We start from the raw sequence: 144,179 nt of genomic DNA, 5'->3' as shown, positions 1-144,179 counted from the left end.
TTCAAGCTTTTGTCATTTCTTTCCTAGACTCAGCATCAGCAGGGGCAAGTCTTTTCGCTCCAGGTTCTGGGACAATCTCAGCCACTTTATTGACGAGCATCTGCATCATGCTCATCAGCTGGGCCTTGTCCAGAGAGGGCGTGGGTTGTGGGGCAGTTGGGGTGTCTGTTGGTGCCGGCACGAAGGAGGGAGGCAGTGGGTGTAACAGCAACTTCCCCTTGCCTATGATTATCGGGGCTGCCCTCACGCTACCACTTGCCTCGGCCTCATGGTAAAGACTATAGGGGTTGATTTCTCCTCTTCCATGAGTTTCTTCAACAGACCTGTGAGTGGCCTCTGCCAACTCAGCCAGTTCCTTCATCCTCAGCTCATGGGCTTCCTCCTCCGCCCTTCTTTGCCTTTCCTCTTCTGCCTTTTTTGACTCCTTTTTAACTCTTTCGAGTTCTTCCTCCTCCTTCTACAGTTGTTCTTCCAACCTACTTGACTCTTTTCGAGCCCTCTTCACCTCGGCCTACTCCTCTTTGCGCATTCTCTTTCCCTTCTTTTGGCTCTTGCCATTCTTCATTTGCTTCTGAGGCTCGACCATTTGAGTGGGTGGTACTTCAGGCTCTCCTTCATCGCTAGCCATCCTTTCGGTCGAGCCTTCCTCCTCACGATGTGGTGAGCCTTGGTGCTTAACTCGCTCTCCCTCCACGCCGGCATCCTTGATAGCCTTGTCAATGATTGGTGTGAGGATACCTCCGTACCTAATCGTAGAGGCTTTGATGGCAAGTTTATTCCCTGTGGATTATGCGGTGGAGGCCAGAGATTCCCCACCAGCTGGTGCTGCGGCTGGAGCTAAAAGGGCGGCTGAACTCTTTATAGTCTTCTGGGCAAAGCCATTCCAGTCCACCTCCTCCGGGACTCCTGTCGCAATGCTTTCCAATAGTGGCACGCTGATTCTATTCATGAGTGCATTGTATCTGTGGCTGGAGAAGAGAGAGTGGATCATCTTAGCCTGCATCCTCATCGTAGGGTCTGGAATGTCAGCTAGACTAATTCCATCGATCGTGTGTACATCCTCTTTCTAACTCCCAGCATGGCATACACATCTCTTTTTGGGCGTCTTTCTTTTTTGGGCACGAGTCGCAGGGCTCTCTTGACAATGACTGCGTTAAGGGGCACATGTACCCTTCTTTCTTGATCGCCTGCCCTCACCGTGACTATACCACAGCTTCGTTCTTCATCGAAATTCCTTAAGAAATCTATGCACATGCTGTAGTCTACTGCCTACCCAACCTTCTCTACGTACTTTTGGAGGCGAAGTGGGTGTGCTTGCACTAGAAAGGTCCTCCATTGGATCCTCCAGTATGGGCTCTACATCTTTAACGTGTCCTTGGGCGTCCTTGACCCACTCAACTTTGGCTATAGCCTCGAGTTGCCGTCTAGGATGAGGGTATTCCTCTACCTTGGCACTACCTAGTTCTGCCATGTTGGGAGCTGAGGTCTCCGCCTTGGCATCAGTGACCCCCTTTCCTACCACTAATATTGTAGCTTCCTCAGTCTTAAGGGTGATCCTTGCATATGTTCTCTTTCTCCTTCTCCTCTAGGTTTTCTTTCCCAGCGAGCCTGCATCTAGGTTACTTGGCCCGGCAACGAGATGCCTGTTCGTCTTGTTTGCACTCACGCCATGACATGCAGTGGGATGGGCGTGTCCTCCCCACCAAAGGTCTCCACCCCAAATAGTCCCAAGGGCACAGAGGGCACGTTGGCAGACATGGCTGATGGTTTTCGTCTAGGGCAGTCAGGAAGCAAGTGTGTGATCCCACACTCGGCACATCGAAGGTTAGCCTTGTCTTGGTTTCCGTGCTCCCTTTCCGGGCAACGTGATGAGATATGGCCTAGATGACCGCAAGTCCAACATGAGATTGGGTCCTGGCTTGGTCCTCCAAAGCCTCTACCTCTTCCTCTGCCCAGCGCCATCACCGGTACCGGTCAATAGTCCATCAGGACTGGATTGCCTTCCTCGTCATAGGAGATGTATGGGTTCACGTAGCTTTCTTCTTCACTAGGTTCCTCCACATAGTGAATAGGAGCATCACTCAATGGTTGGGTTATGTAGGGTCCTAGTGGTTTGGGTATGCCTGTTGGGTTCATCTCTAGCCTAGGGATGGCTGGTCCCGCGTCATTTGGTGTGCTAGAAGTGCCAATTGGGCTCCCCTGCCAAGGAAGTTAGATGGCATGTTGCCTAGGTAAGGAGGGTTGTATTGCTGCGCATATGGAAACCTCCTGGGCAATCTACAGTGCAACGCATCATGACCGAACCTACCACAGTTCGAACACGGCCTAGATCTAGGATCCTGACACTTGCCTCGGAGGTGGTTTCCACCACAGTGTATACACTGCACGTGAGTTCGTGTAGGCTTCTTTATTTATTCTTGCAAACATGCAAGCTCCATTCTCACCTCAGCCAAGTCCTGGCCTTGGTCAACTCCCTTTCCCTTATCCCATGTGCTAGAGTTCTCTCTCTCTCCCGACGTCGTTGCCTGCTTTGAAGCCCTCTGGCCTGTACCGTACCAACTAGTGTTCCTCATGCTTCACTCCCTAAGTTGATCATCCACCCTTATTGCTTCATCAAAAACCCTAGCTAGCACATCTCTGTGTAGGGTGGAATTACTAGCCAAGGCCTTGTAGAGTTCCTCACTTCAGATTCCATTTATAAACACTATAGACACAGCCTTCTCGTTAGGTCTCTCATTGGTCAAGATCCTCTTGAAGAGGCTACGTACATGTGTGACGTAGTCTCTCACGTCCTCCTTTTCCCTCTGACTGACATTCATCAACCGGATGATGAGGTTGTCAGAGTATCCTGCCTCAGAGAACCTCTTGATAAAATGATCTTTAAGATGGGAAAAGTTCATGCACTCAGCTACATCTAGACTAGTGTACCAAACCCTCCCCTTATCACCTAAGCATGGCCCAAAATCTTGGGAGCATTGTGCAGGGTCTGTGAGGCCATTTGCTTCACAAACTTGTTCAAACTGCTCCACAAAGCTATATGGGTCATTGCTAGGTTCATACTTGTCTAGTTGTTTTGCCACTACAGGGATCCTAGATTGCCCCTTGCGTGACCCCTAATCCCGAAAGTAATGTTGTGGCTAAGGCTGTTGTGCCCTGCTTAGTGGATGCGTTTTCCATGAGCCACTTGGTTACAAGTTCACTTAATGATAAGTCAGCCTCCACTGCTCGCTCTCTCTCCACATTTGGTCCTGCTTTGGCTACTCCCGCCAGGGCTAGCACGGGCCGGGCCTCGTACATATCCACATCTTGTTGGAGTTTCCTAGCTTTTTTATCGTGGTTATAGGCGATCATACTCTCTAGCGCCCTTCTGATCGCCTTTCTTTCCTCCTTCTAGGGTTGCTGCCACTTCCTCTATTGGCCTACCCTGAACTACCATCCTAGCCAACAAGTCATACTCATTGACTAACTCCTGCACCATGACTAGGAATTCTCCCAAGTCAAGTCAGTCCTCTCCTTGTCCGCCTTGTGATCCTGACATTGCTCCCACTTCCAACTCCATAAGGTTGTCAATCAACTTGAGTAACTCTGGCAGCATCCGATTCTCTATGTTGTTGCCTTCCAGATCTTCGTGTCCTCTTAAGGCCCTACCGATGGGGTTCTCTAGTAGCCAGCTATGCTTTGGGATCTTCTCTTAGTAGTGGGTTCCTTGATGTTATTATGTTTCCCAATGAGCTCCTTGTTATTGGAAACCATCATCAATCTTATCCACAACTTGTGCTTCGTGCTTTCTAGTGCTCAGTGTGAAAACAGGCTTTTCCTTTCCTTGTAGTGCACCCTAGGTGATGAAATCAAAAGGTGAGGTGAGGATGCACGAAATGCCCAATGCAGACTCCACCACCCTACCGCTTACATTTGTAGCCTGATGTGGCTATGGGCATAGGTTCTAGCCAATCTAAAGACTTATAGAAAGACCCTACTGCATTCTCTATTCTGCTTCAGGGTTGGTTAGTTGGTTGGCTGGTTTCGCCGAATGTCACATCCAATTCCAAATTTGGTCTGCCCAGTGTCTAGCTATTCAGGGTGAATCTTTGGTCACCATGTCTGGTCTCTAGCTTCTAAGGTTAATATGGGTTCCCTGGGGGATCAGAGGTGTGACCAAGGTGCGCAGGACTGTGGGCCAGGTAAAAAAACCTTCTATTCAAACTCTGGTGAACCGGTCCGATTCTGGGAATCGGACGGGATGGTCCGACTCTGGGAATCTGATGGGATGGTCCGACTCTGGGAATTAGACGGGTTAGTTTGATTATGGCGATCGGATGGGTGGGTCCAATCTTACTTAGGTCCACTTCCCTAGTTGGGCGGGGGTGGTCCAACTACTACAATGGGTCAAGTGGTTCAAGTCCGAGGTTAGGACACGTGGCCTGACTTTGATGGGCTGGCCCGATTATAAGAATCGGATCGAACCAACGGTCCGATTTTTGGCTGGGGTCTGATTATAAGAATCGGATCGGACCAACGGTCCATTTTTTCAAATGGTCCGATTACGGGAGTCGGACTGTCCAACTCTCAAAATCGGATAGTCCTATTCTGGGACTCGGATGCACTGGTCCGACGGTGTGGATGACGGTCTGCAAGTTGCACGCGGTGCCTCTAGGTCAACGTCTACTCTATCAAATCGTACCATGCCTTCCAAATAGATGCGAGCAACAGAGGGAAACGTCTGGCATACCTCAAAGCGATGGGGCGCTCGAATCGATCAGCACTTCACGATTTCCCGCAGCTCTCTCTCTCTCTCACTCCCTCCCTGGTTCTTAGGCTCACAGTCTTCTTAGAAGGCAGGTTGTCAAATGTGGCATCCCCTGGTCCCCTGGGCCCCTTATTACCTCATCTCAGTCTGCACTAGACTTAGAGATTAATCTCGCACACTCTTCCAGCCAGATGTCTGAATCTGTGCCCCAACTTCCCTGTCTCCAGCAGCAACAAAACCCTTCTACTCCCTTCTTTTTCCTATTCTACACTTCATCTAATGCAACAGAAATCAGAAACAGAACTAAAGACAGATGGTCCTACTCTAACATTCAACAGCAAATCAAAATACTTACTTTCTCCAGGGATTAAAACCTCCTAAATCTCCTAACTATCTCAAGCACCGGTTCAAGCTACAAACCCTATTGCTATGCTCGATTTGATGCGCGTGGCACTCAAGGCTCGATTCCGTCAGTCCCAGCAATGGAACCAAAATGTAGGGGAGCTACTGAGCTCTACCCCAAGACCTACGGACCACTTATTGATCAAGTGTTTCAAGCCGAGCGGCCATGGCTACCTCTCACATAGCCGACGCGCAATGCCTACCTTGAAGGTGTAGTGAGCTTACCTTGATGCTCGATCGAGTTTCCTCCTCTCTCTCACACTCCAGTAGCTCCACGATCCTTGTGGCAAGTTCAAGTAACCTCAAGCCCCCTCCTTCAAGCTCCATCCTCCATAGCCATGCGAGACAAGAGAAGAGAAGAAGGGAAGGAAAGATGAAGAGAGAAGATGGGGAGCTTCTTCTCCACAATCCCTCACTCTCACACACTCACTCCCTTACACTCCCTCAATCCCTCACTCAAGCACAAGCATGAAGGTAAGAATCAAGAGAAGAGGAAGAAGAAGCTTTAGCCACACCCAAGAATGAGCTTCTTATTCACTTTTGAACTTTATATACATGCCCTACCTTTTGGGTGGTCATCCACACTTTTTACATGGCCAACCATTAGCCTAGGCCCTCTTTTCCTATTTCCCATCATTCCAACTTATCCCGTTCCCACTAATGCATACAATTTGCACAGGAGTGAGCCTAGCGCTCTTTTTACAAGGATTCCATTTTCTCGAGGTGACACCGTCATTCAAATCATTCGAATTTTTAGGCTTCCATTTTTTTTGCACTTCTGCTCCATTTTTCGTTCCTTTGTGTTGCGGTATTCCTGCATCTTTGCTCTAGTTTCTGTTCCTCTATGCTGCGGTAAACACTCGCTCCTCAAATCGTGGGACACGTCTTAGCAGTCCATCAAGAGATATATCTAGAAGATGCCACCCGGCACTCCCAAGGATTGACACAGGGTTTGCCAACTATGGTCTCTTGAGTCTGCCTCGCAATGGAACTTATCCGGCCGTTCACACTAGGATCGACCTGAAGTCTGGGTTCCTCATAGTCGGGTCTTCCTAACAGCCTTCTAGCATCGGTCTACAACTGCTCCATTTTGTGTAGACATAACTGGGCCAAAGTAGACTCATACCACACTTGGTTCAAAGAGAATGGGAAATGAGAGGAATGCATCACTCAACCTCTCTGCCCATAGGGCATAGTCCCATTCCGGTCCCCTAAAACGGTATGAATCAGGGTTCTAACCAACATTGTCTAAGGTCATCATTCGACTTTTCCTAACATTTCTCATTAACATTTCCTTTGAGGAAAGCTCTCAGCTAACCGAGACCACCCTTCCATAGGATAGACCCATTGGTCACATCCACCACGCTTCCCTCGGGGGTTGTTTTAGTTATCTAATTACCTACCACATTATGTTTGACACATAAAAGTAGCTTCCTTAATTAACCCGTTAATCACACGTTCCATTACGTAATTTAGGGCATTGACACGAAGACAAGATAAAACAAGATCAAACACTTCCTTAACTTATCTTCAGATTAATGTTTGTCTCCCGCCCATACAGGAGAATTAAGTGTCCCTTTCTGACTCCGCAGAAAAATCTTTCCATCTCCTAGCAATTAAAACCCGAAGGTTTATCCTACCAAGATTCTGCCTTGTAACTAGTATCAAGGCCTCGAGATCCCATCTTGAGTCACGTAGAACACTTGTGTAGGGTCCGGAGGCATTGGGATTTATGGCCAGAGCCCCCCTAGCACCCAAGCGTCCTCCTACGCCAAGTAATTTCCACAAAGAGACCTCTTGCGGTAGGTTCAGTCCACATTCCTGGTGCGGATTCATAACCTCCTTGGTTAGGGTTTGGTGGTTCGCGGGGGTAGCTAACACCATCCTTCCTTAATTATTCCCTTTAGGAAATCATCCACAGCTGAAGCAACCAGCCTAATAACATTTACTAGGGAAAACATCCCTTTTGTTCCCATGGCAATTTATCCTTACAGTTCCTACCATGAAAATATAATCACTTGGATATTCGCCCAAAACCACAACCAATCCTTAAGTATCCTTTTGGAAACAATCAAGCTGAAACAACCAGCCTAACATCCTTTAGTTAGGAAAACATCCTTTTTGTTCCCATGGCAATCAGCCATCACAAACCCGGCCATGAAATCATCAATCACAAACAACTTGGATTAGCATCCGAAACCACATCAAGCAATCACCTTGCTTATGATCCACCTATCCTTAGTAAGATTCTCACCTCTTACCAACACAACCAGTCGATATTCACTTGGAGATAGCCTTTTCAAACAACCAAGCATAACTTGGCTCAACAGTCCATTTAGAGTTAGGTCACCAACTTCGATTAAGCTAGGAACGTATCCATTTGCGATAGTCTACAACTAGATCGATAAATCAATTCGGAGGCAATTATACTTATTCCTAATGCACCTGATCTCATGTGACTTGCATATATGAAAGTCTAGGTTTCTATCCATCAGTGCAATTGCATCCTATGAACAGAAACTAACATTTCGTGTGTTTAATTTGTATGTAGATGCAAATCATGATTTTTATTGGTTAATTTAGGCATTGCTCTATGCGAAGGTCTGTCATTTTATGTAAAAATTTATGAAAACCTTATCATTTCACATGCTTCAATCCATGCAAAATCCATTCTATTTGTCCACTTGACTCCCATGCAATCATCCCGTATTTGCAAGATTTCGTGTAACAATATTTCATGTACTAGGCTAGTCAATATTTCATGCAATTCATGCACTTGAGTTTTCATAATCATGCACTTTAAGTATGGAAGAAAAACCATGAACAATAAGCAATAAGAATAGCGGGAGGGTTAGAGGACACCATTTTCGAGGGAGGTGGTCAATGTCGTCTTGCTAGGTGTCACGAGCCATCCACAGACTTCCGGTCTCATGCATCCGTATAACCCTGAGTGTCCTTGATTTCTTGATGGCCGCGAACGTGTCTTCGTGTTTGGCCTTCTGATTTCTCTTCAATTTCTCTTCTTTCTCACCTTCTTCTTCTTCTTCTCCTCTCTCTCCCTCCTCTTCTTCTTCTTCTTCTTCTTCTTCTTCTTCTTCTTCTTCTTCTTCTTCTTCTTCTCCTTCTCTCTCTCCCTCTTCCTTTCCTTCTTCTTCTCCTTCTTCTTCTTCTTCTTCTTCTTCTCCTTCTCTCTCTCCCTCTTCCTTTCCTTCTTCTTCTCCTCTCTCTCCCTCTTCTTCTTCTTCTTCTCTTCTTTTTCTTCTTCTCTCTCTCCCTCTCCTTCTCTTCTTCTCTCCCTCTCCTCTTCCTCTTCTTCTTTTTCTCTTCTTCTTCTTCCTCTCCTTCTTCTTCTCCTTCTCTTCTTCTCCTCTCTCTCCCTCTTCTTCTCCTTCTTTCTCTCCCTTCGTCTTCTTCTTCTCTTCTTTCTTCCTCTTCTTCCCCTTCTCTCTTCTCTCCTTTACTGAACACGGGGTGGAGGGGGGGGGGGGGAAGAGGGGGGGTTTCTCTGCCAAGAGCCCAAGAGGGTGCAGCTACTGCTGCCGCAAGTGGAGGGGGGGGAGAGTTTTCTGACGGAAGCCCAGGGGGCATGATCACCAGGGCAGAGGGGGGGACGCTCTGTCGAGTCCGAGCAGGGGGAAAGTCTTGCTGCCTTCCATCTTATAAGGTGGGGGGGAAGATGGCTTATGGGGGGAGGATGGCGCCTCCGCCATCTGGGGGGCTACATGCTCCCCATCACACACTTCACACACACACACACACACACACACACACACATCTCTCTCTCTCTCTCTCTCTCTCTCTCTCTCTCCCCGACGTGCTGTCGGAGGGGAGAGGGAGAGGGATTAAAAAAATCAAAAAATTTTAAAGATTTAAAAGTGGGGAGTGGTTCTTATGGGGAAGGCATGGGGGGAAACACCAAGGACGTTACATGACATGTCATTATTGTGGTAAGATTGGCCATATTGCTAGTGAATGTTTTCACAAGAAAAGAGCATGGTAGATGCAGAATGACCATCACCAAAGTCAATTCATGAATGAAGAAGAAGAAGAAGATGCTTTCGCTACCATCAACAACTCTGACAGATTGTTCTAAGGAATTTTTTCCCATAGTGGATTTGCTTTGTAAAAACCCTTACCAAAGATGTAAAGTCTCAAGCTTTAACTTGACTAGGCTGCCTATGAGCTAGTCTCATGGGCCATGTTATCATATGGGGGGGGACCCAACAAGTGTAGAGACTCATCATTTGAGGGGGGGTGTTGAGAAATAACAAATGATGTATGCTCTAGGAAGAGATGTCTTGAATCCCATATGCACAATGAGGATAGTGAAGATGCTGGAAAGCTATAAAAGCATGCACTTAGTTCACTTTTTATGAAATGCTATTGTACTTTGTACTTAGAGTCTGTAACTCTATCCACTCAAGATTGCGTTTATGAGTCCAAGCTAATCTATCTTGAAACCTAATTCACTTGAGTCAAATTCTGTGCCTAGTCATCAATATTCATGTCTATTACTTACAAGTTCAAGCCTCCATAGCTACACTATGTTTAAGATCCATGTTTGTTAACATCAACAACTTATTAAAGCATTCACAATCTTGGAGCATCCATGGTGTAACACATAGGTTTCGTATGTCTCGAATTTTTGAGCTTAAGTCATCAACAACATGCATAGTTTTGAAATATAATGAATTAATGTGTCCCTATGGAATGACATATGAAAAAATCTTTGATTTCTTATGGTTGTTGGTCTCTTTTGATTTTTCTTACATTTATTAATTGAAAATAAGGAAACATTTAAAATTAGTTAAAAATATAGAAAATGTTGCTAACTAGGAGAATGAAAAATATCCTTGACGCTAAAAAACATAAAATTATATACTAAAATAATCGTATATTGTAAAAAATATTTTTTATCAATGTAAAAATAATTATTTAATAGCATGGGGTTAGCCCTTGTGGCATCTATCGCATTCTATTGTAATATTTTTCCCCCTCGACCACCCGCGTGAGAACCACCACCCCCCCTTAATTAACCTTAGTTCAAATTTTTTTAATCTTCCCCCTTGTCATCGCCAATAGATGGCGGGGGGAAAAAGAAGAGGAAGTAGGAGACGATGTGGCAGGAGGAAGGAAACAGAAAAAGGGGGAGACAGCAAATGACATGGAAGGGGAAGAGGAGTTGTCAACATGGAAGGAGCAAGCATCGCTGAGGAAGAAGGAGAAGGCAATGAAGTCAAGAAAAAAAGGAGACGATGATAGTGAGAGAGAAGTTGAAGATGATGAAGACAACGATAAAGGAGAGGCCATGGGCCTACAACCATGCCACCTCCTCTCCACGTTTTCCCCCCCTAATAATACCCCATCCCCCCCCCCCCCCCCCCAGGAAAAAAAACCCCCTATGGGGAGAAAAGGAGGGCCCGATGCTGCTCGGCAGAGTAAGAAGAGGGAGAGAGAGAGGAAGAAGGAGAGAGAAGGAGAGAGAGAAGAGAAGAAAAGAGAGGGAGAGAGAAGGAGGAGAAGAAGAAGAAGAAGAAGAAGAAGAAAGGGAGAAGAAGAGAAGAAGAGTAAGAGAGAGGGAGGGAGAGAGGAGAGAAGAAGAGGAGAAGAAGAAGAAGAAGAGAGGGAGAGAGAGGGAGAAGAGGAGAATAAGAGTAAGAGAGAGGGAGAAGTCGAGAAGAAGAGTAAGAGAGAGGGGGAGAGAGAGGAGAGAAGAAGGGAAAAAAAAGAAGAGGGAGAGAGAGAGAGAGAAAAAAAGAAGAAGAGCGAAAAAGAGAGAGAGAGAGAGGGGGGGGAGAGACACTCTTTCCCTTCCCCTCTGAAGAGGGTAGCCACACGCATATCTCCCCCCTCTGTAGTTACGAACCTATACCCATCTCGCAGGATTATCCCCCACTCGAAAACTCAACTCTCTCCATAATTGGCCCCACTAATCAAGCACAAGGCACAGGAGTCTTGTGTGACTCGCAAAGATCGAGGATGGTCCCAAGGGAAAAATGACACATGTGGATGGAAACCCTACAACGAGCAATGAAGCCCCGGGCAAGGACATCACTACCCATCCAACCGCAGTACCAATCGTAAGTAACATATTTCCATATTGATAAATGCTTACTTTGATTCTCGCATGAGATGCATTAGATCCATGTTATGCCATACGGGAATAGGACATTAAAAAGGATAAAATGCATTGCAAGTGTTTGAAGGATTGAATTTCCCAAATGTGTGTGTCAAAAGAAGTCAATTGTATTTAGATACTGTGAGATGAAATCATAAACAAAATGTAAGGCTTCAAGCATGTCCTCGCAATAGTAGGTGTGTTTTCCTCATTTTGAAGGTATATGTTACAACTTGCATGCCTAAAGGATTGCATGGCAAATACCTTAGTCTAGAAAAGAATCGTTATCAAAGCTCTAGACGGTTGTCCAAGCTCTTGTTAATAGCTTATGTTTGATAGATTGGGAGTCTTGATGTTGTGCATAGTTAGCACAAACAGCGATCATAAGGGCTAAAACTAAGATGCCTTAAGATCCATCCAATAGCTATAATGTTATCAATTCTATTCAGTGACTGGAATGGATACAAACAACTCTAGGCCTCAAAACCCTAAGTCAAAGGAAATACCGATGCTTTTGTACTCATTAGGAAGAAGGTTCGGTTATCAATCAAAGTAAGGGATTATTAGAACTCATGTCTTGAGCAATATTGAAATTTTGACATATGTCCTAGCCGAATGGAGGAAGTGTCAAGTAAATTTTGCATGGAATCGCTTAAATCCCAAGGGGAAGAGCAAATACGCAATGGAAAGGTTATCATGACTATTCCTGCAATGTTGGAAAAGGATACCATTGTTTTTGTTGAATGATCAAATAATGTCCTAAATGCTTTTGCATTAAACTAATTGTTGGATGTGATTTGGATAATTATTCCAAGTGCTTATGTTTAATGGTAAAAGCATGGCAAGGGTCAGTAATGACAAGTAGCCATGGGAAATAAAGGAATGTTTCACTGGAAGATGATATTAGGTTGATTTCCTTGATCGTGCTTGATGCCTAAATGGATTAATTAAGGAAGGATATTTTGCACAGGTGGATCATCTCCAAGATTGCACCGTAGATTACCCCGAGAGGGCACTGCTCGATTCATAGGCCGAAGGTCGAGTGGTGAAAAGGTCAACCATGGAAATTGTGTTTCACTCCTAGACTGCTAGGGTCAGGTGGAGCTCTGGCCACCCCTTGTCTAGTCCAGAATGAAGGCGAAGACTGTCGTGAGCCCAGCATCTGGGGTGTTGGAAGATCCTACTCTAGATAAAGGATAGAAAATACAGTGCCATGTGATTTGGACTGGGTACTTCTGTTGGACAAAAGGGAATACGTAATTTCTCCTATATGGGCAAGAGACAAAGATTAACATGAAGATAAGTTAAGAAAATTGTTTGAACTTGTTTTGCTTGCTCTGCTTTTGTGTCTGTGCTATAAGTTACGAGAACGAACCCCGTTCCCTAAAGGCTTAATTAAGGAAGTTGGTTTTAAATGTCGCACATAAATGTGATAGGACCTAATTAGAAAACTAAAGCTATCAAGGCTCCACACCTCTTTTCTTTTTCTTTATGAAGGCTCCCTTGAGGCATCTCATATATCCTGTGGGAGTTCGAAAGCTACATATTTGCTGCTTCACCATCTTTTCTTCGGTCTTCGACAACATCCAAGGTGCACACGGTAACTCGATCTTTCCTCTGAGTCCAATGTGTGGCCAAGCTTGTCTCATACGTCCAACGCTACATAAATTCTCCCTTACATTTGACAAAATCACAAGCCCGGATTAAGTGATCCCATAATGTAGAAGCAACATTCTTGAATATATGCATGGGGTCCAACAGGTGATTGATCTTGAGTTCAGTCCAATATGGGAGACGAAAAAATATAGAGCATCTAAGGCACAAACAATATATTATTTCTCGTTCTCATAATGGAGTGTACTTTAAAGACAAACAAAAGAAGTAAACTAGTTACCGACTCATGCCGAGTGGAGGATGATCATTGGTGTGTGTCCAAGTGTCCTTCCAATCTTGAATGGTCAGAGATTATGGAGTTCTTCCATTAGTGGGGGGTGCATATTTGGGGTGGTCAATAGGAAGAAAATGATGATGATTGTCATAGATAACCTTCTTCAAGCGTGTCGGTCTAGAAAAAACTAGAGAGGGATCGCAAATTGGACATGCATGATATCTTGATGTAGTTAAACCTGTAAAAACAAGTGGGTTAATGATGACATATATTTGATTAAGGGTAAGAATGAATAAAATAGAGTACACAACTACTTGAACACTCTCCATAGCCTGAAAAGTCATGCATGGTCCACAACAACATGCCCTTTAAAGTGAAATCTCTAGAGGACAATGATGCACTCACATCTTGCACCTCAATACCTCTCCATAGCATTTCTAGCTCCTCGATCAAAGGCTCTAAGTAAACTCCATGTTTTTTACTTTGTGTTTTCCAAGAATCAAAAGGGACAACATTACATGTCCTTTTTTTATTGCCATGGACGAAGGGATATTATAGTTCACCAATACCACTAGCCATACACTATATGAGGTGCTTTTGATGCCAAATGGATTTATTCTATCTAATCCTAGACCAAATCTCAAATTTCTAGGCTCTTCTTTAAAAGTAGGCCACAAATCGCCTACATGTTGCCAAGCTAGTGTGTCTGAAGGAATTCTCCACTTTCCATCACTTGAATGGTGACTAGCATGCCATGACATGAGTCTTGCAATAGATTCACACTTAAACATAAGTTGAATACGTGGAATAATAGGAAAATGTCGCAAAACCTTACAAGGCACATCCATTGATTTCATCTCCTGGTTGTATCTTGGTTCACCACAAATAGGACACTGTCGTGCAGATGCATGATCCCTTCAACAAGATGCAATCATTGACACATGCATGGATTTTAACGTAATCGAGACCTTCAACAGATGTTAAGAAACACCTTGCTTGCTCCCTTCTAGTTGGTAATTTATTTCCATTTGGAAGCATTTGTGACAATAACTTGCATATATTGTGCAAATAGAGTTAACAAACCGCGAATATTGTCTAGAAGCATTTATGAATTAATATCAAATGATACATACTTGAATAATGCATTCAAGCTAGCATTACTCCATCCATAAATGGTTTGTAAGTTCAGTATCTCGAGAGATGCATGTAGAACGGAGTATGTGCAGCCTTCGTACAATGGAGTTTTCGACGCTATGTGTAGTGGTTCATCTATCTCTCTAGAGCACCCTCCCCGCGAACCTCATGGGAAAATAAATCGTGCACCATGTTGTCCAAAATCTCTTCCTCCAAAACTTGATGGGTCATTTGAAGAGGGTTGCTATCGTCGCCATCAGTCTCTACCCTTCTTGAGGGCTTTGCCTCCTCGCGTCGACACTTCGCAGCCTCTCAACGTCCTGGAGGGACCATTTGAGGATGTGGTATCGCATCCTGCTCAATAAAAAAAAGTAGGTTTTGTTTAATGGTGAAGATGCAACATAGACTAATAATATTTGTGCAAATAAAGCAGTAAAAATTACTGGGTCTTTTTCTTGGTCCCACTCTCCATACATGCTCAGGTGTGACATTGTGATTCGACGTGCTCGAAAAAAGCATCCTCGACAATGATCACACATATATTTGATTTTCTGTCGTAGCCAAGCGTCTCGATTGTGAAGACGCAATGTCTTGTCCTCACTGGAGGATGTACTGTTTGTTGACTCGGCATGTCCCATACTAGTAGAAGATGACGACATAATTACACCTGAATCATAAGGACATATATGATTTCATTTTGTATATATGTCATATTCCCTAAATATTTTGATACTTACAACATGGAGACAAACATTTTGATATTGAAAGACTAAGAAAGTCATGCTGATCCAAAAACAACCATAAGCTAGCATTTAATAAGTTTAATTATGATTGCACATTTATCAGTGCGTATAATATATTTTATATGCATATATAGATGCGCAATTACACGCGCTTACAGATGCGCCACGCGAATATAAAAAAAGTTTTTAAAAATTTATGGCTTTCTTTTCAAACCAATGCTTTTCTACGTTTTTTGCGCGTTTTTTGCGCGTTTTCTGCAGTTCGAGCTCGACGTCACAAATCATATCTATCTATCACTTCATGAAGACAATGAGGGAAGGAAATAAGAGTAAAAAGAGGACAGGAGGAAGAAAGAGCCAAAGAGTAAAGAACAAGAGCCAAACAGTAAGGAAGAGAAGAAGAATCAAGCAACCTACCAAGGGAAGGGAGAAGGAGGACAAGGAGCTTGCAACCTAGCCGACACACGTCGGAATAAGCAAAGAAGGTGAGTTCTTCTTCTCTCTCTCAATCTTATTTGCTTTCTCTTTGTCTCTTTGTCTCTCTCTCTCTCTCTCTCTCTCTCTCTTTACATGCTTTAGACTGTCATCTATGGAGGTTTTTTGCGCGTTTTTTATAACAGTTTGCAAAATATGGTCCGACTTTGCGCGTTTGTCAACGTGTCTAGATGACAGTGTAGACACATTTTTAGAAGGGTATATAGACGCGCTGACAGATGCGGATATAGACACAAGTATAGATGCAGTGTGTAATATGTTTTATCTACACATGGTAGTAATGGATTTTTGATTATGTAGATGTGGAATCCTGGATCTTCTAGCACTGATGGAACGCATGAACAACACCTTAGCGGAGTTTTCTAGAGGTGTTAGTAGTTTTTTTGGAGGTTTTCCGAACAAGGAGCAATTCATGGGGGAGATGACCAGTTATCTTGGTCGCCCTCCCACTACAGAGGAGGTTTTTAGTGTCATGTCTAGGACACCTATCACATCTTTGCCTAGCACTGCCGCACAAACACCAAACCTTGGCACACTAGACCTTGGTACACCTCTACTAATAGGTACTCCACGCACTATGCATACACACAGATCAGCTGATGCACATGGATCGGCTGAAGTACATGGATCAGTCGAAGCACGTGCATCGAGTGAGGTAGAGGGTAGTGCCCATCGAGGGAGGAGGGAGAGTTGTGCAGGAGGACAAGGAGGTCGAGGGATTTGTGGGGGTTGCCTAGAAGGTGGCTCTCGATCACCCTCACCGCGAAATGAGAGAGGCGAGCCTCCACAAATGTACTACTCTGTCACAGATGTTGGTGGTATCTTGCATAACCCTGAGGGGAGGGAAGTGATAGCCTACTTGAGGAGTGTTGTGCATGCCACATACAAAGATTGTATGATTCCCTTCAAGCACCAAAAAATTAGTTTGTGGCAAGATGTGCTGCAGGCAGTACATAGAAGGTACCCTAATCCCGAGAATTCATGATTCTCAGATGATTGGGGACTGTCAAAGGTGAGAGACGTGCTTCATAACAAGAGGTCTCACCTTATGAAGCGCACCAAGGAGTCACTGCATGGAGACAAGAGCAGGGGCGCCCTGGATATGGCCAACCACCCAATTGCCACCACAGGGAGTGGAAAGAGGCCAAGAAGAGAGCAGCAAAGAAAAGGACAAGTCGGGAGCATGCAGAGGCGCGACGTATCCAGATGGCAACCATGGGATCTCGTCACATTATGGATCGGGTAGCAAGGAGTCATGGGAGGCTGAGTTTGTAAGTATTATTTGATTACTTTTTTTTAATTAAATTTTGTAATTTGTTTCAATTCATTATGTAGTGTGTTCTAATACGTTGTGTATTAAAATTATTTTGTAGTATCATATCGTTGGTAGGATGCCTACTCCTAGAGAGGTAGGCTACCATCGAGGTCATAACCGGACGTCCACTTGGCAACATTTCTATGAGGAGGGACTAATCACGGAGGAGCAATATAATCATGCCATGAGGATTCCACAACCAGAAGAGGCATGTTTTATTTTTTACATGAAAAGTATAGGTAACTCTAATTTATTTTTTGTAATGGTATTTATATATCTTAATCCTTTGTGTAGGCGAACCCTGATGCAGTTGAGGATAGCGAAGGGGGGACTAGCAGTAGCGGTGGCAGCACCGGCACCGATGGTGGTAGCAACGATGATGCCTCTTCTGAGGAGATGTAGAGGAGCCCCATGCATGCATGCCTCCCCTTGGCTTATAGTTTTCATTTTTTATATGTATTACTTTTAGCTAGTGCTTGCGACCATGACCATGCTTGAGGTCACAAGCACTAGAACTTGTCATGTAAAAACGTTTCATCTATATATATGAAATTTTGTGCTCTACATACATTGTTTTGTTTTCAATATAAAAATCTTCGAAATATGTACAAATGTTTCAGCACAGTACCCTCATCATGTGTTATTATCAATATATGGACTTTGGCTCTCCACATTCTTTTGCTTTCAATATAATAATCTTTCTCTGTTTTCCCTAAGCATACAATTTGATGTTGATGGGGGAAAAAAACCAGATTTTTTTTTCATACCTCTGTTTTGTGCATCTATCCGCGCGTCTAAATTGCAGGAAAAATACGCGTCTATTATCATCAAAAAATTGCAGAGTACACGCCTTTTTAGATGCGCAGTTACACGCATGTATAGACGCAGAATATGAATATATCTACTTTTTTATAAATATGATTATATATTTATAGAGCGTGTCTATATGCGCATGTAGTTTTCACTATAAGCGCGCTCTTGTAGACGCAAAATTTTAGACACGCTAGTAGACGCAGTAATAAACGTGCTCGACATTTTTAAACATAGTTCAAATATTGCATCTACAAGCGCGTCTATGGAGCCTTTTTGTTGTAGTGATGGATACTACATATATGTACAATTATGGGTATGTATAGATAATGAAGCTCTGTGTGTGTGTGTGTGTGTGTGTGTGTGTGTGTGTGCGTGCATATGCGTGTGTGTGTGTGTGCACACGCATATGCGTGTGTAGGGGGTGGGGGTATCGATGGATAGAAAACTTTTATGAGGTTAGAGTGATAAAACTCGATAAGAGAAAGCATTTAATATCTACATGGTTAGCTTTTGATTTGCTTATGATTGGTATAAATGAAGCTACCCTTATATACTATTAAAGTTGCATCAAAGTCAATCTCTTGCTAAAGATTTCCCTTTTAATGTGAAAAGGTGGTCTCTTCATTGACTCCCGCACCTACCTACTCAACTCAGTCGCACTGTTCATGAGTAGCCTCATACAGACAACATACTCTTTCACAGCCTTTAAAGCATCATCAACACCATATCATTATTGTATAATAACACAACTCTAGTATATATGCAAGAGCTACCAATTATATCTTGCTAATTATCCTACGATGGCCTAGATGTCTATCAATGAATATTGCCCATACATACATACATACATACATACATACATACATATATGAAATGTGGTCTATGAGACAAAAACCAATAAATCTATATCCAATGTCATCTCAACATAATAAAGTCAAAGTGAAGTTATATAAAATAAATGTATCCTAATATGAGGCTAAGATCTATTAAAATAAAAAATGGTTCTAAAACTAAAGACTACACACACACACACACAAACACACGATACCTAGCTAGTGTGGTCCCTGCCTAGGTCTTAGGGTCAACATAGAATCTCCATCATCTTGAAATGGTCCAAGGGTGCTCTACTAATGTATCGAGGGGTGAGTCTCCTATGTCTTGCAATGATGGCTCTGATCAAACTTTGGTGAAGGGGAGCTACGGAGCTCTACCCAAGACCTATGGGCTCCTTATTGATCAAGCATTTCAAGCCGAGTGGCCATGGCTACCTCTCACATAGTCGACGTACAATGCCTACCTTACGGGTGTAGTGAGCTTACCTTGATGCTCAATTGAGTTCCCTCCTCTCTCTTGCACTCCGGTAGCTCCACGATCCTTGCAGCAAGCTCAAGCAACCTAAAGCCCTCTCCTTCAAGCTCCATCCTCCATAGCCGTGCAAGAAAAGAGAAGAGAAGAGAAGAAGAGAAGATGAAGAGAGAAGATGGGGAGCTTGTTCTCCACCATGATCTCTCACTCTCACACACTCACTCCCTCACACTCCCTCAATCCCTCACTCAAGCACAAGCAAGAAGCCAAGAAACAAGAGAAGAAGAAGAAGAAGCTTTGGCCACACACAAGAATGATCTTCTCATTCACTTTTGAACTTTATATACATGCCCTACTTTTTGGGCGATCATCCCCACTTTTTACATGGCCGGCCATTAGCCTAGGCCCTCTTTTCCTATTTTCCACTATTCTAACTTATCCCATTCCCAACTAGTGCATACAATTTGCACAGGAGTGAGCCTGGCACTCTTTTACAAGGATTCGGGAGCGCTTTCACAATTAATGGTGTGCTTTTACTCTTTTCTTTTCTCGAGGCGGCATTGAGGCCTTCTAGAGAGGTCGTCATTCAGATTTTTCAGGGTCTGACTTCCATCCGGGGCACCTTTTCCTTCCTTTGTCCTGTGCCCTTTCGGTTATCTCCTTTTTCCATTTTTCCGCTCCTCTGTGCTGCAATAAACATTACCCCCCTCCTAGCTAAGTGCCAGTCCCATGGCGCTGTAGTGGGGAGTAGTGTTGAGAGATCGAGCTCCACTCGTGATATGCTAGGGTGACCGTTGTGCATTTATGTCACTAACTTGTCAGCTGCAGATACGGTTGGTACACCGCCCATGAATAATAGCTAGATGACAGCTATCCTTATCTACTCTAGTTCGTGGCTTAGTTAGTATGTCACCTTAGTTATTTGAGTTTGGTTTGAGACCCATATATAGGGTTCTTCTATTTCTTTGTATTAGAGCTCTTTTTGGCTTACACAACTAAGAAGAGGAAAACTGTTTTCAGCCTCCACCTCTGTGTGTATTCCCCCATTGCGCAAGCAAGAAAGCTACAAGTGAGACTCCTTCCTTCTCTCCCACAATCTTGACATGGTATCAGAGCCTTGTTCGTGGTAAGGAGCTCAAGAAAGCAAGCCAAGCTCACGGTGTTCTAGTAAGAGGAGCAGTGTTGCTTTCATTTTCTGTTTTGGGAGCAGATCTCTGCAGGTAGCAGAGCCGGAAATTGCAAGAGTGCATTGTCTCAAGTTGAGACGCCCTTCGCGGTGAAGCAAGAGGGCAATATATGCTATGGGAAAGGGCTTTAGCCTCGGTGACCCTGTTTTTTTTATTTGAGGCCATTTCGGGGCCTGTTTTGGAGGCGGAAGTTTTCTGCACGCACTCAGGAAAAAGCCATGTTTTATGTTGTGCGACCACTGTTCTACAGGTCGGTGAAAAGTTACCACAGATATTGCATCGTATGCTCGTGTGCAGAGACATTGGGAGTTAAAGAATCATCCTTGGTTCCTATATATGCAAAATCGTCACTAGGAAGTGACTGTGTAGTCAAATACCACTTTCGCCAGTTTTGCAGATTTGCCCTTGTGAGGCTGAAGCTATGTCCTTTTTGCAGTGTTCTGTAATGGCGTCTGATTCTCTTTCACAGATTGTCACTGAAAAGCTTGACAAGAACAACTTCCAAGCATGGAAGTTTAGAATGACGAATTTCCTTATGGGAAAAGGATATTGGGAATTTGTTGCAGGAAATGAAGAAGAACCAGTTCTTCCTAATGTTCCCAATCAACAACAAATGCAGGCATTTAAAGCATGGCATGAGAAAGCCAAGAAAGTTATGTACTGGCTGTCTATCAGTATTTCAGACTCTATGATTGTGCATATTCAGGATGCAAGTACGCCAAAGGAGGCATGGGATACTTTGTCAAAAATGTATAGCACAAATACGCAAGCCAGGAAAATGCAGCTCAAGCAAGAGTTGCATAATGTGCAAAGAGAAAATATGAGCATCAATGACTACCACATGAAGGTGAAGAAGATTGCAGATGCACTTGCTTCCATTGGGTTGCCAGTGGAAGATGATGATTTAGTTTCTGTGACTTGAATGGTCTAGGAAAGGATTATGCACAGTTTCAGACATCCATTTCAATTCGTGAAAGATTTCCTGATTTTGAGGAGTTAATTGCTCTTCTAATTTCTGAGGAGCAGAGAAATGGTGGTGCATCTTCTTCAGGAGGAACTTCAAAAGAAGTTGTCTTCTACTCAAATGCTGGAAGAGGTAGAGGAGGCCGATCTGGAGGCCGTGGTAGAAATCAGAATATGCAGCAAACTCAAGAAAACCAGTCCTATGGAGGAGGACGTGGTAACTCTAGAGGCAGGGGGAGCCAAAGAGGTCGTGGTGGATGGCAAAGAGGCCAAAATGCAAACAGCAATGTTGAATGCTACTACTATGGTAAAATGGGTCATATGGCTAAAGACTGCTATAAAAAGTAGAATGACATCATGAATGAAAAATTGCAACAAGGGAATTATGCATCTTCTAGTAGACAGGGTGATGACAGAAATGAGCATTTGTTTATGGTGCAGCACATGAACAATTCTGTGACAAGTGCAGAAGAAAGCAACGATGTGTGGTATGTTGACTCAGGTGCATCAAACCACATGACAGGTCATGCAGAATGGATGGAGGATGCAAGGAAAATGGAAAAACCAGGATTTGTGGAGACTGGTGATGATATTGCACATTCTATTGTGCAGATTGGAAAAATTCCTTTGTCTATGCTGGATGGGAAAAAGAAATACCTGTCCGATGTATTTCATGTCCCGAATATCACCAAGAATCTGGTTTCTGTTGGTCAAATGGTTGAGCACGACTTGCAGGTCAGATTTAATCCTCATGGATGCTTTATTGAGAATATGAAAAATAAAGATCGCTTGATAGCAAAAGGAAAGAAGAAGGGCAGAATGTTTACGTTGGATGCAGACATGTCTAAATTGAGTGCAGCAATGTTTGCACATGGGACTGGTGTAGTTGCAGATATTGATATCTGGCATAAACGCATTGGTCATGTTAATGTACAGCGACTTAAATTAATGCATGCCCAAAATATTGCTACAAGATTGCCAAAATTCAAGGTTGCAGAAATGCATAAGATATGTGAAGCTTGTCAGTTTGGAAAACAGGCAAGGAAACCATTTCCTAGACATGTTCAAGAGAGTAAGAAGCCATTGGAATTAATCCACTCTGATGTGTGGACTACTAAAGATGCATCTCTTGGAGGCTGTCATTATTTTGTCACTTTTATTGATGACTATAGCAGAAAAATTTGGGTGTATTTTATGAAAAAGAAAAGTGAAGTTTTTGGGCATTTCAAAACTCTTAAAGCTATGGTTGAAAAAGAAACAGGCCTGCAAATAAAATGCCTAAGGTCAGATGGAGGGGGAGAGTACCTCTCAAATGAGTTTGCAAGGTTCTTGCAGGAGCATGGCATAAAGCAGCAATATTCATCCAGTCATACCCCACAACAAAATGGAATTGTAGAAAGAAAAAACAGGCATATTGGAGAGGTATCTCGTGCCATGCTCAATGAAAAAGACTTGCCAGATTTTTACTGGGCTGAAGCAGTTGCTACAGCAGTCTACATAATGAACAGGACTCCCACTGCAGCAATACATGGGATGACTCCAGAGGAGACGTATACTGGTAGGAAACCAAATATTTCTCATTTGAAAATTCTTGGTTGCATTGCCTATGTACATGTGCCAGATGAGTTGAGATCCAAGTTGGATCCAAAAGCTGAGAAATCCATCTTTATTGGTTACTCTCTGCAGCAAAAAGGGTATAGATGCTATAACCCTTCTACTCGTAAGTTTACAGTGAGCAGAGATGTTGTTATTTATGAGATGAGTAGCTGGTATAAACCAGTAAATGTGATTGATGATGTAGATGCACAAAATGGTAATGCTGCATAGAATTCACAGCAGCAGTCACAAAATATTAGTGGACCTGGAGCGTCCTCTAGTAGTGGTTCACATTCTTTGCCATGGACAGGCAGATTGAGATCAGGAGAATCTTCTCAAAGCAATGTAGATAGTGGTATTCAGGTATCACGAAAAGGAAAAGAGAAGGTAGATCAGCCCATGTTTGATGTGAATGCAGGTCACTCTTATGTGGATGGTGAATCCAGTGGCTCAGAATAGAGCATTGATAATGAGTTGGCTATTCCTTCTATTGTTAGACTTGGAGTAAGGAAGACCAGGGATGTTTTGAGAGCACCTGGGAGTGAACCTACTTTGCGTAGGTCTATTAGAGCTAGGTATCCTGTGGATAGGCTGAAATATGATGGATTTACAGCCATTCACTATGCATATATGGTCAAAGTGATACAGGAACCAGAACCCACTTCTTTTTAGCAAGCCATGGGAAAAGAAAAATGGGAGAAAGCCATGGATGAAGAAATGGATGCCTTGGAAGCAAATGCTACATGGGAATTGGTACCTTTGCCTAAAGGTAAGAATGCAATTGGTTGTAAGTGGGTTTATAAGGTGAAGCACAATACAGATGGTTCTGTGAATAGATACAAGGCAAGATTAGTAGTCAAGGGGTATGCACAAACATATGGCATTGATTATGAAGAAACATTCAGTCCGGTTGCAAGGATAGCAACCCTAAGAGCAGTCATTGCTATGGCTGCATCAAAGGGATGGTCTTTACATCAGATGGATGTAAAGAATGCCTTCTTGCATGGTGATTTGCAAGAAGAGGTCTATATGGAGCAGCCACCAAGTTATGTGCATGTTGTTCATCCTGAGTTTGTTTGCAGGTTGAAGAAAGCCTTGTATGGCTTGAAGCAAGCACCTAGAGTATGGTCTGACAAGATAGGGCAGTATCTTGTCACTATTGGCTTTCAGATTTCCAAGGTAGATTTCTCACTTTATGTGAGAAAAACAGAGAAATGTATTATGCTGCTTGTCATTTATGTTGATGATTTGATTATGACAGGTGACAGTGATGAAGATATCCTTCATGTGAAAATGCTATTGAAGCAAAATTTTGAGATGAAGGATTTGGGAGAGCTACGTTATTTCTTGGGCGTTGAGGTGATTAGATCACCAAGTGGGATACAGGTCTTGCAGAGGCAATATGGATTGGACATGCTGTCCAAATATGGGATGACAGGCTGTAAGCCTATTTCAGTTCCTTTGGAGCAAAATGTGAAGCTGAGCGCAGATGCAGGTGAGCTTTTGGAAGACCCTACTATGTACAGACGCATAGTAGGAAGTTTGATTTATATGACTATTACCAAGCCAGATTTGAGCTATGCTATTGGATTGGTAAGTCAGTTTATGCAGGCTCTAAGGAAATCGCATTTGGATGCGGCTAGACGCATACTCAGGTATGTGAAGTCCACATTGCAATATGGACTATTTTATGAGACTGGGGTTCAGATACAGTTGCATGGATACACTGATGCTGATTGGGCTGGTAGTATTTCTGATAGACGATCTACCAGTGGATATGTGTTCTCTTTTGGGAGTGCTGCAGTCACTTGGAGCAACAAGAAACAGCCTACAGTTGCCTTGTCGAGCACAGAGGCTGAGTACAGGGGTGCAACAATGGCTGCATGTGAGGTAGCTTGGTTGCATAAGCTACTTTATGATATGCATCAGCCTACAGATGGGCCAGTTGTCATTTCTTGTGACAACATGAGCAGTATACACTTGGCAAATAACCCAGTCTATCATGCTAGAATAAAGCACATTGAGGTGCATTATCACTATGTGCGGGAGAGGGTTTTACTAGGTCTTATCGATCTAGTTTATGTCAGCACAGAGGATCAGGTAGCTGACATATTCACGAAGGCATTGGGCCCAGAGAAGCTGCGCAAGTTCAAAGACCTGCTTCGTGTGCAGGAATTGGGATTGAGATCGAGGGGGAGTGTTGAGAGATCGAGCTCCACTCGTGATATGCCAGGGTGACCGTTGTGCATTTATGTCACCGACTTGTCAACTGCAGATACGGTTGGTACACCGCCCATGAATAATAGCTAGATGATAGCTATCCTTATGTACTCTAGTTCATGGCTCAGTTAGTATGCCACCTTAGTTATTTGAGTTTGGTTTGAGACCCATATATAGGGTTCTTCTATTTCTTTGTATTAGAGTTCTTTTTGGCTTACACAACTAAGAATAGGAAAACTGTTTTCAGCCTCCACCTCTGTGTGTATTCCCCCATTGTGCAAGCAAGAAAGCTACAAGTGAGACTCCTTCCTTCTCTCCCACAATCTTGACAAGTAGTGGGGTAGTTGGGGTTGTTGCTAAGTGGAACTGGTGGGTAGATGGCCACAATCAAAATGTGCTGTTGTGAATGAGAGGTGATGAAGTTTGATTAACGATGACCGAGAGAGTTTCCGGCGTGCTTTAGACTTCATGAAGATGATTGACATTTCTCACACAGTTGTAGCTCCCATTCTGCGACGACTGATAAAGGTTTTGCATGGGTATCTCTAATCCTATTCATTGCCAGCCGACTGTTGAGAACCATGTAGCCGTGCATCCCATGCTAATCCGAAAGCATTTAATCAATAAGCAATCCACAGGTCTAGGGGTTTGAAAATACATTTGGAGAATATGAGGTTCCAAAATCTATGCCAATGGTGGGTCCATCATTGAGTTTTCCTTCTACTTGATTTGGTTTAGTCATGGTAGCCATCAACAGGCAGATGGTCGGCTACATCAAGCATGTTGGTCCATCCAACCATTGGAGTATGCAAAAGCTCCTAAAGCTATTGTAGTGGTGTCCTGTCCGACTCAGGAAAAAATTCTTGGTCATTAGCGGATGTCATGGACGATCTTCTTTAGCTGGGTAGCCATTCACTGAGTCATGATCATAGCCTGCAAGATAAATTTGTGCACTCCCTAAGGGGTGTGTCTGTCTCACGGTGTGGTGTAAGTGCATGTGTAGTGGAACTGAGAGATGGGTCTAACCTTGTGTAAGCCCTTGGTAATGTCCCACACTTGAGGACCTAGTTTGTGTGTTATTGGAGGTGCAGTGCAAAACTTAGGGTGACATGTCTGGAAGTCCTGCCCTTGATGTGCCTAAGCGTGAAGTGGGGGAGGGGCTAGGTGTAAACCCTAGGTGTAGTGAGTGAAGTGAGCCCTCGTGCTTTTTTCTTTTCTCTTTTTCTTTTTCTTCTCTCTCTTTTTTTTTTCGAAGAATTGCATACAAGGAAGATGTCCTAGCTAATGCCTATCACCTTCAGCTAGATTACGAGGTGGTCCCAAGCATTGGGATAGGAATGCGCAACTTTGTAGATATTCTTTAATACCGGCGCGGGCCTTCAAAGGTGTGGATGACAAGAAAGGATGATTGCACCTCGTGAAGCGAGTATCACTCATATCCTCTAAGATTTCTAGGCAAAAGGAGGGAAGCAGGGTTGCCCTCATCATTAGTCTAGTCATGGCTCTACTATCTATCCCTAAGTTGATGTCAAAAAGAGTGGAGGGAGGTGGGCTTCCTCGACTATGGGTCTCAGCATTAGTAGGAACTTGATAAGCCTAAGCTAATTACATATAGTTAAGAAGGATGGATCTAGGCAAGAAGAAAAATCTGCGGAAGCGGTTGATAGATGGGAGGAGATCCTCTAACCTAAAGACTAGGCATTCCTTGGGGCTCCGGGCATTAACATTATATATCTTAGGAAAGTCAAAATCCCCATGAATATTTCAATCATAGTCAACTCCATGACTACGGGCGTAGGGCATGTAGATGGGGTCGTTGCATTCTTCAGGGAGCGAGTTGTAGAAGGCGGTCCAGGTGTCAAAATTGGTATCCCAAATCCTCCTTCGCCACTTCGGCTGTGCCTCGTAGCCTTGGACAATTTTGGGAACCCTGTTTACCTTGTCTTGCCAATAGTCTTCAGGCTCTTGCCTCCATCTGGTTATTATGAGGCTTCTTTCCTCTATCCACCTGTTTGCAAGATCATTAGCCAAATCCTTGATCTTGGCTAGAATACCTAGAGGCAAAGCACGATCCAGAGAGCGTGGATAAGCAAATGAAAGTTCAAACGGCCTCGTCTGGAACTCCTGTTGATGCCATATGACCAATTCCTAAGGCCAATAGATAGGATGGGGATCCCCCCATAGTGGCACAGGCTCTTTAGGGAATTGTCTTGGCAGTGATCGTGCTCTGTGTTGGGCTTCCTCTGCTAGTTCTTGTCTTCTTCTTCTGGCTGCCACAATGCACTCGGGCATATGGGCATCTTTGGACTCTTCAGGCGGGAGGTTTGGTAGAGGCAGACTGGGCATTCTTTGTTGCTCTTCTTTAGCATCCTACTTAAATTCCGGACCCTCTTCGACATTCTGCTCGACAACTGATGAAACCGCTTGTGGTGGTGGTGGTGGCTGCTCATGCTCTTCAAACCCAAGTTCCTTAAGCTCAACAGTGGAGAGGCCGGCATGGCGTAGGTAGTGAAATTGCTGCTTTTTTGTGATTCTTGTGCCTATTGGAAGCTCCTATTCTTGAAGGCCATACTTTAGTGCTCGGGTGGTCAGTTCTAGCTTTCTTTTTACCTTCTCCACTGAATCATTGCCCTCCGCCTGGGTGACATGTAGTATTGTGCTGAGAAAGGCTTGCCTTTGTGTATTGGCGCATACATAAGCAGCTTCTGCCTTGTGTCAAGAATCGTGTGGTGGGGGGACTTACTCAAGATGCTACGCCAAACGCACAAAGAATGCACAAGGGGAAGCTCACTCAAGAGACAAGAAGAGAGAGATGGAGGCCAAAAACATTTTCTTGCTGGTTTCTTCTTCTTCTTCCACACTCTTTACAATGTACACAAAGTATAGATAAGATACAACATAAAGGAAAGTGGCCTACTAAGTCAAACAATGCATAACCGACTACACTAGTCGATTGGCGCTATAACTATGCTAGCTGTAAATAGGTGTAACAACCTGAATATAATAAGTAATAAGTCAGTGGCCATGTGAGAGTCATAATGACCACCCACGTGCTAAGTATAGATGTGTGGACCCATCTAACCAGGCGGTCCATCATTAATGTCCGCATGTGTTGAGCTTGTCATCTCAATACTTCCCCTCAAGCTCAACTGCATCTCTGCAACTCCAAGTAAGCTTCAAAACTTTTGAAGCTTCTCTATACCCAATGCCTTCATGAAGATGTTAGCTATCTAACCCTGTGTGCTGACATACACCAAGTCAATCTCACCTGCTAGTACCTTCTCTCTCACAAAGTGGTAGTGTACCTCAATATGTTTTGTCCTGGCATGGAACACAGGGTTCCTAGCCAATTGTATACTGCTCATGTTGTCACAATAAATGATAACTGGACCGTCCATCTGCACATCTAAATTAGCCAATAATCTTTGCAGCCATACTACCTCACATGCTGCAACAGCAGCACCTCTATACTTGGTCTATGTACTCGACAAAGCAACTGTAGATTTCTTTTTGCTACTCCAAGTAACTACTGCACTACCAAGAGAGAACATGTATCCGCTGGTAAATCTTCTATCAAATATACTACCAGCCCAATCTGCATCTGTGTATCCAAACAAGGGTACATATGTACCTACCTCATAGAAAAGTCCATAATGTAATGTGGACTTCACATATCTCAATATGCGTCTGACTGCATCCAAATGTGGCTTTCTAGGTACTTGCATAAACTGACTCACAAGACCAACAGCGTAGCTCAAGTCTGGCCTTGTAATGGTCATGTAGATCAAACTCCCCACTACCCTCCTAAACATAGTAGGGTCTTCTATCTCATCCCCAACATCAGCACTCAACTTTACATTCTACTCCAACGGGACTGAAAGTGGTTTGCATGCTGTCATACCATACTTGGACAACATGTCCAAGCCATACTGTCTGTGGGACAGCCATATACCATCATCACATCTGATCACCTCAATGCCAAGGAAGTACCTTAGCTCACCTAAATCCTTCATCTCAAACTTCTTCTTCAAAAAGTCCTTGACTTCAGCAATCCCACTATCACTATCACCTGTAATAATCAAGTCATCCACATAGATGACTATGATGACCAAACCTGCATCTCCCTTTCTCACATAAAGTGAGTGATTAGCATCAGAAACATAAAAGCCAATATTGACAAGATACGCTCTGATCTTGTCAAACCATACTCTAGGTGCTTGCTTGAGCCCATAGAGCGCCTTCTTCAACCTACACACATATGTGGGATGCTCTAAATCTTCATAACCTGCTAACTAATCCATATACACTTCTTCTTGCAAATCACCATGCAAGAAGGCATTATTCACATCCATTTGCTGCAACCTCCAACCTTTGGCTACTACCAAAGCAATCGCACATCTGACAATTGCCATCCTAGCAACTAGACTGAAGGTTTCCTCATAATCTATTCCATATGTCTGGGCATAGCCTTTTGCAACTAGCCTAGCTTTGTGCCTACTAATAGAACCATCTGCATTGTGCTTAATTTTATAAACCCACTTACATCCAATAGCTTTCTTGCCCTTCGGCAATGATACTAGATCCCAAGTCTTATTGGCCTCTAATGCAGCCATCTCCTCATCCATTGCTGCATCCCAATGAGTATGACCACAGCATCCTTAAAACAAGTGGGCTCAACATCCTCAACTAGTTTCACCATATAAGCATAATGGTGAGCTGCACAACCTTCAAAACCAAATCTTTTAACATGGTATCTGACCCTGCTAGATCTGCGTACCACCGGATCACTCAATGGAGCCTTTACATTACTATGAGCTCTCTATATACCTTGTGTCCTGACAGAAGGAATACCAAGCTCGTCATCCAAGCTCTCTGAGCCACTGGAGTCTCCATCAAGAACTACATCAATGCCATCTGACACTTTATTCTTTCCTTTGTCTTTACCTGTAGTGCTACTAGATGCACCTGAAGATGTAGAGCTACTCCCTAGTCTCCCAGACCAAGGACTACCAGATGATGTCTCTGGTCCACTAAGAGTCTGTGATTCTTGCTTTTCAGCCTGCACATGAGTGTCATGATCATCATCATCATCCAATGCATCACCATTAGATGCATACCAACTGCTCATTTCATCAAAGATGACATCCTTGCTCACTCTGAACTTACATGTGACAGGGTTATAACAATGATACCCTTTTTGCTCTAAAGAGTATCCAATAAAGACACATTTTTCAGACTTTGGATCCAGTTTCTTCCGCAACTCATCTGGCACATGAACATATGCAATACAACCAAACACTTTCAAGTGTGAGACATTAGGCTTCTTACCTGTAAAACATTCTTCGGGGATTATACCATGAACTGCAGCTGTGGGAGTTCTGTTCATAATATAAACAACAGTATGAATAGCCTCAAACCAAAAATGCTTAGGCATATTCTTTTCATCCATCAAGGCGCATGCAACTTCTGCAATATGCCTAGTTTTCCTTTCTGCAACCCCACTTTGCTGTGGGGTATACTTGCATGTGAACTGTCTCTTTATCCCATGAGACCTCAAAAAATCACTAAACTCATTCGAAAGGTACTCTCCCCCTCCATCTGACCTCAAGCACTTTACTTTCAAGCATGTTTCTCTTTCAACTGTAGCCTTGAAAGTTCTAAAGTGCTCAAACGCTTCACTCTTTTCCTTCATAAAATATACCCACAGTTTTCTAGAACAATCATCAATGAATGTGACAAAGTATGAACTACCTCCCAGAGACACATTTTGTGTAGGCCCCCAAATATCTGTATGCACAACATTAAGGATATTTCTGCTTACATCTCTGTCATGTGAAAAGGGTTGTCTTGCCTGCTTACCAAACTGACATACTTCGCATACCTTATGAAATTCTGCAACTCTAAATGTAGGCAAACCTGTAACCAATCCTTTGGACTGTATTAATTTCAGTCTTTGTACATTTGCATGTCCAATGCATTTGTATCAAATTTTAATATCTGCAACAACATCTTTTCCTTTAGCATACATAGCAGCATTCATAGTAGGAATTCTAGCATTCAGAATAAACATATGTCCAACTCTACTTCCCTTTGCAACCAACCTGCACTTGTCATTGAAGTCTTCTACAAAGCAGCCCTTTGCATTAAATCTGACTTGCAGCCCTTGCTCTACCATCTGACCGACTGACACCAAGTTCTTTGTAATAGATGGCACATGTAATACATCTGAAAGACTCTTTGTCTTACCATCATGCAAGGACAAGGGAACTTTTCCAATGTGTGAAATTGGGTGGCATGAATCATCACCCGTCTGCACATAACCTGCATTTTGCAAATCCTGCATCTCTCCAAACCATTCTGCATGGCTGGTCATATGATTGGATGCACCTGAATCAACATACCAAACATCATCATGTATTCTCTTTCCTGTAACAGCATTCAGTATATGCTGCATAACAAACAGACGTTCATTTTTGTCTTCATTCTGTCGTGAAGACGATGCATAGTTTCCTTGCTGCAACTTACCACTGCGAATATCATCTTTCTTAGCATAACATTGGCCTACAATATGACCTATTTTTCCACAGTAGTGACACACAATACTAGAGTTGTTAGAACTTCTATTCTGCCATCCACCTCTTCCTCTAAAGCTCCCCCTGCCTCTAAAGTTACCACGACCTCCTAAAACTTGCATATCACCAAATTGTTGATTCAATATGTTTTGTTGGTTGTCACTACCACGTCTTGTACCACGGCCTCTTGAAGAGAACCTATCACGTCCCCTTCCTGAACTGGAGTAGAAAGCTTGGACCTGTTCACTACTTCTTTCAGATGTCTCACTCTGCATCTTGATCTCTTTAATGATCATAAGGGAGACCAACTCATCGAAATCTGAAAATGGCTTTCTGACATATACGGAAGTTACAAAAGACTTCCAAGCCTTTTCATTATTAAGTCCACCCAAGGTAGACGACACCAAATCATCATCATCGGGCATTGCATCAATTGATGCCAAGGCATCTGCAATGCTCCTTACCTTTAGTGCATACTCATTGATAGACATCTTCCCTTTCTTCAATGAGTTGAATCTTTCGTGCCTTTGTATTTACAGAAAACATACTTTCAAGTATGGTCCAAGCTGCATATAAATTCTCTGCATTTCTGATATGTCCTAGCATATTATTATCAATTACTGCAGACAGCCAATACATTACCTTTTTGTCTTTTGCATTCCATTCCTTCCGTGCCTTTGTCTCTTCTGCAGTTGGAGGATCACTCACCTTCGGCTCCTTTTCTTCACATGATACAAACTCATAGAGGCCTTTTCCAATAAGGAAGTTCATGACACGGAACTTCCATGAAGGGTAGTTGTTCTTCTCGAGCTTCTCAATGATGGGGTTTCCACTGTTCTCTGCCATTATCACAAAACTAATACCAAATAGCAAGCAAATCTTCTACAAACCTCGACCTGTAGTACACAGTAATACATCAGACAGTCTTTTTCACTGTCTGCTCAACAATACACGCAATCTGCACAACCAGTTTGCAGATAAACCTTGTGTTTATTTGCTGGTAAATACCTTTGAACTTATAGATCTGAAATTTGTAACCTGTGTACCTGTATACGGTAGACACAGCTGAAATTGCAGAGTATCTCGAACTGCGGTCCGCAACCTTGTGGCTCTAAAATGGGGCCTGAAATGACCTCGGATGGCCAAAATAGCAGCGAAAAAATCCTAAATGACTTATCTGCAGAATATACTATGCTCTTTGCGCACACCAAATCTCACTGCAATCTGAGATTTTTGCTCTACCTTGCTTCTCGTGCCTCCACAAGCACTATCCAAGAGAAAGAGTGGAAGAATGGGAGAGCTTCTTACCCGTGGCTTGCTTGCTCGAACCTTACTTCTTTTCCTTCACTTCAGCCTCCGAAATCAGCCTCTCTCAGTGGCACAACTCTGATACCATGTCAAGAATAGCGTGGTGGGGGGACTTGCTCAAGATGCTGCACCGAACACACAAAGAATGCACAAGGAGAAGCTCACTCAAGAAACAAGAAGAGAGAGATGGAGGCGAAAAATGTTTTCTTGCTGGTTTCTTCTTCTTCTTCCACACTCTTTACAATGTACACAAAGTATAGATAAGATACAAAATAAAGAAAAGTGTCCTACTAAGTCAAACAATACATAACCAACTACACTAGTTGACTGGTGCTATAACTATGCCAGCTATAAATAGGTGTAACAACCTGAATATAATAAGTAATGAGTCAGTGGCCATGTAAGAGTCATAATGACCACCGACGTGCTAAGTATAGATATGTGGACTCATCTAATCACGCATTCCATCATTAATGTCCTCATGTGTTGAGCTCGTCATCTCAACACCTTGGACTCCGCAAGCACTCTCTCGCACTTAGCCACCGCCAAGTGTTCTGTTAAATCCCTCACTCTTTCAAAATTGTTTCTTTCCCACTCACTGGCTCTCTCGTCCATCTTCTTTCTTCCCTCCTCCAGCTCACTTGCCAAGGTTGTCACAACCTACTCTGCTGCTCATTCGTTAAGAACCAGAGTTGGTTCCTTTCCCTAGATTTTTGAGCCAGTTGTTCTTCAGCAATTTCTTTTGCCTGATTTGCAATGCTGAATCTTTTTTCTGCCTCAACAAATAGCTCTGACTTTTCTTGCACAAGCTGCTCGTGACTTTGGATCTCTGCGAAGTGCAATCTTCTTTGGGTGAAGGCCATGGCCATGAGGGCCTCTAATCTCCAATGCATCTTGCAGTCGTTGTGCCTCATTCTACACCCTTTGTGCTTCTGCTACGGGAACTCCCGGCCTTTTCTATTCTAGGAACTCTATTTTCCTCTCCGGTTTGTCTTGTTCTTCAAGCTCATTGCATAGCCAAAAAGCTATGGCATCTTCTTGTTGCTCACTTGGCTCGCCCTCCTGAGCTTCTATTGGTCTGTACCTTTCCAGTTCGGTAGTTCTCTGTTGCAAGTCAGCGTACTGCTGCACTAGTAACTTCAAGATTCACTATTCTGCCACCATGTTTTGCTCTTCATCTTCCAGCCTTTGTCTTAGGCGGCTCTTATTATCATGGGCTTCCTTGGTCTTTACTTCTAGATGATCTTGTAGAGTTTTCACTTCCCTTCTTCAGTCGGCTCCTTGCTTTAAAACTTCCAGCCTTAAAGCTGCTGAAGTTTCCTTTTCTTTCTCTAACTCCACCAAGGCTATCTTCTTTTTCCTTGTCCAATTGTGCTAGAAGCTCAGCCACATAAGCGTCATAGTCACCACCAGATGGCATGGGAGTAGGGGCTGTAGTGGTTGATGCCTCTAGCTTCTGTCGTTTTGGATCTTGCTTAGACTCAGCATCTGCAGCGGGCCTTTTTGCTCCAGCTTCTGGTACAATTTTAGCCACTTTATTGACAAGTTACTACATCATGTTCATCAATTGGGCCATGTCTAGAGAGGGTGTGGGTTGTGGGGTGGTTGTGGTTGTGGTGTCGGTTGGTACTGGCACAAAGGAGGAAGGTAGGGGGCGCAGCGGGGACTTGCCCTTGCCTACAACTACTGGTTGTGGTTGTGGTGTCAGTTGGTACTGGCACAAAGGAGGAAGGTAGGGGTGCATCAGGGACTTGCCCTTGCCTACAACTACTGGGGTTGTTTCCACACTGCCACTTGCTTCAGCTTCATGGCGGGGACTCAAAGGATCAATCTCTCCTTCCCCATGGGTTTCTTCGATAGATCTATGAGTGGCCTCTGCCAACTCAGCAAGTTCTTTCATTCTTAGTTCTTCGGCTTCCTCCTCTGCCCTTCTTTGCCTCTCTTCTTTTACCCTCTTTGATTCTTCTCTAATTTTTTGAAGTTCTTCCTCTTCTTTTTTCCTTTGTTCCTTCTCCACCCTTCTTGACTCTCTTCGAGCCCTCTTCATCTCGGCTCGCTCTTCTTTGCTCAGTCTTTCTTTCTTCTCCTTCTAGCTCTTGTCACTCTTCTTTTGCTCCCGTGGTTTAGCCAGTTGAGTAGGTGGTACCTCCAGCTCTCCTTTGTCACTTATTGTCCTTTCACTCGAGCCTTCTTCCTCGCGGTGAGGTGAGCTTTGATGCACAACTTGCTATTCATCTACACCAGCATCCTAGATAGCCTCATGGATGATTGTCGTCAGGACGCTGCCATATCTGATTGTGGAGGCTTTTGAGGCAGGCTTTTTCCCTGCGGATCATGTAGTAGGAGTAGAAGACTCCCCACCAGGGTGTTGCGGCTGGAGCCAGGAGCGCGGCTGAACTCTTGATAGTTTTCTGTACAAAACCGTTCCAATCCACCTCCTCTGGAACTCCTACAGTGATGCTCGCTAGTAATGGCACCCCGATTCTATTCTTTAAAGCATTGTATCTGTCCTGAGAAAAGGGCGTGGACCATTTTAGCTTGCATCTTTGTTGCGGGGTCTGGAATATCAACCAAACTGATTTCATCCACTGTGTGCACGTCATCTTTTTTGACTCCCATCATGGTATATACATCTCTTCTTGGGCACCTCTCCTTCTTGGACACAAGCCTCAGGGCTTTCTCGATGATAGCTGCATTAAGGGGCACTTGCACCCTTCTTTCTTGGTCATCAATCCTTACTGTGACCGTGCCATAGCTCCTACCTTCATCAAAGCTCTTTAAAAAGTCAGTGCACATGCTGTAATGTACAGCCTCTCCAACCTTTTCCACATACTTTTGGAGGTTGCATTTATCCACCAATTCCTTCACTGCCGACTCTTCCAGGATGGCATCGTCTAAATTCAGGGTATGTTTGAACGTGAACTGGCTAAATCCACGTGTCTCAAAACTGATCCCATACTTTGTCAACTCCTCTTCAGTGAATGGAAGTTTACCCCCCTTTTCTTGTCCTGCCATGGTAGGTGCCTGTCATTACACCATGCCAATATTAGCATTATGAATTGACTCATCACTAACAAAAACCCAAGAAAGAATGCGTGTGACAATTTGCCGTGCTACTTCAGAGGTATGAAACTTGGAAATATTTCAAAAGCAACATCTATTTCCTCCTTGCATTCTTTCCTATTTAAATTCAGTTGATCATTTTCATCCATCACTACACCTTGCTACATCACTTGGTTCTCACTTTGCTCCGCTCCCCTCCCTTCCTTAAGTTTTAAAGGAATCCTTCCTAGGATTAGCAAGGGAAGAAGGAGGACTCACATGGACTTTGTGGGGTGAGTTACTTGGCCAACAGCCAAGTATAGAGGTTAGGGTTATATTCAAGCTGGGCATGACAATCAAGTTCACATGGTCGTATGGAAGCTTGGGTGATATAGGTCAAGACATCATGAAATATGTCCTCGGAGTTGAGGCGGCTAGCAACGTGCAATTCCTCTTCTATAAGGAATTGGTCAATGCAAGGGTGGGCTAACACATGGTCATCTAAGTGTATGTTGCATGTAATGGCCAAAACCCTAAATGAAAGAGGTGCCACATAAGTAGGGTTGTGTTCAATTATTTTGATTGCCCTTCTTTGCTCGGCATTGGTCATGATGCGGCAGCCTTTTTTCTCCCATTGGAGTCGCAAGGCATACCACAGTTGTAAGAACGAAGAATCAGAGTTGGCAAGTTGCTTGAGCTCCTCCAGTTCTTGTTTATGTGCAAAGCGAGCAGACTTGCGGTATGAGGTAATTAGTCTTCTGAGAATGGCTTACTCCTTTGAAATTTCTCCATTAGCGATTAATTCAGTGGCAATTTTGGGAAATTTGACGGTCATAAATTCGTAGTCTTCCCAAGTGCATGGCAACGCACGAACATCAGAAGCAAGGGGTTCATCGAGAAGTCCTAGGTCAAGCCTCTCATAGCTCCTAGCGAATATGGTGAAGGTGTTATCTAACACCTTGATGCATGTCACTACGTCATCTCCTGAGGTTTCAGCAAGATCCTTGGCCACTGAAAGGAAAGATCGTCTTTCATACAGAGGCCTAAGACTTTTGATGGTGGTGATGGTGCAATTGGGCTGGACAGTGGAGACTCCATTGATGGCGTCACAGATGGGACTTTGCACTCAGAAGCACTTTGAGATGCTGCAGGGGGCTCCAGTGGCATTGGAGGTGTGCTGCATTCTATCTGAGTTGGTATGGGGGTGCTCAACTCCTCTGACTTGGATAATTCTGGGGCATCTAGCTTTGGACGATAAATGAGTTGGGATTCATTAATCACAACTAGTGCTGGTCCAGCTTGCTTTGCAGCCTAGGCTCCGTATGTGCAAGCCTCTCTAGCTGGAGTGAGGTTGCTTAGAGTTGAGTCTCTTGAATGTCCACTCTTAGGCACCCATATCCAGGGGTTGCCCTCATAGTATCCTTGTGCTCGCAAGAGATTTTTGGGGATCCATCGCGGCATGGTCGTGCGCCTACGTCGATAGTGTCTAAGCTGCCTCTTAGGCTGTGACTGATAGTTTTTGCGTTTAGAAGCACAGTTCTACGGTTTACAAGGAGGTGGCCCTTGTCATTTTGGCACCCACATGAACGTGGACTCCTTGGCCTTGTGAATGGCTATGGTGGGCTTGGTAGTAGCAGTTTGAGCGTGGGGTGAGATATCACAGCCCTTCTCCCTAGGCTTGGTCATAGGCGTGGTCATAGGGGTCTCTATCAGTGGCTTTGCAATTGTAGAAGGATCAAGATAACCCTTGCTGAAAGTAATCACTATGCGCACATTTCCTATAGCAAGATGGATGCAATCTAGGTTATAGTCCACATTGCAGTTTGTTTGTTTTTAAAAGTGCGACCTAGTAGTGACTTATTACCGGTCCCTTTAGTATTTGGCAACACATAAAAGAAGACTGGTATACTTTCAGACTCGATAGAGACAGCCACTTTGCAGTTTCCTAAGCCCATGACTATGCTTTGGGCCATGCGATGTGGGCGGTCGGCAAGGGTGATTTTCGCTTTCGGCAACGTGGCTTTGTCGCGGCTCTTTGTGGGATCAATGGTTTTGCAGTGATCGGGCATTGAACACTTTCGCACAAAGACCTATATCATACTGCATCCACTTGTCACTTCATGAGAGTACATGCACGATATATGCCGCAACTATAATAAACCAGTGCAATGCAAGGAGACATCACTTATCTGAATTCCATGGTGTTGACTTAGATACTTATCACTTGCGCTTGATTAGCTTTTTCTTTTGCTAAAGACGTGAAATATATTAGACGTAGATATGAAAAGTTTATACAATTGGGGAACATGTCAACACTTAAACCATTTAAAGACAAAAATTCATGGCTAGGTAGCATTTGATAAGCCTTTTATACAACATGGGGCTACTCTACTTATACGAGGCAAGACGACTCCAAGTGGTCGAGCGACTGAGGTTCTACTGGTGCGAGGCTCTTGTGAGGTTGGGCAGGGAAGATGTCGGCTGGGACCTAGATGGTGTAGTCCCTGGCCACAACTATTTCTAGAATGCTTTTAAACAATGCGTCAAATTTTTGCTTGTCCTGAGCTGCCCTCTCCTCTTTCGAGCACCTGGTGCTTCAGTGTCTATTGAGGGCCCGCACGACCGGTGTTGCCACGCCCCGTGTGCTCCCTTGAGCTCTCATCCTCTTGGCTTGGGGGGTTTTTGGCCTACGTCCTGGGCGGTGTCATTTAGGGCCTCGTTTCTTTGCATACCTTTTAAGGGTAGGTACGCAGCGTCCTAGCGAAGGAGCTTGTGCTGCATGCTCCCTTTGATAGCGGATAGCATCCTTGCAAGCCAGCTGCATTGGGTGCTCCATGTCGGCTACCATAGGGGAACCTGCAAAATGATAACCAAGGATTAGGCCTTGAGGCAGGATAAAACTATTCGCATGGAAGGGATTATACAGTGGGTTATCAAGCGCATATGACGAAGAGGGGAAAGGTGAGGCATGTAGTGTTTGTTGTAGAGGGATGGCCCCCATGATGATATTCGTTTTGCCCCCAACCATTAGCAAATCTTGGCTTATGCTAAGTTGTGTGGAGTGGTTGCCATGGAGTGGGGCAAGGCTCATCCTCGGAAGGATAGGCTAGAAAGGAGGAAAGGTGTATAGAAAGGGACAATACCCCATCTACACCATCAAAGATGTTGGTCAGGGCTTCCTATGGCAGTAATGAGGGTTGCATGCCCTCCACCTGGAGGCGGGAATGGTCACATGACTTCTCAATATGTGGTGAGAGGAGGACCTGAGGAGCTCAGCCTGTCAAACCCAACTCTTCTCCCTCCGATTGACTATCATTGCTTGTGTGTGTTGATCTTATCTATACAGGGTCACAAAAGTCATTGTTTATTTATATACATATTTATAAATCCATGTCACTTCATGAGGATAAAAACCAATTGTAAAACTTAGGATTGTATTGGAGTGTGGCACACACATCCAGTACTCGTGGCAGCCTTCTTAATAACATCAGATATTTTGCAACATCAAGTATCATGGTACCTTGTCTAAGTCTACTTGCAACATGTAGCTCCTCCTCAGTGAGAACCTTATCAGCCAAAGAGTTCTCTTGGCTAGTTCCTGCTAAGTTTGTACCCCGAATGGCAATTAGCACTCGAAAGGAAGTTGGCACCACATAGGTTGGGTCTCTTTGAGACCGCCATTTGGCCAATCGCTCCTCTGAGACTGTTGTAATCTGGGCTCCTAGTTCAGCCATTACAACGCAGTTTTCAAAACAACATTTTTCAAATTGACTTCGATCCTCTGATTGTTGCTTTAGTTGTTCTATCTCTAAGGGATTTGGTTGGCAAAGCACATCATTGAATGTTACAGTTAAGCATAGTTCGTCGGCTTCCTCGTCAGAGGTGAGTCGCATGCGCTCATGCAAGAGCCTGTCATAGTGCTCGTTAAGATGTTCTTGCTCTTCCCAGGATAGGAAAAATGGCAAGTATTCTCCAAGCTGCTCCTTAGGGAATGCGCCCATGTCCGCAAGGATGTAGACACGTGCGAACACCTTGAGCTTAGCATCCAACTCAGTTAAGCATTCTACGACACTTCTATGTTCAACGAGGGCTTGCTTGGTTGCTATCCCATGCAAGGTTCTAGGAGTTTGCCTAGGCTTTAGCATAGCTGGGGGCTCAAGCTTAGATGAGCAAGATTGATCCACACTAGGATTGCTCATGCTCTCAGGTTTCCATTTCCATGTTTCTCCTGAGGCTTTGTTATTGCGTCATGGTTCTCCTTGAATGTGACTGGTATAAATTTGTCACCATGTTGTGACGGCGTTGCATCCACTCTTAATCGGTCAATGCGAGTTCTGTTGTCAGTGGATTGAGTGTTGCAAGCAACCGTTGATGGTAACGGCTGCTTTGATTTTTCAAAGCACACGAATGTGTCTGAGGTTTCACCGCTATTAGGAGAGACATCAATGGGTTCATTGGTGGATGGACTCAACGCTTTATTCCTCAACTCTCCAGCGCTTTTGGTCTCAATGCTCTTGGGGTCCACAACCACCTGTAGCTATTGTTGTTTTCACTATTTTCTCCTCTTTTTCTTAGTCAGTGAAGGTGCATAACTTAATGACTCACGACCCTGAACTAGGTCAACCACCCATTGATGTGCTTGGTTGGGCCTTAGCTTTCCCCTTCTCTCGTGTGTTCTCATGGGACGTAGCTGCGACCTGTTAGACAACCTTGCTTATGAAATTTTCCGCGTCGAGGGCGTTGGAGACCTTCCCATTGGTCAAGCAGCTCCAAATCCAACCTACTCATGTAGGAGAAGGTGTAGAAGTACCTGGGCTGGGCAAATAACTCCCGGATGGCCTGATCAAAGCGGATCTATGCGACGAAGCTTTCTCTCTCTCTCTTGAAACCCTGCAATGCATAATGTGGCCTTTCTTGCTACTCCTTGCCCCTTATCACCTTGCCCAAGCATGTAATCACCTTTGTCTTGCCTCCCTTACTAACATTTAACCCAAATTTTCATTTTTAGCCCTTCTTTTCCCTGTTTCAACCTGTTATACAGCAACAAAAAACCCTATTGTTTGCTCCAATGTTTTGCTCCTATCCTTCCCAAAAGCAAGAAAAATTCATAAGGAAAATACCTACACTACTCCATCATAATTTCCCAAGTCCAAAACAACAAAAACCTACTTGCTAAGGAGATCGACTACCTCTTCAAACTCCCTTGCTTCCTACCTATCTACCTCAAGCACCAGTTCGGGGAAAACCCTACTCCAATGCTCGATTCAAAGCGCGCAAGCGCTCAAGGCTTGAATCCGTTGGTCCCAGCAATGGAACAAAAATGTGAGAGCTTTCACTCAACCGCCAAGATCCACGGACCGTTTGTTTATTGTTTCAAGCGTTCCAAGCCGAGCACTAATGGCTACCTCTCACATAGCCGATGCGCCATCCATATCTACGGGTGTAGTGAGCTTACCTCCATGCCGATCGAGTTACCTCCTCTCCCGCGCACTCTGGTAGGTCCACAATCCAAGTGCAAGCTTCAAGCAAGCTCCATGCTCCAAGCTCCATAGCCATGAGCAAGAGAAGAGAAGAGAAGAGAAGAGAAGAAGAGAGGGAAAGATGGAGAGCTTCTCCTCCCCGGTCCCTCACCCTCACACTCTCACACTCCCTCTCTCAAGCACAAGCTCAAGCAAGCAAGCAAGAAGAAGAAGAAGAAGAAGAAGAAGAAGAAGAAGAAGAAGAAGAAGAAGAAGAAGAAGAAGAAGAAGAAGAAGAAGAAGAAGAGGAGAGCCACTTTTGGCCACACACAAGAATGAGCTTCTCATTCACTTTTCAACTTTATATACAAAACCCTAAATCCCTTTTGGGTGGTCATCCCCTTATCCCCTTTTTTACATGGCCCGCCATGGCCTAGGCCCTTTTTTCCATTGTCCTTCTATCTTCCTAGCTTCCTTCCTACGGCCCATCTACCTTTACAAATTGCATAGGTGAGAGCCAGGTGCTCCTTAAATTAAATCATGATGCGCTTGCACTCTTTTACAAGAGTATTAACTTGCGCTTTTCCTTGTGCGCCTTTGTCTTCCATTTCACTTTGCCTTGGCCTTTGTCTTCTGCTTTAGCTTTTCCATATTTTCCACCTTGTTTGTCTACCGGTTAACATCTCCGTGAGATGCTCTAACTCCACTAAGCGGTTGGTCCAAGCCTCTCTTCCCTCCCAACACTCTTGGGCTACTATCCTTAAGCTAGGGACAAAGAACTCTAAGGGTAGAATGGCCTACGTTCCATAAGTCAACCTAAAGGGCGTCTGTCCTACAGCCGTCTTATAAGCTGTACGATAGGCCCACAAGGCCGCCATTAATTTGTTATCCCAGTCACTTCGTGATGTGGATACCACCTTCGTAAGCACGTTGACAAGGATTTTATTTGTGGATTCTACTTGGCCATTTGCTTGAGGGTGGTAGGGCAAGGACCTTCTATGAATGATTAGGAAGGCCGAGAGCAGGTGGAATATCACTTCATTAATGAAGTGCGTGCCGTGATCACTTACTAGTTCAATTGGACAACCAAAGCATGAAAGGACCTGCTCCCACAGGAACTTCGCAGTGGTTCTAGCGTCATTTTTCCTAATGGCTCTTTCCTCTGCCCACTTCGTCAGGTAATCAGTTTGCCACAATGATGTAGCGTGCCTAGGAGTACTGTGCCACAGGTCTGATAGGTCCAATGAAGTCAATGCCCCATTTTTCGAAGGGCTGTCGTGCTATTATGGGGGTCAACTCTATCTTATCCTTGCGCATAGGCACCTTACTCCTCTGGCACTCATCGCAATGTTTTACAAATTTAGCAGCATCACGAAATAGGGTGGGCCACCATAGTTGGGATTGTAGCACCTTACGGGCTGTTGTATCCCCACTAAAGTGTCCTCCAACTATTCCACCATGCGCTTCTCTCAATACGGGGTAATCTAGGTTATGCTCACCAGGCTAGCATAGAACAGCTCCAATAGCAAACTTAGAGGCATCTATGTGTACATGAAATATTATGCTCGAGTCTGGGGCTCATAAGATTGGTACAGTGGTAAGAGCCTTCTTCAACTCTTCATATGCACACTGGCATTCCTCAGTCCACTCGAATACGATCAGCAGCTTGTACAATGGTCTAGCAATCACTGCATAATTCAGTACAAAGCGTCGATAGTATCTCGTATGGCCTAAGAAACACTAAACGCCCTTGTAGTTAATGGGTGGTGGTAGGTCAATATTGACCCTGACTTTTGAGAAGTCAGTTGACACTATGTACCCTAGGATACATCCGTGCTTCACCTAGAACTAGCACTTTAAGGGGTTCAACAAGAGATTGTATAACCGACACCGTTTAAAGACAGCTCTCAACTTTTCTAAGTGTTCAACCCAACTAGAGTGTACGCATAAGTCCTCTATGAACACCTCTAGCTCGCGTCTAAGCATATCCTTGAAGATGGTGCACATTAATCGTTGAAAGGTCGCAGGCGCATTCATTAGCCCAAAGGGCATAACGATGTAGGCGAATACATCCCAGTCCGTGGCGAAAGCAATCTTGTGCATGTTGTGAGGGTGCACTTGCACTTGATTATAGCCAGAGAAGCCATCCACGAAGTTGTAGGCTTCTTTGCGTGCTACCCTCTCCATCATGTGCTCAGTATATGGTAAGGGGTAGTTGTCCCTCTTTGTAGTGGCATTAACTTTCTTGTAATTCATACACACTCAAATTTTACCATTCTTTTTCATAATGATCACCATAGGTGATACCCAATCTGTGTGCTCAATCTCATATATAAATCTCGCCTTCATGAGCTTATCGATTTCCTTCTTCACTGCATAGGTGTGTTCCTCCAAGGACCAGGCAAATATATCAACATACTCTCATAGGAGAGCAATAAGTTTAGCCTCCTCATCCTTGGTCAAGTTGTCAGCAATGAACACAGATCGAGGCTTCTCGCCTTCCTCTACCAATTTGACTTCCTTGACCTTGGGGGGGTCCCTCAATTGGCTCACTAGTTTGCCCTTGTTTCTTTGCTCCTAGCAGAATCACCACTCTATCACCCTTCTTAAACTTTGCGAAGCGTTTGGGGAGATCCTGCGGCTTCTTTTGCCTCTCTGCTTCTGAGTCCTTAGTTCGCTTCCTAGCCTCCTCCTTTAGCCATCTGCGCCTTAGGTGGACTGGCAAGTCCCCTTTGGTGCATCTGACCTTAGAGGATTGAAATATTTCGGGATCACTCTCCGTATTGACTTCTGACTCCGAGTTAAACTCACATCCCTCACTTGAGGAAGGAGTTTCGCTAAGGGGTCGTAATTCAGTAGGTGTATCCGTCTTAAGCACTGAAACTACCAATGGTTGCGCCACTCCTACCTGCTCGTAATCCATGGCTCCTATGTGCTCCACCAAGGATCTATCGCACTCCATCCACATGACTCCTCTTTCATTCCAACCTGCCCTTTCCCTTCTAGGCCTAGAGTTTGCCTTGATCTGTTAGATCGTTCTCCCTTCAGTGTCATATTCTATCGTGTCTAAATCTTCTTCACTCTCGTCTCCAATAGAACAATAGTCCTCGTAGTCCTCATCATTAGAGTCTTACCCCTCTGACTACTCGTCATCCCCCATGCTTTCCTCTCCAATCTCATTTTCTTCAGTAACTAAAGCCCAATTGTATAATAGGTTCAAATCGTGAATTTTGGTCCATTTCCACTCAAGCTTAGCCAAAAGATCACTTAGGGGTTTTAAATTGGCAGCCATGTTGCCCCTTGGTTTATTGGTCAAGTACTCTATGATTTCCTGAAGCTCGAGCTTGTTGGTAGGGATATGGAGCAAGACCGGTTTCCCTGGGTTACGTGAGCTTCCTACCATCATGCAGAGTGGCACGATGGGCTCCCTTGCTGGCATGCTTGGGGATTTAGCAACTTGCCTATATAGCTCTTCCTCATCTGAGAACGGTAGGTCAATGGTTGCCAAGATGTGCATCCAATCCTGCTCGTCCTCAGGGTAAGGGATGTACTTGGTCAATGACCCATAGGGTTTGCTTGCCTGTGCATCACCTTTTAACATGGTTGAGATAGCATCAGAGTCGGCTGGGGTAGTCTTCCAAGTATCCATCTCAACCCTTACCGCTTCTGTTCTATTCCCCAAGAAGATGAGATTGTTACCCTAATCTTCAATAACTCGAGTGTTCCTCATCTAGGGTCGGCCTAGCAATATGTCATAGTCCACTCCCTTCATGACAATGAAGTTCACGGAAATCTGCAGCCCTGCAACCTTCACTGGGCAGCTCTTTAGGACCCTGAATGGTCTAATCTTCATTGCGTTGGCCAATGTGACATTGAACCTAGCCGTTTCCATGGGTGGGTTTCCCCAGGCTTGTAGAACTACGTGGCTCAAGACACTGATATCGGTGCCTATGTCAATGATTCCTTTTCGTGTTACATCCCCCAAGGCTAAGATAGGCAAGACTGCATGCATCTCAATGCCTTCCCAGAAAGCATTGACGTGCAGTGACCTTGGAACTGAGTGTAGCATTAGGCTTGGAATCTGCATAACTGCGTCCTGCTCTTGCAAGTCAGTGGTAGTGTGCTCCTCTTTTCCCTCCACCCAGTGCTTTAATTCTTGCCATAATAAAGGGTGCTGCCGAAGCAGATCTCCTAGGCTCAAGGTTACTGGCGTGGTTACTAAAGTGGTGAGGAGGTTGCTGGGTGGTTGCCTTCCTCCTTGGTCAGCACTCTTTGGCCATATGTCTTGGTTAGCTTGCTGACATGCTTCTTCTTGGTATTGCCTCTGTGGTGTCTCATGTGGTATGGGTGTGTTCCCCGATTGAGGTCGCGATGGTGAAACGGGTGTACTCACACTAGAGAGATCTTCAATTTGGTCTTCCAGTATGGGCTCTACGTCCTTAAGGTGTTCCTGGGCATCCTTGACCCACTCCTTGACTTTGGCTATAGCCTCGAGTTGCGGTTTGGGGTGGGGGTATTCCCCTACCTTGGCACTCCCTAGTTCTACTGTCTTAGGAGCTGAGGTCTCTGCCTCTGCATCAGTGACCCTCTTTCGTGTCACTAGTGTTGTAGCTTCCTTGGTCTTAAGGGTAATATTTGCATCTGTTCTCTTTCTCCTTCTCCTCTGGCTTTTCTTTCCCAACGAGGTTGCATCCAGGTTACTTGGCCCATGCAATGAGATGCCTGCATGTTTGTATGTGCTCGCGTCATGACATGCAGTGGGATGGGCATATCCTCACTGTCAAAGGTCTCCACACCAAACAACCCCAAGGGTATTGAGGGCACGTTGGCAAAACTAGTTGATGGCTTCCGTCTAGGACAGTCAGGAAATAGGTGTGTGATTCCACACTCGGTGCATCGAAGGTCAGCTTTGTCCTTGTTTGCATGTTCCCTTTCCAGGCAGCATGATGAAATATGGCATGGATGACTACAAGTCCAACATGAGATTGGATCTTGGCTTGGTCCTCCAAAGCCTCTGTCTCTTCCTCTACCTAGCACCATCACCAATACTGGCGGTAGTCCATAAGGACGCGATTGCCTTCCCCATCATAGGATATGTATGGTTTCACATAGATCTCCTCTTCACTAGGTTCTTCCACATTAGTGGACAGGAGCATCACTCGGTGGATGGGCTACATAGGGCCCTGGTAGTCTGGATATGTCTGGGTTCATCTCTAGCCTAGAAATGGCCGGTCTTGCGTCGTTTGGTGCTGGAAGCGCCAACTGGGCTCCCCTGCCAAAGAGGTTAGGTGGCCTGTTGCCTAAGCATGGAGGGTTGTATTGCTGCGCATATGGGAATCTCCTTGGCAGTCTGTAATGTAATGCATCATGACCGAACCTACCGCAGTTCGAGCACGACGTAGATCTAGGATCTTGGCACTCGACTAGGAGGTGGTTACCGCCACAGTGTGTACACTGCACATTCGACCGCACAAGTTTCCTCATTTGGTCTTGCAATCGTGCAAGCTCCATTCTCACCTCAACCAGCTCCTGGCCTTAGTCAACACTCTTTCCCTTATCCTGTATGCTAGAGTTCTCTCTCTCCTGAAACTGTTGACCGCTCTGGAGCTCTCTCACTTGTACTGTCCCGACTGGTGTTCCTCATGCTTCGCTCCCTAAGCTGATTGTCCACCCTTATTGCCTCTTCAAAGACTCTAGCTAACACATCTTGGTGTAGAGTGAAGTTACTAGCCAAAGCCTTATAGAGCTCCTCGCTTCGAATTCCATTTATAAATATGGTAGACATAGCCTTCTCATTAGGTTGCTCATTTGCAAGGATCCTCTTGAAGAGGCTACCCACATGAGTGACATAGTCCCTTACGTCTTCCTTTTTCCTCTGACTGCCATTCATCAACCGGACGATGAGATTGTCAAAGTACCCTGCCTCAAAGAATCTCTTGATAAAGAGGTCCTTAAGACAACGGGCAAAGTTTGTGCACTCAGCTACATCTAGACTAGTGTACCAAATTCTCCCCTTATCACCTAAGCACAAACTGAAAGCTTGAGAGCATTGTGCAAGGTCCGTGAGACCATTTGCTTCACAAACTTGTTCAAATTGCTCCACAAAGCTATATGGGTCATTGCTAGGTTCACACTTGTCTAGCTTCTTTACTACAATAGGGATTCTAGATTGCCCCTTTGCCCCTTGCGTGACCCCTAATCTCGAGGGTAATGCGGTGGCTAAGGCTGTTACGCTCTGCTCAGCCGACGTATTACGAGTTCACTCAACGATAAGTCAGTCTCTGTTGCTCATTCTCTCTCTACATTTGGCCTTGCTTTGGCTACACCAGCCAAGGCTAGCCTCGTACATGTCTACATCTTGTTGGAGTTTCCTAGCCTTCTACTCGTGGTTATAGGAAATTATGTCTCTAGCGCCTTTCTAATCGCCTTTCTTTCCTCTTCTAGGCTTGCTAAGCAACCCGAGGAAAGTACGATGGATGTGACTTGGGTCCGTCCTACGGAAGGGTGGTCTTGGTTAGCTAGGAACTTTTCTCAAAGACGTGATAACGAAACTATGAAGACCTAAAGTCAGTAGAGTTAGAATCCTGATTTATGTTGTTTTAGGGGAGCGGAATGGGACTATGCCGTTGAGCTTCGCATCCCTCTCATTTCCCATTCTCCATGAACCAAGTGCAGCATAAATCCGCTTCGACTCTATTGTTCCTACACAAAGTGGTTCATGTGGAGCTCGACGCTAGCCACTTCCTAGAGACGTCCTAGTCAACAAGTCGTACTCATTGACTAACTCCTGTACTAAGACTGGGAATTCTCCCAAGTCCAGTCGGTCCTCTCTTTGTCTGCCTCGTGATCCTGACATTGCTCCCACTTCCAGCTCCACAAGGTCGTCGATCAATTTGAGTAGCTCCGGCAGTGTCCGGTCCTCTATGTTGTCGCCTTTTGGATCTTTGTGTCCTCTTAAGGTCCTACTGATGGGGCTCTCAGGCACCCAACTATGTTTTGGGATCTTCTCCTAATAGTGGGTTCCTTGATGTTATTATATCTCCTGATGAGTTCCTTGTTATTGAAAGCAGTTGTCAATCTTATTCATAAGTTGTGCTTCGTGCTTTCTAGTGCTCAGTGCGAAAACAGGTTTTTTCTTTTCTTGTAGTGCACCTTTGGTGATAAAATCAAAAGTGGGGTGCGGATGCATGAAATGCTCAATGCAAACTCCACTCTTCCCCTCACGTTCATAGCCTGATATGGCTCTAAGCGCAGGTTCTGGCTAATCTAAGGTTTTACTGAAGTCCATGCTGTGTTCTCTATTCTGCTTCAAGGTTGGTTGGTTGGTTTACCGAAAGTCAAGTCAAGTTCTGAATTCGGTCCGCTCAATGTCTAGTTGTTTGGGGTGAATCCTTGGTTATCATGTCTGGTCTCTAGCTTCTAAGGGCTAAATTGGGTTTTCAGGGGGGATCAGAGATGTGAACAAGGTGGCCAGGACTGTCAGGCAGGTTCAAAAACCCTCTATTTTAAGTTCTGGTGAAGTGGTCCGATTCTCAGAATTGGACCGTTTGATTCACTGGTCCGATTTTGAGACTCGAAAAGGATGGTCCGATTTTGAGACTCGGACAGGGTGGTCCGATTGTGAAAATCGGACAGTCCGATTTCTACTTTGGTCCGATTTCCCTAGTCGGACAGGGGGGTCCGACTCCTTCGATAGGACGAGTGGTCCGATTGTGGCACTAGGACCAATGGTCCGATTCTCACACTAGGAAAAGTGGTCCGATCCTTGCAATTGGTCCGATTTTGAGACTAGGACATGTGGTCCGATTTTGGCACTGGGTCCGACTGCTAGAATCGGATCGGACGGGGTGGTCCGATTCTCGCAGTCGGACAGTCCGACTCCAGAAATTGGGTGGTCCAATTCTGGGAATTGAACCCAGACAACTTGGTCTGATTGCGCAAACGACAGCCCACGGGTTGCGTGCAATGACTCAAGCTCAACGCCTACTCCATGGAATCATCCAATGCCTTCCAGATAGGTGCAAAACGCTACAAGGAAATGCCAGATATACCTAGTATCACTGTGGTGCTCGAATCGAACAGCACTCCAAGGATCTCCCTGCAACTCTCTCTCTCTCTCTCTCTCTCTCTCTCTCTCTCTCTCTCTCTCTCTCTCTCTCTCTCTCTCTCTCTCTCTCTCTCTCGCTCACTCTCTCACAAAACAGAATGTCAAATGTGGTCTTTCCTGGTTCCTCGGGCCTCTTATTGCCCCATCCTAGCCTGTTGTAACCTCAGAAGCTAATCCCTCACACTCTTCCAACCAAAAATTTAAATTTGTGCCCCTATTTCCCTATTTCCAGCAGTAGCAGAACCCTTTCTATTTTCCTTCTTTTTCATATCCTAATCTCAACCTAATGCAACAAAAATAAAAAACAGAGATGAAGATGGATGGTCCTACTCCAATATTCAACAACAAATCAAAATACTTACTTGCTCCAAGGATTAAAACCTCCTAAATCTCCTAACTATCTCGAGCACCGGTTCGGGCTGCAAACCCTACTTCTATGCTCGATTCGATGCGCGCGGCACTCGAGGTTCAATTCCGTCGGTCCCGACAACGGAACCAAAATGAAGGGGAGCTACGGAGCTCTACCCCGAGACCTACGGACTGCTTATTGATCAAGCGTTTCAAGCCGAGCGGCCATGGCTACCTCTCACATAGCGGACGCGCAATGCCTACCTTATGGGTGTAGTGAGCTTACCTTGATGCTCAATCGAGTTCCCTCCTCTCTCTTGCACTCCGGTAGCTCCAAGATACTTGCGACAAGCTCAAGCAACCTCAAGCCCTCTCCGTCAAGCTCCATCCTCCATAGCCACGTGAGAAAAGAGAAGAGAAGAGAAGAAGAGAAGATGAAGAGAGAAGATGGGGAGCTTCTTCTCCACGATCCCTCACTCTCACTCCCTCGCTCCCTCACACTCCCTCAATCCCTCACTCAAGCACAAGCAAGAAGCCAAGAAACAAGAGAAGAAGAAGAAGAAGCTTTGGCCACACACGAGAATGATCTTCTCATTCACTTTTGAACTTTATATACATGCCCTACTTTTTGGGTGATCATCCCCACTTTTTACATGGCCGGCCATTAGCCTAGGCCCTCTTTTCCTATTTCCCACCGTTCTAACCTATCCCATTCCCAACAAGTGCATACAATTTGCACAGGAGTAAGCCTGGCACTCTTTTACAAGGATTTGAGAGCGCTTTCACAATTAATGGTGCGCTTTTACTCTTTTCTTTTCTCGAGGCAACAGTGAGGCCTTCTGGAGAGGTCATCATTCAAATTTTTCAGGGTCTGACTTCCATCCGGGACGCCTTTTCCTTCCTTTGTCATGTGCCCTTTCGGTTATCTCCTTTTTCCATTTTCCCACTCCTCTGCTCCATTTTTCCGCTCCTCTGTGCTGTGGTAAACATTTGGTATGGGCCTCTCAATCGTCATCAACCAATAGGTCAAGGTTGTCATACTCTACAAAGTGCAATGGCCCAATCTAATGTGACTCTACAGCATGATATAGATACATTTTGGATAGATAGGATTGGATTTGCTGAGCTAGTGGCACCTGTAGAGTCTAATATGTGAAAAGAGTTTGAATAGAGAGAGAGAGACAGAGACAGAGAAACTAAAGAGAAGCACATGATCTCTCAATATTAGATTGTCACTCAATTGCTTGCAAATAAACATGATTACCTTCATTTTATATTGCACACATATTAGAAATATATAATCTTTATCCCATTGAAACTTAGGTTCTTACACGAAGACACACACATGCACATAGATTAATCCAAAAGAACTCAACCCAAAACTCCTCACCCAAGAGATCCTACCTTTAGCCTTCCACCCTAACATAAAAAATTTTATCCCATTGAAACTTAGGTTCTTACACGAAGACACACACATGCACATAGATTAATCCAAAAGAACTCAACCCAAAACTCCTCACCCAAGAGATCCTACCTTTAGCCTTCCACCCTAACATAAAAATTTTAATAGAGAGAGGGAGTCTCCAATCAAGACGGATATTTTTTCTCTAACTATCAACTATCTACTTTATATGAGGTAAGAGCCTATGGATGATGCTTTTAAAAATATCCATCTTCAATGGACAATCGCTCTTCAAGCACCGTGACTGTTATTAACACAAATACATAGCACCACCCTAGTCTTGCACCTTGCACAATCTAGGCACAAAGCCATAGAACCACTATATGTCCTCACATTACGGGAAGTTTGGTGTAAAAGTGCCGCTTATTGATGAACCACTATGTTTTATGTTGCCACATTTTGAAAGACTTGCTAATTACCAATTAGAACTTAGTACTCCATGTGTAGGGCTTCGAAGCTATAGCTTGGTACTCTATACATAGGGCAATAGTTTTTTATTGAAAATAATTGGAGTAAATGGGATCAAAAATTTGGTTTCTTTGCACCTCCACCACCCATTGCTCTCGCAAATGCTCGCTAATTGAGGTTAAGTAGTTCGATCAGGAGGACATATGACAAGATTTCGTATGCAAGTCATAAAACCAAATTATGATACATTTATGTGAACCCTCTTAATGTATGGTGTGTGTCTTAGTATGCAAAGTGCCCTACTTGTTACTATCACCGATGCAAAGTATCAACTAAAACTGATGCGAAACACCAATAGAATCTAGGCACGGAGCACCTAGTAGCTACCAAAGCAAAGGAAGGTGAGATCAAGATACGTGAGATTCCAAGCAATACCAGATATAAAAGGTTACACATGATTCTATGGTTTACTATTACGATTTTTCCCAATATATGTGCTCACTGCTACGGTAAAATGTCACAAATTCTTCGTTATGGCCTAGGGCAGGATTAAAAAAGACGGCGCTACCTCCGTTGGCATGATTAAAAACAGAAGGCTTTTGAGGTAGCTTTATCTCCGTTGGCATGTCCTGGTGTGACGTTCCTTCGCTCGTTCCGCCTAGCATTGATCGGCACGATAGGGTCCCAGACCCCTCTCTGTATCTCTGTCTCCCTCTCTCTCATCCCGCCATAGCTGTTCTGCAAACGAAAGATGAACTTCGCAGTCGACTTGACACAGCCGGGCCACCTGTGGGTGTCCAGATGCGGCGGCTTCCATCCCCCTATTTCGGCGTGTTGGAGCAGGCGGGCTATGGACCGAGCCAAATTAGACGAGTAAAGGTGACATCAACACATTATGGTCTTCGTAATGTTGATCTTGTAGGTTATTACCAGCTCCCGCTGGGATCTTCTGATAGTATTCCAAAGAATCAACATATACAAGGGTAGTCCTGCCAGTTTGTCAATGGCACACCTGTGCTGGTATGTCGAAACATCTTGACATTCTTTCTTCTTTTTTTGCCTGCCGTCTAGTTTGGCAATCCAAGTAGGCAGCAAGATTTGTCAATGGCACAAATTCATTTTCAGGTAGAAACATCTTGACAAGACCTTTGCGGATGGAGCAACTAGGCCCTACTGGCAACAAGATATTGATCACAAAGCGAGCAGGCTGCTGTACTGCAGCCATGCAACAGCCTAGAGATCCATGTTCTGAGACCGGTTTCCTTTTGGACATGCTTGCCAAGTCACATGTGCCTGAACGGAAGAATCAGCCCACCAAACAAGCCAACGATTGTGCTCTGATGGATGAGTAGACGCATCACCAGCTACCACAATAGCCCTATGACCACCATATACTAGCAACAGCAAGGTATATTTTCATGGCTTCCTGCACTCTTACGTCTAAAGTTATGATCCAGTCCTAACGCAACCCATCCCTATAAAAGAGAATTACTAATGTTTATTCCTTTTGCATACAATGCCATTGCACGGTCGGTGTATTAATGATGACTGATTAGTAAGTTTCTTCCAACTCTGACAAAGCTTCGAGAAGGTATCGTTTGAATTGAAGTTCGTAAGGTATTTTGCCTATCAAAACAAGTGAAGATTTGCATCTATCAAACATGTATTGTTAAATATGTTAATAGTTAATTTTGATAGATATTATGTATAACATTTAGATTGTTTGACGCTGAGTCCAAATAAAGTAAATGTATTTCAAAAAACTTAGCTGTCGCATAAAATAATGGAGGATCCTGTCAAAATTTGAGGCCTTGGTTCGTGTCATTTTCTGAACGTCACAAAGCAAGCAAACTACATCACACTACCATGTAGGCTGTAGCAGCCTGAGGTTCCATAAATGCAAGGACCACCAGTACCAACAAGTACTAACAAAAGTGAACGGGAAGCTACAGGTCATTTTTTGAAATGTACTTCAAATGAGATGAACAATGAAATGCTGGACATGCAACCAGAAAAGACCATCAAAAGTTGATATGGCCTGCATTCATTGTGTAGATTTTAGTAAAATTTATCAGGCCAAGAGCTAAATCTTAACTCTCATGCGACCTATACCTTCGCCAAATCTGATGCTGTCATTGTTGTGCATATGACCTTCGTTGCATCTGTAGCCTCCAATATAATTTACTTAGCAAGGTGCTACATCCAATTTTAGTGCAACCTTTACTACATGATTGGTTAGCTGTTATTACCATACACGATTGTTTAGCTCTTTCTGCCATACACATGATAATCAGATATCAAGATTTACTTTTTCAACTCCTCGTGACTACTTAGTGTTCATTGCATTGATGCACCTAAGGAGTGTCATTTCAGAGCTTGCAAAGGAAAACAACCCTTGATTAAGATGTTGAGAACAACTTATAAACAAAGGGCTACAGCAGATATTTGAAGACCCCACCCCAACCATTTTATGGCCTTATTAATTCATGTGGATAGTGGAATGTATTGCCGTCATAGGAACTGCAAAAATTACAAGGCTTTTTACTAAGCTAGTGCAGGTCTTTGTTTCCATTATACCCATTTTCTTTGAATCAGATAAAATTTTGATATAAGATTTTATTATATGTATTTAAAATTTTGATATATGTATTGAAGATCTCCACCTTTTTGTAAAGAGAATTTTTGTTTCGAACAAGTGTGCAATGTTTATTGAGAATTTTTGTTGCACAAGCTTGTCCAAAGGATTTATTTCCATTTGTGTTGGACCTTACGACTCTTGGAACAAAGCCTCTATCTCTGCAACATACATATCTGCAATAGCATTCCGCCGCATCTTCATGGTTGGTGTCAATAAACCATTCTCTACCTGCAACCAAAATTTTGACAAATCAGATATTGCATCAATGTATTCGAGTATTCGAGTATTTGCTTCTGTTTTGAATTGTGTTGAAAAATCAGACCATTGAGGAAAACCTTTGTTCTTTATTTCATCAATCCAAAAAGGGCATAGGCTTTTCTACTGATGTGAAAATGTAGTATTACACCATCCTGAAATATGAGACTTTGCCTCCTTCCTAGAGAGCATATATGCATGCCTTTTCATCCTAAGTTTACAGAATAAAGCCACGATCTTCTTGACAGAACATCCCTCTCGACTACAAACTAACGCACAAGCAAGAGACAGTTTCAGGGTTACAGCTGTATGCTTCATGCAACTGTGACCAGCCTCTCTTTCCTTACCCCTGGATGTTGCAAACAAAGCTATAATACTCCTGTTATACATGCCCCCCCCACCCCAAAAAACAAAAAACAACAAACAGAAAAGACAATGCTAATGCTCTTTTTCTAGACAGTAGAAGACAAGACTAAGAACCTGGGAATGTCATAGTTCTCATTCATCATCATTAATCCACAATGAAACGAGGGACATACCGTGAATGGTTCATGAAGAAGAATGAAGGGACCAATTCGAGCAGGACAATCTGCAGTGCTGTTGAAGTAGAAGAAAAGACAAACAAACAAGAAAAATTACAAGCAGCAAAGTTTCTCAAAGTTAGCGAAATTTGTTGATGTATCCTGTAGCACAGATATATCTTGACTTCTGAGAGTAACTTCGATCGAGTAAACACACATGTAAAACCAATACAAACAGCATGATACATCAATGCAAAGCACCAAAATTGGAAGACAATTTTGTAAGAGACAAGAAAAAGGGATTTGAGATATGGCAACTTATCAAACCTTCATAAAAAACATAGTATCGGGCAAACAGTGCTACCAAGTGAGAAAGGCCATCCTAACAATAGCTGTGTTTGTAAAATAAGTGTGCACAAATGAAATGCATAAGTAGTACAAATAAAGAGCTTACAATTTGCTCAATTCTTTCCTTAGCAATTCTCGGACATTGGTCGAAGGTAACAGATGCAGGTCCTCTTTACTTGGGACAATCAAAGCGCCAAGGCGGCGTTTATCCTGAAATCTTTCAAGAGTTAACATTCCTACAACACCTAGCAATAAAGTTATGTCGATACATATCCTTAACACCTACAACACCTAGCAATAAAGTTATGTCGATACATATTATTGACAACTGTCATCTCTACCAAGCCTGTTTTTGGCGTTAAGGTAGCCCATTCCTTACTGAAACCCCCTTACATGTACCACTCATGTCATTGCTACAACATGATTACAATCCACGTTATTTCAGTTAACATCAGTATTAGTGAAATTCCAGATTGATGTAGTTTGTACTGTTTTTTGCGCACACAAACCATTAAAACTCTTTTATGCGTCAGTTTTTTAATGGTTCATTTGTTACGAACTCAACAGCATAATGACCAATTCTGAGGTGCCAAAATTGGACAATTTCAAACATACCCCTCAAATGAAGTTCTTCATTTTACTTTAAAAACATAATCATTCAGAAACAAACCTGGCCTACAATCATAATCTGCTGTATGTATCTACTTTGCAAAGCAGCTTCCTCGATTTGAATCGGATCTATATTCTCACCTGGAAAGACAGTTATATTAGAAAAGGAAATGCCTCTGGTAACTTTTAATATTGATAATGGAACTTCAACCATAGGTCGCCAATGAATTTTACATGCAAAGCAAGAAAAGCATGACGATGTTCAAGAGAATTTCTCCACCTTTGGATCTCCTATTCCCATGGTGGAGCTTCAGGGTCCAACATTCCTGGTCTTCCAAGACAGAGGTGGCCCTTGTTATCAAGGGCATGATCATGGCCATGGGTCCATGGCAAATGTGGTTCACTAATGAAACAACAGGGGTGGCCAATCAATATGCATTCATCATCTTATTGATATGCATCTTCAGCTCTTCATTATCGTTAGCAGAAAGGACATAGGGAAAATGAACGTCCTGAGAGAGTTGAGGATGAGGCTCAGAGGGGGGTTTACAAAGGATAAAGGCTAAGACTGAGGTTCATGTCATTCGTATTTGCCTGGTATCCAGCTCAACCCCTATGGAGAAGAATGTTTATAATGATATCAATGAGCTTCATTATACCGTACGTTTCATACCAGGGGCCCCCTTGTTGCATGCTCAGTGCTCACATCTTGAGGTATTAGATCATCTGTTGCTCGTTTTGGGAGGTTGGGAGTTCAAGTCCAAGAAGCATATCGTTATTGGATACAACACTACTTCCAAGGCCTGTCGGCCAAGAATCCAAGTTAAACTCTATTGCTATCAATTAAGATGTGAGCCTTAATGAGTTACCTTCACAGGAGGGGGCTCCGTCTCTTTCTACCCCTACAGCGACATCCCCTTCTTCGCCAAGCACCATGTCCGTCCCTTTGTTAAGTTAGGAACCTGAGTACAAGAAGTATATCTTTGCTGGGTACAGGACTGCTTCCAAGGCGTATCAGCTTTTGGGATCAAAGTCACGCTTTAAGCTACATTCAGTATCGAAGACAGCCCTAGCTCCTACCTGACAAGCATCCACTTCTTTGCAAAACAGGCATCCCATCACTAGCTGGGAAACCCCTCGGCCCCTGAAAAAGGGCGGGGGGGGGGGGGGGGGGGGGGGGGGGGGGTGGGGGGGGCGCAGGGAAACTGAGCACAATAGCTTTTATCCTGGTATCATATCTCCCTCAACCACATCTTTCCATTCCGGGAAATCCCAAACTGATTTGAGATAATTTTTGTGCCTATGTGCACGTCTGTATGTAGGAACATGGCTAGAAAGTATACACGTATTTGTCAGTCACCAAGGGGAACTCTCTATATCAGATGGATTTGTTTTCCCACTATTTTATAGTTTTAAATTTAGAAGACACCCCTTGCATTGAAGGCTTATGCAACTGATATAACAGCAGTTTCCTTTGAGCATTTGGCACGTATATACACATGATCCTATCCCTTCCAAATCATCCACCTAAACAGAACACTGATGCACAAGAAAATAGCAGACATGCAGGTGAAGAATATATACCAGTTGACAAAACAATAGTGTCTTTGGCACGGCCATCTAGTACTAAAGAGCCTCCACAGTAGCGTGCTGGACCTGATTTGGTATGAGGAACAATCCAACCAAGGTCACCGGTGTCAAACCAACCACTTGTGTCGATTGCTTTGGCGGTAGCTGCATCATTCTACCAGTAAGGAAGGTTAGATTCACACCATGAAAACAATGCACGTATACACATATAGCAGAGTTTTGTCTTTATTGTCTATTTACCTTGTAGTATCCCTTCATAACCTGGGGTCCAAAAGCTTTGATCAAACCTCTTTCCCCGTGCGGAAGCTCTTCGCCAGATTCAGGATTTACAGCTTTAATTTCTGTTTCATGTAGAGGCTTACCGACAGTGCCTAGAATCTATTTTTACAAAGAAGTCAGAACCAAACAGCCCTAGTCAATAAAGCCCACAACTTTCAAATGGATAAACCATCACCTCTTCCAGAATCTTGTTCACTTTTAAGCTTAGTCTAGCTGCACATTACTTTCATACAGAAGCAAAATACCATTTCTGCATACAAACAAGCACAGTAACATTCTTTTCAGCCTGAATCTACTTAGTCCTTGCTGTTGCTGATTTATAAGTATAGACTTACAAAATAGATACCTTCCCTTTCAAATGGATCCCTAACAGTCAACCTTGAGAACAGAGATATAGATAGGCAAAGCACAAGCAATCAAACAGAACACTTTTCAAGGTTCCAGTTAGAACAAGCCTACAAATGACTACGGCTCTTCAAGAGGGCTTTTGTCATTTAAAAGAGGCTGCAAGCAAAGCACATACAATTGTTTTAATAGATTCAGCTATTTTTGGAAATTGCATATTAGAGAAACATTTACTATTAGAAGAATGAACGCATATATTATTTACTGGTTCGATACATAACTTTTTGCCAACACCTATCACAGACCCAGGTTCCTGATGATTAATTGAGAATGAAGCTTACATTGTTTGATGGAACACGCACAGATATAACTGGTGAAGTTTCAGTCAAACCATAGCCATTCAAAACAGTTATCTCAACAGCCTGCATATCAAGGAGACACACCAGTCAAAAAGTAGGCCAGCTTCGTATTTGCACAAGAACTATGCAGAAAACAGCAATACCATTTATACATTTGCTCCTTCTCTAAAGATATGCCAAAATATGTGGAAAGCTAAGTTTTTTCACCTCAAAAAATTTATCCACATGAGGTGCTAAACTTCCTCCTCCACTAATCGCCGCCTGTTACATGATCATCAAGACTGTAAGCTATTTACACAAAATTAAACAGGACAATAGCTTGTACTAATCCCTTCACTTGATGAGTTAAGACCTTTTTAATGGCCAATGCTTCGTGTATTTTTCTGTACACCAATTTTCTCCCCAAGATATGAAGAGGGAAGAGTACTGCTGCTAGTATTCTGGCAAACAGCCACATGCAAGCAGATACAATTACAGTTGGCTTTACCTTTGCCCATTGTAAAGATCTTCCCTGTGATAAAAACAAACTCAAATCATTACAACTTCAAAAGGACACGAAGAGGGGTCATGCCACTTCAAGAGATCATACCAGTATGTGAAACAATTGCACACAAGACTAAGATGTAAAACCTGACCTCATAAATCCTTTTCCACTCCATATACACCATGCTGATGCGAATAAGTGTCAAAGCAATAAATTTTCTTGTACTAGAGCCAGCTAAAAGCTTCTTCTGAACTCCACTGCAGAAGTGAAATCACAAGTCCATCTCAATCTTTTCATCTAGCTAGCCTGTAGAATAACAATTAGGAATTCCCTATCAGGGAAAGAAATCAATGCATATGGTTGAGACCCCTTGCCAACTGTGGTGAACACATTAACCCACTTAAACCAATTATGAGGCTCAAAAAGCAGAACCTTTCTAATCCACTCAACCAGGCAAATCAAAAATCATCAACCCATAAAAAGCATAATTATTACACTACTCATGCTTTGTTAAAACAACAACTTGCTTATAGTGTCAACAAAGATGATGGAAAATGATCTACTCACTTGTAAAGAGTATCAAGCACGAGTGGCACAGAGATCAAATAATCGGGACAGAACTTCCTAAGATCCTCCTGCAATTGCATGTTGAACAATAACTAGAGAGTCTAGAATCTGGATATAATAGGAGAGTGTACACTACTTCGACACAGCCAAAAATTGAAATGTAGATGCAAGAACAAGAGACTACATTGCTGCAAATCATACGAACCTTCAGATTCTTAACATTGGTGTAAACTTGTTCTACCCCTTGAGCAAGGCAGAAATATTCAGATGAGCGCTCATACATGTGCCATGTTGGAAGCAAGCTTAGAAACCTATCGCCTGGTTTCAAATCAACTACTTCTGTCAGGTGCTGAACCTGCAAGATTAGAACAAGGTAAGAGCAATTAGTGAGTTGATAGTCTGCAGTTGAGATTTTTACAACCAATAGGAGTTTTAGCAATACCTGATAAAGTAGGTTCCTGTGGGTAAGTATAACACCTTTAGGATTTCCAGTTGTTCCACTAGTGTATACAAGTGTTGCTATGTCTTCTGGTTCAATATATCTGTGCCCAATAGAAACTACATTTGCAAACGACTGACACATCAGCAAAGAACAATCTTGAAATAGTGAAACTACTGAGTCACTCCATGCTATGCAGCTTAGGCCTGGAAAGGAAAAATGTCAATCAAGCCATCCATGCAGCACAAAGCTAATAAAAGAAATCAATTATTCCAAGATGGCTTGATGACTACAACTCATATGTGTCACATGTGGTACCTGGGGATGTTGATAACACAACTTTCAATACTTCATTTGGAGTGTATTGGTACTCATGAGATCTTTTGGCTTGACAAATGCACAAGCCACACTTAATCCACTAATGACAAGGATTTGTTAGACTAGTAGGTCTATTGGGATCCCCTTTTGTACCAGAAAGGGAAAAGCAAACTCTTGAAGCATTACAGCCCCTCACTTCTTGTGCTGTGTCACACTTTTTTAATGCAAAAGCAACCAGTCCACCATTCTGAGGAATGGCAAAACCTTTTCAGTTGGGCTGAATCCCAACTAAGAGCTGGACCTTTAGTCTAAGTTGGTCCCCGACTGGAATAACTATCTTTGTGCAGCCTAAGTTCCATTTAAACCCAAGAAGGTTTGCAATTCCTCTGGGTTAATAGGTGTTGACCATTGCAAGGCCTGAACTATCTCTAAATCCATGTACAATCATTTTCATCAAAAGCATGACCCTAGATAGGAAGCCTTTTCCCTAAAGAATCCACACTTTATATCGTAGAATAAAAGGAATGTTTTAACTCCCCTTGACTTCTGAAATACTAATTTTAAGTCTTCCAGATATTCTAACTTCTCTTTTGCTTTTGGAACAGTTGTAACTTCTATCTATGATGAAGAATTCGAGACATCCAACCATGATCTTTAAGAACCATGCTAATCCAACAACTGTGCTAGTAAACTAAGGACAGAATCATCAGTTGAGCAAAGTCATGAATGTCTACACACATAGAGCTTGACTTCTCAACATGACTCTGGTGAGTTCACTAACTACAGGGAATCTCCTGAGATTTTAACACCGACTATGTCACAGACAGCAACCAAAGAAAATGTCATCCCAAAAAACTAAAACAAAAAACCAATTATGCATGAGGAAGTTATGGCTTGAACAGAGAAAATAAAAAAGAACCCAAAAAAATAATCTACATTCCACCACTCTTTTTGAAGCACAATCAATGAAGGCTAGCTCAAAAATTGTGAGAGCTTTAGAGTTCACAAATGTAGACGAAGTGCTTATGATCAGGCTATCGAACAAGGATTTCACAATCGTCACCATGAAGACATTGGCACTATAATATAGTTGAGTGTTTGCATTGCCCACTCACCTTAGTTAACATAGCAAGGGAAGTCACCGATCAGCTTGTAGACCTGCAAAAAAACCTGATGGACTTTTTCAATAGCTTGTCCCTCCCATCTAACTTCCTCGAGTAGCTCAACACACCCATTGGGCTTTGCATACATCATGGTAGACTATATTTGCCAAAAGTACTAGAGATAATAACTTAGATGAGGATCAACCTAGAGACCTGCCATTAGAAAACCCTGACTAACTTCTTCAATAGCCAATGGCCTTACTTCCTCAATAGCCCACCACGCCTACCAAGGTTTGCATACACTACAGGGCTGACTATTATAGACATACTAGAGTCAATTACTTAGATGGGGATCTCTAGGGCAAAACATACTTGCTAAAACTTAGGTGTGGCTTATAATCTTATTCTTATGGAAGAACCAATAAATGTTATATTGATTGGACCATTAATCTTGATATTAAGCTACATCAGTCCCCAAAAATAGAGACCTCATAAAAATTGTGTTCACTTTGATCTTATGATTTATGTAGATTTGGCTAATTATGCTAGTTGAAAATTTCAGTCCATACGTATGAATAGTTAGTTTATCAAGATTTTTTAAGGTAGTCCTTGTGAATGAGATCCTAAACATTGGCCTATTAATGTTGTTTTTGTTGAGATGTTGAGCTCTACATGAGCCGGCATCCACTACATGCCTTGATAATGTGGTAAGACTTTACTCACTGCCATATTAGATGACTAATATGGAGGATATACCAATGATTCTACAATTGGACTACACTCATGTAATCCACTCTTGGTTATGGCACATTCATTATGCCACATCATCTATCCTTAAAGAGTTCATACTTAGTGACCATATATGCATATATTTTAATACTTTCACATTAGTCTTGTATCATGTTGTAGACTTAAGTCTTTTGCGTGGAAGGAAAAAAAAAAAGGAAGATTTCAGCCCTATTTCTCTATGTGCTGAAGTGTCCATCATGTGTGTGTGTGTGTGTGTGTGTTGTTAGTTGTTGCATCTCTCTCTACTCTTGCTTGTTCACATGGTATCAGAACCGTCTCACACCTATGCAGATCTTGATTTAAGGCTGGAGCGCAAAAGAAAACAAGCAAAGTAACAAGTAAGAAGCTCTTCGATTTGGCTTGGAACATAGTGGCAAGAAGCTCTTGAGGTTGACGAGGCTACAATCTCCAATTGCAAGAATACTTGGAGAGCATAAAGTGCAATATATATACTACAGATAAGCCCATTAGCGCTTCTCTGTTGTGATTTTTTCCATTTGGTCATTTTGGCCTCTCTTTTGCAAGTTAATCAACAACAATTTATGGGTATACTACAGTTTCATTGTGTTAGCCGTTTACAAGTGCAAAGGCTACATATTCTCAAACTAGAAGGTTCCAAGTGTTTGTTGGGTTGCAAACACAAAGGGCATCTGCATATAGATTGCAAATTGCAATTATTGTTGTGCAATCAATGGAAAAATGCATATTGGGCCAGTACTATTTCAAATAAGAAGTCTACCAATGATTTAATATTTTCCTTTGGAAGTGATGTTGTTACTTGAAGCAACAAGAGACACCCTAGGTTTCATTATCTAGTATTGAGATGGTGTACAAGGATACACTGTAAGGTAGCTTGGCTATACAAGCTACTTGGTGATTCGAAGTTGCAGGTGGACAAGAAGGTTATCATCTACAATGATAATCTTAGTAGCATTTGGTTGGCCAAGAATCTAGTATATCATGCATGGACCAAACAATTTCATTCAAGAACAGATTTTGACAAGTGATATTGACTTGGTTTATATTAGCACAAAGGATCGCAACAGATATTTTCACCAAGGCCTTGGAAATTGAGAAGCTCCGTTGCTTCAGGACTATGCTTGGAGTACATGAGCTCATGCTACGCTCAAGGGAAAGTGTTGAGATGTTGAGCTCCACATGAGCCAACATCCACTACATGCCTTGGTGATATGGCACAACTTCATTGGCTAGCATATGAGGTGACTAACATGGAGCATATGCTAGTGATTCTATAATTGCACTACACTCGCATAGTCCACTCTTGGTTATGGCACATTCATTGTGTCACCTCATCTATTCTTAGTGGGTGTGGGTTCACACTTAATAACCACATGTACACATGTTTTAGTACTTTCATATTAGTATTTCATCATGTTATAGCCTAAATCTTTGTTGTGGAAAAAGAAGAAAAATATTTTAATCTCCATGTACCCAAGTCTCCATCGTATATGTGTGTATGCTCTTGGTTGCTTCACCTCTCTCCCTGTCTTGTTTGTTTGCAATTTTAATTTGTTGAAAGTGGAGTACAAAATTAAGAGTGGTCCTATAAGGACCAACAAATTTGACAACTTGCATGTGGCTACGATGTTGACATCCCAAATTGAGCACACTATTTAACACAGCCACTGCATAGTGGGTGATTATCGCTCTTGTGATGGATGATGGATCAAAATCAAGGTCCATTGTCCAAAATATTGTAGTTATCCAATGCTTGAAAGCCATCACCTATATTGGAAGAAAAAGACACCTCATGATCCCCCAAGGATTGATACCAAGCAATGATAGAAAGCGAGCCCTTATATATGAATATATTGAATAAAAAATATTGACGACTAGGAATACATGGTGAGGAACTACCAAGTTGAACAAATCTAGCCAACCAAGAATATTTATTTCTTCTTTGATTTACTTTACCAAACCAGGTTGTGAATCTGTTTATTCGATTTTGAAGTATGTTTCTTTGAAACTGTCATAACTATCACATTTTGTTCTTAAACAAGTTGATTGACTCAACTATGTTGACACATTTTAATAGAGGAAATAAATAAAGAAGTTCTTTCCAGCAATATTGATGAGAGAAGCATCCTTAAGTTTTATTTTGAATCGCATGAAAAAAGGGCAAATTTTTCCAACCAGCAGGAGGGAGCAAGACAAGTAACCGTTCCCCAAGACCTAACCTACATTCATGTCAAGCTAGGCTAAAAATGTAAACTCCTACATGCAAGTTAAATTTGAGAAAATACTTACACCAACATGCACCATAGATTTTGGCTATAAACAGAACATATATTGACATATCATATTAATATGTGAATGCTGGTATTTTGTCGTGTGAGTTTGTGTTTCAACTCACTTTCAGTACTATTCCAAGGCAGCCCATCAAAGTGTTTGTCATGAGAATATCCTCCCTTTTCTCTCCTTAATCCTTTCGTGAATTGCATGTTTAAGGAGGATACAACCTACTACCCTTGGCTAATGTCAATACCAGTAAAAAAATGCTGTCCCACCACTCCATGCATCAAGCTAGAAATATAAATAGCAGCAATTGTCTATTACAAAGTCATCCACTTGACAATGTCACAAAGTAAGACCCTACTAATATTCAAACTAATGCACTTGTCTAATCTTCGCTATGTGATGGTTTAGATCACCTCCAAAAAGCCACAACATGTTTATCACTACTACACAGACTCCAGCATTAAATGTTAGGATCTGTTCTCAGCCTTTGTATTCACCTCTACAAGCAGTCATTCACCAATTTCAAAAATGTGTTGTGCAACAGCATGTACTTGCATCAGACATGCCATTTACAATGCAGTGTATCCATAGTTGCTTGCCTATTTTACAAAGAAGGGCAACACCTACCTTTGTGTTTTTTGTTTAAGCATACAACGAGGCTCAATCTGAATGTTGAAAAAAAGGAAAAAATCTTACATAGATCTCCGGTATTAGTCGAAAATCCATTGTATTCTCGACCTTTTGAAAGTATCTCATCGTATGTGAAGACCAAAAGACTGGATGTTGAAGAGTCTTTTGTCATTTCAGGCTTCTCACCCCAAAGAACTACTACAAATTTCAAATTGGAAAGCTTCTGTAATTGAGGTATCAGCTTGTCATAGAGATCACTATTGTCAACAACCACTGCAACACTGCAATCAAGCCATTGCAATTTCCTAATGAATTACACGTTGCTGAAAGCCTTCTATAGCTTGTAATAATGCACACTTCATTCACACACACAACTGAAGATAATGAGCTCCCCACCTTTCTGAATGTCCATATATAAATAGAAGTTCTTCTATAGATGATCTAGTACCTCGTACAACATCAATTGCCCCAGCAGTCATTATACCTGTAAGAAAGCTCGACATTCATAAGCTCTGATATGAGAGAGGATAAGTCATTATATCTATTTTCATGTTTTTGCATACAAATGTTTAAATAAAAGTGTGTAAGTGCTTGCATGTGTACATTTATTTTGGTATAGGCTTGGTCATCCCAGCCAATGACATAACTTTGTTATTTCTTCCCCTAAACAAGATTACAGCATGGTGAATTCATGAAAAGAAAATAGTTTCCCTTTTTACATGTTAACTCTTAGTCTCCAAACTAACCAGGTTTTGTGATCATTTATCTTTCTGTTTCCTGATGGATTTTCACCCCATTGTATCAGATTTTCACACAATAATATAGAAGATTACCACCAAAAAAAAAAAAAAAAACACCAGTTTATGTGTCTGCACAAGCAACACAGAGACATACATATGGACATATATACCGCACATTAAATATCTGTAGTTACATGCGTACAGATGCAAGGTACATACACACATACATAAAAGAGCATGTCTTGCACCGACAAAGAAAATCATGTTTTGCTTGGAAGAGTGGTCACCTTGGTCTGCAACTAGCCATCTACATGAATTTTCTGCAAATAGGGCAACCTTTTCACCCGGTGAAATTCCAGTCACTTGTAACCCTTCTGCAAAGTCTTTGATTGCTTGCCGTAACTGCACCAAAGAAAAATGAATGACAAAAGTATTTAAGTTTATTTATAAAATCCATAAACAAGGATGTAATTAACAGATTCCTAAATGAAAAGATGAACAAAACACAAGACAGCTTATGACATCAAATTATCTGATCAGGCCAAAACACTGTAGGTCCTTGCATTTTTCCCTAGATAAGACACACAAACCCCCAAACGCCCACAAGGAGGGGTGCCTACCCTCCCAAATATTAGAATTCAGCCAAAAGAGTGGACAAGAGCCACATTGGCATTGCTCCTATGCATAGATAGGATAGCTTGCAAGCTGAGTGAACAGAGTAGCTTGATCACTAAGAAGTGACTCGGGAAGAGCCATGTTGACATTGCTCCTATGCAAGGATGCGTAGATAGGATATCCCACAAGTTGAATGAACAATGGAGCTTGATCACACTAGAACCCTCCTAGGTCACCAAGGAGGACCAACAAAATACTCAAATGGGCAAGAGCCTAGACTTTCACGAACACCATGTGAATATAGGTGCCCAACCAAGTAATGTATGCAACTTCAAGACACACTTGAGGATGATGATAGCACATATGATCAAGAAAAGCCATCAATACCCCTTGAGATCATCAAAGCAAAGCTAGGCGTTGCACCTACAGTCACAGAGGCTCTCTTACTAAAGGCAATGACATTTCTTCAAAGACTAGGGGAGCACCTACAAGTGAGATACGTGCGAGAGGAAGAGATCGAAGCTCAGTTGAGAGTGGAGTAGACAGTGTAGAGTGTGAGAGCACGACACCCAATGCAATAATCTGAAGTGTAAGGTGCAAGTACAAAGTACAACCTTAAACCTTAGGGTTATAAGAGGGTGTTCAGACTCGAAGTGTGTGAAACATGATAAGTGCCTAACATAGGCACATAAAATAAAGGGAATAAATCTAGGGGAAAAAACCTCTCGTACGAAGAGTAAAAAGTGCCCCAATGTCCTACTGAAGATCACTGATACTCCTCTTTGAGCGTAGGCATGAGTCAAACCCGACAAACGCCCCTGGAGTGAAGAGTGGTCAAAATACAAGGGTCAATAGACAATCCTTTTCAGCTTATAAGCCCATTTTGTTCCAACGGCTTTCTTCCCAATAGGCAAAGGCACTAAATCCCATGTTTGATTCTTTATGATGGAATCAAACTCAGCTTGCATTGCTACCATCCAATGCATACTATGTTGTGCATCCTCAAAACATTCAAGCTCCTCATCATCAACTTTATGTACTACCATAACAAACTCCATGGTATGTGCACCATCATGCATACGAGCTTGCCTTCTAGTACGACCAGCAATAGGAGCATCCAAATGACTATCTTTCATAGTCTATAAATACCATCTAGGCATTTGTCTAGCCTCCTGACTATGTACAAGCTCTTGCTGAATTTCAGATTCGGCACCTTGCTGAATATTCAGATCAGTCATGGGCTGATTTTCTGCATTACCCGGTGGAGCAATTGGTTGAACATTAAGTTCCCTTGCCGAAGCTCCAAATGTATCACCGAAAGAAATGGGTAGCAGCCCTTCAAATATATCACTAGCAGCTTGATATGTGTCAAAACCAGCAACTGATTTTTCATCGAAAACCACATCCCTACTAACAAATACCTTTTTAGGAATAGAATCGTATAATCTATATCCTTTGCTCTCACTGCTATACCCCACAAAAATGCATTTGAAAACCTTGTTATCCAACTTCTTCCTGAGTACCTTGGGAATGTGTGCATATGCAAGACACCCAGAAGTACAAAAATGCCCAACAAAAGGTTTCCGGCTGTTCCAAGCCTCAAAAGACGTGAGATTCTTTAATGCCTTGGTGGGGCATCTATTCAAGACATGGAAAGCACACATAACTACTTTCATCCAAAAACTGTGTAGCTCTTTGCTTTCAACATACATCTGGCCATCTCCATGAGTGATCGATTCCTCCTCTCTGCAACTCCATTCTGCTGTGGAGTATAAGCAATAGTGTACTGATGAACAATGCCCTTCTACTTCAAAAACGAATTCAACGTAGAGGACATGTATTCCCCCCCTCGGTCCGAATGAAGAGCATTCACCCTGCAGCCAGATTGGTTTTCAACAAGTGCTAGAAAAGCCAAAAATGCATCACACACTTCTGACTTTTTCACTAAAGAATAGATCCAACAAAAACGAGTAAAGTCATCAATAAAAGTGATGAAATAGTAGCAGCCACCCAATGACTTTATCTACATAGGGCCACATACATCTGAGTGCACAATCTGTAACCTAGCAATGGCTCTAAAAGCAACATCATAGGGAAACGAAAAGTGATGCATTTTTCCCAAAATACGTCCCTCGCATAAGTGCTTAGGGGGTCTCTCCAAGAGAGGTAAACCATCAAGCATCTATATACACTGCAAAAGCATCAAGCTACCAAAGTTTACATGTCCCATGCGAGCATGCCATAACTCTGCCCATAATATAGCAGGTAAGAGTGGACACTAAATAGGCCAACTGATCAACTGAAAGAGCATCCAACTCATTTAACCCATGACATGTAGTGCCAGTCAAAACCAAAGTCATGTGTTCCTTATCTCTCACCATGCATCTGTCATCATTAAAGGTGACCTGCAAACCACACCATGCTAAAGAAGAAATAGATAACAAATTCTTCTTTATACCTAGCACAAACAAGGCATCTTGCAAGCGGAGAATAGAGCCATCAATGGTTGTCAACACAATCTCCCCAATACCTCTAATAAGGTATGATGCATTGTTGGCACACTGTACAAACTTGCCAACTGGGGCTACAATAACACAAGCAAATAAATATCTACGAGATGTGATGTACCTAGAAACACCACTGTCAAAAAACCATGTGTTTGCATCCTCAATAGAGCTAAATGCTCTATCAGTCCAAGAAAAGTCATAATTGCATGTGTAAAAACAATAGTCCTTGTTTGCATCAAAGGACGTGGACTCAGTTGCAATGGAAGGTACATCAAAAACAAACATCCCTGACTCTTGAGTCCTCCTTGGCTATGTGCTTTCTACACTCAATGATGTAGTGGCCTGGCTTCTTACAATAGTGACACTTGCCTTCTTAGCTTGCGTGTCCCCTTATTTCTTATTGCCTTGTGAAGTGCATAAAGTCCCAAAGCTCTGCGGAGCATTCTTTGCATGGCTGCCCTTGCCCTTCTACCATGCCATGAAAGCTTGCTCAAAGGTTATAACATCCATACCACTATTCTTTCGTGTTTGCTCTTCCTCTAAGAGCCCACTGACCAGCTGAAAGAAAGTAAGTGGTTGTGGGGCAATCCTCATAGTGAGATTCGAGGCTGTATGAAAGGCCAAGTACGAGGGTGGCAATGAATTCAAGGTAGTAGATATAATCTGTGCATCTGAGTAAATACTCATCGACATTCATAAGGTGCTCACGAAAGTCCTAAATTTTATTTAGGTGATCTTGCATAGAATCACCTCATCCATCTTCACTGTCTCAAGCTCTTTCTTCAAGAAAGAGATGCGCGTCTCATTCTTTCCAGCAAACATCTGCTCCAAGGTTAGCCAGGCTTCTCTGAAGAAGCGGCAAACCAAATGTGAGGGATAATAGACCATTGAATTGCCAACGCAATCAGCGACAAAAGCCTCTGCATCCCGTGTATCCCATGCCTTTTGTGTTGCTGATCTCTGGGGAAGTGGCTGAGCAGGAGCAAGCTGAACAGGCTAAGTTGCCTATTGTCCATGTCCTCTTGGAGAAGTAGCAAGAGCCACAACTCCGGGCCTAACTTTTTCACCGTTGACATAATCCCAAAGATTCTTTGCAATCAACACATGCTTCATCATGAAGGACCAAAGTGAACAGTTGTTACCATCCAATCTATCCTTCTTGGATACGTAAGTAAATACATCACCTCCTTGATTTGCCATGATAAACAATGCTGATTAGAGAGCAAAAGAGCAATGTCTCAAGCTGGACCAACCTGGAAATCTCCGAATTTTCAAAAACTACAATAAGTACCTTGCTGTAATTAGCAAATTGAAGCACACTCTGTCAAAACTGTCTAAAATACACACACTCCAAGGTGCAATAAATGCTCAGCAACACTATAGATACAAAAGCCCCAAAATTTCTTACATGTGTCAATGTCTCCTCAATACCCAAAACCCCAAATTTCCTAATCCTTGCCAAGAAATCTCTGTAGATACACACCTCGGAAAAATCTTGTTGCTGTAACTCAAATTTTTAAATTAAAAAATAGTAAATGTCTCTTTTACCTCAAATGTTAGCTGACTCATATCTGGGGTAGCCCTGCAACAACTAGAGGCTAATAAGTTGCAGTGGGCCGAGCTGGCATCAGCAAGGTGGTGTCAGCTAGTGGTCCACGCGCTACTCAAGCAGGACTAACAAGCGGCGTGGACTACAGCTGGCGGGCAGGCCGTAGGTCGCAAGCGGACACAAGTAGCAAGCGGGCACAATTCCAAGGCGACAAGGGCAAGCGGACGCAAGGGCAGGACAGCTGAGCAGGCCGAGACTGGGGCAGTTGCGCTAGTTGTAAGCGGACGAAACAAGGCGACGCAAGCTAACTGGGCGTATTGAGAGAGACACTTCAGCTTGACTCTGCTGGAGATGGTGAAGCTGCTGGCAACCGCAAAGGAGCTAGAGACGATGGCTCTCAAGTCAATTGAGATGTGGTTGAGCTCTAATACCAAATGTGAGAGCAGGAAGAGATCGAAGCTCAGCTGTCACCAAGTGGTGATACTTTTTGCAGTTGCTTTCCTTATTTACTTATATAAATATTTTATTTTCATTTTATTTAGTTTTTGTTGCTTTTTACCCCCAAAGTTCTCTTGGAATAAGTTAAGATCTTTATATGGCCAAAAGAGATAGCCATTGGGACAAATTGGACTAATGGTTTATCTGAGCCTTAAGACCGGTTCCACATTGAATGGGCACTGAAGAATAGAATGCAAGTGGTTTGGGACTATGTGCTTAGCCACTGGGGATGGTGCAAGACAATGAGTATGGCCAAGACAAAAGATGCACCTGTGAGAATGCTCACGGAATGAAAAGTCACCGTAACTCAGCCACCTTATACTTTTTTATGTGGTTGCAATGATAAAAGTTGCTCATAACAACTTGAGGAACCCAAGGGTCACCATCTCTAAAATTTAGGGAGTTACTATTTTTGAACCCTAGAATCTGTTCGCGTCATTATCTTCATTTTTGCATGAGGATTAATTCTCTAGTCTGTACCAAGGTCAAATTTTGCACTAATCATGGAGAATTTTAGACCGGAAGGTTTAAACGAGAAAATTGTTACATGTATGCCATGTGGCACAAATTCCTGAGAGAGAGAGAGAGAGAGAGAGAGAGAGCATTTTTTAAAAAAACGTAATAGACATGAGAGGCAGATCTAAGAGTGAAGTTTTGAGGAGCTGAGGGCAGATTGCTGCAAGTACATCAACTATGGAGAGTACTTCGTCGTCTCTGACTCATGTACGGAGGTAGAGCTTGCTCCCTCTAGTCAACTCTCTCTCTATTCTCAGAGGAAATGCTCTGCATGATGGGCTGATTCCATCGAAGGTACAATTCTGTGTTTTCTTTGCACTTCTGCTGAGGCAAGAGCCTCACTGTCCAGGTTCAAGAGTAGCTGTTGGCTTCTCCAATGCAGGAACTAAAGAAAGTGATGATCATGCCACATAGAAACAGGGTTTTTCAGCTCTGATTTAGTGATATTTGTGGGACTGTTTTACCGTTGGAATATACCAGGGTAAAAGGGATGTTGTTCTAGATATGTTGGACAATAAAAACAGTAAATACAGAGTTCCGCAGACTACAATTCTGCACATGAATCATTGAGTTATGGTCATAGAAAATGCTTTCCTAAAAGGGATGTTGTTCTGGATATGTTGGATAGTAAAAAACATTACATATAGAATTCTGTAGACAGCAAGTTTGCACATGAATTATTGAGTTATGGTTACAAAAAATGGTTTCCTAAAAGGGATGTTGTTCTGGTCATGCTACACTGTCCTTATGCAGCTGGAATTTAATCAGAAAATATGAAAACCAACTGTTCACAAGTTATGTATTTTGGAACATTTCATTTTTGTAACTTTCCATCTTTTAATTGATAAAGAAATACCGAGAGGGGCGCCAGTCTTCAAGGCCAATCTGATGTTGAGCGAGGAAGTGAGGTCTCTGTTTGTATGTGTGTGTGAAAAGACTAGGTGTTAATTGAAGGAACTACCGCTTTACGTGAGTCATAGACAAGTTTCATCAGCTAAGAGTGGAGTAGACTGTCAGAGTGCAGCGATGCGGAAGCGTGGGACCAAGACTGAGAGAGAGAGAATGAACGCAGAGAGAAGAGGGAGAGAGAAAGAGACAGTGGAAGATGAAGATCTGCTGTATAAAGTGTGCTGTATACAAAGATATGCAGATATGTACACGGGCGCAGTGCGTGGGACTGCGTGTCTCCACCTCGACGATGCAACCTACTGTTCACCTCGAAGTCTGCTGCAGTCTGCACGATCTCCAACCTGAAATCTGCGAACAGAACTGTAGGAAACACTGCAAAACATCGGCTATAAATAGCCACCCAGAATGCGCCCAGAATATGCAGGTCGGCTGCATTAAATGCAGCTGCATTAAATGCAGCCGGCTGACCAGTACAGGTCGAACTGCCACATTGATGGCAGTCCGACCAGTCTGCCATACAGTACGGCTAAGGATCTGATATCACTAACACCCCCTCTCAGAGCCTGGACAGGGCAAAAGCCTGAGGGATCTGGCATGTCTCCGAAGTAGAGCCTGAGGAAGCACCTTCGTAAACAAATCTGCAAGATTGTCCTCCGTCTTGCAGTACTCCACAGCTATGGTCTCATCCAGGAGCTTCTCCCAGATGAAGTGGTACTGGATCTCTATGTGCTTCGTCCGGGCATGGAAAACAGGATTCCGTGCCAAGGCAATGCAACTCTCATTGTCACATTGCAACAAAGTAGGACGAGTCTCGGGGCAACCAAGCTCCTCCAACAATCTCCGAAGCTACAGAGTCTTACATGTGGTGGAAGACGCGGCCCGATACTCCGCCTCAGTAGACGAAAGGGCTACCGTGGGCTGCTTCTTGCTACTCCATGAGATAACACCCGCACCCAAGGTAAAACAGTAGCCTGTAGTAGACTGCCTGTGGTCCACATCACCGGCCCAATCCGAATCGCTCCAACTTGCAAGTACAAGATCGGAACCACCTGTGCCTGTTGAATAATGAATCCCTAAGTCAGATGTCCCTCTCAAATACCGAAGTATCCTCTGGGCAGCCTGCCAATGCACCGTCTAAGGTTCACTCATGAACCCTGCCAAGAGACCAACAACAAAACAAAGATCAACACGAGTGTTGAGGAGCCAGATCAATGATCCAATCAACTGACGGTACCGGGAAGCATCCGCCAAGGGAGAATCGGAATGTGAAGTGGCCTTCCAATTCGGATCCATAGGAGTAGAAATGGTCTGACAATCCTCCATCGCAAAAGAAACCAAGAGCTCCTGTACATATCTCTGCTGAGAGATGAAAATCCCTCTCTGAGACTGATAAATCTCATGGCCCAAGAAGAAGTGGAGTAGGCCCAAGTCCGTCATTTCGAACGTCTGATGTAAAGCTGCCTTCGTCTCTTTGACCTTCTGTGCATGATCACCTGTGACAATCAAATCGTCAACATACAACACAAAAAGCACACAACCAGTCTCGGAAGTGTGTACATAAAGCTGCGGATCGGCCTTGGAACGCCGATATCCCAACTGTGACTGAAGGAACGAATCAATCTTCTTGTTCCATGCACGCGGAGCCTGCTTGAGGCCATACAAGGTCTCCTTTAACCTGTAGATTTTCCCATCTGAAGATCCAAAGCCAGGAGGCTGCTCTACATAGATCTCCTCCTTCAAATCACCATTGAGGAAGGCCGACTTCACACCCAACTGGTAGACAGGCCAGCCAAGGCAAGAACACCTCGAATAGTCGCCATACGAGCAGTGGGGGCAAAAGTGTCATGACAATCAATCCCTGGGCGCTGCGCAAAACCTTTAGCAACAAGGCGAGCCTTGTGCTTGTCCAAAGAACCATCGCTAAGTACTTGGTCTTGAAGACCCATTTGACGCCAATCACCTTCTTATGCGAGGAGCAAGGCACGAGATACCAAGTGCCATTCCTCTCAATAGCCTCCAACTCGGCTTCCATAGCTTTCTTCCATGGTGCGGACTATAAAGCCTCCTTCACAGAGGTGGGCTCTCGATCCTGCATAACACGGGTCATCAAACAATAGTTAGAGCAAACAAGCTCTGTAGAATGTGCCTGGTGCCTCCGTGACTGCCGCGGACCATCCTGCGGTCCCCACTCCTCAGGGACCCCCTCGATCCCTGAATCTCGGAGTGTGCCACGGGCCCAACGAGAAGAAGGCTGGACTTCTCCTCATCGCTCTCCATCAGCTAAAGACTCTGGGATATCCACCAGTGGTAACTCCTCGGGGGTGACAGGTGAAACAGTAGACTCTGTATCGGAAACAGAAGCGGAATCAAAAGGCGCTGGCTCCAAAGGAACTATCTCAGGAGCCCAACTCTCCCCTGGATCTCCAAGAACGGGATGCTCCTCACCCGCTACTATGGCCGGAACCTCCACGAACCGCACATCTCGACTGGTGTACATATCCCGCTTGACGGGATCATACAAACGATAGCCTTGGGACTGAGAGCTGTAGCCAACGAACACCTGTCTTCGGAAAGCCGCTTTAAATTTTATCACGATGAGTCTTGGAAATGTGAACATAGGCATCACACCCAAAAACCCTGAAATAAGAAACATCGGGCTTAGTCCCAAAGTAAGCCTCAAAAGGTGTCATCCCATCAACGGCCGAAGTGGGGGATCGGTTAAGGATGTGGACTGCAGTAACCACAGCCTCGGCCCACAGAAACTAAGTTGTCTGTCAGTGCTCCATCATGGTGCGCGCCATCTCGATCACACTTCGGTTCTTCCGTTCAAGAATGCCATTTTCTTGAGGAGTGTTGGTGTTAGCAAACTCCTGGTGAATGCCTTTATCTGCACAAAAACGAGCAAACTCATTAGAAAAAAATTCACCACCCTTGTCGGATCGCAAGGTCTTCAATCGCCGACCCGATCGGTTCTCCTCAAAGAGAAGCCAATCCTTGAAGTGGGAGAAAGCCTCCAACTTCAATGCCAAGAAATAGGCCCATGTCATCCTGTTGTAGTCATCTACGATCAACATGAAGTATGAGCTTCCTCTCAAGGACTCGTTCCTCATAGGGCCACAAAGATCCGTAGATACAAGCTCCATCGGGGAAATAGACCGCCGCGAAGCTTTGTTGGGAATCACATCCCTATGTTGCTTCCCACGAATGCAGGAGACGCATGGCTGCTGGCTCACCACTATGTCCGGCAACCCTCGGACAAGCTGTCCACGTGACGCCCTCCGAAGATAATCATAGTTGAGGTGATCAAACCGAGCATGCCATAGCTCTGACTGTGTCTAAGAGGTAAGAAGAAGAGTAGGGAGTGCGGTAGAAGACATCAATTTGTAGATGCCGTTCTCCTCATATCCTGATGAGAGAACCTTCCTTGACCCACGATCAAGGACTCACACCGAATCACTGTCAAACTCCACCAAAATTCCAAGTGAACAAATCTTATGAACCGAAAGTAGATGATACCCTAAACCTAGCACATGCAAGACCTCTGAGGTATAAGTACCACTACGTCAGCTGCATCTCACCCTGTCCTGCAATAGACACCGAAGAGCTATCTCCGATGAGAATCTGCCCAGGCAAAGGTCGCAACTAGGCAACACCAACGGATGAAGGAGTCATGTGCCGGGAGGCACCACTGTCAACGATCCACTCTCGAGCCTGGGGTGCTGTCATCGCAGCATCAGAAGCCTTCGGTGTAGAGTCCTCAATGACTGCTAGATGAAGAGAACGCAGCTGATGAGGGTGCAGCCACCGCTCCAGAATCCTTCGTGTCCTTCTTGTTGGTGTCCTTCTTGTCTTTGTCAAGGCAATCCTTCTTCCAATGGCCGGTCTTACCATAAATATGACATGTGGATTCTTTTTCCTTGTCATTCTTTGACTTGTTGTCCTCCTTCTTCTTCTTTTGGTCCTTCCCCTTCTTCTGAGAGGCTTGACCTGTCAAAGCTTCCAACTTGGAAGCATGATGTCCCTTTAGTTGTTCCTCTTGGTCCAAGACCATAGGAACCAGCTCTTCCCATCGAAGAGTAGACTCATGCCCCAAAGTAATAAGGGTGGAGTAAAAAGCACCGAATCGTGGCGGCAACTGGGACAAGAGTGTGATCGCCATGTCTTCGGAGGAGATCGGCTTCCCTGCATTCTGAACCTGCATCTAAAGCTGTCTAAGCTTATTGATGTGCTCCCGCAATGAAGAAGACTTGTTCACGGACAAAGTCCGCATCTGCACCTCCAAAGAAAAAGAAAAGCTCCAACCATATCTCCCGAGCCACCGTCAAGTGCTCGATGTGGGCTATCACGACTGTAGTACAAGGCAGAAAAAGAAAAGAACGAATCCGGGCATTCAGTTTGTCCCAGTGAGACTGTGCCTTGGCCAACTCCGCACAAGCATCGAAAGAGAGTTTGGACTCATCTCTCACCAAGGGCCGGTTGATCTCCTCCTGTACAAGCTCCGCCAAATCGTAAGACTCAAGGATGGCCAACATCATCACGCGCCAAATGCAGTAATTGTCGCCATCAAGCTTTTGATCTGCCGGAAGAGCCGGTAAGACAGGCACCTTCCGATCCATGATCGTCTGGAACTCCAAGTCAATCTCTGTAGACATCTTCACCTGTAATGCCTTCACAAACGCAAAAGCAGCCCCCTCTGGCTGTGAAAACGCAGCCTGCTAGGGCTCTTTCTTCTACGTCCCGAACCTTCTTCACCCGCCGGAAGCAATGAAAAAGCAAAACCTGCACTTGAAAGCTGATAACACAGCCTTCCTCCTCTTCAAACAGCAGCAAATCCACCAACTGGACTCCTTTCCCGCACGCCCATGCTCGCTTCAGCCTTATTCCGATGCGCAGCCCTCCCACTCGCCCTTGAACGCTGGAAACGCAGCCTTGTGTCACGATGGAATCTCCTCTTCAGGTAGGTTCTTCACTCAGTCAGCCCTTCTTCACTGCTCTGATACCATGTCAGAGTGCAGCGATGCGGAAGCGTGGGACCAAGACTGAGAGAGAGAGTAAACGCAAAGAGAAGAGGGAGAGAGAAAGAGACAGTGGAAGATGAAGATCTGCTGTATAAAGTGTGTTGTATACAAAGATATGCAGATATGTACACGGGCGCAGTGCGCGGGACTGCGTGTCTCCACCTCGACAATGCAACCTGCTGTTCACCTCGAAGTCTGCTGCAATCTGCACGATCTCCAGCCTGAAATCTGCGAACAGAACTATAGGAAACACTGCAGAACATCGGCTATAAATAGCCAGCCAGAATGCGCCCAGAATATGCAGGTTGGCTGCATTAAATGCAGCCGACTGACCAGTACAGGTCGGACTGCCACATGGCAGTCCGACTCGTCAGTCCGACCAATTTGCCGTACAGTACGGCCAAGGATCTGATATCGCTAACATAGACAGTGTAGAGTGTGAGAGCATGACACCCAATGCAATAATCCGAAGTGTAAGGTGCAAGTACAAAGTACAACCCTTAAACCTTAGGGTTGTAAGAGGGTGTTCACACCCGAAGTGTGTGAAACATGATAAGAGCCTAAAACTGTATAACATGGGCACATAAAATAAAGGGAATAAATCTGGGGAAAAAAACCTCTTGTACAGAGAGTACAAAGTGCCCCAGTGTCCTACTAAATATCACCGACACTCCTCTAAGGCGTAGGCGTGAGTTAAACCCAACAATACCCCCTCTTTAGCACGCATGTCTTACAAGTTAGCTACAAAATGAGATACACATTGTAGTATGCCCAGATGTATAATTGGCTAAGCCTACATGGAATGAGGATAGATCCATTCCCACCATTTGATTACAGCCTTGACTATCCAACACTTCTTACCATCCACAGCTAAACCAAGTGAGTAGGCTGGACATTGTGAGATTGGACACTAAGAGGACTTCAGTGAGCCCATGCAACACCTAGGGACAAAAGATGCACTCTATCAAACACACTTATTGCACCTCTCCCATGACAGATTCGTCACACATCTATCATATTTGGACACGCACCTCTCACATCGCCTTTGAGCACCATTCGTCAAATTCATACTTCATCACATCAGCTTAGACAAAGACAAGGCGATATGAAGATCTCATGCCCAAGGATTGAATCTACTAGTTATGTGGGGCAAACATAGAGTCAAAGGAGCATTATAGATGTTGGCACACTGTCTACTGTAAGGTCAGAGGAATATGCTCAAACCCTAACACCATAGGGAGACCCTCTGGAGAGACAGGGGAGCTATACATCCAAATCCACCTAGACAAAGAATAGTCACAAAGTTTCGTACACCAGTGACCAGTAAGGATCCTTACCTGCATCCATCTTCCCTGACCTAAGAAGTTCATTCTCATGAGGGATCACCCTAGAACAAGTCGTATCTCTATGTCAAGCAAGACGTCTTTAACCCCCAGCATGACGACCAACCATCATTGCCAACCAAAGGAGACATGCACTACTATATGCTTGGATATCCAAATGGGGGCTAGCAACATTGGTCATAGTGGTCATTATAGAGTTGTTATAAAGAGAGAGATGGTGGAAATTCTTCCATTAAAAATGGAATACCGTTTAAGCAAGACAAAGTGTAAATGCCCGATGATGAGGATATCTACAAAAAGATTTTATGAGTGTTATGATACACTAAGAGTGGGACACCTCAGCATACACTGAACTTTAGCCTTGGTTAGCCAATATTTTTTTTGGCCGCACATAAAGACTTTGGTTGAGTCTTACATGGATAAGTGCCTACAATGTCATCTTAATAAAGCTAAACAACACAAACAAGCAAGATGTTGCATGCTTTACAAATTCGGGATAAAATGTGTTGTATCTATATGGACTTTGTAGTAGGACTACCCCGTATGAATGCAATCTTGATCATGGTCGACTAATTGACAAAAATGACTCGGTTCATTTCAAAAAAGATGACCATTAGAAACCATGAGTTGGTCAATCTCTCTATTGAGAATTTATATAAACTTTACAGTTTGCTCAAAGAAACTATCAATGACTGAGATCTTAAGTTAACTCGCCATTTCTGATGCATAGTCTTCCAAAAGTTGAAGATCTGATTACCCATGTCGTCCTTGAAACATCCTAGGACCAATGGATAGACAAAGAGGACAAATCAAATCATGGAAATATGTTTTCTACATATGTCTCCCATAGACAATCTCATAGTGGTCATTAAAGTCTTGTTTACAAAAGAGAAAATGGTAAAAAAGTATAACTTTAAAAGTAGATTACTATTTAAGCCACGCAACATCTATGTACCCACCAATGATGAGAATATCCACTAAAAGATTTTATATAAGTGTCATGACAAACCGAGCATGGAACATCCCAGCATACATTGGACATTGGGATTAGGTGATATTTTTATTCGCCTAGCACACACCAACTATCACTCCTATCACGCCATACATGAAGACTTTGGTTGAGTCTTACATGCATGAGTGCCTACAATGTCAACTTAATAGAGTTGAACCGCATAAACAAGTGGGGATGTCGCATCCTTTCAATTTCCTAATGAAGAGTGTAGTATTTCCATGGTCTTTGTAGTCAAACTTCCCCCTATGAATCGAGGTCATGATGCAATCTCAACCGTGGTTGCCTAATTAACAAAAATGGGTTCATTCATTTCAATGAAGAGGACCATTAAAAGCCATAAGTTGGCCAATCTCTTTGTCAAGCATTTATATAAACATTATGGTTTGCTCAAAGAATAGTCAATGACCAAGATCCTAAGTTCACTTGCCCTTTCTAGCAAATCAAACTTCTAGAAATTGGAGACCTCATTGCCCATGTCATCCTCACATCTTGAGACCGATGGAGAATATGTTGCCTTGTAATGTCCCCATTACTTAGTTTATTTTAATGTACGTATACATTCCAAAGAAAATTGATTCATGTTGCACGTTTACTTTATTTTTATTTTTAAATACTAGCTCTAATTATGAAATTGACTCTCATTATGAAGATAATTAATGAGGTATTATATTCCAGTTCATGGAAGAAAGACTTGGAAGACCCTCCCAATACTAGCTTATTAAAACTATGTTTGTAGTATAGAACAACAAAAAAAGAACTAGCCTAGTGGATAGTCACTTGGCAGTTAACCACACTTGGGTGACAACACTGCTGGAATGGGTGACCTCCAGGGAAGATTTTCCTACAAGCTAGTGGGAGCTTCTCGTGCACAACCAACGGCACCAACAAAGCCTTCATAGCCCATTGCCAAGTATGCCAAGGTCTATGCCTTAGTCGCCGCCTTAGTCATGAGCCTTAGAGTGACGGCCGCCCAATGACGCGTGGATAGTCACTTGGCAGTTAACCGCACTTGGGTAACGATACTGCTCGAATGACTGACCTCCCCCTCTTCTACTCTAATCCGAGAAGAAAAGACACTGAAGAACTCTATCCTATTCTATCATACCTCTACTCTCGTCTCTATTCCATCTACTAGAGAGAGTGAAGTATTGCTCTCCACGAGACAAGAAGAATCATCCCCGAGGCTTACATCATTGAATTCCGCAATATCCATCATCATCATCGAGAGCCTTACACCCTTGCCAACCAATATTACTATTGTGTTCTTCTTCTTCTTCTACGAATCATATTTTCGTCATGGCCTCGAAGAAAAAGAATTCAAAGGCAGAAATCGCGAATGACCCTACTATCGTAGAAGCAACAGTTGGAGTTGCGAGCACGGGAGTCACTAACGAAGTCATGGGTGCGGATAACAACCCTCTACCAATCGCGATACCACAGGTTTTTCTAAAAAAGTTCTATCCAGATAAGATAAGTCTCTTGAGAAATACTGACTTAAGGCCAAGAAACTTGGTTACAATAACTGGGAAGTTAGAGACCCCAAAATCTAGATACCCCTAATTAAATTCCAAGGGGAAGATTTCATTATGTAAAACTCAAGTGTCGATTGCTACTAGAATTAAGCATCACTTGAAAGTTGCATGATTGATTGAAGTTGCAGACATCAATCTTGTTTGTGATCTTCTAGATTAGATCCGGATTGAATTAAGTATTGGAACAGATAAAAATTGAGCAGCCCTATACCTCCCCTAAGGATAGGTGCTGAATCCCCATACCAAGAGGGGATGTTTTTACCGCCGCAAAAGCATGGACCGGCTCCGATGGCGAGAGGTCTCCCAACAGAGATCATATTAAGTAGGAGGTGGATAGGGTGCAAGGGGAGCTTTGGCTAGTAAATCCCTTGTGCATTAGATGGCAGCAATGCAAGCTGAGTTTGATTCTATCATAAAGAATCAAACATGGAATTTAGTGACCTTGCATGTATGTGAAATTGTAATTTTTCTCCTGTATGGGCGGGAGAACACACATTAAGAAATATAATCAATGAAATTGTTTTATTCTAATTGTATGTCCGTAAGTAAATTACATAGACGAACAACTGTGCATAAAAGGATTTTAATTAATGAATCTGTTTTTATATGTTTCATATAATGTGGTAGGTAATTAGATAACTAAGAACTTCCATAGAGGGAAGTGGGTGGATGGATTCCCGACGAATCCAGTCCTAGAGTAGGGTGGTCTCGGTTAGCCGAGAGGTTTCCCAAAAAACAAACACTAGGAAGAAACTCTAGGAAGGGCTGATTCGCTAACTTACTTAGGGTTTGGTCTCAGAATCCGAACTGTAAATTATCTTAGGGGAAAGGTACGGCGACTGTGCCAAAGCACTACGAGGGATTTCATAAATCCTTAGTCTGCTAATTGGAAAAAAGCGTTATACTCCATGAACCAAGGATAATGGTAGTCGCTCCTTCCAGACAAGAAGCCTCTCGAAAAACACCTCCGGATGTGAGTTAGTTGTTGATAGGTGACTGTTATGTCAATTAGAAACCTTCAGGTCGATCCTCCGTGGATAACGGCAAGACACTTCCCTTGCAGGGTAGACCTAGGGTTAACTAGCCGACAAAATCCGATCATTCTGATTAGAGTACGGATAGCGACGACTAGAAGATAAACTTTGGACAACTACTAAAACGTTATCCATCAAGAAATCAAGGAGGCTACGTTACAAGTGGTATCAGAGCGAAAATAAATTAAAAAAACTTGGTAAATGTAGCTTGAAATGTGAGATGTTTTCCCCTTTCGCTTGCTGATATGTGTTTTTTTTAGATCATACCACAGAGAGACGAAGATTGGAAGCAATTCCTAGTCTTCGGAGCAATGTTTACATCGGCAATGCATTCTACGAATTATGGATGGAGAATGTAAGTAATGCAGATTCTGGATCGCATCTACAATCTTTCTCCATTATATCGAGAAAGACATTGGATGATAAGAGATGGAATTTGTTATATTGACGCAAACCGTCTTGCCTTCCTTTAAATCAATTTAAAAAGCATAAGATGGATGAAAAACTTTAAAGTCGTAAAGGTTTATTTATTCCATGAAGCCAGAGTGAATCCAACTTTATTCACTAGAGGCCGGGAGGTTAAACTAAATCGATATATTTACAAGGAAGAAACAAAGATCATCCCAACGGACCGAATCATAGTTGTTGGCCGCTCTAAATGCCACAATTACGTCAAAGATGAACTTATTGATCTTCCTTTAAAGTATCGATTTTTAGATATCCATTCTTCAAAGCCCGATTATTACCCAATAGATGTATCCAAATGCCATGCCTAAATTGTATTAGGAAAATCTTCTCTCCCAAATAACCAGCCATCCCAAAATAAACCATGTAATTATCCCCTACCGCAAAAGAAATTTTTTTGTCTATCCATTGAATATGAAATTAGCTATCATTCTAGCAATTAAGAATTACGAGTTAGTAGATATATCTAAAATCCATGGTTAGGTTCCTTAAGTTCATTCGGAAAACTCTATCATAATGTAACCTTCTTTGAAAATTTAATATAAAGCATTTCTATCCTTCTGAAATGATTTCTCTTTTTGAAAAGAACGAGCAAATTGTATGATAACATTTGTAGAGCTAACTAGAGAAAATCTTACAATACCACAGGAAGCTATTCCTACCCTTAATGCTGCTGAGATCCAATAAAAAAAGTTCCTGCTTAAGCAAATCAAACCACCTGAGTTTGATGGCCAAGGCAAAAACATCAAGGTTGAAGCAGAAATATGGATTTCGTACATGGAAGATTATTTCATTGCTGCTAGAATTACCCCAGCTAATCAAGCAATGATCGGCAAGTTAAAGCCAATAGGAGAAGCCCGAATTGGGTGGAAACAATGGTGTAAAGACCAAGGAGTCTCCAAAGTGTCTGTTAGTTGGGATGTATTAAAGGATGTAGTGCAAGGCCGATATCTTCAGCCAGCATACCGCACACAAAAGATGAATGAATTCTTTGGTCTAAAGCAACTTGGAATGACACTGGAAGCCTATTACTCAAAGTTTGTAGCACTTCTCAAGTATGCACCGTCTATGGACATTGCGAAACAAGTATCAAGTTTTGCCACGGATTGAATGATCTCCTAAACACACGGCTTGAAGCAATGCATCCATCCAACCTCCAAGATGCATTTATAAAAGCAAGACCGATTGTACAGGAACTCCAGTCCAAACTAAGAAACGATAAGCCTTGGAATAATAAATTCCAAAACAAAAATATAACTAGGGGCTATGCAAAAAGAGCCCAAGGTCAATTCCAATCTGCTAATAGCAAGAAGGCTAAGACGTCGGCTGTAGAGAACTTTACTGGTGGTAATAAGGATACTTTCAGGTGCTATTATTGTAACGAATCTGGCCACATTCAAAGGCAATGCCCAAAGCTCCGACAAAATGAACGCCAAAGCAAGTTCTGTAACAACCAGATCCGGGCAGCCACAGCTAGAGGAAGAGTTGCCGGCATAACCCTCAAGAAAGTAGAAGATGATAAAGATCCCACCTTGGAAACTGACATGAAGAAAGCGAGAATTCACGCCTCTCTCAACAAAAAGGGACCAAATCGACAATTCTCAGTGATTCAAACACCATCAACCTATAACAATAAATCCTTTAAAATTTTGATTGATTGTGGAAGCACACATTCATTCATATCACCAAAGTGTACTAGAAAACTAGGAATAGACACAATGCATGCACCTAGGCTGATAGTTAAGTTAGCTCATGGAAAAGAAGTTTCCTCAACACAACAAACAAGTAAGATGGAGTTTAATCTGGATGGCAATCAGACCAACATAAAATTCAAAGTGATGAGCCTGGGAACCTATGAGTACCTATTAGGAATGGACTGCTTAATTCCCAATGACGCTCATATTTATTGTGAAAAGGACTGAGTCACATTCTTGAATCTTGTAGGACAACAAGTGACCACACAAGGAGAAGCAAGAAAACTGAAGATTCAATTAGCGAAAGCTTCTCGAATTGCTAAAGGTTTAAGAAAAGGCCCACTTGTATACCTAATCAAATTAAATAAGACTGAACACGATAAAGAAGCCGAAGATGAACCGTCGTGGCTTAGCAAAAATGCTAACGTATTTCCTGAAGAATTAACTAAACTTCCACCACAAAGAGAAGTCGACCACGAAATCAAGCTAGTACCAGGAGCTGCACCAGTTGCAAAACAACCATATTGAATGTCCATTCTAGAAGCCATAGAACTAAAGGAACAACTCAAATGGCTCTTAGATCAGGGATACATTAGACCTAGTAACTCACCCTAGGGAGCTCCGATGTTATTTTAGAAAAAGAAAAAAAGGACTCTTCGTCTCTGCATTGATTATCAAGGGCTAAATCAAGTAACAATCAATAATAAGTATCCGATTCCAAGGATCGATGAACTACTTGATCAACTACAAGGAGCAAAGATTTTCTCCAAGACTGATCTTAGATCAAGGTATTACCAGATCAGAATCAAGCAAGAAGATATCCCAAAAACTGCTTTTAGCACAAGATACGGTCATTACGAGTTTATCATAATGTCATTTGGATTAACCAACGCCCCTGCTACCTTCAACAGATTAATGCAAGATATATTCAAACCTTATCTTAATGATTTCGTCCTTGTATTCTTTGATGACATCTTAACGTATTCCAAGGATGAAGGAAGTCACAAGTCACAATTGCGGACAAATCTTGAGACAATGCGGACTCACAAGCTGTATGTGAAAAAAAAAAAGTGTGCGTTCTTCAAGAAGCAAATCGAGTATTTAGGGTTTATAGTTTCAGCAGAGGGATTTTTAGTAGATCCGACCAAGGTTAAGGATGTACAAGGCTGGCTGCCTCCAATCACTGTAAGTGAAGTTCATAGCTTTTTGGGTTTAACAGGATGGTACCGGGTCTTTATCAAGAATTATGCATTGATTGTTGCACCCCTTATTGACCTACTTAAGAAGCAGGCTGCCATTAAATGGACCTAAGATAAATAGTCTAGCTTTGACAGGCTCAAGCTAAGTTTAGTCACAACCCCAATCCTCAAACTATCCGATCTTAATAATGAATTTGAAGTGGTGACTGATGCGAGCTCTCTTGCTTTGGGGTGTGTACTCATGTAGAAAGGACATCCGATAGCATATTTCTCCAAAAAATTAAAGACTCACGAGAGAAATTATGCTACTCGTGACTTGGAATTACTTGCAATTATCCACGTTGTTAAGTTATGGAGACATTATCTACTCCGGAAGAAATTCTCACTAGTAACCAACCATAAAAGTCTTAAAGGGATCTTCACTCAACCACATCTAAATATGAGGCAACGTCAATGAATCGAAGTCTTGCAAGAGTATGATTTTGAGATCAAATATAGACCGGGCAAAGAGAATGTAATTGCGGATGCTTTAAGCCACAAATCATTTATCTCAAAAGAACCTCTTAGAGCTCAAACACTAACTACAATGATATCAATGCCTAGCAATCCCATCATCGAGCTAGCCAAGGAGAAGGCGAATAATGATCCCAAATATCAACAAATGCTGAAGAAAATTCAGAATCAAGAACCAAATTCTAAGCTTAAGACAAAGTATCTTAACTTCTCTGTTGACGAAGGGCTTGTCTACTTTAAGAAAAGATTATATATTCCTTCAAGTCAAGATCTTAAGAAGAAGATACTATGGGAAGCTCATGATTCCCCATTTTCAAGTCATCCTGGCTATGCCAAAACTCTCAAAGCAGTTAGGAAAAGCTATCATTGGAAAAAGCTCAAAAGTATGTAATCGAATGCTTGAGTTGCCAACGAATAAAAGCCGAATGAGTTAAGCTACCAGGAAAGCTACAATCACTTGATATTCCTCAGATGAAATGGGAATTCATTAGAATGGATTTTGTAGTTGGATTACCCTCAATTCAAGGAGAATACAACTCGATCATGGTAATTGTGGACATGTTGACTAAGATTACCCACCTTATTCTAGTTAAAACCAACTACAAAGCCTCAAATATTCCCAGGTTATTTGTCAAAGAAATCTTTAGACTCCATGGACTATCAAAGAGAACTATCAGCAATCGTGATTCTCTATTCACTTCGCATTTTTGGAAGAGATTATTTGAAGCTCTCGGTACACAGCTTTGTTTTAGTAGAGCTTATCACCCTCAAATTGATGGGCAGACACAACGTGTAAATCAGGTCATTGAAGACATACTTAGGGCATATTATTCCAAAGAACCTAGATGGTGGATACAAATAGAAGGGTAATTCTGAAAACAAAGCACTCAATAAGTCTCATGGAAAAAATGTAGAGTGCCATCATTGTGGCAAGAAAGGGCATTTCAAGCAGAATTGCTTTCAATGGAAGAAAGAGAAGGGCAAAGGTAAAAGCATTGATGATAGCAAAGATGAGAAAAAGAAAAGCCAATATGCAAAGAAAAGTAGTGTGAAGATAGAGAAAGTCAATGTAGTCAGTCACGAGAGTAGCAATGGCAATCATGTACTATTTGCCTCTTCTTTTTAGTGCACAGTCATTGATTGCAAATTCTGATAATGACATGCACACTTGGATTCTTGATTCAGGTGCTTCATTCCATGTAACACTACACCGTGATTGGTTTTCTGACTACAATGGTGGTGGACATGGTATTCTCCACTTAGGAGACAACTATGCATGTAACATTGCACGAATTCGCAGTGTGTAGTTGGCATTTCAGCATGGTTTAATGTTCACCTTGCATAATGTGAGGCATGTACCCCAGCTCAAGAAGAGCTTAATAAGCACATTGCAGCTAGATGATGAAGGCTATCACACCACTTTTGGAGATAGTAAATGGAAGATATGTAAGGGATCTAGAATTGTTGCTAAAGGCTCTAAAAGTGACACTCTGTATCTATCACATGTATCTAGCATGCATGATCATATCACCATAACTGAGCAGCCAAGTGTGTCTTTGTAGCATAGCCAATTGGGGCACATGAGTCGAACTAGAATGAAAGTGCTTTCTCGTTTTTGGATTATTTTCCATATTTGAGGTATGTTGATTTTGATCATTGTGATCATTGCATATTTAGTAAGCATGCTCAAATGTCACATAAAAAGTCTCTTTCATTAAAATCTTCACCCTTTGAGTTAGTACATTTAGATGTATGTGAGACGCCAGGATTATCTCTAAGAGGAAAAAAATATTTTATTACATTTGTTGATGATGTCACATGCAAAATATGGGTTTATTCAATCTGTCATAAAGATGAGGCATTAGATAAGTTTGAAAATTCTTGGCAATTGCTGAAAATATGACCAGCAAGACATTAAAATGTCTTCGCTCTAACAATGGTGGGGAATGTGTGTCAAAAGGCTTTCAGGCCTTTTGTGATAGCAAAGGGATAAAGAGGGAGCTCATTGCCCCTTATAATCTTCCCCAAAACAATGTTGCAGAGCATATGAATAGGACTATTTAGGAGAAGGTTCGTACCATACTGTCTCATGCTGCATTACCTCATGGATTTTGGACACATATTGTTATGACATCCATACACTTGATAAATCTGTCATTGAACAGGTCTTTGGGAGGGAGAGTCCCTCAAGAAGTGTGGTTAGGCAAGCTACCTTCATATGCACACTTGAGAGTGTTTGACTACAAGGCTTTTATGCATATGCGCAAGGAATAATGCAACAAATTGGAGCGGCCAATCTTCTCTAAATGCATTTTCCTAGGATATGGTGACGAGGGCAAAATGGGATATAGATTATGGGATCCCAAGAAAAGAAAAATTGTACGTAGCAATGATGTTATCTTTCGAGAAGATTGCATGCATAAACAGCCGAAAAGTCTAAGGAAGTCAAAAGGATTGTGTTTGAAGAAGAGATACCTGTAGGACAACAAAGAATATCCGTTGTACAACAGCGAATCCTTGTTGTATGTGATCCTATTAATGCAGGGAATGCTGCTACAATTGATCAGCAAGAAGTTGCCCATTATATACTAGTGTAAACAAGAAAATGTGCCATTAGAACAGCCGGAACATGCAGGATAGCATGCTGAACTATTTGAACATCAAGTTGTTAATGCAGATTTGCACGGTCGTTGGGTATGTAAGTCAACCAAAAATACCAAACAACCAAATAGGTTTGTTCCTGGTACAAATTATGTCGTTATTATGTCATGTTGACTAATTGTGGTGAACCATTATTCTTCAGGAAAGCAATGGACAGAAAGGACAACAAGAAATGGCATAAAGCTATGCTATCAAAGACAGAATCTCACAAGAAGAATGGTGCTTGGGATTTGGTGCATTTGCCCAAGGGGTAGAAAGTCCTACCATACAAATGGGTTTACAATATGAATGTCACTTTTGGTTCCTCGCCAAAGTACAAAGCACAACTTGTTGAAAAGGAGTACAAGTAGGAACATGGATTTTGACCACATCTTTTCTCCTGTAGTCAAGATGACTACTTTGTGAACTATATTGGACTCAGTTGCATATGAGGATATGGAACTCATACAAATGGATGTTCAAAAGAAGTCGAGTGGATCACTTGCTTATATACCAAGAAGACAACACATGGCAGCCTTATTATGTTGCTTTTGTATGTGGATAACATGTTGATTGGTGGTAGGGATGTTCATGCTTCGAATCCATTGAAGTAAAACCTACACATCAATTTTGACATGAAGGATCTTGGTGAGGCAAATCACATTCTTGGCATGCGTATACTCATGTACAAATCGACAAGTCTTTTTTATCTGTTACAGCAAGAGTATGTATCCAAAATTTTGCAATGTTTCAATAAGGAGAGAGGAAAAGCAATTGACATGCCATTGCCTCCATATATGAAACTCGGTGCAGAGGACAACCCTACATCTAAGAATGAAAAGGCTGAAATGGCCAAGATTCCATATGCTTCAATTGTGGGTAGTAGCCTAATATATGCTATGGTTGCTATATGTCCTGACATAGCATTTGCGGTGGGAGTAGTTAGTAGATAGAAGTGTTGCATTGTCTACTATAGAAGCAGAGTATGTGACTGCCACTGAGGCATGCAAGGAGGCTTTATGGCTTTCATGTCTGGTGGGAGAGCTTGGCATTACCGAGACCCCCGTTCTCCATTGTGATAATCAAAGTGCTATCATGCTAGCACGGAACCCTGTCTTTCATGCAAAGACGAAGCACATATAATTGAAGTATCACTTTATCAAGGATGTATTTGATAACAAGAGCATTGAGCTTGTCAAAATACATATAGATGATAACCCTACACATCTTCTCACGAAGGGTCTTCCGGCAGAGCGGTTTGCTCATTGCCAACAAATGATGGGAGTTGGATAGTATATGTATTTCAGCTTTGTACATATTTAGTCTCAGCTAATTCTTTTCTTCAATCTTAAGACACGCTGCCTTTAAGTAGGAGGTTGTTGGGAATAAAGGGCCATTGTGCCTTTTATACATACTTGGGTGTGAACCCACCCTTAGCACTTGTACTTTACATATATCTATCTAAAAAACCTAAGAGAGGGACAACTCATTTTTTTTGTACCCACATCGTGCATCTCACACTCTCACTGCTCTCTATTGCTACTCACCTCTTTATCTCTCTCTCTCTCTCCATTGTTATTGCTGACCATCACATCTCCACTGCGCATCCATCGAATCATAAACTATTGTGCCCTACCCACAAATATACATGCATAGACTCACTCGTGAGCTAACTAATCTATTAACGGAATCATACTCCTTGAGAGCTCCAGGAGAACATGTGGGTTTACCTTAAAAGTCCCAAAGGACTCCAATTCAATAACCAACAGCAATTGTTATGAGGTACCTTCAAGGTATTGCAAACCTTTCAAGATTACCAAGAAGATAAGTAGTGTGCCTTACTAGTTGGATTTACTTCCGCACATTTGAGTCCACCCCATGTTTTGTTTGACTCATGTGAAAGACTGATTGGTACAAAGTGAATTGATTGTCTTGATCAAGGAATTTCTATGACCAAAAGGCATTGCTCAATACATTCTACTTGAACCCAAATTTGTTTCTTGACTATAGGACTAAACAATCGTATTGGACCATTTATCCAGAATATTTAGTCAAGTGGAAGAACCATCCAAAGGCATAGGGAACTTAGCCCTAGACATCCAAAGACACTTTAGAGTTAGGACAATTGAGTACTAAATATAGAACTCAAGGCCCTATTGTACATATCATTGTGTGATCATCACTCTTGGACTCTTGACCTATAGGCTGATGAGTCCATACATTGGGATGGAATGGCTAGTGATATGGGAAGTCAACCCTTAGGACATGGTCGTGACCCTAATTCCTAGGCTCGAGGGTGAGCTTGTTTAGCTCTATTGCTAGAAAGTGAGTCTAATGTCCATTCCTTTTATGTTTTTTGTCGTCGATATAGTTCATGGTGTGTCTCATGTGCAACTTGGATCCTTGGGGTACTTTTACCCACTGAGAGATACCTTGGTCCCCTTACGCTAAAGCAATTGTTGCAACATCCTATGAGGAAGACCCTAGGATAAGCGGAGACCACATCATCTTTAGTTTTCGATATTTGCTTCTTACTTCTGTATTATTTCTTTCAGCATTGTCTAGACATAGGTCGTTACATTTGATTCGCTTATTCAGGCACTTTATTAGTGTGGATTAGTGAGCTCTTTGTGGGGTAGCTAGGCGACATATTTATTGCATTGGGCCGCTATTTTTCACCTAGCCAACCTACATTTATTGCTGGCCTAAGCTACTCTTATTCGTGGCAACATTGTCCCCTATTTATTCCTCCTGCACTCTTTGTATCTCATATTTCGCTCTTGCATCCATGGAGAGAGTGGGAGGCACTATTGATCGTTGATCATCTCATGCTTTTCTTTATGGAATCCATTCCCCGTTCGTTCTGAGGAGGTGTGCTCATCTCTCACCAAGTCACTATTCATTGTATTAGGGTTTATGCATTGTCTTCTTCCATGCATTTGTGCATTCTCACATGGTCTCAAACAGCTAGAATCTTCTAAGAAACCCATAGAATATATCTCTCATTAGCATATTTCAAAGCTAAAACTAAGCATAAACCATGTGTTGAACTTTCAATGGCATTCATTAAACGCGATGCTATCCACAAAACCAGCTGAATACCACTGACAATTAATGATCACCCACTAAATCTTTGGTGATCATACATTGATGATGATGCATACTTATGTAAATATATAGTTTCAGAGCCGTAGTGAAAGCCATACCAATTTGCATACCAACCCACATTGACCAGTACACTGGATAGTGATCTCATGGCGGACATATTGTCAGCACAATACCTTGGATGCAAGCTAAATACATCCGAGATCCACTATACACAAGAGTTTTCCATCACTAGAGGAGTGGAAGTGCTACCTCCCCCTTGAGCATTAGACCCCTACTCTGCTGAACCTAACCAACCCAAATCCAAAGTCAGCTCTAAGCGGAAAGTCTCAAGGTAAAGTTGCAATAGAGGGGATGGTCCGCCAAGTCATCCTCTTCCATCCACTTAGCATCCATTGGTAAATAATTATAAAACTTCACTAAAAATCTTCTAGAAACTTTATTTCTCATATTTCTTTCTTTATGTGCAAAAATCTGCTCAAGTACCAATATCTCATCTAGCTCCTCAACCTCTAGCTGAATTTTAGTTGATATATCCTCTTGCGCATTACCATGACAAGGCCTCAACAAGCTCACATGAAAGGCATTGTGTATCCGCCAGCGTAGAGGCAATGTCGACCTATAAGCAACATCACTAATCCTCCCCAACACCTGGAAGGGCTCATAATATCTCATACTCAACTTTGGATACAACCTCTCTAAATTTCATCTTTTTCAACCTTGCATTTTCAAAACATAGCAACACAACAACACATAATCACCCTCTCCACACAAACAAGCATGTTTATGGCAATTAGCTGACTTCTTTTGCTTCTTTTGAGACCTCTAAAGAGTACACTTAACCTTTGCATAGGCTATATCTATGTTTTTCATGTATCGATCAGCTTCAAAGATCTTGTTCTTTGTGTGTAAAATAAGTGGCACTTTCTTACTATCCTCCACAAGCTCAAATGGGGCTTTGCTAGTGAAACTATGCATTGTATTACTGTATGCTAAATGGCCATCTGCTTGTGGATAGAATGACGAAGAAAATTTCAGCGTGCTATCCATGAACATCCTCTTCCAAAACAAACTGATTGAAGGGTCCCAATCAATGATGATCGACTTTGATATGCCATCATACTTAAACACATGCTATAAAAGTAAGCGTGCCATATGATCAACCTTTATCTTCTTCCTCACCGGAACCTGCAAATAAAGGTCCATATCCCATCATTCCCCGTAGATATCCTAGAAATTTCAAAGAGTGATAAAGTCCATAGCAATGCTCTGCCAAGGCCTATTTGGAATAGGCAAGGACTACCACAAACCTAGCATCTTTTACCTATCATACTTCACTTTTTGAAATACCTTTATCTTCTTCCTCACCGGAACCTACAAATAACGGTCTATATCCCATCATTCCTTGTAGGTATCGTAGAAAGTTCAAAGAGTGATGAAGTCCATAGCAATGCTCTGCCAAGGCCTATTTGGAATAGGCAAGGACTACCACAAACCTAGTATCTTTTACCTATTATACTTCACTTTCTGAAATATGATGCATGTCCTAACAAACTACTCAACACCATGTCTCAAATAAGGTCAACAAAAGAAATGCTCCACTGCCTTAACTGTAGCATCAATGCTTCTATGCCCTGCACAAGAAGATGCATGGTTCTCAATGATCACCTTTGGTCTCAACTACTTTGTGACACACAATTGCTCATGCATCATCAAAAAACCATCTCTAAGCACAAAGTGCTCATGGCTTTGGCCATTGCAAAGCTAATCATATACATTCACAAAATCTGAATCAATGGTATTGATATTTTTCCAACTCAATGTGATATACCAGTGACAGCTGAAATTTGGGACCTATGTGACAATGCATCAAGCACCACATTCTTTTTCCTATCTATGGACACAATCTCAAAGTAAAACATAGATAAGAAGTTGGCTCATCTCATGTGCTTCTCGAACAACTTAGTGTGAGCCAAAAAGTAACATAATATCTAATGGTCTATTTGCGTTATGAAATCAACTCCTAAGAGAGAGTGTTTCCATGTCGAAAAGTGCATGAATTATATCAAGTAACTCTTTTTCATAAACCTACAAATTCCTCTCTACATCATGGAGAACACAACTCCATACATCCCAACTCAGCCATCCTGCATTGAAACAGCCCCTATGCCATTCCCACATGCATCACACTAAACAACAAATCACTTCATTAGATCACGCAACACAAGCACAAGATATGAAGTCATCTCTTCTTTTTTAACTTCTCAAATGCTGAAATTTCCACTTCTATTCACTTAAAAGGCACACCCTTCTTCTAGAAAGCATGCATTGGAGTTGCAATTTCAGCAAAATTACACACATACTTTCTATGATAGAAATATAGACCCAAAAAATTGCAAATCTCATTCACATTTTTTAAAGGTGGTCATAAGCCTATTACCTCAAACTTTGCAAGATCCATATAAATACCATCACCCATACAATGTGCCCAAAAAGTGAATCTCATGTAAGAAAAACTTACTCTCCTTGTCATTTATAACTAGCTTGTGCTTACGCAACTCATTGAACACAATGTCCAGATGTTGTCTATGCTTTGCCTCGTTCTTTGAGTAGACAATCATGTCATCAAAGAAAGTACCCACAAATCCCCTATGTGGCTTAAAGATGAGATACATCATCCTATGAAATTTGGCAAGAGAATTTGTAAGTCCAAAAAGCATAACAAAAAACTCATACAACCCAAAATATATCCTAAAAGCTATCTTATGAACATCCTATGGTCTAAATTGAATCTGATAGTACCAACTTTTTAAGTCAATACAACTGAATATGGCTAAGCCTTGCAATCTATCCATAGCATCATCGATCTGAGGAATCAAAAATTGATTCTTTATCATGATTTTATTCAAAGCATGATAGTCAATGCATATACACCATAATCCATCCTTTTTTTGAACCAAAAGCATTGGATAACAAAAGGGAGAGGCCTTGTGCTGAATCAGCCCTATCTTATATCCCACTAAAGGCCTCAAACTTTGCTCCTTTTCCACCCTCATCGTAGTCCTTTGTTACTCTTTTAGGAGTAAAGTTATCATGCAATAGCTGCTGTAAAAATGACACATTTGATGTATTTACATCATGACCAACACAAAATAATGTGGGCCAAATAGGAAATGAATACTCCATGAAGAATTCACACTCTTTTAGTTCAAGAGCATCTTATGTTATACAAAACTTGAAGGACTTTTTGCAATCTTGCAAATACTCTTTATAGTCTTACTACAAATCAAGATATCATCAAGATGTACAATCACACAGTTCTCTAGAAAAGACTACACCAACCACACCAATAATACACCTACCTAGAGAATGTTGCAAGAGCCACGCCACTAGCAACCAAAAAGGAAACACCACAAATCGAGATCATCCTTATAAAGCAACTTCATATGATCAAACAAATCCAACTTTGCTAATGTATGTGTATGATGATTCCAAAACAAGAATGGACACCATGAGAATTTTTCATGCCTTCTAGTATAAAAGAAACTTGTGCTACCACAAATGGTCATAATCACTCTCTCTAGACTAACAAAAAGCCAGCATATCGTCAAGGCAAACAAAACAATTGCAATAAACGCACCATAAGTCTAGAAAACTACGATGATGCATTGGGTGGCTTCCTTTTGGGCACATCAATTCATCAAGTGGTACTTGTCTACTTTGGTCCTTCTCTTGGGCCAAAAGGCTTGCTTCACGAGCTATGCATCATTGGTCAACACACATTGGATATGTTACATCTCAATAAACAAGTCTTCCATCCACTTTATGGTTGCATGGTCATCCCCTAAGCAACTACAAAATGACTTGGCGCCATTACTACATGGACTCTTGTAACTAAAGGGTAGTAGTTGTGGCAAAAGGGGATGAGAACACCTTTGTGGCAATATGCCTACGTGATTGTATGTGACTCATGAAACACTCGATTTTTAATGTGCTTTTGTGTGGATGAGTTTGCTCACTATTCTTGGACTTGCCCTTGTCTTTGTCCTTAGGATAACCAATCCCATGGAGGCTCCAAGGGAAGCAAGTCTCCAGGCCAAACCTAGAATGATATCATCACTAAAGAAAGAAAGAAAGCATAAGTAGATGTACCTTGTCAAAGTGAGTTGTTAGAGAACCAAGTGCTTGCAAGATGTGCCTTGAAGCATGATCCCAACAAAGACTCCATTTGACATTATGGATATGAAGAGTCCTAAATTTTTTCACTCCTTCATTTGCCACACAAAGGCAAAGGCATATCCACCTCTATGACCCAAGTGCAAGCAAGCTTCTTATTCTACTTGCCATTCTATATCGAATGGTAAGTACCATCGATCATCATCATCCTCTCCTTGTCTTTCTTAGAGGTTACTAACACCCACAGTCATGGTACTGTGCAAAGGTCATTCTTGGTGGACAGGGCAGCATGTGTGCTAAAGTGTAGTATGGATTGATTGACTATAACCATTCCTCCATTTTATAACATAATTTTTACAATAAATAGATAGTAAAAAATTTTCCACCTCTAAATTCTCTTAATTCTTTTGAGTTATGCATTTTGGAAGACTACTAACTTATGCTCATTGTCCAAGTGAAGAAGTAAAGAGCGAAAGATCATCACACCAAGGTGTTGTTCTCATGCAGAATTTTGTGTTTTGTCGTTGCACCAAGCACTTATGCAACGCCCACCCAAACTTCATTGCAAACCAAGAATCATATATCTCCACATGGTTGAGAGTGCAAAATCAGCCTCTACATAGAATTTGGAAGAAATCTGTTGTGAAAAATTGGAGCAGAAAAGCTCAAATTAGAGCATAGCACCTTATTGACAGGATATAATGGAGATGGGACCCACAGACACCAAAATAGTGTCACAAGATAAATCCATTTTGGGGATGTGACCCAAATTGGGGAGACACCCCCTGCTGTCCATCCTTTCAGCTTGCAATTCAACTATTCAGCCACACATGTTCAGGGCCAAGAATCCTACTTCTCACCCTTCACAACACTATCGTATTGATAAGGACTTTTGGGTTCAAGTCATGCTGAATCCACACAGAACATGGATAGAAAGACTTCTGTTTGCCACGTTACTACTTGTGATTATGCGGCTCTATCCTTTTTCAAAAGACTCATGTACTACTATAGAGTGTATTTCTTGGTCAAGTCACACCCATTGCATAGAATCATCACTTATGACAAGTGTGGGGCATGCCATGTGCTCATCACTCCCTAGCTAGACCACATACCAACGATACCTAGCTTCACTCTCCACTTGTTGCTACCTTGTCACTAGATGCTAAATAGGACTAGTCAAACTTTCTAATCACTCCTAGTTCAACGTTGTTCAGGTCAAACTTTGCAAAAGCAAGTTTTACTTCAGTCCACTTTTAAGACCGCATTGTTTTAATAGTGATTGTCTTATATCAGTTCTGAGGGAATTCAAAGTTTTGTGCTAGCGCTAGCAAATGGCTTCCATGTAGAAGTTTAATCTATCACTAGCAGGTGGCTTCCATATAAAAGTCTAATATATCGGCTTCTCAATTTCTTAAATTGGTCCTTGACTCATAAATATACTACCGGCTGATTTGCAATGCCTAACAGAAGTCATAAATGCAGAAAACAATTACCAAAACTGTCTAAAGGCCGAGTTACAAGCATAGACTCGTTTACGTAAGCTTGTTGAATTGTTTGAAGGGTTGAGAATGAGTGAGAAAGACGTACTTGTTCATATGACATTCTTGTGACAGGCTGATGATGTGGATCAAAAAGTGCAATTCTGTCTCCATACTTCTCAGCAGCTGTTCTCCAAATGTCTGGTAAGCACCTCCAGGTCGCTGATTTAGGTGCTCCATCGCTTTGAATTCTTTCCCCCTCAGGTCCCGTCAGTACAGATTTTCCCACACTTTGTATGTTCTCCAATGGCTACAACGTGAAAATGTGAGACTGAATTTCTTTTTCTTCCTTTTTCTTTTTGTGTATGTTTACAATGATCAAATAGCTTGATATCCGAACTTCCTACGCATAATAGGCTTCCACCTTAGACGCCTAAAGATGGCAGGACTCCTTGAATTCCAAAATTAAAATGACAAAGCTGCACATTTACCAGGGTAGAAAAAGAGTGAGAACCTGGATGCTGCAGCGGAGCACGCGACCATATCCATTAGACTGGACGGGAGGATGCAGGAGCAGTCTGTTCATTTGAAGTTTGTTTGCGAGACCTAGGTTCTCGTCCACAGGCCCGTGGTAGAAGCTGTGGAAGGGGACCGCCAGGGACATGTCGAGCTTTGAGAAAGACTTCGTCAATCGGGCCAAAAGACAGCAAGTGGCTTGGAGAAAGGCAACGAAGAAAGGGAGACAAGAGGCCCGCCGATGCTTGCTTGAAGCTTCCTGTGTGTTTCGAAGAAGATGGGAGGGGAAGGTCTCTGCTTCTTCTTTTGCTTTATGGCTCCACTACTGTACACAAATATATTACAGTATTGACAGATGTCTCAATGTTTTGCGGCTATTTGAGGTAAGATGTCAGCCGCAAACAGCGCCTCCTGGGCTGCTACCATTCTGATTTAATGGATTCCTGCTTTAATGGATTCTCTCCCTCTGGCGAATGAATTGGCAAGCTCGCGAGTAGAATGAGAGAGATCGGCGTAATGGCTGGCTATCGTTGAAGCATCTCTTTTCAAATACAAATTGCTGACCCGGATTATGACACGCGTAAAAAATAGAAAGATTGCCAACTGCGCCAAACCGCCAAGTCAAGGCCCTTGCCGCCCATGCAAAGGCTGAGTCACGCGAGGCCATTCGTGCATCGGGCACAGACGCGGGGGTTTCGGGAAATATTTGTTGGCAAGATCCTTCTCACTTCGAGAAGTTATTGAGCAGAATTTTAGATATTTGAATTGGTTTTATCTTCACATTCTTGAAAAACTGTAACTAAAATTATGTATATACATATAGGCATTTTTTTCCTTCTTACATTATTTTGAATGCATGTAAATGTTAACTCTAGATATTATATTGTCCTAAAAATTGGGTAGATGAGCTTGGGACAATCACATAAAAACGAGAGTATATACCAACTTGAAAGCCAAGTCACACGTCATGCTTTTGAACGCTGGACTTAATTATTTACATGACTATGGCTATCTCTCACGTAACCATCGCACACTGTTGAAAAAGACAAAGCAAACTCACCAATTTATCTCTTCCTTTTAGTCTATTTGCAAAGGTTTGTCTATAGCTATACAAATCGGGTGATGTGCCTCAAGCAAGCTCCAACTCCATAGCCTCGATCAATGCACGTGCTTCGCATAAAAGAAGAAAAAGAACAACAAGGAGAAAAAAAAAAGAAGAAGAAAAAGAGAAGGAGGGGGAGGAGGAGGAAGGAAGGAATACCTTCACCCGTGATGGTCCCTCAAACACACACACACACACACTCTCTCTCTCTCTCTCTCTCTCTCTCTCTCTCTCTCTCTCTCTCAAGCAAGATGGAAGCAAGGAGCAAAAAAAAACCTCCACAAGATTGCATATCACAAGAATGGGCTTATCCTTTCATTTCTTAGTCCTCATACATGGCCTTGATTTTTTGGTACCTTTCCATATCTTTAGCCTAAACCGTTATTCTCTTGTCGTATACACAATATTTTAGTTCAACAAAGATATTTCAACTTTGTCAAGCCAATTTTGTACACTCATGTCTCACTCAATTCATATTACAATGTGCAAGGGAGTGAGCCTCGAGAGTGAGTGTCTCTTTTACAAATAATTTTCTACCACACATAACAAATGCTAGAGAAACACTCTTTTTTTCACTTTTCTTTTTTTTCTAAAAGCATGCATTTCTTCTTGTGCATCTCGCTTTTGTCTTTGCCTTCCTAAAAATAGTTAACATTATCCCCTCCTAAACATGTACTAGTCCCATGGCACTCGACAATTTGGTGTGTGGCCAGTATTGGTGAATCACGAAGAGGGTTAATGATAGAGATGCTATAATTCTAAATCATTGTTGGTATTGAGGAATTAGCAAAGGAGAAGAGAGTAGAATAACAAGGGCCACTAATGTTATTGGGTTGGTTTAACAAGTCTACAAGTCATAACCCTATAGTAGAAAAGGATGTGCACCCCTTAAGGGTGTGTGACTTTCTTAGTTTAAACTCAAAGATGGGTCAAGCAAGCTTAGAGATGTTGTCCTACACTTGAGGACCCAGTTGGCACATGGGGAGGTATTGTGCAAAGCTTAGCATGATAGGTTTGCTAATAGCCTCAAAATGTGTTGCCCTTGATGTGCTCTAAGTCTATGAAGTGGGTGTTAACAATATATTGTGAATGCTAAAGTAAAGGCAACTATGCAAGGTCAAAGTGCAAGTACCAATAATTATTTTTGGTAGATTATTTATTTGTGGAGGGTCAACATATTATTCTAGAACACTTCTATTATTGTTGTACATCATGGGCATCACATTATTATGGTTGTATTATTTTGTGAGAGTCTCATGTGCATTTCATATCATCTCCCACATTTGTAGTTGTCATAAGGGGGCAATTTTTGTATGCATTGTGAATATGGATTTATAATTAGAATAGCATAGGTTAGGTCTAATTATGCTAACATAGAAGCATGCTTCAAGGATTGACTGGCCTAGAGTTCACAAAGTGGATAAGATGTCTAAAAAAGGGCTACAAATCCTAAAACACAAAAGGGATGCAAATCGTAAGATGTAAATGGGACACCACCCAAGAGAAGGAGCCTAAGTCTAACTCCAATTTTGGTCTATATAAGAGTGGGAGGTCTTAGTTGTATTTACTCTTTTGGTGCATCCATGTTGCAGAAGCTCAGTTAGTATAACTATTGAGCAACCATTTGCTTCTTCTATTTTATCATATTGTCTCCATTATTGAGAGTGAGGAAGAGAGAGCGAGTCAAATAAATATCACATATTGGTTTTCTAGTATCGGTCTTCGAGCCACTACGTTCACAAGTCAAGCCAAACCCAAGTAGATTAATGCCATACTTGGCTCATAGTGAGTGAGAAACAAGGGGGAGTGATACCTGTCGACCCCTCTATTCGTAATGTATAGTCTTAACTCCAATCCCCTGAAACGACATTGATCAAGATCTAAGATGACACTCTATGCATTTAGCATTTTCCTAATTCTAGTGCCTTGAAGGAAAAATCTTGGCTCATGGAGACCACCCATTCATAGGATGACCCATTAGGGATCTCGCCCTCCCACTTCCCTCTTTATATTAACTTTTACTATCTAATTACCTACATCACTGATGTTTTAACACATAAATATAACTTCTTTATCAACCTTTTAAGTTGCTGGGTTCATTCATGTAATTTATATCATAACACTCAAATAATAAAAAAATCATTTATGAAGGAGTTTCAAATAGTTCCTCTATTTATCTTCTTGTTATAGTTTCTTCTCCTAGCCATATAGGATTATTAAAATTTTCATGCTGCCCATACGGAAATAGCAACCCAAAAGTTCAATCCCACTAAGATTCCATCCTTAGCTAGTATCAAGGCTTTCTAGAAATACTATATTGGGTCATATAGGGATTAGGTAGTTCTTTCTAGGTGCATAAGGAATTTGCTGGTGAGGGCCCTCTCGGCACCCTTACCACCTCTTATCCAACTTCCTCCCTATGGAGCGACCTCTCGCTATCAAGGCCACAATCAAAGCTCTCTGAAGCAATAAAATCAACCTCCTTGGTGTAGGGTTTCGCAACTAGCCCTCGAGGGAGATCTAGTGCAATCCTTCCTTTTAACCTTTTTAGAATACACAACTAAGGCAACTAGTGAATCATCATCAGCTTAAAAAACATTTCTTTTCCATAACATCAATCCAAATAGTCACTATGGATGTTCCATATGGATCAACCAACCTATCTTGGCTAGGAAGACCATCTCTTCCAAAACAATAAGCTTTTGTTAAAAAAGACAAATTCAACAATCCAAACAATGTCCTTTGAATACTTTACAAAAAAGAGATGTAGTCCACAACAACTTATTCTTCCTTGGAGAACAATCACAAATACAGGTTGATCATACATTAAAGTAATATATCTCTAGTCTTTTCTTTACATCGCAAGCTTTTCGTCCTAAATGATTCAACACTTTATCATGGGCAATCCATGCATAACTCTCTTCATTCCAACCCTACGAATAATCTTTACTTAATTGAGTGATTGTTCTATCATTTCTATGCAATAATAACTAGCTTAGATAAAAGAAAGTCAAACTAAATTATGACCAAGAAGTTATTGTATTTGAAGTTGGATGCTTTGTACCTAAAGCACTACTCTTGTTTAGCTCAATACTCTCATCTTCTAAAGCTTACAACGGGTCTCCAGCACTTTAAATATAGAATTAAGATATTCTCTGTATCATTATCACTATATATATATATATATATATATATATATATATATATATATATATATCTCTCTCTCTCTCTCTAAAATTACACGACGCAACGAATAGAATCTGAGAAAGAGATAGAGAGTACACAACATATAAGAGGAGAATTAACAAAAAAAAAAGCTCCAAATAACTGATACAAAGATGGCTCTGTCCACCCGTGCGCTTCCACTGTGAAGCTTAGATGGTGATCTAGACAAAAGATAGGTGAAGAGCTTAAAGCTAGCTAGAACAACTCTGACTAGGTGAAAGATAGATGATGGATGGCTATGAAGGGGTTTAGCTTTTATAGCCCGCGAAGGTGGTTAGGTCGGCCTGACACTGACCTACCATATGAGCCTCCACTAGTCGACTAGGGAATATTCTAGGGGCTCTTGATAACTCCCTTACTCCACAACTCGATGCAATGTGCCTCAAATTGCTACCAGCTTTACTACTTCATTAACCCAAAGATTAGACCCACAACGGTCACCTTTTTGCCATTCGGTCACATAGACCTCATTTGACATACAAGTCAAGCCCCAACCAATATCTGGGCTCACATATGGCTTCTCCTCATAATGGGGACCTTACAACTTTGAGCACCATAGATCATTGGTGGCACCTTATGAGGGTGAGGCATTGAGCATATCTAACACCTCCCCCCCTCAAAGTCACCCATAGGTGAACTATCTCCTCGGCCCAATGTCAAGTCTTTGAAGATGAACTTGAAGCAAATCCTTCATAAGTGCTTTGGTAAAGATATCCGCTCCATTCTCCTTTGTTGGATAGTAAACCAGTTCCACTATCCCATCCTCGATCAAATCACGCACATAGTGATATTGGATCTCTATATGTTTGGTGAGCACATGAAACATTGGATTTTTGGCAATGGCGATGCACCTCTGATTGTCACATCTCAGCACAGTTGGTTCTTCATCCTACACTTCCATATGCCATAGGGTCCTTCTCAACCATATTGTTTCACATGCAACAAAGCAAGCTGCCTTGGACTTGGCTTTGGTAGAAGAAAATGCCACTATTGGTTGCTTCTTACTAATCCAAGAGAATTTTCCTAAACCTAAAGAGAAACAATAATCAGAAACTGACTTCCTAGAATCACTGTCTCCTGTCCAATCTGAGTCAGTGTTCCCCACAAGAGAAGTTTTAGAATTGTATGTAATACAGTAGTCAAGAGTTTCATTCAAGTATTTGAGCACCCGCATCCCAACTTTCCAATGGCTCTCATGAGGTTTGTTTGAGAACATGCTCAAAACACCAACAGCAAAACTGATATCTGGACTGGTGTTACATAAGTAGATCACTGCCAACCAACCTCCCAAATTCTGCTAGTGCTAATGTATCCTCAACGGATAACTTTGCATTCACCTCCATAGGTGTAGCTATCTCCTTGCACTCGGTCATGCCAAATGCCTTCAAGATCTCCCATACATGCTTCTTCTAAGAGATGAAGAACTTTCCTGGCTCTTGCCAAACTTCAATCCCTAAACAACAGTGCAACAAGCCCAAGTCTGTCATTTCAAACTCAGAACTCAAAGCCTTTTGAGTTTGATTGATCATATAATCATAGTCACCTGTAATAAGAAGGTCATCCACATATAGGACTATCACTACAAACTTTTCACCATCCCTGTAAACATACAAGTTAGCATATGAGGCATATCTTTTGAAGTTTAAGCTTAAAAAGAACTTATATATCCGATGGTACCATTCTCTTGGGGCTTGTTTCAACCCATACAATACCTTCTTCAACTTACACACTTTGTTCTCAGAATGGGGGGCTTCAAACCATGGTGGCTGAGCCAAGTACACCTCCTCCTTGAGGTCACCATTTAAGAACGCTGACTTGACATCCAATTAGTAAACTGGCCATTGCTTGTGGGTGGCCATTGCAAGTATTGTGCTAATAGTGGTCATTCTGGCAGTTGGGGCAAATGACTCTTGAAAATCAAACCCTTGAACCTGTGAAAATCCATGGGCAACCAATATGGCTTTGTATTTTTCTAAGGTACCATCATCCTTGTACTTTACCTTCCAGATCCACTTGGTGCCAATAACCTTCCGCTTTGTTGGCCGATCCACTAGCTCCCAAGTGTCATTCTTCATTATGTTGTCATACTCGGCTTGCATAGCTACCTTCCATGCTAGATCTGCAAGTGCTTCTTCTAAGTTAGTTGGCTCCTTTACTTCTCTCATAATCTCAACCATCAAGGTTCGGAGACCTCCTTGGTCCGTCTGCCTTCTTCTCAACAGATGTAGGCATAGGACTATTGTGGTCATAGAGCTGCTTCACCCAACACAGCAATAGCTTTTTCGGTGGGGTGATATCAAGTTGGTGAGCTTTTTCCTCATCATCTGAAGACGATGTTTCCTCCTCCTTTAAGAATAGGGACAACTCTCGGGACATGTTCATAGTGGATTACTTCTTTGCTTGATGATAAAGTGGAAGAATTTTCCTTCTCCTCCTCCACTATATGCGGTTGCTCCTTGAACACTGCACACGGCTCACGATGATCTTCTTTGCCTCTTGGTCATATAATTTGTAAGCCTTCTGCTCATCACTATAACCCAAGAAGATACATTTTCTACTTTTTGGTGTTAACTTGTTTTTCTTCTCATCTGGAACATGTGCATAACATTCACATCCAAAAATTCTAAAATGTAAGAAAAATGGTTTCTTACCAATGTAAGCCTCGTGATGTGTTTTTTCCTTGAGAGCCTTTGTGTAGCTCTGATTTAGAATGTAGACTGTAGTATTAACAGCTTTAGGCCAAAAATGGTTAGGCAATCCCTTGCCCTTTAGCATGCATCTTGCCATCTCCACAATGGTGTGATTCTTGCATTCCACAACACCATTTTGTTGCTGAGGTGTGTGAGGTGTCATCAATTGATGCTTGATCCCTTTACGCTTGCAAAATTCTTCAAAATCCATTGAGTTGAACTCACCACCACTATTTGTTCTAAATTTCTTCACACTTTTTTCCTATTTCATTCTCAACAAGTTTTAGCCATTCTTTAAACTTACCAAAAGCTTGAGCCTTATCGCGAAGGAAGCACACCCACATCTTTCTACTGTAGTTGTTGACAATCAACATAAAATAAGAAGATCCCCCCAAGGCTTATGTAGGCATCTTACCGCACAAGTCAGCATACACCAACTCTAGATAAGCTTGTGATCTATTCTTGCTTTCCTATGGAAATGCCTTTCTCAGTTGCTTGCCCATCATACAAGCTTCACGTGGTTCCTTCAATTCAATCACTACAGGTGGGTGAGCAACTGCACCTTGCTTGTGCATCTCCTTCAACACTGCAAATCCAATGTGTCCAAACCTTTCATGCCAAAGCTTACTTGTGCCCACTCCAGCAATGGTTGTAAGAGCACTTAGCTCATACAGGTTGTCCATTCTTTCTCCTTTGCCAACAACAACTTTGCCAGCACTGTCGAGAATTTCTGCACCTGTCTTCTTGAACCTCGCTTCACGACGGTAGCAACTGATATGGTAGCAATTGATAACAGATTTCTCCTAATTTTGAGAACATACAACACATTTGAAAGCTTTTTGACTTCGCCATTTGCAACAACAAAAGAAATAGTGCATGTGCCCACAGCAAGGCATTTTGCATCATTTCCAACTGTCAAAATCATGGATTCTTGTAGAGGCTGCATAGAACTATATAGACCTTTCTTGTTGGCTCCTTGTTGGTCATGTGATAGGAGGCCCCACTATCCAACACCCATGAGTCAGTGGTAGATTCTTCTTGCGCTGAGGAGCACACTTCCTCAATGGTCGCCATGAATAACTCCAACTCTACTTCAGCCGTATTGGCTATATCTTTCCCTTTACTTTTAAGGGTACCATTCTTTTTATCTACCTTCTTGACACGACAATTTGTGATTGCATGTCCTTTCTTCTTGCAGTAGAAGCACTCTCTTTGAAAGTTATTCTTACTGCCCTTCTTCTTTTTGTCACCATCATTTTTGGTGGAGGAATCACCTTTGCCTTTTGCATTGGCAAAGAATGCAACATCTCCATTGTTGCTTCCTTCTCGGGCTTTTAGCCTCAACTCCTCCTCCATCAATAATGCACAAAACTCCTCAAAAGTCAAAGCTTGAGGTTTCACCTGAGTATTAAGGGTAGTTACTAGTCTATCAAACTTTTGTGGACAAATCCGAAGACACCTCCAAGCTAGCTCCTCACTAGTCTTTTGTATCCCAGCGCCAGCCATGTGATTGCGCAGATTCTTAATTCGAGTGATGAATGCTTTAGCAGTCTCTCCTTCAACAAACTTCTCCGTTGCTAGTCGATTCTTCAAGTTTTGAATCCTTGTTTGGTTTTGTGTTTCATATTGACTCCTTTATACATTCCAAGCCTCTAATGCTTTAGTTGTATGCTGAATCAAAGTCAGAACAATGTCATAACAGCTTGTAATTAAGGCACACAATGCATCTACATTCCTTCGTTTCCGAGCTCGTAGAAGATATGCATTTGGAGGAATCATCACAATAGAATTTGATGGGTCAGGGGTAGGCTGTGGTTCTGCGTTAGTCCCCAGCACAGTCTCCAAAAGCTCATAAGATTTAAGGATAGTTGTAATTTTGAACTTTCACAAGGTGTAGTTTATACCATATAACTTGCCTTCGTTGAAGGTTGGTTGGACGAATCCTCAGTATTTGAATAGCCAATATAGCAACACCACCTCCTGCACCGCTTCCTGATGCACTAGAACCGCTTTCAAAAGACAACCTCATTCCTCTTTGTTGTTGAAGCCTTTGCCTCTTGCACACTCTTCGATCCCTAGAGCCCCCTAGGATCTGATACCATGTAAAAATTACATGGCGTAGTGAACAAAATCTGAGAAAGAGATAGAGAGTACACAACATATAAGAGGAGAATTTAAAAAATTTATTTAGCTGCAAACAACTAATACAAAGATGGCTCTGTCCACCTATGCGTAGTTTATTTTACCGGATGTAGTTTCAAGTGTGGGGACAAATATACAACAGACCATGCCTCTAAATGCCCTTATAAGACAATCAAGGTTAGGATTCACATCATGTATACCATGGAATATTGAAAAAATGAGGGTGAGGACCTGAATGCTATGGTGCATGTTGAAATTGATGAGTATGAAGAGGATATTGAGCAAGAATACTTCTATGATCTATCTAATGGTTTTCCCTTTCGACCTAGGTGGATGTTTTACATTGTGACCCTAGTGGGATTGCTTCTACTATGCATTCATATGCCACTTCCATTTTCTCCATATATATAGATGCATGGACAAGCTCTAGAAGTCCTAGCACACTATGCATTCAAGAGAGAATCAATGGGAATAATGTTTTCATTTTAGTAGACAGTGACAATATCCACAATTTTATAAATAAACTAGCCATGGATAGGCTAAAATGCTTGTTCATGGAATGATAGCATCCCATTAATGTACAATTGTCTAATGGTGACGAGGAAATGAATAGTCAAGTATGCTCTAAGGTGCCCCTTTGTTTGGCTGAAAATTATGTGGCATCAATGGATTTGATTGTACTAGAAATAGGCCTCATTGATGTTGACTTGTTGGCTAAAACACTTGGACAAGATTGCTATGTACTTCTTAGCTCTACATGGAGTTTATCATAGAGGGTTAGCTCATGCACTTATGGGTGATCCTAACAATGCATACTTTTAGCTTATTACAACTAAGCAACTTAAGATGGAATTTAACAAATGCTCACAAATCTTTGTCATAGAGGGGTAGCTCATGCACTTACGGGATATTGTGACAATGCAGACTTTTAGCTTGTTACATCTAGGCAACTTAAGAGGGAATTTAAAAAATACTCACAAATCTTTGTCATAGAGGGGTAGCTCATGCACTTACAGGTGATTATGACAATGCAGACTTTTAGCTTATTACAACTAAGCAACTTAAGAGGGAATTTAAGAAACGCTCACAAATCCTCGTCTTGCACTTGAATAAAGAACTCACCTATTAATCCTCAAACTTGGCCAAGAATCTAGCATTGAAAACTTTGTTAGAAGTGTACAAGGATTTGTCTCAGATGTGTACAACCCTCCCTTCTAAGAGGCAAGTGGATCACCCCATTGATTTAAAACCCCATTCTAAGCTAGTAAATAAGAAATCTTATAAGCTTTCAAAATGTGAACGTGAAGAAGTTGTGAACTAGGTCAAAAAGTTGTTAGAGATGGGGTTTATTGAGTCTAGTTTTTCTCCTTATGCATCCTTGATCTTGTTAGTTAAGAAGAAAGATGGTTCCTTCAAAATGTGTATTGACTATAGAGACCTCAATAGGATCATGGTCAAGAATAGGCATCCCATTCTTAGGATTGATGACTTTCTTGATGAGTTGAAAGGTGCAAAGTATTTTACCAAGATAAATTTAAGGTTTTGGCTATCATCAAACTCACATGAGAGAGGGTGATGAGATAAAGACGATACTTAGGATTGATCATGGGCTTTACCATTTTTTTGTAATGCCATTTGGCCTGATGAATGCCCTAGCCACTTTCCATAGCCTCATGAATAAAATCTTACACCCTTTTTTTTCAAGTTTGTGCTTGTATTCTTTGATGGTATCCTTATTTACAATAAGTCACTAGAAGAGAACTTGTCACAAGTTAGAAAGGTATTTGAGATATTAAGAGAGCATAGATTGTCTACTAAGAAGAGCAAGTGCGTATTCATACAGATATCATTGGAGTTATTAGGCCACATTATGAGTGAATATAGGATATAGGCTAACTCCAAGGTGCAATATGTAAAGGATTGACCAAGACAATTAAACACTACTTCCCTACATGGGTTTCTTAGTCTCTCATCAGTTTATTGGAGATTCATCAAGAATTTTGTGACCATTGTAGTACCTTTGATAGATAGATTGAAGAAATGACCATTTTTTTGGGATGCCATAGCAATTTAAGGAATTTCTCACTTTAGAATCCATCTTCGTATGCCTTGACTTCTCAAAGGATTTAACCATCTATTGTGATACAAGTGGAAGGGGTATAGGTGTTGTTTTATTACAGGAGCATGGTGCAATTGCATTTGAGAGTCACAAGCTTGACAAAAAGGAAATGCAAATTAATGTCTATGACTAGGTTCATGCCATTAAGAAGTGGAACCACTATCTCTACGGTAAACAATGACCATAAAGTCCTCAAGTACTTCCTAACACAATCTATTTTGACTCCTAAGTAGCAAAATTGAAGGATTGGAACTCCAATAAACAAAGTTGAGAGATCCTAGAAGAGTCAAAAATTTGAGAGATTCAAATAGTAGAAATACACACAAGGCCGCACAAGACCTTGACTCAGCAAGAGTGAAAGAGTTTACCGTCTTGCTACTAAGAGTCTTATAATCAGTTGACGTACTTAATAGCAAACTAGATTGTGAAGTCTACGAGTCCTAAATCTTTAGGAGTCAACAAAGATCTACATTCCCATCCAACTATCCATTAACACAATGATTGAGCTAGCAACTCAAGAGAGTCAAGGCCACAACTAGCATATTGAATGACAATATACAATTTTCCAAAGTTGACCTAAGATGCATTGAGTGTGGCATCACTCGTATGTATCATGATTTTTCAATACACAAGGCGTCCAATAGCACCCTAACTAAGTTAACATCTAAAAGGTCAAAGTCACCAACATTGACTAGGAAGATGAAGAGCTAATACCTCTTGCATATCTTAGGATTAAGCTAATTGCCATCGTTGATGCTCTCATTGATGACGAAGGTTCCAATTACAAGATCCTGACTTATGATATGTGGACTAAGATTTGTCAACCTGAACTAGTCTGAATAAATGCAATCATCAAACCTTATGGAGGGTCACCTTATCCCATCCTAGGAGAATGTAATATTCTTTCGACTATCGAGATTGAGAGCCTATCCATCATGTTGTATGTGCTTCCAAACCGTGAAGATACAAGTAAGGAAGTTTTGCTCAGAAGACCTTTCAAGTATATAACCAAATGCATTGTGGACTATGAAGTACATCAAATACATCTCAGCTTACTAGAATTTGGGATTGTCACTACTTTTAGCAAAAGGAACCTTACATCTCCTCTTGGGAAAGGCACACAACTTGTCTTAGAGTTAAACCGAAAACCTAGTGAGGATGTTCAGAGAGTTCTGAAGGAACTGCTCTTGGCACATGAGGACAAAAGGGAACTAGTCAATAAGAATCCTCCTAGAATCCAAGGAAAGACCAAAGTAGCTAGAAAAACTATAACAACTTCTCAAGCTGTTAGAAAGAGCATGTCATCTAAAAGAAAGAGGAGACTTAGAGTATCCAATTGAAAGAAGCATCGATGAAGAGCTAGCATAAAGCTACAATGGATTCCCAAAGTGTTGCTACATTCTCAAGGGTTCTATGGAGGAAATTATTAGATTTGGTTGTTGAAACCACCTCTAAACCTTCACTGGCCACATCCCAAGTTGCATCAAAATCCAAGCGAAAGAGAGAGAGAGAGACCCAAATGTAGATCTAGGTCAAGGACCAAGATGCTTGAGGAGCCAAAAATAAATAAGTTAGTGATTGACGAAAATCTAGTCGTTGTGACAATAGCATCCACAAGTTCAAAGAGCAACCACTTGAGGTAGTTGTTGTGACACTAGCATCCGCAATTTCAAAAGGGCAACCACTTGAGGTAGTTGCTAATTCACATGAGGAACTAGTAGTCTCCTAGAAGTCATCAAGTCAAGAGTAAAAAAGAAAGTAGCCACTTCCTAGTGATGTTGCTCATGTTGAAACTACTACTCCAAATAAGGAGAAGATAGAGCCCTTGAGTGTTGACAAGCAACAACCCTTAGTTATTGTTGGTCCTTTGAAATAGCTAGTGTCTCCTAGAAATAAAGAATCTTTATCACCCAAGCTCAAATTGAAAATCCAACAGCGGCAACCTAGTGCAATTTCTCAATCCTAGAAAATGGATCCATAAGGGATGGCTAAGAAAATGTCAAAGGATCGATGACTTACATTTGAGAGTGTCGTCAAAAATAAACGTGGAAATTCTAAAACAAGTCTATTTTCCATCAATCCAAGGATCTTAGTATATAATCATCTTTGACTACCAATATTGACCAATTCGTTGCATCACAAGTTACTACTTCCAATTTTGAGGTGGAACCCATAGTCACAACCTTTGGTTGTGAGACTAAGATTATTATTTGATTTGAGAAACAAGCCTCTTGTGCTTTAGCCTAACAATCAAATACTAACTCTAGCCCAAATAACACAATGAATCCAATGATTCATAAGTCTTGTTTTTCTCGTCTAGAAGGTCAAGTCCATTTAAAGCCAGTTAAGAGATCTCTCATGGAGGCTTTAGAAAATATGGGGCAAGAATCCAAGCTTATGAGTTCCAAGAAACTAGATGAAACACTATTGAGCTATGAGAGTGCTTGGAATTGTTCATGGTATCAATATATTTAAACTTGCAAAAATAGATCCTTTGTGAGAGAAAATCCTTTCAGAGGAAGAGCTGCACATTGCAAGTTGATTGGAACAAAGCAACATGATGATTGATGTCATTAGATATATTTTCTACCTCACAAATGACCCACAACTTCTTGATGGCCATGCTTTGTTATAATATAATCCCAACTTCTATGAGTGGTTTATTCTAAGGTTGAGTGGAATAGAGCCTCATCTTTCCTCTACTTTTGCCATCATTTGGAATACATCTTCATTAGTTGACGTGTAGTAGAGTGATATACATAAATCTTTTACTAACTTCGACACATTGGCTAAGCACTATGCTTGAGACTTTAGATCTTGAGCCTTAAGCTACCTATATCCCTACTAACTCACACCACCAGTTAGTCCAAGTTGAGCCAACTACACCCTGAGATGCCCCAAAGAAGGTTGCCTAGACTCATCTCCAGATCATCCCTACTAACTCTAACTCTCCTTCTAGCCTCTAGCCTTTATAGTATGCCAACCTTAAGTATCATGGTTATCATTTGACAAAGAAATTCCATTCCTCTAAAATAGAATGGCTACTCCAATTTGATGCCATATTCACAACTTATGCTAAGTTGTTCACAATTATTGATTTAGGCCTTGTTGACGATGAGGCAATACAAGTTGCTTCCAAATGACATTCCACTTGGAAAGAGAACAAACACCTCTATCACAAAATCCTCTTGGTTTAAGATGAATATGCTAAGACCCTCCCTTATAAGCAATTGTAGTCATGTTGACTTATTCTCTCTTATGCTTCTATGCCAAAATCAAAGATCGGTTAGTACTTGATGAGTTTTAGAGAATTACAATTCCTCGATTTTATTATTGTAAAAGTGGTTTTCTCATTGAATTGAGCTTGCTTGTGATGGAAATCATCTTATGATAATGGTTGAGCAACAACGCATAGTCAATACACTTCAATTTGACCCAATTTACTATGAGACCACTTCCTTGCACTCTATGTCCTGGCTTAGAATGTGGACATGCCATCATAACTAAAATATCACCCATTGATTGATAACATTTTGATTGAAGAGGAATTACATATAGCGGGTTGCTTTGCAAGACCATCCTTAATTAGTGATATGATTACTTACATGTGTGGACTAGCTATCGTACTAAGTGACCTAGATGCTTTTGCTAAGTTGGAGTAAATCCAAATTTCTATGATTGATGGATCCCAAAAACTACAAAATACTAACCCTTCTATGTAACTAACCTTAGTTTCCTTCTGTAGATTTTTCTTTTGTTGCACTAATATGAGCCAAAGCCCTTCGAAATTGGAACAATACTACATCTTATGTGAGGGCAAGATCAAAGGTATGAGATTACAACTTTTGCTCAAGATATGATGGTGTAATGCCAAAAAGTTGTTTGTAATTCTTTCTATCTTTTGACTTTAAATCTATTATATGGTATTCCCAAGGCTTTACCAAGTGAATGTAGGAAGACAACAAGTGACAAAGAAAATCACTACACATTCAAGACTTGACAAGAATATCATGGAACATAGAGGACCTTTGCACATTCAAGATAACCTCATCAGCACATAAAAACATTCATTGACAATTCAAAGGTCTGGTAACCTTAGGTGAACAAAATCATTTGAGTGACTCTAACCAAAGACAAAGACATCCAAGAACCATCGACTACAATGTCTAGTTTCTTTATCAATAGCATACCTAAATTGCAATATCTAATATGGTAAAACTATTTCTTGAGGAGAAGTTACAACTTGTTTCATCAATGAGCCCACAAGTCTTCATCAAGAAGGGCAGATTCTTCTTCAGTAATTGCCTCATCAACAATGAGGCAATGTGATGTCAATATCCAGGGTTAGTCTCTCATCTTCATTGCATGCACCTCAATGCACTAGGTCTCTTGTGAGTGGGTTTACTATTCTCAATCAATCTTTTAATCTCTTCTCCTTCCATTTTACTTTCGAAAGGTTGCTTGTCGAGTTGTTGTGAAAAAATAAGACAAAAACAAAGAAGAGTCAAGAAAGGAAAAGAAAAAGATATATGTACTCGCATGCACCACATTGCACCTACGGGTTCTCAAGTTGGATGCATCTAGTGGTTTTGGTTGGTCGGCTCTATCTCTAACCCCCTATCCCATGTCCCAACATCCCCCACATTTACTTAGGTCACATCAAGGTTAAGACATTCATAGGGAGTCTTGGCTTGCCTTGGTTAGACCTATCTCCCTAAGTCACTTGCACTTTTTTTTTGTTTCCACTTCATTCATCCTAGTGCCAAACAATCAACTTTGAAGCAAGAAGGACAATATACTTCAAGTAGATAGGGACCGATTCTATGAACTACCAATTGTATTTGATCTAGTGGAGAACCATGTGCTTAAAGAGCTCATTTGATTGGAATCCACTTTTTGTCCATCTTAGCACTGGTGTCTCTTCAACATCTTTCTCAACAAGTTCCTTTTTCCTTAGCTGCAATACTTTTAGCCATCTTCAATAGTTCAAGATTCCTTACTTCATAAGCCATCCACAATATAGAAGAATGCATGGAGCAGTCTTCTAACTATGTATTAGCCTATGTACGTATGCACATTCACACAATATTTGCACTATAATTTATTCATGGTTTTGGGTCCTCAAGTGTGGCACAACACTTTGGGCTTTGACCCATCTCCATAACTGTCAATATTCTTTCATGTGCAAGCATTGAAGACTAGCACTCCCCCCCCTTAGGAAATGATTGTATGTAAGGTTTTACTATGCAGGTACCAAAGTCATGGAGCATCATCCATCATCACCTCTACTTCAACATCAAATCTCTTGTATCTTTTTCCAACACTAGCTCATTCCCACTAACCATTCAAGTTCTCTCCATTTGAAGGATCAATGGTTAAGTGCATTTTTTGCAACACCATCTTTAACTAGCTGTGTCCCTCACAACATTGTTACCAATCACCATCTCCCACATCTTTTTGGACAATAGTATCAGTAGGAGCCTCATTTGCTTTAGTTCTAGTTTTTCATCAACGGGCATATGACTATTATCATCCATGATTTTTTATCCCCAACATTCATTTCTCTCCATTAGCACCACTACTATTTTAGGACTACCACTTCATCAATCGTCCCTAGCATTCCATGTCTATATTTGACACAAATGCAATGGGACTAGCACTCCCTTAGAGGGGGATATTGTTAATAGTATTTTGTGAAGGCTAGAGTTGAAGCAAAGGCAAAGCATAAGTATTGGATTTATTTGATGGTGGATGATTATTTTAAGCTTTAATATTATTTTGGGCACTTGTAGTATGTGTGTATTTCATGGACATTAGATTATCACGGTTCTATTATTGTGTGAGAGCCATGCTCACTCCTGTGCACATTGTATATGTCTCCCACATTGTATTTGTTACACTTTGTTGCACTGTAATTGTTGTGTGGGATATACATATGCATTTGTCATTGTATTAGTGTAGACTAGAAGCATACAATAAGGATTGGCCAACCTAGATCCCACAAAGTGGATAGGATGCCCAAAGAGGATGTAAAGCCTATTTTGCAGTGGTGGAAACCCTGAAATGCAAAAGGGGGGTAAACCCTAAGTCACAAGTGCACAAACCCTAGAATGCAAGTGGGATATAAACCCTAAAACGTAAACAAGACGCCATCTTAGAGAATTGATATTCTAACCCTAATTTATGTCTATATAAGGGTGGGAGGTCTGAGGTGTATTTATCATTTTGGTATATCCATGCTGCGAAAGTTCTGTTAGTGCAACCAATCTATCTTTGTATTATATCATTTTTCCTCCATTGTTGAGAGCGATTGGGAGAGAGAGTGTGAGAGGTGTGTTGAGTGAGAGGCCAAGGAAAGGTGAAGCCCTTCGTTGCCTTCTTTTTATTTTTCTTCTTCTCTACTAGCTTCTTGACTCATTGATGTGCTTAGTGGTGGATGCAAAGGAGAGACCGCATTGGATCATATTGTTTGAGTCTTGGAACCATCTTCAAGCCTTCAAGCTTTTGGACTATAATGTCAGAAGGTAAGTTGGTGAGTTTACTACACCTCAAAGCTAGTCTTGTGTTCTTACTTTCTTGGGTTGGAGAGAAGAATGTATGGTTAGTTAGAGCAGAGAGTTGAGAGACAAGGTGAGAGATGGTTGCCAAAGTGAGTTGTAACTTTTGAAATAATTGAAGTTCATCCAATTTCTCAACTATTTTGCATTTGGCCCAACAAAGATAGACTCAACAAAGTAGCCTAGTTCATTTCCACAAAGATTCAATATACAACATCTCAAGTAGCCAATTAGTTTATCGAGCATGTATTTAAATTGCACAGATCACCCTACAAGCCATAGTGCACTTGGTTAAGATGCCAAGCTTATGAGAAACTTTTTGCAGGCTGTTTTCACCTCTATGGGCATCAAATTGGCTCCATCTGCATCATATCACCCCTGGGATAATGGCCAGATAGAGAGGGTAAACAAATGATTTGAGAACTATCTAAGATACTTTTGTCATGATGTACATCATACTTAGGATTTGTGGCTCCATTAGGCTAAGTTTTCATATAACAACTCCACTCATTCTAGCATTTGAGTTTTCCCTTTTGAGGTATTATGTGGGTATGAGGTCCCTGTCTCACTACGGTCCTCTTCAATGACAAGATAAACCCTTAGAGTAAAGAGGAATTAAAATGCATACATGCCCTAGGAATTAAAATGCATACATGCCCTACTTCAATAATGTAAGGTGAATCTTAGAAAAGCCCAAGACCACATGAAGCACTATGCAAATGAAAAGAGAAGACACATAGAGTTCTAAGAGGGAGAGCTAGTTTGTTTGGAGGTACCAAAGTTGTGGTATTATACTCTCCAGGATGGCACCAAAAATTAGCTAGCCCATAGAGTCTATAGACCACATAAAGTCATAAAAAGGGTAGGTGACTTGCGTATCGCCTAGAACTCCCCTCCTCAACTAAGATTCACATTGTATTTCATGTTAGCCAATTGAAGCCATTCAATGGAACCTTAGTAGAGTATGTGGAAGAGTTACCTCCTGTAGATGAAGGAGACATCATTCAATATATCCCTAAGGCAATAATTGGGCAGTGTGACAAGCAATAGAGGTCCACATTTATCAAAGAGTACCTCATTAAATGGCTAGATCTACCCTTGAAAGAATTCTCTTAGTGACCAACATCCATCTTAGAGGAGTTTGTCCACTTTTAAAAGATGTTAAAGATTAACTAAACATGGGCAATACTCTATTTATTAAGACCATTATTTTCCATGCATTAATTATAACAAAGTGTACCTACCTAGCTTGAAATTACTCACCAAGAGCTTCATTTTGATATATGGCATGCCCCATTTGGAGCAACCTAGAGAAAGTTATTGCAAATTTTCTACAATAGGTCTATGGTGGACAACATGTTGTCCACAGTCTTCAAGAGCCCACTCGTGAAGAATTGGTGACCAAGCTTACAACTTACCAATGTCCCATTAATGTACTTATCCTTTACATGAATATACCTCCTAGTTTCATCTAGATTTGAGCTTTCCCATAAATTTTTCTATCATTGTAATGCTAAATAGAGTAGTACTTTGCAACCCTACTATTATGCAATGGTAATAAGTCCTTTTATTTTTGAGGGTAAAAGCCTTTGAGGTTAGGATGGAATATAAAGAATGGGATAGCACAAGAAATACATGAAATACTAGATCGCATTGACAAGTATAAGAGGTATAAAGGGACTCAGTTAGGGCATCCTGAAAATCAATGAGCTAAGTCTCTTCACATTCCTCACAACTTTCATGGCTTCCCTTCCTTCTTTCTCTCTCTTCTAGTCTTTCTCTCTCCTTTTGATAGTCTTTTCTCTCCTTCCTTCTCTCTATTCAATCTTCTTCCTTATAAAAAGAGCATCAACATGCCCTCTATCCACCCTCACACTTGCCCCTTTTGGTAGGAGCATGTGAGAGCGTGCAACATCTCTACAAGACTACTTCGTGGGTCATCTTGGGTCTGAAAGGCCTTCAGTGACTCAGTCTTAGGGTCTAAAGCTAAAGTATCTATCTTCCCATCCTCCTCTTTGGATTTGATAGCCTTCTTTGGATAGTCCTTAGAGAGATGGTCTCGCTTCCCACAAGAATATGAATGAGCATGCATCTTCTTAATCTTCAAAGATATTGCCAATGCTCTCTCAATATTATCACCATATATCAAAACCTTTCCTTGTCCCTGTATCAAAGACCCTCACTAAGCAAAAGAGACATGAGATCATCAAAGTAAAGATCAAGAGTAGAAACCTGAACCTTGAGAGCTTAGGCCACCATATTGTACTTTGGATGAAGCTTAGTAAGACCCAATGTAGATAATTAAGAGGAGGTAAAAGCTTCCCCCAATGTGAGCAACTAATCATTGATAATCTTGGACCTTACTAGAAATGCATTGATGGAATCTCTAGAATTAATCTTGATATTATATGATTGACCTTGAAGGGTGATAGTCCTCATGGAAGATTGACACTCATAGAGCTCTTGTCACTTATCCCAAACTTCGGTGGAGGTCTCCAATGTTTGAATGGTAGAAGAGACCATCGGGTGAAATGAATATACCAAACCCATAAAGGCCTTAAAATCCTTGCCTTTCCATTCAGAAAGCTCAAAAAATTTTCTCATCCTTCTTTGTCCACTTTGAGGGATCTGATGGACACTCTAGCTTGGATTCCAAACTAGCAACAACCTTCCAAAGATATTTCTATACAAATTAAGCCTTCATACATAGCTTCCAATGAGCATAATTAGGGATGTTGAGTTTTTCGTCATGATTAGTACAAGGGGACGACATGATGATATGAAAATGAGAGAGCATACTTGCGCAATTACCTTAGGAAGGAGATAGTAGCAACAAAGGTAGTGTGAATGCTTACAAATATCTTAATCTAAAACACAATCATGTGTAAATCACCATAAAAGATATGACATCAACAATAACACAATAAGATAGACATTAAAATGAAGACCATATGTCATGGAGCATAGGTAGGCAACTACCTTGACAAGACACAACTAGGTCAATAGCCAATTGCATGATGACATGCAGGTCACCAACAAAAGTGGGATGATGAAATAGGAAATGTAGAGACCAACTTCCAAGCATCAAAACTTGCCAACGTCAATAGTAGCACCCTATCGGCACAAAAATGTCCAATGAAGTGAATGCTAATGTAGGATTCACTGCAGTTAGAGCTAGCAACTAGAGGATGCATGTGCAATTAACAATCGATGTAGCACTAGTCAATATGGCAACACACGTGATCATCTTCTAGAACAACATCATCATTAGCTTCTCTCCCATGAATAGCATTGGCTAATCTTTCTTATGACAATGTTCTCTCCCTCATGATAGCATCCTAAAAGCAACATTCTTTTCTTAGCTTACTTGACATGCGCAAAACACAAACACTATATTATTGTCATTCCATCAATATGCAAGACCACCACATGCTGCCTTTTGTTTCAAAATGGTCACATAACATCAGTAGCTTATCACATGCACATTGAATGCAAGACACATTCTTTGGTCTAGCAAAATGCAAGCAAGCACACATGTTAGTGTGATAGGCCATGATCATGTCTAGTATATGAAGATGGAAAGTGCAAACTTGCAACTCCTCACAAATAAAAGATTGAGTTAATCATAAGAAAAATAACAACGATGAGAATATCTCAATCAACGAACCATAAGCATCTGATACCATGTTAAAATAGCAAAACATGTAGCATAATAATGAAAGAGATAATGCACAAAATGTAACTAGGAATAGGAATCCACTATGACAAATGTACAATGGTTGAGTGCTAGCTCACACTCCATGAGCTCTCTCTCTCCACACTAAGAATCTGTAAGTATATGAATGGATAATGGACTGTGGCTACACTCTCTACTTTTAAAATAAGGGAGTTGTTCTACCACCATTAATTAGGTTGTCCAATTACCAAATAATAAATAAAGAGAGTGCCCATAAATTAGGCTATGAATGTTTGCAAACCTGTGATATGACCACTTCTAACATTTTCTGGGATTTGCACCACCTTGTCACTGCACCACTATATAAGGATGTGCCCTAAAGGGCAATGCTAATGAACACAAAAATCAATAGTTAGGGAAACAAAAAAACATAGAAATAAAAAAGGAAAAACTCAAAATGCAAAACATATAACTCAAAATTCAAAATCCACCTCTTCTTACTTGGACATGTTGGGTGGTATCATTATTAAGACTTGTTAATGCACCTCACTTATCATGCATGGTGATGATATATGCAATGAAGGAAGGAAAGTGTGCTAAACTTAAAAATTCAAACAATGCAAAGCTCAAAATGCAAGACTTGACCATTGAAAGAAGGAAAGTGTGCTAAACTTGAAAATTCAAACAATATAAAGCTCAAAATGCAAAACATGACCCCTTTTTGCTTGTCAACATGCATGACATTATTGATATTGGAGATTCCCATTGGATGTGCATCTTGTTGCTTCATTGTTTGTAGGTGCATTAAGAGAAAGAGTTTGATGGAATAACACAATGTCATTGGATGGAGATAGAGGTTATGGGTATATTTGTGATGATATGCATGATAACTTAGACTTATTGATGCATGACCAAGTTGAGATATTTTATTTTGAAGATACACATAAGCACATATCTTTTATAGAGAGATTGCAAGTTGCAATGATATTCTATGTCAAAGAATTAAAAAAAAAGTGGTCAAGGTGATTTGCAATAGTGTGTGCTACCATAAAATGCTTAATGGGAGTGAAAACTATTGTGTTTGCTGAAGCATATCCTTCTATTTTTCTTGTCTAAGTTTTAAGGAACATGGCAACACAACCTACACATGTCCTTCTCCTTGTTGCTTCTAGATACAATAGTGGTTTTTGTTTCTATTGTTGACTTATTGGCTTGCCAACTCACAACATATCTTATTTGTGGATTTTGAATTGGGTGCAAAGTTCAAGCATCAATGTTGATTGCCCAAGTGATAGTCTGGGTGATAGCTCTCTAGCATTCCTAGAGGCACCTCCCTAGTAGGTTGAATGCAGCAACCAAATGGCTCAACAAGGCATAGCCCCATGCTTACTTGGTTGCTCATCCCCAAAGTGTTTCTTCTTGACTTTCTAAGGAGGACATGGATCTCTCTGTTGGGGTGCTCAAAGAAGTTGTGCTAGTCTACCAATAAATAAATGCATGGGTACTATTAACATGTATGTCATTTTGTGTTTAGAAAATGTAGTTTACCACTCCTCTATGGTTGTCATCTCCTTGCCTATGCCACCTATGTTCCAGACCAATCATTTATGGCTACCAGCATTGTTTCCTACACAACTTGCTTGGTTGGATATCAACCTACATCTCATTCACAACAATGCATAGTTAGGGGTATGAAGTTAGCTTGAGCCACACCCAGTGAAGCCAAGCAAGTTGCATAGGTAGCAATGATAACCATAGATGATTGTTTTGAAACACAGGCAGCATAGGCAACAATGACAACCATAGATGAGTCTCAAATTACATTGTAAATGACATGCATGTCAATAGTACCCGTACATAATATTGGTAGACTAGCATGACCAGCACCCTATCAACAAAGAGATCCAAGTCCTCCCTTGAAAACTCAAGAAGGGGTTGATATGGATGAGAGCATGGGGTTGTGCCTTGTTGAGCTATTTGGTTGCTACATTCAACCTAATTAAGGGGGTGTTTGTAGTAATGCTAGAGAGCTACCACCTAGAGAATCACCCATGCAATCAACCTTGATGCTTGAAATTCACACCCAATTCAAAACCCCCCAATCCAAATAGTCTATGAGTTAGCAAACCAAGAATTCAACACAAACTAAGACCAATGTGAAATCTAGAAGTGACAAGGAGAGGGCACTTGTGTAGGTTGTGTTGCTATGTTCCTTGAAACTTAAATAATAAAAATAGAAGGATATGTAACAAAAAATGCAATAGTTTTCTGTCCCATCCATTTCTTCACATAATCTTTTTATGGTAGCATCACACTGTTGTAGATCACCATGACCAGTCATTTTTTAATTCTTATGACATAATATACGTGCTTATGTCTATCTTCAAAAATAAATATCTCAACCGGGCCATGCATCAATTTTTCTTAGCTATCATGCATATCATCACAAATACACCCACAATCTCCATCTCCATCCAAAACATTGTGTTGTTTCATTGAGCTCTTTTCCTTGATGCACATACAAACAATGAAGCAACAAGATGTACATCCAATGGGAATCTCCAATAGCAATAATGGCATGCATGTTGACAAGCAAAAAGGGGCCGAGTTTTGCATTTTGATCTTTGTGTTGTTTGAATTTTCAAGTTTAGCACACTTTCCTTCCTTCAATGCGTACACCATGATCACACAAGATAAGCAAGGTGCATTAACAAGCCTTAATGATACCACTCAACATGTCTAAGTAGGAAGAGGTGAGTTTTGCATTTTAAGTTTTGTGTTTTGCATTTCTCTAATTGTTGTGTTTCCCTAATCTTTTGAGCTTTGTCTTTTTTTTTTCACATCTAATTTTCCTTTTTTGATCTCTTCCATAATCTAATCCTTATTCTAGACTAGTCATGCATGTTTTTAAGCATGCAAGACACGAGAGCAGATGACCAATCCCTAGATCGATCCAATCCACTCTCCAGCTTCCTAGTCCATCACATGGTAACATTGTGAGAACCTCTTGGGTTGAGGACTTCTTAGACACCATAGGCTCCTCGTTGGATTGGAAATTGCTTGAAGTTGTTGTAGGTCTAGAATTATAGGTTCATGTGTATTTTCTTGATAAATAAGAAGAGGCATTTCACTCTCAAGCACTAGAATTTTAATCTCCACCATGTGTGGTTGGATCTCCACAATTTTCTTCATTCATGACCTAGATCAACATTTGGGTCTCTTTCTCCTTCGCTTTGATTTTTATTGGGACTCTTGGGCTATGGTCAATGGAGGTGGCTATGCGGAAAGTTTAAGCAACCAAATCCATCTATTTCCTATATAAAACCCTTAGCACATAACAATGCTTTGGGAACACATCATGGCTTGAAGTAAACTCTCCATTGATGCTTGCGATTGTATGCCCTAGGTCTCATCTTCCTTCTAGATGTAGTCATTTTCTTGATGGCAAGTGTATTGTTCATAGCAACCTTGGTATTCTCTCCTAATCTAGGAGGATTCAAATTGAGTTCTCTCTTGTCCTCATGTGCCTTGAGTAGTTCCTTTAGAAACTCTTTAGAACTCTCTAGTTGTCCTCACTAGGGTTTTGGTTTGACTTTGAGATAGGCTTCTTGACCTTCCTTGGAAAACTGACAAGGTTGCCTTTATTGAAAGTAGCAATTAACTTGATGTTTGGCAAGCTCAAGTGTATAGAATGTGTTACATAGTCCACTTTACATTTGTTTGCATGCTTGAAAGGTATTCCAAGGACTTCATTGCCCATAACTTCTTAATTTAGAACTACATAAAAAATGATGGGCATGCTTTTAGTTTCTATAGTCATAAGAATTTTGCATGTTCCTAGGAGGAAATATGGTGAGCCTTTTTAAGATCTAATAGCTATAGTTTTTGGGATGAGTTTGGATGGTCCAATCTTAATCCATACATCATAAGTCAATATATGATAATTTGAACCTTCGTTAATGAGAGCATCAATAACAACTATTGCTTGGTGGTAGTTAGCTTAACCCTAAGATACATAAGAGGTATTAGCTCTTCATCTTTTGGGTTAGTGTTTGTGCCTTGACCTTTTGGATATTAGGTTATGTAAACATAGTTAGAGACCTTGCATGTTAATAGTCATGATACATGTAAGTGATCCCGCAGTCAATGCATCTTAGGTCAGCATGTCTAAATATGTTGATCTCCATCCCATGTGCTATTCGTAGCCTTAGATCTTGTCTTGCTAGCTTTGGGATTTTGTGATTAGATAGGTTGATAGGAGTTGCCTCTATTCATTATTGAATCATAACATTTGAGGATCCTTGGACTTTGTCGTCAAGTTTGTTGTCTAGCACATCAATAGAGTGTCAACCTCTCAATAGCCATATGAAACTTTTAATTCTTCTTGTAAGGTTAAGTTCTTGTGATCTAGACTTGTGTGTATTTCTTCTCTTTCAAACCTCAAGACTTGTCAACTCTTATTTAATCTCTCAATATTATCTTTTCAAGCTCATTCAGATTTGTCTCTTAAAATTTTTAACATATTAGTATCCTTCTATTTGCTGTTGCACTAGGTGTAATTGTCCTTGGGTTTTCTTTAACAAGTATTCGTGCCTTGATTGGGGTCTAATGTTTTTAAAATGACTAAGCCAATCACTTGGTCAATGAGATCCCCGAGAGGTGTGGACTTTAGGATAGATCTTGGGACTAGGGGGATTTAGAATTTGAGGTTGTAGTGGTTGGTTTGGGGCTAGGGCTCCACTCCCTAGAAGGAGTAAGGACACCTTATTGTTTTGCCAGTGCATACAGTAAGATCAATCTTAAGCTCTAGCCTAGGCCTTGAAGCTCTAAGTTTTTCTATGGTTTAGGTCTTTATGATTTGACAAAGTGCTTATTGGGTTACATGATCTTGGTTTTTACAAGCTTCTTGTTGAGTTATCAAGCTATTAGGAAGTTTCTTCCAATACTTTGATTCGAAAACATACAAGTTCTCAAGGCACTTTGATACACTTCGGTTTCAAAATATACAAGAACGAGTTATGAAAAATCAAGTTTTCTTGCTTCCCAAAATCTAGGTGCATGTGCAAAAGCAAAGGTACAAAGGATCTTAACAATTGAGCGGTGTGGGAGTCAAGTGTGTGTGAGTGCAAATGAACTAAGTGCAATTGAACTAGGTGGAAAGAATCCATGTATGAAGGAACTATATGCAAAGGGTCTATGGGCAAATGGTCCATGTGTGAATGAGCTACATTCAAATGAACTTTGTGGAATGATCTGAGTGCAAATGAACTGTGTGAATGATCTAGGTGCAAAGGGTCAATCTGCGAAGGAGCTAAGTGCGAATGAATTATGTGCAAATGAGCTAAGTGTGAATTAACTTTGTGTGAAAGAACTTTGGGCGAATGATCTTAGTGCAAATGAACTAAATGTGAGTGAAATTGTGCTAAGGAACTATTGTAAAGGAGCTTGTGTGAAGAAACTTGTGCAAATGAACTGCCTTCGACAATGCAGCTCCAGCCTCTCCTATGGATAGATAGTGCATTATAGCAACATACTAGGATGGAATGGAGGCCTTATCAGTTTTGAATAGACCCTCGATATCACTGCCTTCAGCCTCAAAACTTCCTTTGGCTTCCCAAAATCCACCAATACTGCCCAACAACTTCAGTGGTTTACTCCTAATTTCATAGTCAAACTCCTGTAAAGTGATTAGCCACTTCGCTGGGTGGTCAGGAAACTAAAACTTATTCAAGCAATAGCCTCAGTCCTTCTAGCTTTGTATAAAATACTATCTTTTCATACAAGATGTAGTGCCTGAATTTCTTCGTTGCAAAGACCATCCTAAGGCACAGTTTCTCCATGTAGGTATAATTTATCTTGGACACCATTTGCGACTAGCAAATGCAATCCGATGGTACCACTTCTCCTTCCAAATATAGGCTAAATAGCAGCCGATAGTGTACATCATAGTTGCTCAAAATATATAAAATGTCTCATCCCTTTTAGGTGCTTTTAGGATTGGCATTTTTGCTAATTTTTGGTTCACATCCTCAAAAGATACTTGACATGGATCACTCCAAACAAATAGATAGTTAAAGGATAATAGATTCATCAAGGGCAATGCCCTTGCAGTCAGTGCATTAATAAATCATTGATAATATCCAACTAGCGAGATAGAAATCTATGCACTTCTTTAGGAGTACGTGGCACACTCATAGCATTGATAACCTTTATCTTTTTAGGATCAATCGCAATACCGACCAAGCTAACCACATGGCCCAACAACAATCCATAGAATACTCCAAAGATGCATTTCCTTGGGTTGAGAGCAATGTAGAACTACCTACACTACTCAAAACATTTTCTCATAATGATCAATTTTGTCTCCCTTGTGGTGGTTGCCCCCTAGGGTCATCAATAAAGACTTTTAGCTCCTCTAGGAAAATATAACTAAAAGTTTTATTAGCCGTACGTTGCCAAGACCTTGGTACATTGCATAATCCAAAAGCCATAACATGATACACAAAGGTACCAAATATAGTAATAAATGTCATTTTCAACTTGTCTTCCTCTATGATAGCCATTTGGTTATAACCAATAAAGCAATCCATAAACGAATAAATATCCCTACCCACTAATTGATCTAGAATTAGCGGATAGTAATCCTTGACTGTCTATTTAATGGGCTCTTGAAAATCTATGTGAAGCCAAATTATTTCTTTTTCTTGATAACTACTAGTGAGCACCACTCTGTGTGTTGCATAGGAAATATCAGGCCAACCTTACATAATTTTTGTAGCTGTTCAAATAGTTTGTCCCTTAGCCCAAAAGGCATATGCCTCACTTTTTTGTGAATAGGATGACTACCTTCTTTTAGGGGAATAGATCCTAATTTAATTAGATATGGATCATCCAATGTATTGAGATCTAGCTCAATCACATCCACATCTTTGATTCTATCTCGAGCTTCTATCTAAAAGGCATACTTTTTTGAGTCACAAGATTCAAAACAATGTAAAACGGGACTTGAGAGATTCCCAAATTCATTGAAATTGTGTTAAATTGCAAGAAGAGCTCAAGGGTACTTGAGAGAAATTGAGAAAGAAGTAAAGAAACAATTAATTGGAAGTCTATTGAGGAGTTTCTTGGTGAGTTCATTCAAGACTTCTATAAAGATAATCTTCAGAATTAGGTAGGCCCATCAAACCCTAATGAGGCTAGACCTTCAAATACCAATGTGTAAAGCCTAGTCGATATGATGCATTCTATTTAATAAAACATTTTGGTGATCTATGAGCTAGTTGCTCTATAAAACACACGTGCACGCACACGCGTGTGTGTTACTTTGAAGTTGTCTCAATTGCTGTATATCTATGTTTCCAAAGGAGTTACTCTAAATGCATTATAGAGCACACGTTAATTACTTAATTATTACATTACTAATCAAACCCAAAATTGTATACTTTGTGTATCAATCATATAGAGATAATTACTCCATCAAGTAATTCACATCTCAATTGCAATGATTAAATTCTCAATTGTGTACATTATGTCTCAACTATAAGCAACTCAATTTCTTAATAAGGGATTTTGCATCTCAATTGTGTCACACATGAGTTAATTACACAAGTATTTACTTGGTGCCTCTATCACATACTAGTTGATTACATAATTATTTATTCGTGCATCTCACATACGAGTCGATTCAATTGTTTATTTTGTATTTCAATCATGTATGAGCTAATTTCTCCATCATGTACTCTTTGTGTCTTAGTTGTGTAAGATTTTATTGCACAATCACGTACTTTATGGCTCAAATATATATAGTTTGACTACATTATCATGTAATTTTTTTTTCTCCATTCTAAACATATACTCATTTTCACTATCTTCTTTAGTTAAATTTAAAATGCTAAATACATATTAGATTGAATTTTCAACTTTTCATAATCAAAAGAAAAGTTCAACTTATAGTTTCTTATCCAATGACTACTCGACTCAATTTATTTAATAAAAATTATAGTATAGACTCGCTACACAAGACTAAACTTAAGTTATCCACCACTAATTTAGATAATATGTTACTAGCTACTATTAGCTACATGACTCCTCTGTGCAACCTAGTCACCCTAATCCTAACGTGAGTGCCATAAAATTTGAGTGATTATGCGAGTTGATGTAGATAAGCCTAAAATACAATGAGGTGTGTCACTCTAAAAGATGATGAGTCCTAAGGTATGTTACTTGAATTATGTGCCAAAAGAGTGAGTGGTTCTAATTTGTTCCTTAACGAAACTCTTAGGACTATGGATTTACACAAGGAAGCATAGTTCACAAGTGCAAGTTGAAGGCTTTTAGGGTGTCTCACATGAGGTGGGGAGGCTAAGGTGTAGCCCTAGTTTGCACATGAGAGAGGGTGTATGCCTTTATGACATGTTGCATATCATGTGATGGCATTTAGATTATGCAATGTGTCAAGTTCTTGGAAACGTACATCTTATAAGACTTTTGGTGATATTTCCCATGAGGAACTGAAAATATTCATCGACAATCTAGGGGCAGCCACCATAAGGGAAAGAATGCTGATTAATTTAAGGAAATGTTTTGAGCATTGCAAGCAGTTTTGAATTGCTCTTAACCCAAGAAAGTGCATCTTTGGAGTGCCCTATGGACTGCTGTTGGGTCATGAGGTTAGTTCAACTGGTATTGCGACCAATCCTGAAAAGATAAAGTTTGATATTGAGGGATTGTTTAAAATTGATATGGCCTCCATTCCATCTTGGTATGCTGCTATAACACACTATTTATCCACAGGAGAGACTAGAGCCGTTTTATCAAAATCAGAGAATAGGAAAATTAGACAACAGGCTTTGAAATTTGCCTTGATTGCAGGAACATTATATCGACAGGGGGTTGATGATGTTTATCGCTGATGTATTATGCCTGATGAGGTTCCATTTATCTTGGAAGAGTGCCATGACTCTGCTTGTGAGGGCACTTTGCTAGGCGGTTGAATGCACGAAAAACTTTAAGAGGTGGATATTAGTGGCCGTCCATTTTCCAGGATTCATTTGAGTATGTTAAGAGATGTGATATATGTCAAAGACATGACAATAGGGAGAATAGGAAGCACCCACTGGCTCCTATTATGGCTATACTACCTTCGAGAAGTGGGGCATCAATTTTGTGGGTCCTATTACCTTGTCGTCTTCTACACAGAAGAGATATATCATAATGGTTACTAACTATTTTACGAAGTGGTCATAAGCACAAGTGATGAAGAATAATGATGCAAAGGAGACTGCTAGCTTCTTGCTTGAGCATATTATCTACTGATTTGGTCCACCAAAGGAGATAGTGTCGGACTGTGGAACCCATTTTCTAAATAAGGTGATTAAGAGCACTGAAGCATGGCAGATTAAGCACAATAAGATGACTCCTTATAACCTGTAGGCGAATGGGCAGGTTGAAAGTACCAATAAACAGCTTGTGGGTATTCTGCCAAAGATAGTATCAGTGAAGAAATGAGACCAAGATAAGAAGTTATATGTGCCAGTGTGGGTGTATAACATGACATTTAAACGAGCCACATGCCACACCACATTCAAGTTAGTTTATGGGGAGGAGTGTGTATTACCCCTAGAGATTGTGTTATCGACCATAAGATTTGCAATTAACCATTCTTAGGGGGACAAAGATGCACTCTTTGAGCACTTTACGACTTTAGCACACCTAGATGAGCTCAAATTGCAGAGTCTATTACACCATGAAGTGGCTAAGCATTGGATGAAGCAATTGCATGACTTAAAAGTCAAGAAATATACCTTTAAGAAAGGGCAATTAGTTTTATACTATGATGCACGTAAGGAGCTGTTTCTAGGGAAGCTAGAGCCTAAGTGGGATGGTCCCTACAAAATAGTTAGAATAGGGAAAAATAAGTCCACAGTATTAGTAGTCGATCTACAAGGAGTGGAGTTTAAAAATAAGGTTAATCTTAATAAGATTAAACCTTATCATCTCTAAATGCATTAATGAGAATTATGCCTTGTAGGTCCATGCTTGGCTGATCTCGAACCTGCAAGAGAAAACTTTGGTTGATGGGGTGGCTAATTTTTTACTTGGAACACCCATACTTGGAGCAAAGATATCATCAGGGAAAGTTTATTTGGTGGAGTAAGGGATATAAAATCATTGAGCAAGAGGATGGATCATTTGTTGGGGAAATCAAAGTCTTCTATCATCATTGCTTACAAATTTTGACGAGTATCCCTATTATATTCAATGAAGAAGATGCAATGGAGCCTTCAGTACATCCTCTGAACATGCTAAATTTTGATTATCATAATATGAGTAGAGGTGATGATGGCTGGCTATGTGAACCCATCGTGGACGTATACATTATACTTTGATGGAGCATTTAGGGGTCCCAACAAAAAAGGGAGAATATGCGTGGTTATTAGGGATCTTTGACATAGAATCATGATGAAATTAGTTTTCTACCTTGGGGTAGGCTTTACTAATAATATGGTGGAGTACAAAGCTTTGATTATGGGATTGAACATTGCGAAGAAGAGATGTATTTGCCAGTTGTTGGTAAAAGGGGATTCCCAGTTGGTTTTGAACAAATTGAATGGGATGTACCCAATACGTAACCCTATTCTTCGTATGTACTATCGTGCTGCCATGAACCTGATCGACGACTTTGAGAGAGTGTCTCTTCAGTTGATTCCATGACATTGGAATCAATTTTTGATTCATTAGCCAACTATGCATATGAAGAAGACCCCTTTTTCAATTGTGGTCCTAGTTTGGATTTATTTATTGATGACGAGACAAGACCCGATCGATTATTGGGACTTTAATTAGAACATGCTCTATATGGCAGGCGATGGTTAGTATGGGTGATATAAAGAGTAGCCGAGACCCATTTGCCATTATTATCTTGGATCCATAGGTTGGTCAGATGATACTTTATGCGTATGCCTCTTGCTATCTATGCATTTAGTTTAGGTTTTGGAGCCCAAATTTCTCCTTAGGATGGAGCATCTCATTGTCTATCAATGTTAGTCCAAGGAGGGTTTTCTATGAGTTACATTGCTATATTCCTTTAGGCCAAGAGGGCCAAGTTTTAGATGAAGAATGTTATATCTCTTCAAGCCAAGAGGGCCAGTTTGTTTGTTGTGAAATGTTATATCTTGTTAGGCCAAGAGGGCCCTGTGATTGTTTAGTATGGGTGCTTTTAATCGGTTTCTGTTTTAGTGTTGTACCAAACAGGTTGTACATAGTGCTTGGAGAGAGCCTTTGTTGCGTGGGAGCTTCTGGTGTCCACAATCCAAGTAGTGTCGTCGCCTTTCCTAGCTTTTCCCCTTAAGCTCCTTATATATATATATATATATACATATATATATATATATATATATATATATGTATATATATATATATATATATATACATATATATATATATATATATATATATATATATATACATACATATATATGTATATATATATATATGTATATACATATATATATGTATATACATATATGTATATATATATATATATATATATATATATATGTATATATATATATATATATATATATGTATATATATTTGTGGGGATTTTATTTTATTTTATTGGGGATCGCCAAGTTGTGGCATGAAGTCCTAGGGTTTTGTTAGGTGTGTTTGGGGGGGAGGTTTGAGCAGTTGGCCACCTCCCATGAACCCATTATCTAGCATTAAAAGAGCCATTTTGAGGAGTCCTGAGTGACCCTATCTTGCTAGCCTCCTAAGCAAATTATTTCTAGGAGCTTCTATTAGTGGTGAGACAGCTAGGGAAGCCTGCCCAAAACTATAGGAGCAAGAAAGAAAGATCTTAAGAAAAACCAGTATATAGAGGTGTGTAGAAAGGGGTTCTAATAAAAAGGGAAGCTTGCCCAAAATTATATGATCAAGAAAGAAAGATCTTAAGAAAAACCAGTATACAAAGGTGTGTAGAAAGGGGTTCTAACCCCTAGCAAATAAAAGTTGAAATAAAAAGGGAAAAATTTCCTAGAGCAGTTGTCTATCGCCTTGCGAAGACCTGGTAGGTTCCTAGGGATGAAATCTAGGGCCGATGCCTTGCCCTTCATTGGGGTGACATCTTGCCACAAAAGAAAAGTAAAAGGAAGGCAAAAATAAAAGTGAGCATTAAAAAATGATTAAGTGTCGCTTTACAAGGGCTTGGTAGGTTCTTGGGTGGTGAGACAAGATCTGAGGCCCCGATGCCTCATTCTCTTTTTACAAGCCCAAATATCACATTCTGAAGGAAAAGAGAGCTAAATAGAAAGAAAGAAAGAAAAAAAAAAAGAGATTATGCTATATAGGAGTCCTTGCCTAGTGGGAGCTCCTGGTTTTGTTGTCCTTAGTTAGGTAGGTAGGTCAGATGACCACTTAGAATGATCTCTTTGCTAGTTCTTTTTAGCTAGGTTGTGTTGGAGCAGTTGGTTGACAATTGACTCTTGACTTCTTGATCAAATACTGCTTAGCTTCTCCCTCGTAGATTTCATGTTGTGAGTTTTGTTAGGGGGAAGGGCGAGAGCTATGATATGTGTTGTTGTTTCTTTCTTATCACAGCTTGATGCTTTTTGTGGTTATGTCCATGTAGATTAGTTTGTGGGATTCGACAGGCTGAGTTGCCCTATCCCATGGTCGCCAATGAGACCTGGATTTTGGGACCTGTAGCATTTGAGCCCATTCTTGGAGCGGAAAAGTGGTCGAGAGGCATCAAGGACCAAATTTTCATGCAAAATTGAATGGTGGCGAATAGTCGAGCTAGAGTTCTTCTAAGTGGATTTCGGATCGGAGGTTGTTCGACTCCCCATTTAATCCCTGCAAGGTTTAGCACTCTAAAGCAGCTATGTGATTCAGGAGCCGAAAAGTGCATGACGGGTCAAGATTTATAGATTTCGACGTCAATGAGCTAGTTGTTCAATTGGATCGCAATTCCGAGTCCATTTGCCCCTCCAAAGATGCCGAAAACTCTCGTGGAATAGAATGGACATTTAATAAATGATATGAAACTAAATGTAAATGAAAAAAAAACATGCAAATTCTTGCCCGACAGGAGGGGGGGCTTTTTTTGTTTTGCGCCCCATTTTTGGATGGATTTGTGCCTCTTCAATACACCCCGATCAAGAGAGAGAGAGAGATGGAAGCCTGATATACATGCCAAGAGCAAGATTTTGACTGTAAGCATGTGAAATATGATCAAGGAAAATGAAATTATGATTTCTTAGTCTTTCTCTCTTCTCTCTCATCTCTCCTCTTGTTGCATGTGCATATGCTTCTTTCTATGAGAGAAGGAGGTGGGGTTTGATGAAAGATGTTGATGGAGTGATGGTGCTAGAGCACAAAGGATCATAGATCGGGCTGTGGAAGAGTATCATTGGCCTCCCACCCTTGAAATATGAGTCTCAAAAAGCACGTTTTTATCAGTGAGCAATTGTTCTACTTGTTTTATGATAGATTTTGGTTGAAATTGTTTGGAAATGGTTTTCTTTGGTTGCTAATGCTATAATCTATCACAGATGTTGAAGAAAATAAGAAAATTCAGTCACATAATAATTTATACATAAACTCGCAAAACTTGCGATTACGTGATTTTAAGAAAAATGGATAATTTTGGGATTTTTGTGGTGCTTATGGGGTTCCTATGGAATAAAAAATGATATAAAATTAAGTCTCAATACACATGATTAGTCCAAACTAGAAAATTAGAAAATATCATATTTTATGTATAAATAAATAAAACAATAGACAAAATAAAAAAAATAAGTTTTTTGCATTCAAAAAATAAGAAAAAATAAGATTTATGTGTGTGGATGTGTGACATGGTTGGTGGATGAGGGATGGGAGCATTGTCATTGTGTTAAAGTGGAGTCCTTATTGCTTTTGTAAAGAAAAATACATAAAAAATGTTTCCTACATCTATCAACGCATGCATAACCTAAGCGGTAGAGAGAAGGAGGGGTTGAGGGTGACTAATTGCTGATAAGATTCTAAATTCTGATCTTTTGCTTATGCATGGCATATAGGATGTTTATGGTTTAAGTTTAAGAGGGTCTAGCAGGATGAGAATGCTCGGTGTTGATCCTCAGCAACACAGCATTAGGTGTAGATTAAAATCATTGAAAGAAATGTCTTTGCGACTCACAATGCTAATTTCTAAATGATAAAATGATTGAGCACTATGGTTCATACACAATTGCATTGCATGCAACTCATGGTATCATTACTGGGGATGCATTGCAATTGTATTCATGCATATGACCTACGTTGAGTATGTGAGATATCCTAAGCTGTAGGTTTAGACGATCGGTTTCCTTGGCGACTATTTAGTGAGGAAAATATCTATATCTCCTAGAACTTTTGAAAACAAGAGTGGAGTTTGTGATGTACGTGCTATTTTTGTTAGCGGTGCATCAAGCGGCCAATCCCTGAGGTGTAGGAGAGCCGCAGTGGGCCTGCGGCATTCAATCGAGGGGTGCCTCGTCTATCTATGCTTACTTAGTGTTTTACACCGATATGTGTAGGGACTCCCTTTGAGGAGTGTGGGGAAGGAAACCATTGGATTACAATCTAAAACAAATGTGAAATTTACGATAGAATTTAGGGCAATGTGCCCCTTAGATGCTCTTGGCCGCGAGGTTGAGAGGGTGTGTTCTTTGAGTGTAGGGAGGCCCGAGCTAGTGCCTACAGAGTCAATGTTGAGCCCATTTTGGGTCCCGACAGTGATTGGGGTCATAGTAGAGGGAGAGATTATACTGCAAGTGGTGCTATGCAGGGTTTCATCACATGAGTGAGTTTCATAAATGAATATCGCGTCACTTTGACTCAATGACTACTGGATTCAACTCAAACTGAAGGTAGGCAACCAGTGGGGTGAAATGTCCAAAATCTAGTAGTGAAGGAGTAGCAAAGATAGTAGGGAAATCTGGGTTGATGGGGAATGAACACTGAAAGCCATTGACATGATAATGGCATAGTCGGAACCCATTGACATGCTTTGGTAGTAGATTTCCTTGTAAGTCAGTTAGGTAGAAAGAATTAGTACCAAAATCTTGGAACACCTGGAAGGGACCACTCCATCAGAATTTTAGCTTGCCCATCTAAGTCTCGAAGACCAAGATGAGTTGGCCCTTCTAGAAGAGTTGTTTCTTGGAAAGTTGATTGACTTGATACTTTTTCCAAGATTGGACTTCAAATAAGATGTAAGCATTGCATATGCGATCTTCTTCTAGCTCTCCTAGGGCTTCCATCTAGAAGGGAAGAGATTTCTTTGGGATAAGTGCACCTTGTATTGTGATTTGTAGACTAGAGACTATATACTCCATAGATGTGATGGCTTCTAAGCCAAATGCCAATTTTTAAGGTGCCATTTCGATAGCTACCTTGAAGGAAGTGTGGTATGCCCATAGAGCTACTAGAAGTTTGGCATCCCAATCTTTTCGATTTTGATCTTCTAGTTTGGTTAAAATTTTACAAGTGCTTTGTTTGTAGATTTTGCTAAGCCATTGGCTTGTAGATAATATGGTGATTATTAAAGGCGGCGACAGTTCACATCCTTTAAAGCTAACAGTGCATTGATGAGCTGATAGGTGTTGAAGCATCAAAGACTATCTAGCATGGCACATGGGTAGACAAAATGTCCAACTGCAAGCAGTAGCTATATAAAGGAAAGGAGTGAATCACGATTGTTATTGTTCACATATCCCTAGAGTTCAAGTATCAAAGGGTTCTCTTGCTCCATGCCATATCCTACCCAAGTCCCTTCAATTAGTCTTGCTTCACTGGCATCCTCGATCCTCTCTAACAAGAGAGTGTATATTGTACTGTACACATTCATTGCATTTGACAGTAGAATTGCCTTGGTCTTATATCTTGTAGTTATTCTGTACCTTTTGTTCCCAAAGATCTGTGTTGTGATCATCTCAATCCCTGATCATTGTATTGATTCTTACTTTAGCAATATATATTTTGGGTTGATCCTTGAGTACATTTGGTGTTTGATCTCTATTTTGTGATTATTTCTCGCTCTACAATCTGAGCATTGAGTATCAAAAGTGATGTTAGTGTCCATTTGTATCAGTTCTAAGTACACTTGTCATCATTCTTGTGGCAATTTTACTTGGACACCGATTACACATGGTAACCACGATTACTATTCCTCCATGCACAAGGTAGAATGCATACATGTTTGCATGGTCTGTCTAAGACAATTCCAACTATAGGCCCCGTATGGCGGTCTTGCTCCTCTTGCTAGAGTCAAAGGATACCACCTTCTTCTGAGGCCATTCCGTTCCTCAGTGAGGCTGTATTCGAAGCATAGCAAGCTTCTCTAAAATTCCAAAAGCATTATTTACATTCCACACCTCTAATTGGGAGTGAACTTGGCCTTTTTGTCTTTTCACCCATTATACCTTTATACCTAACAAGTTATTTCCTAGCTTTGCTCAACCCGATAGGTGTCCAATCAATAGTCCCAACTCCACCTTCCCTTCTGTTTCCAATGGTAGATCAACCTAGCATTTCTCTCCCAAAGTTCTTTGGATCTTCCAATAATGAAGATCCGAATGCTTTTATCTGACAATTCGATATGGCATACACAGTCAACTACCATGTTCAAGAGGTCAATGAAGCCCACAAGGTCACCGTATTTGAATCCTTGATACAAAAAAAAGGCTGCAACCTAGCTAGCGTCAAAACATGGCTGGCCATCATAAAATGAAGTACTAAATGCTTTTTGTATCTGATTCCAACCAAATCAAATGGATGCACAAAGACTTGAAAGACTTTGCCACCTTAAGCAAGGTGACATATCAATTCAGGCTTATACTACCAAGTTCACAATACTAAATAGTTACATTTATCCAAATGCTCACCCAAAAGATAAAATGCTAAGTACCCTCTATGTTCAAGGTTTTAATAAACCTATCCAAAAAGCATTCACTTTCAAGTGATGATCTATTCGGTAATAGCATTGACCAGTGTTATAAGAAGGTTCTCAAATTAGAGCAATTCCTAGCAAAAGAAAAATCAAGAAAAGGAAAGAAATTCAATAAGTCCATTGCAAAACATCAAAATGATGATAGATGTGAATCAACTTCTGATTTTGACTTGGAAGCTGAATCCATCAGTACTACAAAATCTTATTGTGAAGAGGAGGAAGAAGAAAAGCAACATAAGAGTAAGAAAAAAGAAAAAGGAAAGAATGTAGCGGAAAACACCAAGAAGAATGAGTTAAAAAACCTTTGGTGCACACAATGCAACAATCTCAAGCATGTTGAAGTGAAATGCAGCCTAGTGCAACATTTGCAACATTGCCATGCATAACAACGAGTACTGCCAATACAATGGAAGGTACCAAATGGTATCTCTTGGAGGATAGCAAGGGATTGGAGCAAACACTTTTAACCAATTGACAAAACCTCTAGGCCAATCTAGTTCCTACCCCAATCATGGCATATATCAATATGGGGACTACCAACAACTCGGCAATGGCCATGGAAGAAATGGAAGAGATTGAGGAAATTTCCAGCCCTTTACTAAACATTGGTTCTTTTGTATGTAGGATGGACATTGGCAAGTTGAATATCCATATACCCAAGCCAATGATGCTCAAAAAGGACAATGATAAGGCTCGACACATATGCTCGAGCACTAACACAATGGAGATCGAGGAATTATCCAAACCAGAGGTACATGTGATTACTCGGTCTAACAACAAACCCTACAAGGATACCGTGTTGTGACCCATAGGTACTCTATGGGGCTAAGAATGAGAAAGTCCACCACCAAGTGGTAGGATGGGAGCCAACGACCCATCAAACATTCGGCCCTGAGCTTTAGTCTAGCGGCTAAATCCAGAAATTAGCCTAGCAAATCCAAGCAACCATAGTCTACTCAGCATATCCCATCCACTCAAGAAATATAATGGTCTGTGAAGAATCACTCCCACCTAAGCATTGAAAAACCCAAACCTCAACTTGATCATAAATTTGGAGTTTGTGAAAAGTGTAAGCCAAACTTGACACAAAGAACAGTCAATTCTGGTATATCATTAATGTTCTCCAAGTCAATGAATAGTACATGCAACCCTAGAGTCTGCAACTTCAAGCCTCAGAAGAGTTGGAAAAGAATAGTAGTCACATTGATAGTTTAGAAACTCACAGCTTGAACTGCATAGAAGGAAACACCAATGTTGACTAAATTACTATTGCTAATATAAGTGAAATCGTGAATCAAGAGCACATGTTTGAAGCATATATGTAAAAAATAATAAGTTCTAACATTGCTATTGGAAGCATGCTTATGTAGCAGAATGCAAATGGAAGTTTTAGACGACCAACATTCTATGCCCGAAGCAAAAGATTATCTAATGCTGAGAAAAATTGTTCAGTAATCAAAAGAGAGTGCCTTGGCATGATCTACTCCATCAAGAAGTTCTGGCATTATTTTCTCGGATATACCTTTGTTTTTCATGTAGATCATTCAACACTCTACCTAGTCAAGTAGCAAAACGTCACTAGGTGACTCGTCTGATGGAATCTAATGCTACAGGAATTCGGATACACAATTATACATTGTCTCGAAACCTGGCATGCCATTGTGGATTTTCTATCCCACCTTGATTCTAAAGAACCACCAACTGGTGTTGAAGATGAGTTCTGAGATGCCCAATTATTTGCCGCAGAAGTGAGTGCAATAGATCGGGAGCCACAAAATGCTCCGTGGATGTGGTATGAAAAAGTGATGACTCTCTTGAAAATTGGCATATCTCCGTCCCGCCTTTAGAAAATGACTGGCTCTTCGGAGCTGGCGGTTTGAAATTTTGATGGGACAGTTATACTATTACACTCTTTCTGGAGTGCTGCAAAGAATGGTCCTCCCTATGGAGAGCAACCTGTTGTCTTGGAGGAAGCCCATCAAGGAATTGCCAGCAGCCACTTCAATGCTAAAGTAATAACCCATAGATTCCAGCAAGTTGGTTTGTGGTGGTTGACCCTCCATGGTGATGTTTATAGGTGGGTCCAACACTATGATTCCTACTAAAGGTTGGGCTAGCTAGAGCCAAAAATTTCTTGTTGCTTTGGCCAAAACTTGAATCTTTATAGAAGTGGGGATTGGACTTCATCTGTCCCATCTCTCCAGCTACTACTTTTTACCAGAAACAAGTACATCCTGACAATAATCGATTATTGTACCAAATTGGTAGAAGCCTGGGCTCTACCAACAAACAATATATCCAAGTGAAGGGCTAAATGTTTATATTAGGATATTTTCATCAAGTATGGTATGTTGAGAAATATGCAATTACACCCATATGTGCCTCTTTGTATAGAAAATATTGGCAAGGAACATGCGGCTTAATCTAGGTAGAGTTGCATTTATCCCATAGGTACAATGGAGGAAAGTGGTACCATCCTACAACTATAAAAGAGTGTACTTGACAATGATTTGAATGCAATGCTATTGTACTTTTAGTCTTGTCTCTCTCTCTACTCAAGATTGTATTTATGAGTCCAAGCTAATCTATCTTGGAACCTAATTCACTTGAGTAACAGTCCGGTGTGTCTATTCTTAATCATCATGCTTCCTGTCCATGAGTTTCACCCTCCATAGCTAAACGTTGCTCAAGGAATCATGTTTCTCAACATGGTATCAGAGCCATGGTGAGCATGGTTTAGCTCAACTCACTACTCCTCCAGCTCCCCACAACCTCTAATAAGCTTAACTTTGGCTAATGACTTCATCTCTTCACTCCATCTTCACTCTATTCTTTTTGGCCTCCAGCTACATGTTTCAACTCACTATCTAGATTGTGCCTTGATTGATCATACATCTCCCACCGATAGCACGCTCTGAAATTTGTCCTATGACCTTAGGGATTTTGAAGGTAATGCTATGAGCTCTCTTTTGACAAGTTTTGAGATTAAATAGTCCACTGTGTGAGCTACCACAAGAAAAAAACCAGTCAAACTCATGAACCCTAAAGTGCAACCATATCCAATTTCACCCAAGCTCCTTTTTCACTCTATTTTCTCACTCCTATTATTTCAATCAATTCACTGCCACTTTGATCCATTGTACATTGAAGATTGCCACATCAAATTAGAAAAAGGAGGGGAATTTTCAATCATCAAAGCTCAACAAGAATAGTATCTTTTGATGCTCATTAGTGCTTCTTAGCACTTGTGTCTCTTGACACATCCAAGAAACTCATTTACTGGTCTGATATGAGATTTTTGGTGCTCATTTGCTATTGCTCTTGCCATCCAATATGGGGAAAGATTCACTATCATGCCGCTTCAAAGGAACGTGCTTCCATGCTTAGCAAAAAATGATCAAGTTGATCCTAATGAAGAAGGGCCTTTGGTTAATAACGAGTGGCCAAGAGAAGAAACCTAGAGATGCTGCTCTTGCCACTGTATGGAAAAAAAAAGTGACAAAGCCCAAGTAATCATCAAGCTTGATCTTAATGACATTTATATCCACCATGTAGACACATGTGATACATCTCATGCCACTTGAAAATAGTTGGACACACTATTTGGTGCCCAATCTAAATCTTTAAAATATGGATTATTGATTGAGTTTTTAAGGCTGGATATGAAGACTACTACATCCCTTGCAAGTCACTTTAATTATATGGAAAGTCTGCTAACTCAACTTGTAGGGATTAACTTAAAAAGGGAAGAAGACATATGCATTGGAGTATTGCTCAAGAGTCTTCCTCCATAATTTGGTAATGTCTCTACCACACTAATTAATATGTCAAATCCAAAGTTGGTAGAGATCAAAGCATCACTCCTTGAGGAAGAGAATAAGATCAAAGGTAAAGAGAAAGAAAGCACTTCAAAAGAAAAATGGGCACTGTATGTCAATAACAAGTACAAAGGAAAGAAAGACATTGTCCATGACTTATGCAAAAGAATAGGACACAATAAAAAATTTTCATGCCAGAAAAATATCACAAAAGGACTACCTTGCAACTATCAAAGAAGAATAAGACGAAGAAGAAGAAGAAGAAGATGAAGACACTCAAGGGCAAAAGGACAAGCCTCGTCAGTCCTTCTATTCCCACTACTCAAACCTGACTTTTTTAGAGCTTTGTATATACTTGCCTTAATGTTTTATCATAAGCCTTGTACTCCTCATGTAACCTATGCACCATAGCCTCTATACACTTAGTGAGGCCTTGTAATAGCCCTTGCATGTTTTGCCATGTTTGTGGTATGCCCATGGTATGCACACACTTAACAAGGTTCTACTCATAACAACCTCTATATACTTAGTGCTTTTCACGATTGTGATTGAGGAGGGGGAGAAATATGCAATCACACTCATATGTGTCTCTTTTTATGGAATAGCTTGGCAAGTAGCATGCAACTCAATCTAGGAAGAGTTTTCTTTATCCCATAGGCACAGTGGAGGAAGGTGGTACCAACTTACAACTATAAAAGAGTGTACTTGACAGTCATTTGAATGCAATGCTATTGTTCTTTGTACTTTCAGTCTTGTCTCTCTCTACTCAACATTGTGTTACGAGTCCAAGCTAATCTATCTTGGAACCTAATTCACGTGAGTAATAGTTAGTGTGTCTAGTCTTAGTCATCATGCTTCTTGTCCATGAGTTGCACCCTCCATAGCTAAACCTAATTCACTTGAATAACAGTTAGTGTGTCTAGTCTCAGCCATCATGCTTCATGTCCATGAGTTTCAAGCTCCATAGCTAAACCTTGCTCAAGGATTCGTGTTTCTCAACATGGCACACCGATCGAATTGGTCAGTGACAAAGGCACACACTTTGTAAATAAGGTAATCAAATAGCTCACATCATTCTTTCTCAATGTGCATAAAACGTCTTCTCCTTACTACCCACAAGCTAATGGCTTACCTAAGTCCACCAACCAGATCTTGTGTAAATCTTAACCAAATTGGTAGATGAGAATAGAAAAGATCGGGATAGTAAGGTCCCCACAACAGTATGGGATTTTTGGACATTCTTAAAAGTTGCCACTAGCATGACTTTATACAAACCCAATGGAATTTTTTAGTCATGAGTTTCCAACCCATAGTGAAATATGGAAGAATCACTTCCACTCTAGATCGAAGCCATTGCCCAACTAGGAGAGGACTGGATCTGTAGCACGTAAATTCTATCCAAGGTCAAAGCCCCTAGCACATAAATTTTATCCAAGGTCCAAGCCCTTGGCAGAAACACCAAGTTGACCGGCTCTCCAAGAAACCTTTGTTTTAGAAGGGCCAACTCGTCCTAATCTTCAAGGCCCGGATGGGGAAACTTCCTAGCAAGCTCAAATTTCGATGGAACAATCCTTTTTAAGTCTTTCATGATTGTGGTACTAATTCATTCTATGTGATCGTTTTATAGGGAAAGTTATCAATGGATTCTAACTTTGGCACTATCATAATGAAGGCCTTTAGTTCTTGTTCGCAATCACATTGAATTCCGTTATTTCCAATTCACCATCGAATTTCGGCATTCCTTCCCCGCCTACACATCAAATGGCTCCCAGAAGTTTTCAGCCTATAGATGGAAAAGAAATTGGGGAGAGGGTAAAAGAAGAAGAAGAGTTATGCATGTTGAAGTCACATTGTTTGGCCTTAGATTCCTTGTAAACCCGTGTACCACTTCCTTCCGACAGGGCAAGAGCGGTCGATTTACATCAAGGGTTGCCATACAGGGAAAGCATAAAGATGGCACCCAAGAGATGAGTTACAAGGAGCACAAGTGCTGAAGTTGCAAATGAAGCTAGGAACATATCCAATGCAAGCCGAGACATGAATACCAACCCTCCAGCAACTATAGCTCATATCTAGGTTGTACCAAGATCTAGATTCTTCTCACGCATCTTGAATTCTTAAATAGAGGTAGAATTGCATGTAGTCACTATTAAAGGGCTTAGGATGGGTTGATCTTCTACCCTAAATAGGTAGCCATGATTAATAAAGGTCAAGGTGAAATCACTTAAATCATTTAAAGGATCTAGAAGGAATTTGTTAAATCAACATTGCAAAGCCCTAACCCAAGGGGGAGAGCGAACTTTAGGGTAATCGATTTATGCTAAGCATGTTGCTTGGAACTGTTGAAATGGTTTTAACGAAGGTTGATCTGGTTAAAGATGGATTGTTGACCCAAGTTATGCTTGGTTGTTTGAAAAGGGTATCTCTAAGTGAATGTCGACTGGTTGTGTTGGTAAGAGGAGAGAATCTTACTAAGGATAGGTGGATCATAAGCAAGGTGATTGCTTGATGTGGTTTTGGATGCTAATCCAAATTGTTTGTGATTGATGATTGCATGGCCGGGTCTGAGATGACTGATTGCCATGGAAACAAAAGGGATGTTTTCCCTAGTAAATGTTATCAAGCTGCTTGCTTTAGCTGTGGTTGATTTCTTAAAAGGATAATTAAGGAAGGATGGCGCTAGCTACCCCCTGTGAATCGCCAAACCCTAACCAAGGGGATTATGAATCCGTGCCAGGAATGTGGACCGAACTAGCCGCGAGAGGTCTCTCCGTGGAAATTACTTGGCGTAGGAGGACACTTGGGTGCCAGAGGGGGGCTTTGGCTATAAATCCCAATGCCTTCGAACCCTACACGTGTTCTACGTGACTCGAGATGGGATCTCGAGGCCTTGATACTAGTTACAAGGTAGAGTCTTGGTAGGATAAACCTTCGGGTTTTTATTTTCGGGGTACGGAAGGATTTTTCTACGGAGGTAGAAAGGAACACTTAATTCTCCTGTATGGGCCGGAGACAAACATTAATCTGAAGATAAGTTAAGGAAGTGTTTGATCTTGTTTTATCTTGTTTTCATGTCAGTGCTCTAAATTACGTAAATGAACCTGTGATTAACGGGTTAATTAAGGACGATGCTTTTATGTGTCAAACATAATGTGGTAGGTAATTAGATAACTAAAAAAACCCCCAAGGAAAGCGTGGTGGATGCGACCAATGGGTCTATCCTACGGAAGGGTGGTATTGGTTAGCCAAGAGCTTTCCTTAAAGGAAATGTTAACGATAAATGTTAGGAAAAGTCAGACGATGACCTTAGACAATGTTGGTTAGAATCCTGAATCATACCGTTTTAGGGGACTGGAATGGGACTATGCCCTACGGGCAGAGAGGTCGAGCGATGCATCCCTCTCGTTTCCCATTCTCTTTGAACCAAGTGTGGTATGAGTTTGCTTTGGCCCAGTCGTGTCTGCGCAAAGGGGAGCAGTTGTTGCAGACCAATGCTAGAAGGCTGTTAGAAAGACCCGATTACAAGGAACCTGGACTTGAGGTCGATCCTAGTGGGAACGGCCGGATAAGTTCCGTTGCGGGGCAAACTCGAGAGACCCTAGTTGGCAACCTCGTGTCATTCCTTGAAAGTGCCGGGCAGCATCTTTTCGGGCG

General features: G+C 41.3%; 1 protein-coding gene across 2 annotated transcripts; it reads right to left on the bottom strand.

Moving 5' to 3' along the window:
- Positions 1 to 54,096: 54,096 nt before the first annotated feature.
- Positions 54,097 to 98,790, bottom strand: LOC148021534 (long-chain-fatty-acid--[acyl-carrier-protein] ligase AEE15, chloroplastic-like). Of its 2 annotated transcripts, XM_087696943.1 has the most exons (18): positions 98,223 to 98,776; positions 97,818 to 98,018; positions 66,193 to 66,307; positions 65,562 to 65,649; positions 65,232 to 65,446; positions 60,070 to 60,185; positions 59,833 to 59,982; positions 59,628 to 59,695; positions 59,212 to 59,317; positions 58,929 to 59,087; positions 58,784 to 58,837; positions 58,559 to 58,639; positions 57,834 to 57,971; positions 57,588 to 57,747; positions 56,065 to 56,144; positions 55,501 to 55,604; positions 55,065 to 55,122; positions 54,097 to 54,498 (listed from the first exon to the last, which is right to left on the bottom strand). In XM_087696943.1, exons 1-18 carry the CDS (start codon positions 98,370 to 98,372, stop codon positions 54,400 to 54,402), a joined length of 2,142 nt encoding a protein of 713 aa, XP_087553069.1. In that variant the 5' UTR covers positions 98,373 to 98,776; the 3' UTR covers positions 54,097 to 54,399. The 2 variants fall into 2 exon arrangements, 1 of the variants encoding a protein (XP_087553069.1); XR_015694336.1 differs by lacking the exons at positions 54,097 to 54,498; positions 55,065 to 55,122 and having other exon boundaries at positions 55,547 to 55,604; positions 57,588 to 57,737; positions 98,223 to 98,790.
- Positions 98,791 to 144,179: the final 45,389 nt, after the last annotated feature.

Source organism: Lygodium microphyllum, chromosome 17, assembly GCF_053477565.2.
Source record: "Lygodium microphyllum isolate KBCC chromosome 17, Lygodium_microphyllum_v1.1.10, whole genome shotgun sequence".
Lineage (NCBI taxonomy): Eukaryota > Viridiplantae > Streptophyta > Polypodiopsida > Schizaeales > Lygodiaceae > Lygodium > Lygodium microphyllum.
Note: the sequence above shows the minus strand (reverse complement) of the source record. Positions and strands in the feature narration are given on the sequence as shown.

Coding starts and splice junctions, on each gene's coding strand:
- LOC148021534 (XM_087696943.1), bottom strand. CDS start 98,372: ATGTCCCTGGCGGTCCCCTTCCACAGCTTCTACCACGGGCCTGTGGAC. Junction 65,650..66,192: donor ATGGCTAGTTGCAGACCAAG/GTGACCACTCTT, acceptor GCTTTCTTACAG/GTATAATGACTGCTGGGGCA. Junction 54,499..55,064: donor TTCTTCATGAACCATTCACG/GTATGTCCCTCG, acceptor TTTTGGTTGCAG/GTAGAGAATGGTTTATTGAC.